At 36.9% G+C, this 144179-nt stretch overlaps 6 protein-coding genes, 1 long non-coding RNA gene and 2 pseudogenes across 9 annotated transcripts; 6 read left to right on the top strand and 3 right to left on the bottom strand.

Annotated features, from left to right (window-relative positions):
* The first annotated feature begins 14674 nt into the window (after positions 1-14674).
* LOC143537788 (phosphatidylinositol/phosphatidylcholine transfer protein SFH5-like) lies at positions 14675-16491 on the top strand. The gene is made up of 5 exons (XM_077031480.1): positions 14675-14841; positions 15555-15771; positions 15875-15974; positions 16052-16318; positions 16399-16491. Exons 1-5 carry the CDS (start codon positions 14808-14810, stop codon positions 16489-16491), a joined length of 711 nt encoding a protein of 236 aa, XP_076887595.1. The 5' UTR covers positions 14675-14807.
* Positions 16492-16549: 58 nt separating this feature from the next.
* LOC143537744 (uncharacterized) lies at positions 16550-16991 on the top strand. Its single transcript, XR_013136117.1, has 3 exons — positions 16550-16666; positions 16754-16803; positions 16890-16991. It is a non-coding gene; the product is annotated as an uncharacterized LOC143537744 (long non-coding RNA).
* Positions 16992-61919: 44928 nt separating this feature from the next.
* Positions 61920-69576, bottom strand: LOC143537772 (uncharacterized). The gene is made up of 8 exons (XM_077031468.1): positions 69244-69576; positions 65105-67791; positions 63567-65059; positions 63409-63474; positions 63235-63324; positions 62986-63162; positions 62182-62476; positions 61920-62096 (listed from the first exon to the last, which is right to left on the bottom strand). The coding sequence occupies exons 1-7, from the start codon at positions 69573-69575 to the stop codon at positions 62441-62443; spliced, it is 4881 nt and encodes a 1626-aa protein (XP_076887583.1). The 5' UTR covers position 69576; the 3' UTR covers positions 61920-62096; positions 62182-62440.
* A 3544-nt stretch (positions 69577-73120) lies between these two features.
* Positions 73121-75378, top strand: LOC143537770 (proteasome subunit alpha type-1-B-like). The gene is made up of 2 exons (XM_077031466.1): positions 73121-73557; positions 74756-75378. The coding sequence occupies exons 1-2, from the start codon at positions 73207-73209 to the stop codon at positions 75224-75226; spliced, it is 822 nt and encodes a 273-aa protein (XP_076887581.1). The 5' UTR covers positions 73121-73206; the 3' UTR covers positions 75227-75378.
* A 145-nt stretch (positions 75379-75523) lies between these two features.
* Positions 75524-78191, bottom strand: LOC143537771 (gamma carbonic anhydrase 1, mitochondrial-like). Its single transcript, XM_077031467.1, has 5 exons — positions 77978-78191; positions 77093-77236; positions 76329-76454; positions 76102-76253; positions 75524-75997 (listed from the first exon to the last, which is right to left on the bottom strand). Exons 1-5 carry the CDS (start codon positions 78090-78092, stop codon positions 75803-75805), a joined length of 732 nt encoding a protein of 243 aa, XP_076887582.1. The 5' UTR covers positions 78093-78191; the 3' UTR covers positions 75524-75802.
* Positions 78192-79060: 869 nt separating this feature from the next.
* On the top strand, positions 79061-81977 carry LOC143537769 (protein RER1B-like). Its single transcript, XM_077031465.1, has 4 exons — positions 79061-79136; positions 81071-81451; positions 81515-81695; positions 81776-81977. Exons 2-4 carry the CDS (start codon positions 81102-81104, stop codon positions 81830-81832), a joined length of 588 nt encoding a protein of 195 aa, XP_076887580.1. The 5' UTR covers positions 79061-79136; positions 81071-81101; the 3' UTR covers positions 81833-81977.
* Positions 81978-85610: 3633 nt separating this feature from the next.
* On the top strand, positions 85611-86846 carry LOC143537768 (CBS domain-containing protein CBSX3, mitochondrial-like; annotated as a pseudogene). Its single transcript, XR_013136126.1, has 4 exons — positions 85611-86234; positions 86315-86396; positions 86478-86560; positions 86637-86846. The product of XR_013136126.1 is annotated as a CBS domain-containing protein CBSX3, mitochondrial-like (transcript).
* On the bottom strand, positions 86847-90149 carry LOC143537767 (U-box domain-containing protein 5-like; annotated as a pseudogene). The gene is made up of 5 exons (XR_013136125.1): positions 90093-90149; positions 88979-89164; positions 88802-88909; positions 87900-88700; positions 86847-87817 (listed from the first exon to the last, which is right to left on the bottom strand). The product of XR_013136125.1 is annotated as a U-box domain-containing protein 5-like (transcript).
* Positions 90150-103930: 13781 nt separating this feature from the next.
* Positions 103931-109052, top strand: LOC143537766 (bifunctional aspartokinase/homoserine dehydrogenase, chloroplastic-like). The gene is made up of 19 exons (XM_077031464.1): positions 103931-103980; positions 104165-104346; positions 104419-104489; positions 105119-105493; positions 105596-105684; positions 105752-106055; positions 106125-106177; positions 106262-106476; positions 106567-106654; positions 106732-106845; positions 106926-107024; positions 107116-107310; positions 107379-107461; positions 107532-107757; positions 107838-107983; positions 108069-108204; positions 108268-108351; positions 108448-108540; positions 108623-109052. Exons 2-19 carry the CDS (start codon positions 104204-104206, stop codon positions 108869-108871), a joined length of 2763 nt encoding a protein of 920 aa, XP_076887579.1. The 5' UTR covers positions 103931-103980; positions 104165-104203; the 3' UTR covers positions 108872-109052.
* Positions 109053-144179: the final 35127 nt, after the last annotated feature.

Here is a 144179-nt window from a genome sequence, read left to right as displayed (position 1 = left end):
CACAGTTGGTAGTACAGGAATACTATTCAGCCGGCTATTCCTTCTTGGAAACCTACCTTCGGCTATAAATACCCCAAATGGTATGATCATCTCATCTTATCTTGTATCTTATATCTTATACCTGATATCTGCTCTAGCAATCTCTTAATATACACTTATATTCAAGAGCAATCTAGTCTGATTCTCACGCCGGAGGGTGGTCACAAGGAGGTCCTCCCCCCTTCTCAGTGACGAGCTCACGGTGTCTGTTTTGCAGGTTATCAGAAGAACCATCTTTGCCGGGTCTAACCCCTCGTGGGAAACATCTACTTGACCCTAAGATTATCCGTAATCTGCCGGGGTCGCCTAGTGTTTCTTCAGCTTTTGAAATTCACTTTTTAACGAACGTGAGATTGAGTTTCAAGTGATTATAACTCATTACTACAAAACCGCATATATGTCCATCCGGATATGATTTTGAAAGGAATAAACTTTGGTTTATCAATTTCTTTGTCATACAATCAAATAGATACCGATTTAAAGCAAAACAAACTGGGAGTTATTTGTATTTTAGAAGTAATATTTTTAAGTCATCTAACCTAGGGTTGTCCAAACTGTTTACCACTTGTTCCAAAAATGCTCGTTCGATTTTGTTTCGGTTTGGAAATGAGCCGTTTGGCTTGGTTTAGTTTGAAAGCAAGCCAAGCACAAGCAAAGCCTCGCTTGGTTTGGTTCGGTTCGTCTTGCTTGAATTGTTTTTTATTTATTTATTTTATATACTAGGTTAGAACCCGTGTGACACGCGGGTTAATAAAAAATATTATTAAAACAAAACAAAAACACACACACACACACACACACACACATATATATATATATAGCTAATAAGATAAATAGTGGGTTCATATTATATAGACAATTATAATACTTTAAGTAAACATATAAATTACAATTCTATAAATATTTCCTTGACTTTGGTTTACAGTCATCACAACATATGTATCGGAAAATTTTAATGTATATCAAATAAATTTCAATAAAACTAATCAAATGTATCAGAAAAATTTAAGGCTACTTTAAAAAAGTTTAATCTATCTTGATTATTGTAACGCACTATTGCAAAGTTATAAAAATAATTTAAATGTTTTCGTGAATGGCCTGTTCACAACTTGATTGAAAACCATTATAATATCCACATCAAATTCTTTTTCATATTTACTACAATGGGTCACATGAAAAAAAGGATAAAGAAGAAACATTTTCTTATGTTCGGAAGCAAACAAAGTACACATACCTTGTGAAATATATATGCATCCCAAAGTACAATCACTTAAAGATAGCTAAACTTTAAAAAAATAATAATATAATAACGATAGTAACATGGCCACTTACAATTTGTGGTCAATCTTTGTTGTGTAGAGACTAAATTCTTATTTATGATACCTATATAAAAAAGAAAAATTAAAGATGATAGTTTTACTGAATAAATAAATAACTATTAAATTGAAACATCTATAAATAATGCATCACCTGAAAATAAAATCTAGATTTATCACTATTGTTTGGGTTTGGGCTTAATGGAAATCAGTCCAAATATTGATTCGTTTATTAGGGTTATTCGGATTTTGATGGAATATATCGAGTTAAACTGGGTTGATTTTCGGGTTGAGTTTCCAGTCCCATTCAACCAACGTGGGTCCACCCATGCTTTTCATATTGTTTTTCTTATTTTTTTTACCTGTTAAATAAAGTGAGAAGTAAACCAACTATACAAGTTTTGTTGGGTCTGGTGGTAGAGCCAATCACTTTTCTCTTTTAAATAAAATGATAAATAAATCAACTATACCCAGCTGCATAACCATTGATAACGAATAGTGACGACATTTAACAACATTCAAATCTTTGAAATTCCAAATCGTATACATAAAATGGTGTATCAATTAAACTTGAAATGTCAGCTAGAAACAATATGTTTTTAATAAAATATATCAATAGAAAAATATGCAAATGATATATACAGTTGATTTGGGTCTACTTAATTTGGGTCTCTAAAATTTAAAATTTAATGAATAGTATATGATTTAGAAATGTATCATCTTTAAAAGTGATATTTTGTAGGTTAAATAAAATTTAGTAATAGTTTTTTTTTTTAAATTAATTGTTAATTAAATTACATTTCTGATGATGGAAAACTTGATGAAATTATTATAGCTATAATTATTTTGTTAAATATTATTAAGCGAAGTGATATTTTCACAATAACTAACAAATATTCATAAGTTCACTTCATTAAATAAAAAGAATATGTGAGAAATAATTAAATAAAAAGAATCTTTAGGTGATACTTAGATGATAATTAAAATAATTAGAAATATTTACAAGTTCACTTGATTTTAAAATTGAATTAGAATAATTAGGAAATGTCATGTGGTATTTTAAAGAAATTTGGTGAAACATAAAAGGAGAATTTTGTGGAAAATCTACTTGTTTATTATACAGAGAGATTTTTATGTATATGTATAAAAATATAGTATTTTTCAAAGTTTCTAAAATTTAAAGTTCAAATTCAAATTATAGCCACTTGTTTTAAATATGTTTTCTTGTTAACATTGAGTTTTAGACGTTTTAGAGTTGGAAGTTTACACAATTTATAGTTGAAAGTATTGTATTAACGATATTTTAGAGTATTAGAAATTAAAAATTGAAAACCTTGTACGAATTCAAGCCAAACCAAGCCGCTCGGTTTCAAACCAAATCAAGTTAAAGCATAAAAATATCGCTCGTTTCATTAAATTCAATCTGTTCGGTTCGGTTCGGTTCGGTTCGGTTCGCTTTCAAACCAAACCAAGTATGAGCAAAATGTTGTTCGGTTCAACACGATTCTAGTCTTACCCACCCAAGGGACCAATATAAAACGTCATCCTTTTTTGTGTGAACCAGAACGATAAGACCAAAACCGGTTAACCACATACGGTCCAAACCCAACTAACAGTCGGTTTAAAACCAAAACCAACTCCAGTATGGGCCACATATTATATGGCTAGGACTCATTCTGAAGAACGGCCCGATCTTAAACCCAACTTTTTTCCCAACCACATAATAATTTCTATAAATATTTTTGCATAATTCAAAATTTCAAACGGTGTATTTACGTCTTCTATTTTTTCCTAGACAAATTAGTTTTACTACCGTTACGTATTTCACACCACCAAGTTATGCAAGTTATTTCATCATGTTTACGATACTAGCTTTTGTAAATTTCGTACTACAAATTTAGTCTTTTGACGTAGCTTTTAGAGGATAACCAAAAAATTAAATCGTCGTTTAAACCATCTAAGGATTAAAAGTTTATAATAATGATTTAAGTGATTATCCTCATTGATTAATTAGTTTTTCCGCATAACTTTAAGATGATGATAACTGAAATAGAATATTTAAAACCATCTCACGATTCGAACAATTATAATAATGATTTAACAGTTCTTTTAAAAAACGTTCTTGCAAAACGGATGCATGGTATGATTAGTATTATTGTATCAACTTGAGCTTGCTTTGAATAACTAGAAATGTATAGAAGTATTATCAAATTTATCTTACCGTATATCGGTTATATAAAAAAAGTTATTCAAATTGTAACTTTTTAAGGAAAGTGTCGTTCCTGGCACATAAAACAATTAGCCAAAGTTGCTCCTGTATAAGGAATGGGGTATTTTAAAGTAGCAGGGAAATCCGTCGTTTCGACTACCACATTAATACAAGTTTTGTTGCACACAGTTTCTAAAAAGTAGTAATTACTTTAGACACGGAATTTTTTTTTTACTAATAGCTACATAAACACATTATATTTTGACCGTATTAATCTAGAATAGTAGAATTGCATCCGTTATTACTGTTGTATTATCGGTAATTAATTTGGTGAACACGTTATATCAGAATCAATCATTAGATCAATAGCAACAAGTTACAAGTCGTCTTTGAAGAGCCTATAACTTTCGAGGAAACTTATTGATTTTATCCGCAATAAATCATTTTAAAACTTAATTTAGTTTTTCTTGTGATGCCATGCCAAAATTGTAAATAAAAAAGTATTTAATGGACAATAACAGTTGCTCAATTTGGAGCCTCAAATATTTATAATTAAACTCACCATTTAAGTAAATAGTAGAGAGTTGAAGGGGTAGTATATAATATAATATAATTTTGCACATGAGTTGAGTATTGAAAAGATGTTATTCTTGCAAATGCGCGTATTCTCATTTCTCCCACGACAAGTAAAATAAAGACGTACGTTGCCAAACAAAACACCTTAAACAACCTGCCTGTTGCATCATACCATACCATACCAAACCGAAACTCTTAATCCCGCCTTCCGACGTGTCATCTACAACTGAAGAGGTAGGTCCCAGCAAAGCCATGTTGGACCCGCAAGACTCACCTTGAAGAGGGACGTCTGCGCAAAGACCAACTGGATCCGCAGGACCCACCATGCTCAGAGAGATGAAGACCTTACACGCAGTAAGCCAGCTGTTCCCGCAGGAAAGCCTCCCTTGGTAAAGTACCCTGCCTGTTCCCGCAGCTGCAGATACAAGCCAAGAAGGAGGGCTACCCGCACTAACAGTAAGGCTACAAGCATAAGGCACTAACTCATACTTCAGTAATGTCACCTGAAGAAGGAATGAGCAGGGCGGGAATATAGAGCCAGTCCGTACGCTTCTATAAGATCTTTTGTACTATACCTACCAAGGTATGGACAAATAGACAAGATCTGGCAAAAGCAACCCATGAACCAATCACAGGGTGACAGCTCACCGACAATAGTACGAGGAGCAGCACGCTCCAGTACAAAATGTCACTATCAGCCGCTGCCTACCCACCAACTCCCATCGTGGCACGAACATAGCCCGTAGTTGGTGGAAAAGGAATATTATACAGCTGGCCGTACCTGCTTGGAAACCTACCTTCGGCTATAAATACTCCAACACCTTGGAACGGTATCATCATCTTATCTTCTCTAGCTATTTCTCTCTATATACACTTATATTCAGAGCAATCTAGTCTGATTCTCACGCCGGAGGGTGGTCACAAGGAGGAACCCCCCCCCCCTTCTCAGTGACGAGCTCACGGTGTCTGTTTTGCAGGTCGAGAAGAATAACCATCTTTGCTGGACCTAACCCTCGTGGGAAACATCTACTTAACCCCCAGATTATCCTTAATCTGCCGGGGCCATTTAGTGTTTATTCATTGGCGCCATCCGTGCATTAAGCTAGAACTAATTCTTTTTCTCAGTTTTTTCAAACTTCTGGAAAGATGGTTAAGGTTACGCCGACGCCAAGGCCACCGAGTGACCAAGAAACTCCGGTAACCACAACCCCAGCTACTGGGGGAAACACCGGTGAATACACGGTTTTTACGAACACTACCCTGGTTACCCAAGCCGGGGCAAGTGCAGTAAACAATCCTCCCCTGGGATTCATTGATACCCAGTTGGAGAAACAACAGACGAGGCTTCCCCGTCAAACACTAGAACAAGTCAAAGCTTGGGCGGAAGCACGTCAGAAAGAATTCCAAGCCGAGTTGGATGAACGTTTACGTTCACTCCAACAGGCCAATGACGAATTCGGAAGCATTCGACAACAGCTCAACATAAGCAATGATTGCGAGTATGTGGATGATGAAGATTGGGAAGAATCTGACAGTGACGCAAACCCTCGTCATAAGGCGAAAGGGAAGCGTAAAGAAGACTTCCACTCGAAGAGAAATTTCGAGGAAACCTTCAAACCAAAGAACACGGAGGGAAACCCACGTGACTTTTCCAAAACTTTCAGACCAACTGTTACGAATGCGGGAACGTCCAAATTTGCAAAGGACATTGCGGAAGCAATTGCTCCAAAGAGTGCCAAACAGATGTCCAGCATAAGCACTTACGATGGCATATCTGACCCGGACGATCACTTGAACAGATTTATAGCGGGGGCAACCGTCAGTAATTGGACGGAACCCACGTGGTGCTACATGTTCCAGATGACGCTCGTCGAGGCAACCAGAGCGTGGTTTGATCGTCTACCGGTCCACCACATCTACGATTGGGCAGACTTCCAGCAAAAGTTCAGCCAGCACTTCAGTCAACAAAGAAAATATACTGAAGAGCAATAGACGATCCTCAACTGCATCCGAGAGGAAGATGAATCTTTGCTAGACTTCATCACTCGCTTCAACTCAAAGAAGCTAAGTCTGGGCACTATTAGCGAAGATCTTGTTCGCGCCGCTTTCATCCAGGGCGCTGAGTACCCAGAGCTCATCCGCACGTTGACGGGTAAAGATGGCATGCCATCCACGTGGGATGCCATCATGACGGCAGCTAAACGCTTCGCCGAGACGGAGAAGCAACTGGGTAGAAATCTTCCCCAGAGCACAAACCTCTACACGTAGAGAACAAGAGAAAATAACGTCCGTACCGCCCGACAAAATAAGAAGAGGAAGCTTGGTATTTGGCAGTCAAGGATAAACTTTGACACCTCATCCAGCTCTCGCCCTCTCTTAGGCGGAAGGGACAACACACACTCATCGAACCGGATCCCAAGTGGACGCCACTCACCAAAAGCGTCACCGAGATATTTGCCACCGAGAAACTCCCATGGCCAAAGGTTCCAATAATCCGACAGCGTCATAACGCTGATCAGAGCAAATTCTGTGACTTCCACGGGACCAAAGGCCACACCACGGAAGAATGCACATCTTTGAAGGATATCGTCGAAGCATTCGTCAAAGATGGGAAACTCAAACACCTCGTGGCATCAATCAAGAATGGTGGGAGGAATGACAATCGGTACAAAGGCAATGGACGAAAGCCCGTCGACATCAGCATTCACATGGTTCATGGCAACGTCAAAGGAAGAAAACAACGAACAACAGAGCCAAGTGCGTGGAAGGAAGCTGAAGTGCGCTTCCCGCGTGTGCCAGGAGTACCCAACAAAGAAGGCCCCATAGTCATCAAAAGCCAGCTGGGGCACTACATCACCTCCCGCACTCTTGCTGATAACGGCGCTTCGTCAACGGTCATGTACAGGCAGTTCTTCGACAAGCTAGACGACGAAGACAAAGAACGCCTAGAAACGGTTTACGCCTCGATGGAAGGGTTCGATGGCAGCACAAACACCCCCTTGGGTATACTATCTTTCCCCGTCACTCTCACGGACGGGAAGTACTCCCGCACAGAAGACGTGGACTTTGTCGTAATGAGGAAGCCACACCACACATACGACATTCTCTTCGGGAGAGATGGGATGACAAGATTTAATGCGGTGGTGTCTTCGGTCCATGGCATGATGGGATGGCCAACAGCTGAGGGTGTCGCGATGATCACGGGTATTCCCCAGGTATGCATCGCATCTGTCTCATCTAAACCCAAACCAAAGATGGCTAAACCAACCATTACCGAGCCGGAAGAAAGGCCTTCAACGGCAAGTACCCTGACCAAGCCGTTACCATTGGCCCAACGATCACTAATCCCACGCGCACCTTACTCAAACGCTTATTGCAAAAAAATGCTGACATCTTCGCGTTGACACTAGCTGACATGACTGGTGTACCCCGAAGTAAGGCGGAGCATAAGCTCAAGTGTGACCCGGCTTTTACGCCGTCATACAAAAGCGTCGTGTAATGGGTGCGGAACAGGCTAACGCGTGTAGAACCCAAGTCAAGGAACTCCTTGACGCAGGCTTCGTACGCGTTAGTAAATATCAAACATGGGTTGCAAATCCCGTCATGGTACCGAAATCCAACAAACAATGGCGCATGTGCATAGATTTTAAAGACCTAAACAAAGCATGCCTACCCGTTACCCGAAATTGACCTTAAGGTATATTCGTTAGCACCGTTTCGCCTTAAATGCTTCCTTGATGCGTATAAGGGATACCATCAAATCCACATGGCCGTTGACGATCAGGACAAAACCGCATTTCGGACGCCCGATGGCACATTTTGTTACCAAATGATGCCATTCGGACTTAAGAATGCTGGGTCCACGTACCAACGCCTGATGGACAAAGAGTTCCATGCCCAAATCGGGAGGAACTTAGAAGTTTACATGGATGACTTGGTCATCAAAAGCCTTGAGCCAGAGGCGATGTTGACAGACATCGAAGAAACTTTCAACACGCTCAGAAAAATAAACATGAAGCTCAACCCGAGCAAGTGTTCCTTTGGGATAGAAGAAGGGAAGTTCTTAGAAGTCATCGTTACCAAAGATGGCTTCAGAGCGAACCCTGAAAAGGTCGAAGCCATTATGAAAATGGAATCACCTACTACCATCAAACAGGCCCAGACACTGAATGGACGACTAGTCGCACTTAACCGCTTTTTGGCAAACCATGCGGATAGGTCGTTCCCATTCGTGTCAACATTGAGAAATTGCTTGAAGAAAACGCACTTCCGTTGGACACCAGAAACGGAAGCAGCTTTTCAAGAGATTCGGTCACGCTTGATCGAACTCCCAACGCTCACAGCACCAGAAGTGGGGGAGGAATTAATTCTCTACCTCTCCGCCACAGACAGAGCAACCGGGGCAGTCTTACTAGTAGAACGAAAAGGCATCCAGATGCCCATCTACTATGTAAGCCGCGTCTTAACGGACGTGGAAACCCGGTACTCTACCCTGGAAAAATTAGTCTTAGCACTTGTACAGGCTTCGCGCAGTCTAAGACGATATTTCCAAGGTCACCAATCACCATTCTCACCAACTTCAAACTTGCAAACGTTCTAGGCAAACCCAAGTTGTCGGGACGCCTAGCCAAATGGGCAATTGAGTTGGGGGAATTCGCGATAAAGTACAAGCCAAGACCAGCCATAAAAGGCCAGGTCTTGGCCGACTTTATTGTGGAAGTCCCCGCATCGCGGGAAAAAGAGTGTCAGGAAGAGGCTCAACCCTCTCCAGCACAAGACATTAACGATGTCTGGCGACTCTACACTGATGGAGCGCCCAGGAAAGCTGGCCTCGGTCTGGGAAGGGCCATACATTATTAAAGAAGTTTTGGGAAAGGGCGCATACCGGCTCGAAAGGCTCGATGGCACCCCCCATCCCAAGAACATGGAATGAAGCTCAATTAAGCAGATGTTACATGTAGATCAATTCCAAACTTGTAAATAAAAGGCCTAGAGCCACTTCTAATGGAAATGATTCTCCTTATCACATTGTGTTTATAGCCTTACCTTTATACTTATGAACTGACCACACTGATATGCCGGTATTCACCGCATAAATAAGTGAGGGAGGAAGTAAGTCGTTGCGTGTGGAAAGCGGCACAACCCGCATAAACACAAAAACAGCAAATATTTCTAAGGGGAAGATGAGGAAAACCTTCACGCAGGTCAGATATAGATAAAGTTTGGTCATCCTACTAAGTGAAAGTGACGGTTCTACCCGCACAATCATGATAGAGGAAACAGAACATTAACCTATTATCTAACACGCGTCGAAATGTTAACTTATTCAAAACACTTAGAAAATTGCTAAGTTAAACTAAAATATGCATGAGCAAATCATATAATGTTTACAAGGCAAGGCGTTAACAAAACATTTATATTCACAATAAAAGTTGTTCAAACATTACAAAATGGCTAGGTATCTACCCGCCGACAAAAAATACAAATCTATCCTAACGGTTGGAAGGAATCTCAAGATTCAAGCCTCGGGACCACTTCCTCCAAACCCACTTGAACTTGCACCATCAGTCGGCTGCGGCGGTTCGAGGAAAGCTTTGAGAACAGCTAGCCCGTCATCAGCGGCAGCAGCTTCATTAATCTTCTCCACAACCGGATGCGAGAAGGCAGCATACTGGTTCACAGCTTGGTCATAGGCACCTTCAGTGTTAACATCGTGTAAAGGAAATCTGGAAGGCGGGATGCCTTTCTCTGCAAATCCTAGACCAAGCAAGAAGCCAGCCTTCTCCCCATTCTCATGAGAAGCGTTGAGGGCTGCGCTCATGGCATCGTCATAAGATGTGTTCGCGAAAATCCGATGCACAACCTACAATAAAAAATATATATAAAAAACTTTTCTAAGTGTAAAGAAAAGCGCAAAGCAAAGAAATTATGGAGCTACGCGTACCTGCGGCAACGCTTCTCGTAGAAGCCAATCCTTATTAGATAGAGCTTCTTGAAGGGTAGCTTGAGTTTGATCGCGGGCGCGTTCGGCTTCATTCTTGTTGAGGTTGGCAAGCAACACGTCCTTGGCAGCAGCCTCTTTAACGCCTTTAAGCTTGCACTCAGTGCGATCAAGCACATCCCTCTGATCCAGAAGCTTCTGTAGCTTCTTAGCATCTTCTAAGCCAAAGCCTCATGAGCCTGCTGAAGCTTCTCCAGTTTGGCTTTAAGCTCTTCATTCTCAACACGCAGAGGCTCAGCAACGGCTTCGGCTTTGGTGGCCATTTCGGTGGCATTACGCGCAGTTTCCTTAGCCAACTTAAGCTGTTCGTTAACAGCTTGGGTAGCCTTGGAACGGGCCTCATGCCTGGCTTGGATCTCGGCCTCATGGTCCTTGAAGGCCTTCTCTTTCTCCGCAGCGATGGCGGCAAGCATCTTGTTTTCCTCCCGCAGCGATCGCGCCTGAGCCACCTCCAGGCTACGCGCAGTCTTTAACTTGTCGTTTTCACGACAAAATAACTCGACACGCGGCTGCATCCGAGCGAGAAGGATTCGAAGCTCATTGGACAACCTACCCTCCTGGTAGCTAGCCATTGCCTCCCCCAATGCACCGCTTGGAGCAGCATGGCGCGCCCAGTCGACGCAGTTCGCAGCCGTCCTTAGAGTTGTTCCCCGGCGGATATTCCACCTTGGAGCATACACCTCATTGGAATCCGAAACTGCAAAAACAAAAAACAGTTAGGAAAAAATGATAAGAATGGATAATAGGCCAAAATAACCCCACGCACCTGTAGGGTCGATAACAGGCCGATAGCCGCTAAACCCATCACCTGAACCTAAAGGATATCCATCCAAGAGTTCAAGGAGATGGGAAGGAGGCAAAGGTTGGACTCCCTCATCAACAGAGGTAAGTCTAGAGGTTCCAAATCTAAACATACCTGGAGAACTGGCCCCAACAGAGGTAGTCGCTGACGCCGAATGCGACAATGCAGAAGCCATTGAGGTAGACACCATCGGAGATGAACTCATTTGAGATGAACTCATAACCGTGGTAGCAGCCGCAGATGAGCTCGCGGAAAATGTCACCGCCGGTCCGGTGAAGGATGTAGTAAAGATGGCACTGACGGCCGGCGGAGATGACGTCATAACTGGAACAGTTGCTTCAACAGTATGAGCAACTGAACCAGCACCAGAAACAGGCGCAGCCGCCTGGGTCATCGCCTCGGATAGGTTGACCAAACCTATCGTCGTGGGTCCTGAACCGCTTCCTCCCGCACCGCTCTCGAAAGCAGATAAGTCCACTCCTGCATGAAGAAAAACAAAAGATTAAAAACAAAGGCGGAAGGAAATGCGGAAAAGGTACACAAAAAATATACTTACTGGCTTTCTTAATCCTGAAAGACCTGACAGGCGGAGATAGACCCGATGAAACTGGCCTCTTCGCGCCAGTCACCTTCGCAGCGCTTGGTGGCTCGGAAGTGACAGCCGTTGTCTCAACCTCTGAGACAATGGTCTCGTCACCACCACCAAGGTTCCCCGCCACCTCCTCACTTTCAGTTTCGGAATCAGACTGATTCCCCAGGTCGACGAGGGAAGCAACCTTCGCCTTGCCCTTCACGCCAGCAGCCTTCTTCTTCCTCACAAAGAAAGGCCCATCTGCGGATCCCTCATCAGAAGATGACAAAATCAGAGGAATTCCAGCAGAAGTTTGAGCATGGAGAGGACGAGGATTAAAGAACTCCTTACCTGGCCGAGTGGCGCTTAAAATTTCGTGGCCCGGCGGGTAGACCTCTACGAATCTATCCGCCGTCAGCTCCAAAATGGGCAACTCGTTCTCATCGAGATCACGAGTACCCAACCGTGCGGGACCACCAGTCTCCCGCGGATGCAAGAGCGACTGTAAGTCGTTCCCCTCTGAAATAAAAAAAAAAAGACAATGTTAGAAGAAAAACCCTAAACCAACACAAAAAAATGGAACATACCGTAAGAGATATAGTTCAAACCGTATTCAAGGACGATGGGTATTTGCGGCGTCCCAGACCCGGCATCCTTCCACGCGCGGTTCATCCCAAGCATCACCATCCCAGACTCCGCGAAGCGATAAACCGGAGTCTGGATCTGGGATATCTTGGCGAACCATTCTGTCTCCTGGTAATTGGAGGCGTGAAGGTTAGGGAGTGCCCTCCCATTTTTGAATGTCATCGCGATGGGGACGACGCGAGCGGAGAGGTAGAAAAACTCCCGCTTCCAAGAATGAAGACTCCGCTCAGTAGTGCAGATCTTCAACCCCTTGATCCGAGTAACAAAAGAATACCAGCCCTGGATGCACCTCTAGGTGTAAAAGGTCATCAGACGGTCGACGCGGGGCTCGATGTCCAAAATACGGCACACCCGTTCGAAATGGCGAACTTTAGCAATCGCCATTGGGTGCACCTCCGTTAAATGAACACCGTGTTTCTCCAGAACACGGTACACGAACTTCGTTAATGGGAATCTTAGATTCCCATATAGGAAGAACGAAGCGTAAACCCCTATCTTGCCCTTAGGGGCATCGTACACCGTCTGGTTGGGCTTCGGAAACTCTGGCTCATAAGGCTCCAGCATGAACTTCTTGACGATGTAATGGTATACATCGACAGAAAGAGTACACTGGCACTCGCCAGCAGTACTCTTATCGTCCTTATCGGACGTAGACGTCGGGTTCTAGAGGTAAACGTCAGACTCCTTGACGTTAACCTCAGGATCATGAGTAGAAGACGACATTTTTTAAATGTTAAAGAAAGCGATTTCAGGAGAATGCTCGCCAGAAAAGATGAGTATTCGCCGGAAATCGCTTAAAATGAAAAGAAGAGTGAAGTGAAGGTATGGGATGAGATACACCCTCTCCCCCCTTATATACTCATCGCAATGAATGCGATGAATTTAATGCGGAGGAGAGAGAGAGCGCAGGTGCAATGAAACGGCGACACGTGTGGATAAAGCAAGCTGGCAACAGGTGTCGGAATGGCGCGTGACATGAAACTCGCGCCCACGCGCCTGAAAAAGCGTCCTGATTGACCACATGCTATCACGTCGTCATAACTTCCTGCACGTCCTGAAACCGTCAGAAGACGCCAACGTCCCTTCAACCGTTTGGACTGTCCTTATCCTTTCACCAACTCTCCGAATTCCAAAAAGATTCAAAAATAAGAGGGAATATACCCCCTTACCTTGGAAAACAAGAAACCGTAAGACAAGTGCGGGTACAGTGTCAAGGCGAAACCCTTCACATACTTACCACCTACAGGGAATTGAAACCAAGAAGGATCTTATGGGCCATGCTTGTGGAAAGAGAAATAGCACCCCCGCATGGTGGGAACGTTGAGACTAGATTGTTTGAAGCTTCAAGGTGGAATTGGTTGTTTAACATAACTGATCACTATGTCAAACTACCAAAACCTCGTGGAGAATCTACACAAAGAAAACTCAACGCTCCGGACTTGCGAGGAGGTTACACACCTACCCGCATCATACCCAAAGATCATGCAGAAAAGTCGGGAATTTCTGCAAGTGACATTAGGAAAACTGCGGGAAGAATCCCCACAGAAAACCTTAAAAAACGAAAAACCCTCTTCAAAACCCCTTGCTTAAAGTCCAAAAGTTCCCCTCATTAACAATTTATGAGAAGAACAATGGACTGGGGGGACTTGAAGAGGTAGGTCCCAGCAAAGCCATGTTGGACCCGCAAGACTCACCTTGAAGAGGGACGTCTGCGCAAAGACCAACTGGATCCGCAGGACCCACCATGCTCAGAGAGATGAAGACCTTACACGCAGTAAGCCAGCTGTTCCCGCAGGAAAGCCTCCCTTGGTAAAGTACCCTGCCTGTTCCCGCAGCTGCAGATACAAGCCAAGAAGGAGGGCTACCCGCACTAACAGTAAGGCTACACGCATAAGGCACTAACTCATACTTCAGTAATGTCACCTGAAGAAGGAATGAGCAGGGCGGGAATATTCCCGCCCAAAAGAGCCAGTCCGTAAGCTTCTAGAAGATCTTTTGTACTATACCTACCAAGGTATGGACAAATAGACAAGATCTGGCAAAAGCAACCCATGAACCAATCACAGGGTGACAGCTCACCGACAATAGTACGAGGAGCAGCACGCTCCAGTACAAAATGTCACTATCAGCCGCTGCCTACCCACCAACTCCCATCGTGGCACGAACATAGCCCGTAGTTGGTGGAAAAGGAATATTATACAGCTGGCCGTACCTGCTTGGAAACCTACCTTCGGCAATAAATACTTCAACACCTTGGAACGGTATCATCATCTTATCTTCTCTAGCTATTTCTCTCTATATACACTTATATTCAGAGCAATCTAGTCTGATTCTCACGCCGGAGGGTGGTCACAAGGAGGAACCCCCCCCCCCCCCCCCTTTCTCAGTGACGAGCTCACGGTGTCTGTTTTGCAGGTCGAGAAGAATAACCATCTTTGCTGGACCTAACCCTCGTGGGAAACATCTACTTAACCCTCAGATTATCCTTAATCTGCCGGGGCCATTTAGTGTTTCTTCAACAACCCTCCGCATTCAATCAATCGCTGCCGGTAACTCTTCCATTCCAATACTAATATATTATATGTTCTTGATTTATAAACTTCATTTAGTTTTTATTAAGATTAATTTTTAACAGTCCAATTTATACCATGTTTGGAGCGATTCAACGCGGTTCACTGTCTGGTAAGCTCATCTGTGTACTTTATCTTTTGTGTTCATGGTTACGGAACTGGATTGTATAATTCAATTGATTTTTGTGAAAATAGTTTTTTTTTTTTTTTAATTTAGAAATAGCATGTTATGATTGGCACTTATCATCGAAAGTTGCCCATACTTGCTTATGTGATGTAACTTGTTATTTAATTAAATAAATATAAGTGGTGCATTTATATTAAGTGAATCTAAGATAAATGTGTAACATTTGCAGCTAGCATACTTTATAGTGTCAATAATTTGTACCGGTAAGTCGGTAACTCAAAGGTTTGTTGCCAAAGAGCTTATCCGGTTTATTCTGCTTGTGTAACATTTTTTTATTTTTCGAGTTTTAGTTATATGGTGTATACAAAATAGAGATGTCACTATTGATTAGTCCCAATTATTTGAATTGATGTGTGAAGAAATGAGAACCAACAGAATATATAAAACCAAAACATATACAGAAACAAGTTTTATTATGTTGAGGGTAGTAAGGTCCACAAAATAAATTTTGATAATAAACAAACATAAAGTTGTCCATTTTTGGCAGTTGCTTATTTGCACTGGACATATTTGTATACATGCTTTACATCTAATATTTAAGAACCTTTTTAAGATTTTGTCCTACAGTTATATACAATTATATTGAGAAACTCTTATGATATAAACCTTACTCGTTTTCACCCGTATATGGATTAAAGATCTCAGCGTCTCATATGAAGAACGCACCCATGGAACTTGTAAAAAGAACGTAGAATATACTTCCAAAATGAGAAAGAAAATCATTTATCAAGATTCTTCTACATTAGGTGAAGCTCAAGATCTTGAAGAGGCTGAAGCGGTTAATCTTCTTCGACAAACACTAATTGCATACAACTTGCTACCTCCAATACTAGATGACTATCATATGATCTTAAAGTAATAAGCATTATTATCTTGACCAAATTATTATTACAATAGAATGTCATTCTTCGTCACCAAATTGATACTTATTGATACTTATCAAATCACAACCTTGTAGATACTTGAAAGCCATGAAGTTTAATCTTGAAGACACCAAGAACATGTGGATCAACATGCTTAAGTGGAGAAAAGACTTTGGGGCTGACACCATATTAGAAGTAAAACAGAAATAAATTTAGTCGAATCTTGAATTCCTTAATACTTGTATCGTGAAAAAAGCTTTCTTTTTCGGCAGGATTACAAATTCCATGAGTTGAGTGAAGTTCTAGAGTATGTTCCTCAAGGTTTTCATGGTATCGACAAACAAGGAAGGCCTGTTTACATTGAGATATTAGGACAAGTGGACCCAAAGAAGCTTCAGAGAGTAACGAGTATTGAACGGTATGTGAAATACTATGTGCAGGAGTATGAGAGAACGTTATCCATTCGGTTTCCAGCCTGCTCCATTGCAACCGGAAGAAATGTTGATTCAAATATAACAATTATAGATGTTCAAGGCATGGTATGTATGAAATGAATAAATAATTATTATCTAAGTAATGCAAGCAGTTTTGTAACTCGGTGATATGTTTATATCTTTAGGGTATATGGAACTTAACAAAACCGGTGATTGAACTCGTTAGGAGGCTGCAACAGATCAACAACTATCCTGATGTATATTGCTTACATATATAAAAAGTCAAATTTTATTTTTTTATTTTATAATTTTTTTTAACACAAGTGTGTTGTTTATACCTGCACTCTGCAGACACTATGCCAGATGTTCATCATAAATGCCGGTCAGGGGTTTAAGATGCTCTGGAACATGGTTCAGTCGTTTCTCGAACCCAAAGCAAAATCCAAGATTCATGTAAGTTGACAATATGTTGTGTCTTGTGTGCATAATATTAATCTCGTGTTACCGTGATTCTTTTTCTTTAATACTTCACATCCTCAGGTTCTGGGAACCAAATATAAAAGCACATTGCTTGAAGTAATTGATGCCAGGTAAACGAATTGTAAGTTAATTATATATTTAGGTGGTTATAAGTTAATATCTGCATTAAACTTGATAAGTCATTTTAATGTGACAGTGAGTTGCCAGAATTTCTAGGTGGTTATTGCAATTGTGCAGAAAAAGGAGGCTGCATGCGATCCGATAAAGGACCTTGGAAAGACCCTCATGTTATGAAGGTAAACACAATGTTACATTGTTAAAACAAATAAAGCCGATTTCATAACTAAGATATGCGGTTTATATATTACAGGAAGGTACATTTGTGCATAGAAATCATTCATCCAAATCGAGTACTTTGGTGGCTGATCACCGTGCTCCAGTTGAATGTAAGTATTAGAAATTGTAAATATTAATAAGCTCTTGATGGTTATAAACTTATAATCACCTTTTAACCATTGCAAGTGATTATAATTATATATTTCGTCTAGCTATTTATTCTCTCTGTATTTGGTTCTGTAAATGGAAATACAAGATAATTCATTACTAATTTCTTTATTGCCAATTATCCTGTTATTGTTTTGTAAGTAGGCCAAATATGTAATTAAGTAATTTTAAGAACTTATTTCATGTTGTTGGGCCAGTTTTATAATTTGTTATGTTGGGCTGATTTGGCCCAATTTAAATTACTATGTGATTTAAGAACTTTTTCAAGCTATGTAAACTATTTAAATTACTTTTACTATGTTATAATAATACCGCAGTAAGAGCATCACTAATGGATAAATTTTTAGGTACTTTTTTAAATGTTAACAAGGTACATGGCCCATCAAAATATATTCTCTCTCCTATGTTTTCTCTTCTCTCTCCAGCAATGTTCCCTCACCAAAATATATCTTCGTCTCGCTCCTTTAGTTACTTTCTTTGTTGCTTATCTGGTTCGGCATAGAGATGTTAATTCATCCTCACACTAAAACATCCTTCTCTCTCACTCTCTTTCCCTCGTTGCCACATCACCCATCCCGCACCACCATCCCACTTCAACACCCACCACCCTAGGATGAAGGAATACATCTTTTCAATCTCTCTTTCTTGAACTCTCTTCAACACATGATTCGTATATCGGCTTTTTCCATCACTTAGAATTAATATAAGAGAAATATAATATATGTATAAACTATTAAAACTTGTAAATAAATCAATATTTCAAATTAGAAAAGATTACGAGATTAAATAAAAGCATCTAACCTATCTTTTTTTACACAATTTCTTGAACTTAGATATATTGAAAATTCAAGTGAAGTAATTTGAGAAATTGTAGATAAAAAGTGAAAGTTATGCATAATAGTGTGTATAGCTTTTGAGCTAGATGATGGAGACAATTTATTTAGTTTTGTTGAAATTTCAGAAAGAATGATTAAGATGAATGTAAAATATATATATAGATGATACTAGTATGAAATTCATTAGTTTATTAATCTTCTTGTTTACACCCGTGTGAGAAAACACATGGATGTTTGACTTCTAAATGTCAAAAGTTTAGTATGATTGTAGTATTTATTTCATGCTAATCTTTGAAGTTGAAGTTCATAGTTTTTATTAGAAACAAGAGCCTCATCAAGCTTCGTTCCAGGTAGACGTGCATAAATCGGGTTCACCTTGAAAACCCGAACCGGTTCGGAACCGGTTATTTTTAAACCGGGTAGAAAATGACACCGGTTCCAGTCAGGAACCGGTTCGGTTCCCGACCCGAACCGATGCCCAGAAATGCAAACTTTTAGGAACCGGGTAGGGTTGGAACCGGACCGGTTATTACGTAAAAACCGGTTCCACCGGTTTTTTTTGAAATTCAAACTATATAGCCGTTAGAAACCGGTTCCAACGGCTATATAGCCGTTTTTGACCTTTGGAACCGGTTTTATTATTATATTTAGCCATTTTTCATTCTATAAATACCAATGTATGAGTGTGTACTTATTAAACCACTTCCAAAACTATAAAACACACTCCAAAACACAATTAAGCTTAAACCGACAACAAATGGCAACTAATGACGACGTTGTTATGGTGATCGAAACAACAAGATGCCCCGATGTTTGGGTTCATTACGATTTATGTCTAATGACCGACTCATATGAGATGGCACGTTGCAAATATTGCTCGAAGTTTCTTAAAGCAGGGTCCAACTCGACATTACGAAAACATACGAATAAGTATTGTCGAGAGAAAAGAAGTTTGGATGCTAAAAAAGCGGAAGTGGGAGAATCTTCTGGCTCTACAACCCAAAAATAAGTATTCCCGAATTAAAACGACGAACTTTGTTTTTTAAGTTTTAGTTGTTATGTTTAGTATCGTTTATGTTTTAATAATGTTTGTAATAGTTATTGTTTAAATAAATAAAATGTTCGTCGTTATTAAAAAGTAACAAAAAATTAATCATGAGTAACAAAAGTAATTATAATTAAACAAATCAAAACTAAATATTAGTTGAACAAGTTACAAATAATTTTACTAAAACAACCAAGTTTTCATTGTCAAAATGTTTTCATTGTCAAGACCTTTTTGAACAACCAAGTTGATGATATGTGCAACACATCGAACATGAAAAAAATCCCCGAAACAAGGTGGTGAATATTTAATGATAAATTTTTCGGCCGCCTTAGTATTGTTTGAAGCATTGTCAAACAAAATCGAAAATATTTTATTTCTCAAGTTGTAAGTCGTTATAACTTCATCAAGTAATTCAAACAATTTTTCGGCGGTATGTGGGAACGGGAAGTTTTCAAAAGCGATGGTGCGTTTCATCAATTGCCATGTCACCGGATCAACCCAATGAGCGGTGACACATATGTATGATTCGGGCAACCCGTGTGGTGCCGACCAAACATCGGTAGTTAAACTAACCATGGCTTCTAAAGAATGAAAAGACTCGATTAACTTTTTTTAGCACACTCCCACAACCTGATACAATGACGTCTTAAGGTAGTACGACTTACATGTGTGTATCGCGGTTGTAGAGTTTCGCGAATCAACGACGTCAAATCCGGGTCATCAAAGTGGTTAAACGGCAAACCTCGTTGAATAACGAACTTTGCCATTCTATCTTGAACTTGAGTCGTGTTGTAACGAAATAGTGTACCATCTTTACCCAAGTCAATTTGATCGGTCGCGCCAATCCCTTTCAACGCCTTGCAATACGGCTTCTCGATGTGCTTTCTCAAAGTAGAGTTGGAATCGTGCTTTAATAGTGAACCACATAGTTTGCAACGAGCCTTTTGATAACCTTCGTCATCCACAATCAAATCCCAATTCTTCCATATGTCTTCGTTGCGGTTATGGTTGACTACCGTAACAACCCTTGGGTCCTCCGTAGCAGGAATGAGGGCAACAAAAACACTCTTCTTAGCCTTCTTGTTAGTTTTTTTGATGAGTGCCATAATAATATTTAGTTGGATGGTCGGGTAACGGAACGGGTTTGCTAAAGGAGTAGTATTTTAGTTTGTTTTTTAGTTTGGTGGTGAAACAAGTGGTGGAAAACAAGTTATTTATAGGTTTCGGGCATCAAAAACCGGTTCAACGGCTATATTACCGTTGGAACCGGTTACAACGGCTCTATTCTCTCTCAAAAACCGGTTCCAACGGCTATATTACTGTTGGAACCGGTTCCAACGGCTAGTTAGACCTGTGTTTGACTTTTCAAAAAAAACCCGCTGGAACCGGTTTTTTCGGGTAAGAACCGAACCGGTTACAATTAAGAACCGGGTAGGAACCGGGTTGGAACCGATTGGGACATACAAATAGTAGAACCGGGTACGATTTTCAGGTACAAAAATATACAAACCGGGTATTGGGCCAACCGGGTAGGAACTGGAACCGGTTCCGGTTCGGTTCCACCAGTTAGGTTCCGGAACCGGTTTTTTTTGTGCACGGCTAGTTCCAAGCGTCTCTATGTCAAACAGAAATCACTTTTTTTATTTTAAATCTATTATGATTAACTTGTACAATTGTTTTTTTTTCCAATTTATAGAACAATAAAGTTCAACCACACCAAAGCAAGCAAAGCCATGTACAAATTCCTATTCATATAAATCACACATCTTCCTTATTTTCCTAGCTCAACTACCACTAAACCCGCATAATTATTTTTTTAATTTATAGAACAATAGAGCATTAACTGTTACATCATACCTACATATGATAAAGAATAAAATGAAATGTGTGGTCGAACAAGCAACCCCACATAACATAAAATTGAAAAATATATACCACTCCACAATGTTCACCATCAATCAATTAATCAATCATGCCCAGTAAAATCTCACCGACAGCAAAACTATAAGTAGGGTCTAGGGAGGGTGGTATGTAGGCACACCGTACCTCTATCCAAAGGAATAAAGATGTGGCTTCCAGAGAGACCCTCGGCTCTAAGTACATGTGTATGAAGCAAAATAAAGGAAATCAAAGTTTAACAGTTATATAAAAACTACTACTAATTATAATAATATTAATAATAAGATCACAGTTTAACAGCTATATAAAAGCTAATAATAATTATAATAATAATAATAATAATAATATATGTAAGGGAAATACCATTATGATATGTGACCTAAATAAGTTAAGTCTAAGCCCTAAGGTATTCAATTCTCTCTAAAAATCCTTAACTTTAATTCTACTTCTCCACAAATTCCTATCCTCAACCATGTCCTCGGAGAGGTTTAGGTGTATCAAATCATGCCTAATCCTCTCATCCCAAGTCAATTTCGGTCGTCCTCTACCCCTCCTCCCCTCTATAGTAATCTTTTCTACGGATCTAACAGGATTCGTCGTCTGTCTTCTCTTTACATGTCCAAACCATCTCAACCTCCACTCTCTTATCTTGTCTGCTATGTTTGCCACCCCTAATCTCTCGCGAAACACAACGTTTCTTATTCGGTCTAGCCTTGTGTGCCCACACATCCAACGTAGCATTCTCATTTCTGCTACCTCCATCTTCCGCAGTTGTGCCTTCTTGATGGCCCAACAATCTGTTCCATATAGCATTGCAGGTCTAACTGCCACCCTATAGAATTTTCCCTTTAGTTTAATCGGGAAACTCTTGTCGCACAATATACCTGTGGCTGCTTTCCATCTACACCATCCTACCTGAACTCGGTGGGTCACATCACTGTCTAATTCCCCATCGCTCTGTACAAATGATCCTAAATACTTGAACTTCGTTACCTGCGGGACCACCTGCCCTTCAATTGTGATCTGTGCGTCTTCATTGTCGTTTATCCCACCAAAATCACAGTGGAGGTACTCCGTCTTAGATCGGCTAATCTTTAAACCTTTTGTCTCTAAGGTTGTTCGCCACTCCTCAAGCCTCATGTTTAGATCTTGTTTTTTCTCAGCAAGTAACACAATATCGTCTGCGAACATCATGCACCACGGGAGAGTCCCCTGAATCGACTTTGACAACTCATCTAAGACTACTGTAAAAAGAAACGGGCTCAACGTTGACCCCTGGTGAAGACCTACCTCTACAGGAAAGAAATCAATATCCCCCACTGGCGCACGGACACTTGTTTCACTCCTGGTATACATATCCATAATTATCTCTATGTATTTCCTGGGCACTCTTCTACCCTCCAAGCACTCCCAGAGCACCTGTCGTGGCACACTGTCGTAGGCCTTTTCTAGGTCAATAAACACCATATGTAGATCACGCTTCTTCTCCCTATACTTTTCCATTAATCTTCTTATAAGGTGTATTGCCTCTGTGGTGGAACGCCCCGGCATGAAGCCAAATTGGTTGACCGTAACCTGAGTTTCTCGTCTAAGTCTAACCTCAATCACTCTTTCCCATAGCTTCATAGTATGGCTTAGTAGTTTGATTCCTCGGTAATTACCACAACATTGGGCGTCTCCTTTGTTCTTATAGATAGGAACTACAACGCTGCTCCTCCACTGGTCTGGCATCTTACCTGATTTGAGAATACTATTGAACAGAGTAGTTAACCACATGACTCCTTCCTCCCCCAGACACTTCCACACCTCGATGGGTATGTTGTCTGGGCCAACCGCCTTAGACCTTCCCATCCTTCTAAGTGCATCCTTCACCTCTTCTCGTGTGATCCGTCGGCAGTAGCAGTTATTCGATTGTTGTCGTTGAAAGTTTGTGTTGTCATGTTCTTCTTGGTAAGCTCTCTCATTGTTAAAAAGATTGTGGAAGTAGGTTTGCCATCTTAGCTTGATGTCCTGCTCCTTGACCAGTACATGCCCATCTGTATCCTTTATGAACTTCACCAGTCCTAGATCTTGCCTTCTACGCTCCCTGGCTTTGGCAATCTTAAACATAGCATGTTCCCCCTCTTTTGTTTCTAGACTTTCATACATCCGTTTAAAGGCCGCCTTCTTTGCTTCCGCCACTGCCTTCTTCGCCTCTATCTTGGCCGTTTTGTAGTTGTCCCTCAATTCCACTCGCTCCTCCTCATTCGTGCACCTCATTAGCTCCCTAAAACATCCTTGTTTGTTCCTTATCTTGTCTTGCACTGAGTCATTCCACCACCAAGACTCCTTATGCCCACTTGTCTTTCCTGTTGTGACCCCGAGAGTCTCCTTTACTACTTGGATGATCTTTGTCTCCATAGCTTCCCATATTTGAGTTGAGTCCCCATTTAGTCGAGCCCGCGTATGCAGTATGAGTTTATCCTTAAACAGTAAGAAATTTTCGTCCTTCAAATTTCCCCATCGAATTCTCGGTGTACATTTCTTCTCTCGAACAGTCAGCTTATTTCTGAAGGCTATATCTGTCACTAGTAGTCGATGTTGAGTCACAACTGCCTCCCCATGTATGACTTTGCAGTCCTTCCACCAACGTCGGTCTCCTTGCCTCATCAAAAGGTAGTCAACTTATAAATCAACTGCCTCCCCAGGTATGACTTTGCAGTCCTTCCACAACTGCCGCCACAATGTTCACCATAAACATCATAAATTTTGGCACCAACAGAAAGCTTGTAACCCTCATATACTGTATTTGGTGCCTACTAATTTAAAAAATAAAATAAAATAACTTATAAATCAAGTATAAATAAACACACAGAAACAAACAAAGAGATACTTATAATATTCATAATTACATACAAGCTTCTAATAAAAGTATCAATAAGAAGAATTCAATCAACACCCGACTCAAACTCTGTTTTTCTTATAAACCATCAACACATCAAAATCGAATACGCATATTTAAAGCTTGACTTCACAAAAACTGACAGAAAGGGTTTTGTTTCTAGATACACCGACAGTTGCAGGACATAAATATTCTACATGGTTTCTTAATAATGAAAATATTTGTTGACTCACCCACGCATCAAAATTTTCCTCTTCATCATCGTTTTTATCTGGTGAGTCAGCAACTGAATTCTTGGGTAAGTCTTCCTTCCGGCTCGTACAGCTCTTTGTTTAGAAACACTTTTGAGTTTTAATCTGTGACAACGATTTAAAATATATACAAATATTGAATAAATAATTCAATCGCAACAGAACTAACCGGCAAACCGTACCGGAACAGAACTAAGCCTAGTTTTCAATACAACTCTGGGCATTAAAAATAAAAACACGCATATCATTGGCTAAACTAAAGAAAAATAAGGCTAGTTTCGTAACCATTTTGCAGACAAAATTTTTAACCGGGTGCAAACATGTCATACATGTTTCTACCCGTTCGGCTGCTCCACACACCTTTAATTCATTATTATTAATCATTAATATTCTGTGTATTCTGTGTATAATTCATTATTATTAAAATTGAGCAAATGGTACCGGTAATGAATTAGGTACCGTAAGTACCTATTTGATACCAACCTTTTGAGGTTTCGGGATTGGTAAGGTACCGTATTTTTCCGAACTTTTTCCTTCGATATCAGCACCTAAAAATTGATTATATCATATTATTATTATGACTTCAAATGAAAATGTCAGTTTTTAATGTAAAGGCTTGTTTACCTTTTCAAGCACAGCAAGTGTGTTTCCTTGTTCACTCCAACTAACTGTCACCGCTTCCACATTCCATAACAATATAATTATCTGCAACCGCGTATGTTATGTAAAAACCAGGTTCCTCGCCAAATCCAACAATCACATGTTCGGGAACAGGTTCACACCTTGGTTCGTCGTCCAAATCATTCAATCTGACACCTCTGCATCTACCGCCTGCTACTGCCCTACCTGCAACACCTTCTATTCCCTACCGCAACCTGTCTTCTTTCTGGTTCTGGTTGGTGCAGTAGTTCGGTCAATCGATTGAGTTGCATGGAGTTGTTTTGATCTCCCTGGTCCGCTTCTCACTTGTGGAATCGTCACCCATGCATCTTATATCAAAAGCGTATCGGGCATGTTTATAACATCCAGTTATCTATAAAATTAAACAGCAGATGTAAAAGAAGAAATGAACGGAAACTAACTAATAACATAAAACTTAACAACAAAAGTAAAAAATTAAATGCAATGTCGCTAGTGAAAATAGTATTATCTTAATTGCAAAATGGGACTGGCAAAGTTGGTTAATCAAGAAGCACCACGTGCCATAATTGTGCCATTTTTATCACTTGAAGATATTTATAAGAATTATACATTTTGCTTCTTTGTTCTTTTTGACACAAAGTTGGTTATACATTTTTATCATTTTTATACATTTTTATCTCTCACTTCTATGTTATATATGGTATAGATAAATAGACATTACGTTAGTTGTTTAAATAAAAGGTGTTGCCTTGGTGCAGTGGTGTTACAACTTTGTTTCTCCTATAAGACCCATGTTCGATTCTTCTTTCCTTACCAAATTTCACTCTTTGTCTTTTATCTTTAAATATGATATGTTTTATCATTTATGTTTCCTTACCAAATTTCCTTACCAAATTTCATTTTGTCCTTTGGCCCTAACCCAGTTAGTTTTTCTTGTTAAGTCATATTATTTTCCTTACACATGAGGGCTAAATGGTCTTTTACCGATTTAATTAAAAATATTTTAAGTAAACAAAAAAACAAATTAAAAAACTTAATTATGAATATTAATAATAATAATTTCCAAAATCAGAAGAAAAAGAAAAAATAAACTTAAAATCAAGAAGCTTATCCGGAAGACCACCACCAGCCACCCACCCTGCCGGAAGACCATCACCGGTCACCCACTCCGCCAGAAGACCACCATAGGCCGCTTGAATCTTTGATCGTCTTCTACATCTTCACCGATAAAGATAGGCCACCGCTACAACCCTCACCGTCTCTTTCGTTTTCCCGGCGATAGATGATAAAAACCCAGATCTATGACCTCCACGAACATCGGCAACACCGTTTTTCCGGCAGTGGTGGCGACGATGTTCCTGGACGGAAACGACACTGTTATTCTACTGAGATGCGATTACAGGTTGTTTTAAATTAGGTGACACTGAGAAGTCGTGATTGTTCAACTGAAAGACCCGATGCAGTTGTTGAACACTCCGAACTCCAAGAAATCAACCTCCATTGCTGTCGGAACAAAGCTTGAGCTCACAGACAAGGAAATTGAATATAAAAAGTGAAGAAGAATGGGGCTTGAGATGAGACTACAAAGATGGAAAAGTGAAAAGGTGTGAAGCTGATCTAATGGTGGGGATTGAGAGAACAGAGGTAGAGAGAGTGAGGGTCTTTTAGGGTTTGTATTTGGGGAAGATGAAGAATACAATGGAAAAGACTTATCTACCCTCATGTGACTTGCATGTGATCTGACTAAATGAAAAAATTTAACTGAGTTAGGGTCAAATGACAAACGTTTGAATTTGTAAACGTAAAGGATAAATCATATCAGTTTTAAAGATAAAGAAAATGAATGGAATTTGGTATAAACATAAAGAATATTTTTTATAATTCTGTCTATTCAATATGCCAACTTGAAGTGAGGAGCAACTAAAAAGCCCAATTGCAAACAAATATCCATTTTCCTTTTTCCTCTGCTAGTACATAAAATATTAGTTCTTTTTCATTATTTTTAGTATTTAAATAACCTTTCATTTTTCTTAAATTAAAGGCTACTTCCAAACCTAAGCTCGAAACCTAAACTTATGTTTTATAATAATTACAATTATTAAATAATATGAGCATATACAACAAAATTCATAATTTACAGTCAAAACTTATTATGAGTTTATATGATTAAAATTTGATCATTATCTTATAATAATTGCTCACCTTTTCTAAAAATTTATATAATATATTAAAATTTAATTTTCAAACTGACCAATGTGAGTGTTGTCCCCAAAATGTTTTTCAATATCATCTGAGTTATGTTTATGACGTGTTTCAACATATTTGCACTTACTTTTGTGTGCTTTAGTTATTATTTTTTTATAACAATACATTAAAGTAGAAGAGCATCTAAAGAGTATTTGCATATTGGTTAATTGGGTTTTTTGAAATCATGTACTAGCTGTCTAGCTTATGTTATAAAATAGAGGTTCTAAAAAGAAGTGAAACTATTTTGGTTTTGAATTTAACCTATTCATTTAATAAAATTAAATGTGAACGGGAATGAGAACCCAAAATTTTTTTAAAAAGGCCCCTTGATTTTTTACTTGCTTTAGGCCTTCAAAATGGTTGGGTCGTCGCTGGTGGCAAATTGTATTGACTTAATAGATTAGTAAGATGTAAAGAATTTTAATAGTAAGGGTTAAAAAACCGTTTTCTACATCACTTAACTAGAAAACTAATAATCATCCACGTTAAAGTGCATTGATGATGCACACAAAAAACTACAATTTGGATTAAACTTGTAATTTTAGAAAAGTAGCGAGGAAACATGCAATCTGTGTGGTATAAAGAGTATCTTGTAATAATCTATTTTTTATTCTTTTGACTTTTGAGTAAATGAAAAGTTGATTAATAAACTAATAAAATTTTATAAAAATAATAGTGATCAAAGAGTAAACGAAAAAGATGGAAAATAGTATTGATCTTTTAGTTGTTAAAACCGAAAATAGTATTGATCTTTTAGTAAACGAAAAAGATGGAAAATAGTGATCAAAGAGTAAACGAAAAAGAGTAAACCAATGTTCTTAAAACCGGACCGGACCGGCCGGTCGAATCGGTCCATCAACCGGTCCGATTCTATACTGCTCGCTCGGTATCCAGAAAACCGGCCGGTCCGAACCGGTTCACCGGTCCAACCGGAAAACCGGACCGGTTGAACCAGTTTTCCTATTAAAAAAATGATTGTTTTTGAAAAAAATGTTTTTCTAGCATTTTTAAGCCAAATTCGTTCGGCCGGCCTGACCGGTTGAACCGGTGAACCAGTTGCCCGACCGGTTCGCTATCCGATCCGATTATGAAAGCATTGGTTGTAACTTGTAAGAGTAGATGATCATTTACAAAATTAAATAGAAAAGGCTAACACAGTTAGCGAGTTTGTGATAAAGACGAAAATTGTAAAAAATATATAAGCATTTAGAAAACTCTGTACTTATTGAAATTAAATGAAAGAATATATATATATATATATATATATAGAAAATGGTTCAAATAAAAAGAAGTTATTTTCTAGGAATGGTAAGAACCAATGAAATTTTGACATTTGGCACTAAAACCTATGGTGAAAGAATAATTCTAGAAAACTATATCGGTTATAATGAGAAAATAGTAATTCTAGGAAACTATGACGGTTTTTGGTAATTTTAAATCCCAACCATTGATTGATATGATCCAATGGCTATGATTTATTCTTAGTCTTCCTATGAAACTACTTATTTTTAGGATAACCCTCCCATATATATATATATATATATATATATATATATATATATATATATATATGGTAAGGGTTCTAAGAGAACCCTTTGCAAATTGAGAACTTTGAGAACCATTTTGAACAACTAAAAACACCTTTAAAAAATATTTAAAAAAATCATATAACAAAAAATAATAAAAATTTTAAAAAAGTAAAAAAAACCAAAATTCTTATATTTCAATCTGGTTTCATTAAAAAAATAAAAATAAATAAAAAAACGTTGTATTATACACATGTGTATATTTTTATATAATCTTTAGTTACGTAATATACATATATGTACCGTATCATTTATCTTAAATTATACACATGTGTACAAAAAAACATGTAAATGTACATATATGTATATATTATACATATGTATATATAATTTATCTAAACCAAGTTTTTTTATGAACCCGGGATGATAAAATAAAAATTTTGGTTTTTTTACTTTTCTGATTTTTATGTTTTTTTATTTTTGGGTTTTTTGTGGTCCAAAATGGTTCTCATAGTTCTCAATTTTAAAAAAGTTCTCATGATCCTGATCCTATATATATATATATACTTTAAAATATATTCTTTTAACAAGTATATATTTATATTCAGATTTTGTTAATTTCTATTTTTTGTGAAATAACTGAATCTGTTTATAAAGTAAATTAATTTGCTTAATAAACGTATATATGAGTAGAATTTACCCAACCTTTCCCTCACAAGCACGTCTTATACAGGGACCAAACCAAACACCCCACAAGGACCAATGTCACAATAGACATAGACGGTCTTTGGTCTTCTAAGTTCTAGGTTTTCCACGTTAAAGCCCTTGCTCCACAAATCTGTCGATTGGAAATGGTCTTAAAAGGAAATACGTTAGGATTAAAAGCGTGAAAATTTTACATATTACCAAACGCGACATCTAGTTACACTTTTTAAAACACATCAATTTGACGTTTAAATATTTACATATACTTTTACATAGAAGTACATCTTACCAGCATAGCTCGTCAATGATTTTCTTTTTTATAAGTACAATCAATTAAAACCACACAATTATCATTAGAAAGTGTTAAAAAATGTGATAGTTATATGACTACAGATACAACCAATTATTAAAACCACACAACTTTGGTCTCGTGTTGCAATCCTTTTTAAGAAAAAAAAATCTCATGATTTTTTGTAGCCCAATAGAATCAATGTAATGTATTTATTAAGTCGGAGCCTCTTTCAAACGATATTCAGATATTGAACATAAAAAATAGTGAAATAATTTTGACGTTCAAAACAAACTTATAATGGGCGCAAATCTGATTCTCGATCCATAAGTGACAATATTCTTATAAGATTATGAACATCAAAAATCAATACGGATATTAATGAAGATGATCGAGCCGAGAAACTCACAAAATGTTACAAGGATGAAGGTAATCCTGATTAACAACATACCAAGCGTCGCATCTATGGCATGTTCTTGGGGTCGAAGGAACAACAACATTGTGTGCTTCACTATCTTTCTTCTCGTTTTTCTTAGCATCTTTCTTGTCGTCTTTTTTGTCATCTTTCTTTTCTTCTTTAGCCGGTCCAACGCTTACAATATGTGCAGATTTTCTAGACTTTCTCACTTTTCTAATAATCGACACGGGATCAGCTTCACCAGTTACGGTTGCTGTGGATTTTGAAACATCAAGAACTATCGAGTCTATACCTTCAATGGATGATATCAACGTCATTACTCTCTTCCTGCACTTTTTACAATGTAGATCCACTGACAGAACCGTTTTCTGCAAAAACAAGTTGTAAACTTCATATTCTGACACCATTTTCTATGACCCACAACATGTTACAAACAAGATTCAAAGTAAAACAATGAAACATATGCAAACATGTTGAATATGAGTAGATGTTTGAACCTTTGCTGGTAATGACATGGTTTAATCACACAAAATACTTTGCATCTCCTATACACACATGTATGTGATACATATATATTATTTTATATGCAAAATATATAAATTATATATAGATAGGGAGGGAGAGGAAAGAATGTATGGATCTAGTTATGCCAAGAGTATTTAATGGTTCACCTATTAAATCCAGTACACATTTATTTGGCATACTTATATGCTCCAATACTTATAGCAAAAACATTTATGCCCATGAGGGGATTATACATTGGTTTGGTAACATTTACTATCAACCGATATCAAATGCATATTGTCACATCCATGGCCAGTTAATACCGCCAAAATCTCCATAACTGCTAGTTATTAACAAATCGTATTCACAACTGTTGGAAATACTTGATCTTCAATTGTCTAATAAGTGGAACGGGTCCAAAACTAGACGAGAAATTCACGCTTGTTAAGTGTTTTACGCATTAAGCTAGAGCATTGTATTGTTCTGAAACTGCAAGCCAGAAACTTAAAGGGGAGTTGGTGTTACACCACAACTTTATATGATAATATTATCAATTCAATTTAGTAACATTCATTTTAAACTGAAATTTTTTTTAAATAGAAAGAAGATGAAGGATAAAATGGATTATTGGAGATACAAAAGTTGTATTAGAAAAATAGGAGATTTATTATTTGAAATAGGGGATGTCAACAAACATGCAGGCCCTGTCAGATCTTGTCTGGTGAGGTGGACGGCAATCAAGTGTTCCGCCATTTCAAATGACAGATCACGAATATTTTATTCGTATTATGCAATTTGAAATGACGGATTTCAACTTTGGTGATCCGCCAATTTGACTGGCTGGTCACTATTTCTAAAGTATGCTACCCCTATGTGTAAAAGTGAATTTTGATGGACATCCGTCATTTGAACCGGAAGATGTCATCTTGACATCCGCCATTTCAAACGACGGATATAAATAGTGTACTTTCTGGCTGATTTGACAACACACTACCTTTTTCTTTTTATTTTTACTTATTTTCCTAAATTAACAAATAAAAATTTAATATTAAGAAATACTTTTTTTTATTATTTATTACTTTCAAAATAACATTATATAAAAAATAAAAGATTTAGTATTAAAAAGATCTTTTTTATTAAAAACACTAATATATGTTTTTCTTTGAACCACAAACACTAATACTGTATATGTAATTTAAAGAATACATTTTTTAGACATCCGCCATTTGAAATAACAGATTTCCTTTTGACATCTGCCTTTTCAACTGACGGATGTGAATAGTGTACTTTCTGGCTAATTTTACCACACGCTACCTTTTTCTTTTTTATTTTTACTTATTTTCTAAATAACTTTTTTTAAAATAGAAAGTGTTTTAACATTAAACACTAATATATTTAATTTTGATAAAATATGTTTTTTATTTTATTATTTATTATTTTTCAAAATATGGTTATTTAAAAAATAAAAAAATGTAATAATAAAAAGATTTTTTTTTATTAAAAACACTACAAGTGTAATTTTAATTTTCAATATTTGATGGACATCCGTAACTTGAAATGTAAGATGTCATCCTGAAATCCGCCATTTAAAATGGAAGATGTCATCCTGACATCCGCCAGATGTAAATAGTGTACTTTCTGGTGTTTTTATTAAAACATGGAGGATGTCCATCAAAATATTAAAACATGGTGTTTTTATTAAAAACATTCTTTTTAATATTAATTTTTGTATATAATAACATTTAGAAAACTAATAAATAATAAAGAGACAAAACGTATTTTAAAAACGTTATTTGTTAAATACATTTTTTTTATTTGTTAAATAAGGTTATTTAAAAAAAGTTATTAAGTAAATAATAAAAATAAAAAAAGTAAATAATATAAAGAAAAAGAGGCTGGTGGTGTTGTCAAATCAGTCAGAAATCACTATTAACATCCGTCATTTGAAATGACGGATGTCAGGATGACATCTTCCATTTCAAATGACGGATGCCCATCAAAATTCACTTTTACACATAGGGGTAGCCTACTTTAGAAATTGTGACCTGCCAGTCAAGTTGGCGGATCACCAAAGTTGACATCCGTCATTTCAAATGACGGAACACGAATAAAATATTCGTGATCCACCATTTGAAATGGCGGAACACCTGGTTGTCGTCCACGTCACCAGACAAGATCTGACAGGCCCTACATGTTTGTTGACATCCGTCATTTCAAATTACGAATCTCATATTTTTCTAATACAACTTTTCTCTCTCCTATAATTTATTTTACCCTTCATCTTCTTTTTATTTATAGAAAATCATTTTAACCTAGTTGAACTCAATTAATATATGGTCAACTAAATCCGGTTGACTTTTCTGTTATTGTTACATTTTTTTGTTCTTTTGGGACAAATGACCACCTGCTATAACTGTTGAGACCGTTCATCGTAATATTATATTTGAATTTTGATGGTGATCAAGTGTTCTCCATGTCATATTGGAGTACTTGTTTTTTCCATGACAGGCCTTCGTCTGAACTCTGAAATAAAAAACAATGGAAATGAATTAACTATTAGTAAGGATATCTTTAATCTCATGTTTCAAAGACCTTTACTTCAATATTTCAAAAAAAAGTAAATTATTAACGGATGATTTAATAATAACAAATTCACACAATTAATTTAGAAATGTAGATGGAGGTCCATTTCAAAACCACTTACAACGTTAATGACATTCGTAGTGGTTTCACAGATGGTTAATTACACGGTGAAGGTACAGATTGTAGAGAGTGTCGGAAGATGTGGCTGTCGGGAATTGAAATACGTCATTGTAATTATCAATTTGTCCTCATGTAGTGCAAGACATATGACCTTATGACCTAATTTAATGAGAAAACTAATTGAGTTAACACCAAAGAAAAATTGGTATAAATTTAAAACCGTAAAATACAAATGGGATCAATTCTAAAAATAAATGACAATATATGTAATTCTCTCTATATTTATTTATTTATTGAGTTGCACAAATCTATAATAATGAAAAACATGAAAAAATTGTGATTATGTTTTCTTTTCACGATTCTCAATTTAACCATTGATTTATACCTTTATAAAATATCTGGCCCACTTTTATATATATAATTCTTTAAACCACGCGGTCTATTTGATTATATATATTTTCCTGTGATCGTGACTCGTGAGGACTTCCTTTTTTATTTTTCTTTGAAGATATCGAATTGAGATATTGATAATGGTTTCTCAATATGCTTGGCCAATTTCTTAAAAGAATTGTGATAGATCACGAGAAATATAGATAAAGTAATAAATATATTTTTATAATAATATAAGTATTTGAGCTAGCCCACCTCCCGGCCGTTTTATTTTAAGTTTCGTCATTGATTACACACCACGATATAAAAACATCAGCCACTTCATCTCCACTCCACAAACTTAATTAATGCCCCCCCCCCCCCCCCCACTTCCTTTTTAATCAAGTCCGTGCTAACTGTTACATTTTTTGGTGAATTTATTCACGAACTTTTTCTTCTTTCAATTTTCGACTGTAAAGTTCAACTTTACGAGGAAGATATTTCGGTTATGGACCTCCTTATGTACCCCATTACGGGCGGTCCGTTGGCTATACCTAAGTAGAAATTATTTGTATAATTGATCAAGTCATAAATAGGGTTATTTTCAACTATAATTAATCATTTATCAAAGCATAAATGCTACGGTATCTTAGGTTATTAAGTATATATTGTATGTATGCGGCATGTATATAGTAAACAAAAACAAGTTTTTAAATGAATGATTGCAAACCTACTATACAATATTCAAGCATCAATTATTAGTTACGTAGGATATATAGTCAACAAAGTGAATTTTCTTGCACTAGAAATTCAAAATATGAGAGATTTAGCAACCTTTTTCCTTTTGGAATGTGAATATATATAGATGATGGTTTCTATAAGAAGTTAACTTTTTTATTTGGTGTGTAGAGACCAAATATATGTACCTAAATTACAAATGGTTTTAGATATATCGTTTTAGAGGTTTGGACACAACATTAATATTGCTCTCCAGTCTATTTGATTTAGGTCATGCATAACGTCGATCACTCAATCATATTAAACGATATGTCAGTATTATAAATAACATGCCTTACATTGTTTTGAGTTAAATAACTATTTCATTTATTTTTATTGTTTAGTTATGATAATTTTTCAAAGATTAGAAAGTAATTAAGAAAATGAACATAGAAGGATAGAAAACATTAACTTCGATATAAAAAATATGAATAAGGTGAAAGAACACGCATTTTAGCATGGATAAAGTAGAAGATTTTTTTGGTGGATTAAAAAAAAAAGTGTGCTTTCTTCGGGTGGCTATATTTTAACTGCTTTTATATAATTATTTAATATCTCATATAGAGAATTAAAGTTATACATAAACCACTTTCCCAAATCGTAAGCCTTGCTATTCATGTCAAAACTTAACAACTTAGAAAGGTTTTGCATGATATAATGCTAAATATTTATGTTTCCAGTGTATATTTTAATTAATATTTTAATAGTTTTTGTTTGTTTTTAGTCGAGATTTGTTTATTACTAACGTTTTTATGTTTCGTAGGTTCCGGGGTTTGATCGTGATGAAAAAGGGCGAAAAACGAGCTAAAACGAGCCAAAACGAAGATCCGGAACGCATCAGGACAGAGAACCGGTCAGACCGGGCCGGTCTGACCACCCCCCTTGGTGGAGCACGCGGCGCTGTGCCTAGGGGAAAGGCAAAAAGGCCTAGGCGCGGCGCCTAGGCACAACTGGGCTAAAATTATTTCGTTTTTGCTTATTGTCGGGCCTTGTTTTCGCTATTTAGACACCTTTAACTTAAACCTGACACAACCTGAAGCCACCAGACGATTTTGGAGAGTTCTTGGAGCTATTTTACGAGTTTGTGGTGATTTTGAAGGCACGAGAACAGCTGGTGAAGAGCTTTACGTTCAAGATCGAAGACTACGTGTTTTATCGCCTTTAATCTTTCGTTTCTCATTATTTCATCATGTTTTCAGTTTTATTTGCTTTGTTTGATTTAGACTATATGATGCTAGGCTAAACTTCATAAACTACCTAGGTCGTGATGAACCTTTGTTCGGTTTGATTTTGATTGGGATTTCTTTTCGTTATGGATTTTATGTTCTAAGTAAAGTGTTGAGTTTGAATTAATTGACGCGTATGATTGCTTGGTTTTATTTACGTGGATTTATTGTTTCACATTACCCTTGGTGATTGTTTCATAGGATAGGGTCTTGTTAGGTCATTTACTGTGTGTTCTTGACTAGTTTATGATTGATATGCATTAAAATCATAGAAACAATAAAATCAATTAAATAGATAAAAGTGAGCTGCTAGCCTAGAAAGTTGTAAGGTGATAGGTTATTGATAGATCTTTGTTGGTCAGGATTGCTAGATTTAGTTCTTCGTAAGGAGTCCGTCTAGGTTTGATTGTCAGCTTGGTCTATTAAGTCAATTGAGTCTTCTTAACTATCTTTGATTTCCGCGCTGTAAGGTAGGATTTCGTCATAAAGATAATCAGACATAAATTATTATATAACCGTAAGGAAGTTTAATTTATAAAACTGGTGAGTCTTAAAACTGGTTAGAAATCCATATGTGTCTTCTTGAAGGTCAAGGGCCCTGTTCGGGTTTTCTGTCAAGGGTCTATTTTACGATCCCAGTTCCATAACTTAAGTTTCCCATTTGATTGATTGTCGTGACATCGGGGATTCTAGCCTAGGTAGTTATTTTCATCATCTGAGTTAATATAAGTGTTTTAATAGTTTATTATATTTTATTTAATTAGGTTTAGGTTTAGTTAATTAATAATTAGTTTAAAACCCCCCTTCAAACATTATTATTAAATAGTCACATCTTGTAGTTGAGTCTAATTAGCTAGTATACGTAATTTATAGAATCTTGTGGGTTCGATATCCGGACTTACTTAGCTGTACTAGAGTTCCCCGGTACACTTGCCGGTTAGTAGTTTAAGTTAAGTTTAAGAGTCTAGAATTATTACTTAGTGTCTAGATTAGCTTATTTTTAGTTAATAATTATTTGACTACTTCAAGCACATCATTGCACAACTGGATTGTTGGAAAATTTATTACGTGTGCATTAGTAGGTTGTTATGACACAACAAATGCACACTAATAGACATTGATGAATGAGATATCGATGTGTGATTGTGTGTATTTGAAAGAAAATACTATAGTGGTGTATCCCACATTGGTGGGATGAAAAACTTGTGCCTTGTTTTTCCTCTATAAATAGAGAGGTAAACTAAGTTGCAACACACACCAAACGTTACACACAACACAAGCATTGTTGCAAGGTTTTTCCAACTTCTTCTTTTTCTACATTTCTGGTTTCTTTTATTCGAACCTTATTCAGGTTTACGGTTAACTCCGGCAGTACTACTGCTCAGGTTGTTGTACCCTAGGAAACAACGAGTTCTCTTGGGAGACTCGAAATATTGTTTTAAGGGTCCCGTGTTCAACACGATCCTCAGCCAAACCGTTTATATTTTTTTCGTATTGTATTTGGTTTATTTCTTTGATTCTGTATTGTATTTCAGATTCTTGTATTGTATTGTATTGTATGAGTAATAAAACAGTTTGTTAATTTTCTGTTTATTTACTCAATTCACGAATTCGGTTCCTACAATCTTAAAACAATATTTTTAAAACCGTTTCGTGAAAACTTTGTTTAAATTTTCAGAAACTATTCTGTTTTGATCCAAACCAGTTTTGTTTCAAAATAGTATATGTTTTAAAAACAGTTTTTTCTTTTCTGTTTTGGTCTTAGAATCAAGAATTGGATCTTCAAAGTTGGACTTAGACAGATTCGTTCTTGGTTTAACATTCTGAAATCAGAAAAGGCTCCTTTTAGGCTGTTTTTGGCTATCTAGCACGAGATAGCTTATTGTGAAATACTTTGTTTAAATTTTCAGAAACTATTCTATTTTGATCCAAACCAGTTTTGTTTCAAAATAGTATATGTTTTAAAAACAGTTTTTCTTTTCTGTTTTGGTCTCAGAATCAAGAATTGGATCTTCAAAGTTGGACTTAGACAGATTCATTCTTGGTTTAGCATTCTGAAATCAGAAAAGGCTCCTTTTTGGGCTAGTTTTGTTATTTCGCACGATATAAAGCTATCTCGCACGGGATAAATTTATCTCGCAAATTTCAGAATTTTCTGAATTTTTTTTCTAAGTTACTAACTTGGTCTGTTTTCTGTGTGCAAGAATGACAGGACCAACCCCAAACACTTCTAATGCTACCCCTGCTATCCATTTGACCACCCCAGCCAATGTGGGAGCGACCGCAATGGCTAACCATGCTGAAAAACCTGAAAAGTTCACGGGTGTCCACTTTAAGAGGTGGCAGCAGAAAATGTTTTACTACTTGACAACCTTGAACTTAGCACAGTTCTTGGAGAAAACAGCCCCCATACCCACTGCCCAAGATGATGCCCAAAGTGTGAGTGCTTTGGACGCTTGGAAACATTCTGAATTTCTATGTCGCAATTACGTGCTCAATGGTTTGGCGGATCCATTGTATAACGTCTATTGTGGGATAAAGACTGCCAAAGAACTATGGGAGTCTTTAGACAAGAAGTATAAAACCGAAGATGCGGGAACAAAGAAATTTGTTGTGGCCCGTTTTTTGGACTTTAAAATGGTTGACTCCAAGACTGTGATCACCCAAGTCCAAGAACTACAAGTTATACTTCATGAAATTCATGCCGAGGGTATGACACTTAGTGAAACGTTCCAAGTTGCAGGTATAATTGAAAAGTTGCCTCCTAGTTGGGTTGAGTTTAAGAATTATCTTAAGCACAAACGAAAGGAGATGACAATTGATGAATTAATTGTTCGTATTCGAATTGAGGAAGACAATAAAACGGCTCAAAAATCAGCTTGTGTGGAGCCAATGGCTAAGGCCAACATGGTTGAACTTGGACAATCTTCTAAGGGGGGGCATAAGGGTAAGGGTAAAATGAATAAGGGAAAGGGAAATGTGAACCTTGGACCGAAGAAGGAGGTTGTGAAAAAGAAACCTCAATCTTCAAACTTCCAAGGTGTTTGTTACAATTGTAATGAGAATGGCCATCATGCGAACCAATGCAAGAAGCCTAAGCGTGAGCGTGCGCATATGGTGGATGAAAATGGTGAACCGTTGGTGGCAATGATCACCGAGCTCTCGGCAATAATTGAAGAAATCAATCTTGTGGGGGACAAACCGCAAGGATGGTTCATTGATACGGGTGCGACCCGTCATGTGTGTGGTGACAAGACCCTCTTTAGCACCTTTAAGGAGGCTGCTAGTGATGCTAAGTTGTTTATGGGGAATCAAGCAACGGCCGACATCAAGGGTGAAGGGAATGTGATCTTGAAGATGACTTCGGGAAAAGAGCTTACTTTGAGCAACACTTTGTATGTGCCCGAAATTCGTAAGAATTTGGTTTCGGGTTGGTTGCTTAATAAGTTTGGTTTTCGTTTAGTGTTTGAGTCGGACAAGTTTGTCTTGACTAAGCGTGGAATGTATGTTGGTAAGGGCTATGCCCTCAATGGTATATTTAAACTTGATGTAACCGTGATTGGAAATGAAATGAATAAGGCATCTACTTCTGCTTTTATTATTGAGTCTTTAAATTCAAATGTTTGGCATGGTAGATTAGGACATGTAAATTTCAATTCACTTCGTCGTTTAATTAAATTAAAAAGCATACCAACATTCCACATTGATACAAACTCGAAATGCGAATCATGTGTTGAATCCAAACTTACAAGATCATCCTTCAAATCGGTTGAAAGAATAACCGAAACACTTGATTTAATTCACACCGATGTGTGCAATTTAAAAATGTGCCCAACAAGAGGGGGAAACAAATATTTCATCACGTTTATTGATGATTGCTCAAAATATTGCTATGTATATTTACTTAAAAGTAAAGATGAAGCAATAGAAAAATTTATCTTGTTTAAAAATGAAGTTGAGTTTCAACTTAACAAGAAAATTAAACGTGTGAGAAGCGATCGAGGAGGTGAATACGGTTCACCATTTGCGGATTTATGCGCACAAAGTGGCATAATACATGAATTAACCCCTCCTTATTCTCCACAATCAAATGGCATGGCGGAACGAAAGAACCGTACATTGAAAGAGATGATGAATGTCATGTTGGTTAGTTCTGGGGTGAGCCATAACATGTGGGGGGATGCCATTTTAACGGCAAATTATCTTTTAAATAAGATACCTCTCAAGAATAGGGACGAGACTCCTTATAAGTTATGGAAGGGAAGAGAACCTTCGTACAAATACATGAAAGTGTGGGGGTGCCTAGCTAAAGTCACCGTACCACCTCCTAAAGCTCTTAGGATTGATCCCAAAACTGTTGATTGCATTTTCATTGGATATGCTCACAATAGTAGTGCACATCGGTTTTTGGTACATGAATCCAAAAATCCAAATGTACACGTAAACACTTTCATGGAGGCGAGCCCCAATACTGTCTCGTATTTTGAGCACGTGTTTCCTAAGTTAGGACACACACATGAGGCCTCATCATCACGAGCGAATGATGTAGGTGCAAGCTCGTCAACACAAAATAACGACTTGGTTCATGAAGGAACACATGAACGGCCCGAGACTGAGGATGGTGATTTAAGACGAAGCAAAAGACAAAAGGTTGCAAAATCCTTTGGTCCTGACTTCGTAAGCTTTATGGTTGAAGCTGAACCTAATACCTACCATGAAGCGGTGACCTCACCTGAAGGACCTCAATGGAAAGAAGCAATCAAGAATGAAATTGATTCGATCTTACAAAATCATACTTGGGAATTGGTAGATCTTCCAGTTGGTTGCAAACCACTTGGATATCGTTGGATATTCAAAAAGAAGATGAAAGCCGATGGAAGTATTGATAAATACAAGGCGAGGCTAGTGATCAAAGGTTTTAGACAAAAAGAAGGTCTAGACTATTTTGATACTTACTCACCTGTAACACGTATAACCTCTATAAGGTTGGTGCTTGCAATCGCGTCTTTACGAAGCTTGGAAGTGCACCAAATGGATGTAAAAACGGCTTTTCTAAATGGTGATTTGGATGAAGAGATATACATGGAGCAACCTGAGGGTTTCTCCGCCCCTGGTCAAAAGGGCAAAGTATGCAAACTCATCAAGTCTTTGTATGGCTTGAAGCAAGCTCCAAAACAATGGCACCAAAAGTTTGACCAAGTCATGATTAGCAATGGTTTCAAAATTAATGAGTGTGATAAATGTGTTTATGTTAAAAACACAAATGGAGGTTATGTTATTTTATGTCTTTATGTGGATGACATGCTTATCATTCGGAGTAATGATAAAATGGTTCAATCTACAAAAGACATGTTAAAGGCACGATTTGACATGAAAGACATGGGTTTAGTTGATACTATTCTTGGAACAAAAATCATTAAAACCAAAGAAGGTCTTACTTTGAGTCAAGCACACTATGTCGACAAGATTCTTGAAAAATTCAACAAGGAAGACAAGCGAGTGGCTCGTTCTCCTGTTGACACTACTCTACATCTATGTAAAAATAGTGCTGAGTCGGTTGCTCAATTAGAGTATTCAAGAATCACTGGAAGTCTAATGTATCTCATGACATGTACGAGACCCGATTTAGCATACGCAGTGAGTAGGCTAAGTAGATATACTAGCAATCCAAGTGTTCAACATTGGAAAGCTATTATAAGGGTGCTTAGGTACATAAGATACACAAGAGACTATGGTTTGCATTATACCAACCATCCAGCTGTGATCGAAGGGTATACTGATGCGAACTGGATTTCGGATATGAAAGATTCCAAATCAACAAGTGGGTACGTGTTCCTACTTGGTGGGGCAGCAATATCTTGGAAATCATCCAAACAAACTGTAATTGCTAGATCCACAATGGAGTCTGAATTCATTGCCTTAGACAAATCTGGGGAAGAGGCAGAATGGTTACGTCAATATGTGGAAGACATTCCACAATGGCCAAAGCCGTTGTCGGCAATTTGCATACACTGTGACAGTGAGTCTACAATTGGTAGATCTCAACGTTCAATGTATAATGGCAAATCAAGGCATATGAGACGTAGACATAACACGATACGACAACTACTGTCAACGGGTGTTATCACGATTTACCATGTGAGGTCAGAAGATAACATTGCAGACCCGTTAACAAAAGGCTTAAGCACGGATAAATTTTATAAGTTGTCGAGAGGAATGGGACTAAAGCCCGCGATAAAGGAAGTATGAGGGAAACCTAACTTAGCAGACTGGAGATCCCAAGAGCTAAGTTCAATAGGCAAACTTAATCATATGACCAGAGGCAGTCACTGTGGGGGAGTACCCCAAAACCAAAGGGAGTCTTGAACTTCCTAGTCCTTTCTCCTAGGGGAGTACCCTAAAACCAGTGACATTTGGGAGAGGTTAAGCATATTAAGGTTAAGTGAAATAACCATGATGCTTTTAATGATTCATGGGAATCACCTATGTTAGAGAGAAGTGTGGTCGCTTCGAATGGAATTGTGGGGATGCGCAATTTCCTAGAGCTCTCGCAGAACCAGGACCGTGATCCATGACCATAACGGACACAAGAATGAGGGGTTGACCAAACCAGGGAGAGTATTGTGTGAAGGCATATTGTCGTCTACACAAATGGGGGTCTGTTCAAAGTCATCGCGACCACAAACCGCTAGGAGGCTAAGTATGCTTCACAACGGAATGTTCAAAGGGTAACACCTACCTATCCGGCAATACTCAACTGCTGAAACTTACTTCGAAGAATCGATTTCCATTCATGTGGGGGATTGTTGGAAAATTTGTTACGTGTGCATTAGTAGGTTGTTATGACATAACAAATGCACACTAATAGACATTGATGAATGAGATATCGATGTGTGATTGTGTGTATTTGAAAGAAAATACTATAGTGGTGTATCCCACATTGGTGGGATGAAAAACTTGTGCCTTGTTTTTCATCTATAAATAGAGAGGTAAACTAAGTTGCAACACACACCAAACTTTACACACAACACAAGCATTGTTGCAAGGTTTTTCCAACTTCTTCTTCTTCTACATTTCTGGTTTCTTTTATTCGAACATTTTTCAGGTTTACGGTTAACTCTGGCAGTACTACTGCTCCGGCTGTTGTACCCTGGGAAACAACGAGTTCTCTTAGGAGACTCGAAATATTATTTTAAGGGCCCTGTGTTTAACACGATCCTCAGCCAAACCATTTATATTTTTTTTTCGTATACACATGAGATAGAGAACATAAATCACATATGATTTAAGCATATATTTTATTTAGATTAAAATCTTATATGTTAGATTTTAAAACAACAAACACAATAATCTCCCATACACGTTGAAATTTTTGGGCACTAAACACTGCATGCTACATAGATAGGGGCTTGATTTTGGTACCTAATAATCTAATATGCTAGCTAGATACACTAATATATTTTTTTATTGATATCAGAATCTAATACAGTAATATGCATTGCATAACTAACACAAGTGTAATCATTTATTTGAAACTATTCATACAAGTATTATCATAATACAAAGCCCAATTTTCTTGTATTTCTCTCACAACAAAGCATCATGTATGCACTTCTAAATCAATCATAGTGCAAACTTGCAATTATATATGTGAAACTCAATTACATTAATTCTTCAACCCTCTAAAAGTGCCTTAACTATAAGACCTCTAATGTTTGTGGTATGATGTGATGTCATGCAAGATGCGACCGTCGACATGGAAGACAAAACAATGCCGACGCCTTATCTGTTTGACTGTTTCATTTTAAATTCGAACTATTAATCGAATATGTAATTCGATCAGTTCGGCTTTAACAAGTTTAAAATAACAAGAACAAGTTGGGATATACATATAATCTTTCAATCCCTTCAAATAATAATGGCTTCATATCACTATCACTACATAACATAGTAATAGTCATTAACTTATTATTAAAATATGTATCAACAATAATCATAGCTAATTAGCAATCAATATGATTGTTGATCAACCATGGTCTGCTGCTTCCGAATTCTCTGCTGTTTTGAAATAAAAGCCTCCACCGCAAGCCGAAACTCCTCATTGCTCAGCTTCTCCACCGTCTCAAACACCGTTGATATCTCCCGCCTCTCACTCACTGACCTCCTCAGTACTTCCACACGAGGCTTCATCGATATCTCCCGCCTTAATTTAACCGACTGTGTCCTTTGAAACCTCTCGAGTTGCTTCGTTGCCTGTTTAATCATCGTTTCCGCCTCCATTTCCTTCTTCATCGGCAACTGCTCCTTTACCGGTTCAATATTTGAACCGGCTTCACTAGTTTTACAACTTTCTTCAATTCTATTATTATTATTATTATTATTATTATTATTATGCGCTTGTTCCCTGTTTACCTGTCTTTCTATTGTAATTGGATCCTTTTGTTTACTACTGGAGAGTAGATAACAAAGAACAACGATCACATTCCCAAGTAAAAACACGACGTGTTGATTCATGGCGTAAGACGAATAAGCGAACAAATACTCGCCGAAAACTGTAGGAAGTTTAGTAGATGACCATGAAACGAATGCAAGCGCAACCAAAACTTCAATAAAAGTTAACATTTTGGAAATGTTATCAAACCGAATGTATCCGGACACTGCATTAGTCTTCTCAGGTTGAATACTGTCAATGAAACCGTAAGAATTCATATTATTAATGGCATGTAATGGAAACAATATCTTACAGCGATGAAGGAAGAAACCGCCACAAGATATATGGGGGCGTCAAAATAGGAGGCGATGATAAATATATATATATATATAATAACACTACTTTTGAGTGTGAGTTTTTAAGATGAAATGTGTGTAACCTTATATAGGGCATATAGAATATATTTTTCAAGAATCTTTTTTTAATTATAGACACAGTATAATATTATAATTTTCTTTTTGTAGAAATAAAATATCTTTCAAACCGAACTGAATTACAGTTAACTACAGGTTCTAGACTTTTAGTTAATTAGTGTGACTATTTTGTAGTTTATACACGTATTTCATGCGTGAAAATTATTTATTTCATGTTTTTGGAGATTTTATACTTTTTTAGACGATGAAATACGCGCTAATTAATCCCCCATTGATTTAAAAATCGTACGTATGTGTATCATGGTTTATCATTTATGGTATAGTACTCCTGCATACAGTGGCGAAGCTTGAATGAATATGTCGAGGGGGTCGGACGAAAATATGCATTAAAAAAACCGTAAACAGAGCGGGACGGGATCAAATTTTTTGGTTGAAAACGGGTAAATTTACATTACGTATAAAAATGTCGGGTGAAAACGAGTAAAGTTACACTACTACACAAAAACAAAAAAAAAAACAAAAACAAAGGGGGGCGGAGCCACCCCTGGCCCCAATTATCCTTCGCCCTTGCCTGTATACCAAGGCCCAAGGGTATTCAAGAACTATACGTTCATATAGTTTATGGAATGAACGAAATGATACATATTTATCAAGTAAAAAAACATTTTAGATGTATGTAACGTGTTCTATTGCTATGTTGAGAAACGAGAACGGTGGGAAATACATCAAATTTTAATGGGATAGCGGGATAGATGGTTAAGTAACCATTTTATGTGTCACACTTAAAACAAGACGCGCAAATGCATTATATATATATATATATCTTTAATAATTGTTAATAGATCTTTGGTTATTGAATAAACAGCGGGACCTTAAAATTTTAGAATCCAACAATTATTAGCCTTTTTAGGAGACAAACGATGTATTATTTAAAGGGCGTGTGGGTGGTACGGCGTGCCAACCTTTGGAATGCAGCACTTGTGACATACCCCACTTCATCCTCTTTATATTTTATCAGTGAATAAGCATTGTGTAACAGAACAAGAGCAATAAAAGGTACAAACCAAATAGGTCTATCATGCGTACCCGTAAGCATCGAATGTACTTGTTGCGATTTTCAAACAAGTTTATCATTCTAATCTTCATATGATTTTGTATTTCAACAAGTAAAATAAATTAAAATATAATAATTAATTACATATTTACATACATATCATACTTACTGTAAAAAAGATTGAAATATTTAGAGGACACAAATTTCATGATGATACAATGCATATCCTAAATATAAATTAATACTTTATACCATAAACAGTACTCCAAAATAAGATTATCAAGTACATATTACAGAAGTAAAGTTTATTTTTCACATGATTAAAGTACCGGAATGAACGGAGCTGGTCCAGTTTTGAAGAAATGAAAAATTAAAATTTTTCGGTATATGTTTTCAAATAAGCGGTGGGGTTTAACCAAACCTAACACTCATCCTATGCCCGTGAATTTTTAAAGCTTATCACATATACCCGAAATAATTGTCCCACATAAACGTTGGGATTTAGTTATCACCCCTAGTACAATCCTACATCACAAACGTTCTCTTGTCAGCATCTTCGTACTTTTATAGTTTTATGTTGTTATATATTCATAACTATATTAAATTATTTTCTTTCTAGATTTTATTATACTTTTATGGTGTTAGAGCATTCACATTCAATCCATCTAATTTTGTGAGAAATTTTTGGAATGTATGGAGTGATTTAGTGTGTTGTGAGTAGATGAGAACGAAAATGCAATGATTTTTTGTATACTTGAAAAACTACTGTTCACTCACTATTATTTTTTGATATTTGTTTAAAGTAGTTGTAAGTGGAGAAAGAGAAAAATATATTGATGAAAGTATAAAAAGTATTATGTAATTAAAATGGATAGAGAGAAAATTGTAATTTTAGCTAATTTAAGATTTAACTATAAGGGGATTCATGTGAATGCTCCTATAAATTAGCAATGTAATAATATGTGTAATTTATCACTTGTTTGACATGGACAGACTACTAAAAAATTTATCTAGGAACATCTTTATATATATGCTTTTATTCTGCATTATTTTAATTTCCTTAATAAAATTGCCATATATTAAACTTTTAGGAAAAAAAATCAAATATTCCTGTTACTTTGTTTTTCAACCATTAAGCATTATGTATACGTACATCTAATTTTTCAGGCCACATATAAATCCAGATGTATACTTTTCTTTCAATTAATTAATGATTTAATAAATTCAAAAAGTTAATACCTGTGAAAATAGATTGTAAAAAGACAACCTCAAGATAAGATTATGACAAAATTATACCTTTTAGCTAATTTAGAATATAATTTGAATAATTTTATATAAACTATGTTGCGACATATAATCTATATACGTGTGAACCCTCGGGTGAGCAAAAGTGAAATTGCACTAATTTTGACGTTATTTTATTAATCTAGTGAAAATAACGTTAAAAGTGGCAGAAGGTTAATCTTGCCTCATGTGGTGGCGTTGATAGCCAAAAGACAATGGTACATGCACCAATCGGCCGGTGTCCCGATGATTGAGTGCTATGTGCTTTATGTCCAATGTTTGATGCAAAACTACTATCGAGTCGGGAGTCTCACTGGAAGCAACATCTCTACCCCTATGGGGTAGAGGTAAGACTGTCTACATTTACCCTCCTCAAACTCTACAATAACTTTGTTATTGCTGGGATATACTGAGTACGATGATGATGAGGATGATGGATGATGAACCTCTCACGCCTTCTCCATCTATTAGCTCTTTTTAACCTTTTTTTAACTAAGATAAACAATGATTATTTTATTTTTTTAACATGTAAGTCACACATCTACAAATCTTACACATTTTTTTTATTATAAGACTCGAACTCTTACCACCTGAGCAAGAACAGGACTTTGTATACTCATAATAGTTAATACTGCTAAGCCGTCTTTGATAGGTATGCATATAAGTTGATTTAATTACTCACCAACCACATCAAATAAGTTACTAAAGCATGTTAACTCATCACATGACACAAATATAATTAGATTTTATTATTGTCCAGCCTATTAAGTAAAGCAAATAAAATACGTTAAAAGAATCCATTTACAATAAAGGTAGGTAAGCAGGCAACAACGTCACCCCTTTTAAAATGATAAAACCGATCCTACTGAAAATAAAGTTATCATTCTTTGGCGTCGTTAAGTTACCATGTACGACCCGCTGAACTTTTTTCAAAAACGTAGCAGCATCAGGGGCAAGAGACCCAAATGTATCGAAAGCAAAATGAATAAAGGTGTATTGATTCTCAACGCATGCCTTCTCGTGCTTAGCAATTTAACCTGCTTTTGTCGTGCAACTATATATATATGGATATATATACGGAACGAGTGTTGCTAAGGCCATGTGTAGTGGGGCAAAAAGGGGCGGGGGCGAGGTATTTTTGTCGCCTGGAAGAAGGGGTTGGTGGGGCCGGATGTATGGATGTGTGTTATATATATATATATATATATATTTATATTATTATATATATATATTATTATTATATTACTAGTTGTAGCCTCTACACCATTACACCCCAAAAACAAATTCTCACCCCTTGCTGACTGGGTGCCACACGGCGCAAAACGCCCCAAATTGTAGCCCCTCCACTACGCATAGCCTAAACGTATCCTCTTCCACTTATTTTACTAAACATAACTCTTCCTTTAAATTTATATTAATACGATTCACACATTTGTTGTTTCTTTTTTGGTCATTTTATTACCTTTACTAAAACTATTTTAAAAAAGACATTTTTTAAAAATACTTTTTTTTTGTTTGCTGTTTTCTTAAATAAAAAAAGGCATATTTTTCTTATTTAAAGTAACATTATTTTATTACTAAAAAATATTTTTTTTTTCTTATAAGTGTTCTATATTTTTAGAGAGCGTTTTTATAATTAGTTTGCATTTTTAAAAAACAAATTTTAAGTTGTTTGTTAATAATAAAAAATAGGGTATTTATTTAATAAATTACACAAATTTTGTGAATTGAGAATAAATATCTAATTTTATGTGACACTTAATATTCTAGCATATAAATGGTGTTAGTTGTCAAAGGAAATGAAAGTTCATAGAGAAGATACGACAAGTAAATAAAGATGGTACGTTTAGCATATCCTATATAAAACTGATCGTAGAATTTTATATAATATATAATTGGTTACGTGACGTTTCATTAATTTACAAAATCGGTACAATTTGAAGGTTTCTTTTTCCTGCGTCCACTATGGTTGACTATTCAATTTTACTCCATTGGATTTTGCTTTGACATCGACCCATCTTGAGGTTCCTTTCATGTTGAAATAGTGCTTTGCACTTTTGCAGGTTCATCCTGCTTATCACTGAAACTATTGACCATTGACTGTTGATATATCATATATGACTTTCAGTTAAAGGTTCTAGACATGAAACCGCCCAACCGGTTTTTTAGTTTTCTTGGCAGGTCGGTTTTTGAAAACTTTAAACTGTATCGAATAAATTGGTTTATGGTTACAAGTAAAAAAGGACTGAAAAAAGCAAACCGAATTGTTATAATATTTACGTATTAACTAGTTAATTTAGAGTAAAAGATTAATTTAAAGTTATGGAAATTGAATTTTATAGACCGTATCGATGAAATAGCTACTATTCGATTTCATTTTTAACAAGGAGTATTTTTTATGTTATATGAATGCTACTTTATAATCATGAGTCAATATGTAACTCTTGTTTAAGAATGGAATGAGTACTATCTTTCTTAACAACGAAAACATACAAATCCCTGGAAAACCCTCAGAGGGTCCGATGCCGTGATGGTTAACCCACCTAGTGGTGCTTTACCTAGGCTTAAACCAAAGAACACGTGAATGCGATTTGAACTTGCAAAGTTAAACAGGAGAAACCTTAGAAGAACCTAAGGTAAAACTCCCGGTGACCCCCACCAAAATAGAAATGGCGGATGAGTACTTAACTATGTGTTTTTAAATGCTATTGCTTAAATATCAATATCAATATATAGATATTGATATTGGAACGGCCAAACGATGTGTGAGGGTTACTATCCGGTTACGCAAAGAAAACCCCTAGTTTTATACAGTGCACAACCTTTAGTTTCCATTTGATATTGTATGACTTCTAATCCATAAAATCAAACCGTTAGTATTCAGTTTTAATTTTTCAACTTTTGGTAATTGATTGAGCTAATTGTAGAAAATTTTCGGAGTTGATATGGGTTCGAATATTGAATTGGTCCAAATCATGTAAAAGCTTAAATTAAAATGGCCCACATCAAAGCCCAGCAGAATTGGGTATCCTCAAATAAATGGGGGCGCACATAGGGCCGTCCAAACCGTTCGTCGATTGAACTCGCTCGGAATCTGCTCGTTCGCTTTTTCGCTCGATTGTAAACGAGCCGCTCCGCTCGGTTCGGTTTGTAAACGAGCCAAGCAACGAGCAAGGGTTCGCTCGGTTTGGTTCGGCTCGAATATTTTTAGTATGTTTTATTTTATATATATATATATATCATTATATATACACTTAATATTATATATGTACAAAGATATTTAATTTTATAAGTAATATTAAAATATTGAGTTATATTTAACTTAATTATATTTACTGGAAATATCAAAAAAATAAAAAATAATACAGCACAGTTTATAACATACAAACCCTAAAGAACACCTTTCATAATATAACCTATATTCCATGAATCCACAGCCGCAACGTCACAACCCTCCAACAATTTCATGTGAACGCATCAATTCAAACCAGCACCATTACAATATCAGGCTGTCACCCTCTCTATCCACACCGTCACAATACATGTCACCACTCCACTCCACTCCACTCCACTCCACTCCACTCCTCTCTATCCACGCCGCACGTCGCCGAATCGGAGAACCATAATCCGCTAATGGCTAATTACATGCTTCTCTCCATCCTGAAGTTTAGTTGTCTCGTATTCTTCATTCCAATCTGAGCGAAAACGAGCGAGCCGAGCGGCTCGGTTTCAATTCGAGCCGAGTTCGAGCAACGTTTTTCCGCTCGTTTACTTGAATTCGAACCGATCCGAGCCGCTCGGTTTCAATTCGAGCCGAGTTCGAGCAGACGCTCGCTTGGTTCGGCTCGGTTCCTGAACAGACCTAGGCGCAAATGAGAGAAAAGTCACTCGTGAATTGCTCAAGATTATATCAAAAATAGTCAAGCCAACCAAGCCCGATACTCAATTAAAACTAGTTACCATGCATTCATGCCTTAGCTTGAGCCTTTTAAGAGATTGTTTATACTCGTCAAGCCTTATGTATATTTTTAAATTCCAACTATTTTGGACTTCTATGTATTAATTTCACACTACATGTTGAGTTTGAATCGAGTACTTCACATAAACTTGAGCCAAGCTTAGGTTCGTTCAAGCCTTTTTCTACATATAAAAATAATAGTAAATGCATATAAACTAATTAATAATAATATACTACCAAAGTTAAGCTAGAGCTTGAAAAAACAGCTCACGAGTCACACTCAAACTTTTGTAAGTCAAAAACGAGCCAAAATTTAGCCAAGTTGGGTTCATGCTCGCCTCGTTTACACATGTACAACACCCATAGATAAAAATAAATGGATGAATTGAGTCGAGTCGAGAATGACTCTGGTGTTGAATTGCCAATAATAGGCAGAAATAAGGGGTGTGTTTTTTAACCAAACAATGTTGTAAACATCCGAACTAGGCGCAAAATAATCTTAATCCCCCCATCACTGATTAAATTTGGGCTAGTCGATCAAATAATCAATCAACAGTCAAATTTGGCTAAAAGCGGTATTAATCAAACTTAGTCGGCGTTTTATAAAGAGGTTCCGGCCAAAATCAGCGGTTTCCGACGAGATTCCTGCCAGAATGTTTATGTACGTATATAAAACTGAAAATTACATATGAAAATGTGTGTGTGTATACAAAACTGAAATTATACATTAAAGTCCTATCTGATTAATCCCGATTAATCGCTAGTACCCCACTCCACAGCCCGACTAGCGACTTTTATAACCTTGACCATATCCGAATACCAAACTTGACCCGAACCTTATATGGTAAAACATTTTTTTTTTTCAGTTTACATTTAAGGGGTGTTTGGTATTGCTTCTTAAAAATGTTTTTTTGCTTTTTGGAGAGGCAAAATGTTCAAAATGCCCCTCCAAAAGCACGTACAAGCAATAGCAACACCAATTGCTTTTATGTGCTTTTGGAGGGGCATTTTGGGCATTTTCCCTCTCCAAAAAGCAAAAAACATTCAATCTAAAACATGCACTTAAACTTGAAAACTGAACAACCCGACCCGAACTAACCCAAACCCGAATAAACTGAACCCTACCAACTGAATTTAAATGGATTGGTTATTTATCGGGTCACCTTCCCTAGCCAAAAACCCGAACAACCCGACCCAAAAAACTAAAAAAGAAAAAAATTAACCCGAAGAATCCCTAGGCTGAAATGAAATATTGTGCTGATTGCTGAATAAAGCTCACAGTTTCAGGCAGTAGTCTCATGGTTAATTACGCAAAAACCAAAACGGTAGATTAATCAACAAATTCACAGATTACTCAAAAACATATAATAATAATAATAATAATAATAATAATAATAATAATCATCATCATCATCAAACACCAATTCATACAATTAATTAATTAATTAAACATATTATTATTACTTCTTCTTGGCTTTACCGGGTGCTTTCCGTTTAAGCGGAATAATAATCTCACCTTTCAAGGTCGGAATCTGCATAAACTGATCCAACCCACCGTCTCCACCGAACTTCTTCCTGAACTTCTCAACCTGGTCAGCATCAATCAGGTTAGCCGACTAAAGAAGTAGGTCCCAGCAGAGCACATTTGGACCCGCAAGACTCACCTCAAACAGGGACGTCTGCGCAGTTGGACCCGCAAGACTCACCTCAAAAAGGAACGTCTGCGCGGTTGGACCCGCAAGACTCACCTTAAAGAGGGACGTCTGCGCAAAGACCAACTGGATCCGCAGGACCCACCACGCTCAGAGATGACGTCCTTACGCGCAGTACGCAAGCTGTTCCCGCAGAAAAAGCCTCCCAATGGTCGACGTACTCCGCCTGTTCCCGCAGCTGCGGATACTAGCCATCAGGGAAGGCTACCCGCGCAGCAAGTCTACACGCACAAGGCACTAACTCTTAAATAATTCAGTAATGTCACCTGAAGAAGGAATGAGCAAGCCGGGAATATTCCCGCCCAAAGCCGGGAATACTCTCGCCCAAATGAGCCAGTCCGTACGCTACTGGAGGACCTTTTGTACTATACCTGCCAAGGTATGGACAAAAGATCTGACCAAAGCTGCGACAGCTCACTGACAACAGTACGACGAGCAGCACGCTCTAGTACTTAGTCACTATCAGCCGCTGCCTACTCACCAACCCTCATCGTGGCACGTGCGTAGCCTGCAGTTGGTGGAAAAGGAATAGTGCACAGCCGGCCATGTCACTATCAGCCGCTGCCTACCCACCAACCACCAGCAGGGCACGTGCGTAGCCCACAGTTGGTAGGACAGGAATACTATACAGCCGGCTGTACCTGCTTGGACACCTACATTCGGCTATAAATACTCCAACACCTTGGAACGGTATCATCATCTTCTCTCTAGCTATTTCTCTTAATATACACTTATATTCAAGAGCAATCTAGTCTGATTCTCACGCCGGATGGTGGTCACAAGGAGGTACCCCCCCTTCTCAGTGACGAGCTCACGGTGTCTGTTTTGCAGGTCATCAGAAGAATAACCATCTTGCCGGACCTAACCCTCGTGGGAAACACCTATTTAACCCCCAGATTATCCGTAGTCTGCCGGGGTTGATTAGTGTTTCTTCATTGGCGCCATCCATGCATAAAAGCTAGAACTTATTCTTTTTCAGTTTTTTCAAAACTTCTGGAAAGATGGTTAAGGTTACTCCGGTGTCAAGGCCAGCGAGTGACCAAGAAACCTCGGTAACCACAACCTCAGCTACTGGGAGGAACACTGGCGAGAATACAAATTTTACGAACACTACCCCGGTTACCCAAGCCGGGGCAAGTGCAGTAAATTTTACGAACGCTACCCCGGTTACCCGAGCCGGGGCAAGTGCAGTAAACAATCATCCCCTGGGATTCATTGATACCCAGGTGGAAAGACAACAGACGAGGCTCCCCCGCCAAACACTTGAACAAGTTAAAGCGTGGGCGGAAGCACGTCAGAAGGAATTCCAAGCTGAGTTGAACGAACGCTTACGTTCCATCCAACAGGCTGACGAATTTGGAAGCACTCGACAACAGCTCAACATGAGCAGTGAGTGCGAGTACTCGGACGATGATCGGGAGGAATCCGACACCGACACAAACCCTCGCCATAGGGCGAAAGGGAAGCGTAAGGAAACGGACTTCCAACCGAGAAGGAATTTCGAAGAAACCTTCAAACCAAGGAACGCGGGGGGAAACCCACGTGACTTCTCCAAAACCTTTAGACCAACTGCTGCAAATGCGGGAACATCCAAGTTTGCAAGGGACATTGCGGAAGCAATCGCCCCGAGAAGTGCCAAACAGATGTCCAACATCGGCACTTATGATGGTATATCCGACCCAGACGATCATTTGAACAGATTCATAGCGGGGGCAACCGTCAGCAACTGGACGGAACCCACGTGGTGTTAAATGTTCCAGATGACGCTGGTTGGAGCAGCCAGAGCGTGGTTTGACCATCTACCGGTCCACCACATCTACGATTGGGCAAACTTCCAGCAGAAGTTCAGCCAACACTTCAGTCAACAAAGAAATTATACCGAAGAGCAATGGACGATCCTCAACTGCATCCGAGAGGAAGACGAGTCTTTACTAGACTTCATCACGCGCTTCAATTCAAAGAAGCTAAGTCTGGGCACTATTAGCGAAGATCTTGTTCGCGCTGCTTTCATCCAGGGCGCGAAGGACCTAGAGCTCATCCGCACCTTAACGGGTAAAGACGGCATGCCATCCACGTGGGATGCTAGGAATGGCAACGGGGCGGGTTTGGGGCGGGTTTGGCTTAACCCGAACCCGAAACCAAAAACCATCCCCGTACCCGCCCCATTACCCGTCGGGTTTAATTCGGGGATTCCCCGTTTGGTTTTTTGTACCCCCCCGACCCGCCCCGTCCCCGAACCCGAAAACCCGAAACCGATCCGACCCGACCCGAAATTGGTTCATCACATAACTGAACATTTATCGAAATAAACTTCTGCATCACACACATGAAAGCTGAAACAATGTGTTACAAAGGAAATAAAACCAAGTCTACATGGCCGAAAAATCATGCCAAATACACAAACTACAAACTTGCGACCAAATCTAAATACCAAATCAAACCAAATCATCCAAAGTCGTCGTGCCACTTTCTTTAGTACCTACCTACATTAAGAAGTGTGAATCACACAATCGGGGGCGGCGGGGCAATATGCAGATATGAAATTGAAACTGGGTGTAGGTTTTTAATATATATATATATATATATATATATATTATTTATATTTATATTTATATATATTATATCGGGGCGGGTCGGGGCGGGGGTACCCGAACCCGAACCCGAACCCGAAACAATCCCCGAAACAATATTCGAAACCCGACCCGAAACCGAAAAAACAAAACCCGACCCGACCCGAAATAAGCCGGTTTTCGGGTTTCCCCGTCGGATTCGGGGATTTTTGCCATCCCTATGGGATGCCATCATGACAGCAGCTAAACGCTTCGCGGAAACGGAAAAGCAACTGGGTAGAGATCTTCCCCAGAGCACAAACCTCTACACCCAGAAAACAAGAGAAAACAACGTCCTCACCGCCCGACTAAACAAAAAGAGGAAGCTAGGCATTTGGCAGTCAAGGGTAAACTTTGACACCTCATCCAGCTCTCGCCATCGGTTAGGCGGAAAGGATAACATGCAGTCGTCGAACCGGAACTCCAGATGGACGCCACTCACCAAAAGCGTCACCGAGATATTCGCCACCGAGAGGCTCCCATCGCCAGAAGCTCCAATTATCCGACAGCGTCCAAACGCTGGTCAAAGCAAATTCTGTGACTTCCACAGAACAAGAGGCCACACCACCGAGGAATGCTTAGACCTGAAAGACATCGTCGAAGCATTTGTCAGAGATGGGACGCTCACGCACCTCGTGGCGTAATGAACGCTGAGCAGGCTAATGCGTGTAGAACCCCAGTTGGGGAAAACACGAATAAAACTGCAGCTTCAATGTTGGAGACTACATACTGCGTAAACAACGAGATTCCGAACCAAGTGCATATTCGCTCGAAAGGCTCGATGACACTCCCATCCCAAGAACATGGAAGGGAGCTCAATTACACATGCTGCATATAGATCAATTCCAAACTTGTAAAGAAAAGGCCTAGAGCCACTTCTAATGGAAATGATACTCCTTATCACATTGACGCTGATGGTCTTACATTTATACTTATGAACTTTCCAGACTGATATGCCGGTATTCACCGCATAAATAAGTGGGGAAGTCGTTGCGTGTGGACGGCGGTAAAACCCGCATAAACACAAAAAACGATAAAAATTTCTAAGGAAAAGATGAGGAAAATCTTCACGCAGGTCAGTTATAGGTGAAGATTGGTCATCCCACTAAATGAAAGTGACGGCCCTACCCGCACAATCATGATAGAGGAAACTGAACACTAACCTATTGACAACCGCGCGTCGAACGGTTAACTTATTCAAAACACTGATATGCCGGTATTCACCGCATAAATAAGCGGGGACGTCGTTGCGTGTGGACGACGGCAAAACCCGCATAAACACAAAAAATGGCAAACCTTTACGCAGGTCAGTTATAGGTGAAGACTGGTCATCCCACTAAATGAAAGTGACGGTCCTACCCGCACAATCATGATAGAGGAAACTGAACACTAACCTATTGACAACCGCGCGTCGAACAGTTAACTTATTCAAAACACTTGGAAAATTGCTAAGTTAAACTAAAGTATGCACGAGCGAATCATATATTGTTTATGCGGCAAAACAAGTGCCAAATTAAGCTATAATATGCATGAGCAAGTCATATAACGTTTATAAAGCAAGTCATCCAGTGAAATTGGCGGTCCTGCCCGCACAAACATTTATATTTCATAAAAAATTCAAACATTACAAGAATGGCCGGGTACCTACCCGCCTACAAAAATATAAATCTATCCTAACGGTGGGAAGGGATCTCAAGGTTCAAACTTCAGGACCACTCCCTCCAAACCCACTTGTACCCGCACCATCAGTTGGCTCTGGCGGTTCAAGGAAAGTCTTGAGAATGGTTAGCCCATCATCAGCAGCAGCAATTTCGTTCACCTTCTCCACCACCGGATGCGGGAAGGCAGCATACTGGTTCACTGCTTGGTCATAGGCAGCTTCGGTGTCCACATCATAAAGAGGGAAGTTGGAAGGCGGGATGCCCTTCTCAACAAACCCCAGACCAAGCAGAAAACCAGCCTTTTCCCCATCCTCATGGGAAGCGTTGAGGGCTGCGCTCGTGGCATCGTCATAAGATGTGTTCGTGAAGATCCGATGCACAACCTACAACAAGAAAAAATACGAAGTATCAAAACCTTTTCTAAGTACAAAGAAAAGCGTAAAGATATTATGAAGCTACGCATACCTGCGACAACGCTTCTCGTAGAAGCCATTCCTTGGTGATCAGAGCCTCCTGGAGGGCAGCTTGAGTTTGGTTACAGGCGCGTTCGGCTTCATTTTTGTTAAGGTTGGCAAGCAACACTTCCTTAGCAGCAGCCTCTTCAACGCCCTTTAGCTTACGCTCAGTGTGGTCAAGCATACCCCTCTGATCCAAGATCTCTTGGAGCTTCTTGGCGTCTTCCATGGCCAAGGCATCATGAGCCTGCTGGAGCCTCTCTAGTTTGGCTTTAAGCTCCTCATTCTCAACGCGCAGAGGCTTAGCAACAGCTTAAGCTTTGGTGGCCCTCTCGGTCGCGTTCCGCGCAGTTTCCTTAGCCAACCTAAGCTGTTCGTTAACAGCTTGAGTAGCCTTGGAACGAGCCTCGAGACGGGCCTGAACTTCAACCTCGAGGGCCTTGAAGGCCTTTTCCTTCTCCGTAGCAACGGCGGAAAGTCTCCTGTTCTCCTCCCGGATGGCCCGCGCCTGAGCCACTTCTTGGATACGCGTCGCCTTTAACTTGTCGTTTTCACGACAAAGCAACTCGACGCGCGGCTGCATCCGGGCAAGGAGAATCCGAAGCTCATTTGTCAGCCTACCCTCCTGGTAGCTAGACATGGCTTCCCCCAACGCGCCACTTGGGGCCGCGTGACGCGCCCACTCGACGCAGTCCACAGCCATCCGAAGGGTTGTTCCTCGGCGGATGTTCCACCGTGGAACATACACCTCATTGGAATCCGACACTGTAAAAACAAAAAACAGTTAGGAAAAGATGATAAAAAAAAGGCCAAAATAACCCTACGCACCTGTAGGGTCGACAACAGGCCGGTAGCCGCCGAACCCATCACCCGAACCTAAGGGACATCCATCCAAGGGGTCAGGCAGATGAGAAGGAGGTAGAGATTGGCTAGAAGCCCCAAACATACCTGCTGAACCGGCCGGAGACGAGGTAGTCACCGGCGCCGGAGGCACAATTGAAGCCGCTTCGGTAGAGACCATCGGAGGTGAACTCACGGGAGGTGAACTCACAACTGTAGCCGTCGCTGCGGAGGAGCTCGCAGAAAAAATCACCACCGGCTCAGTGAAGGATGCAGTGAAGATGGCACTGACAGCCGGCGGAGATGATGTCACAATTGGAACAGTTGCCTCAACCGGGTGAGCAACTGAACCAACACTTGAAACAGGCGCGGCCGCCTGGGTCATCGCCTCGGGTAGGTTGACCAAACCTACCGTCATGGGTCGAGAGACGCCCTCCCCGCTCCACTCTGGAATGCGGTAGCATTCACGCCTGCATGAAGACAAGATATTAAAAATAATGGCAGAAAGAATTGCGGGTAAGATTAATTTACACTTGCGAGTTTTCTTGAGCTTGAAGGTTCTGACAGGTGGGGACGAACCAGATAGAGCCGGCCTCTTCACGCCGGTCACCGTCGTCGTACTGGGCGGATCGGAGGTGACAGCTGTCTCAACCTCCGAGACAGTTGTCTCACCACCACCAGGGTTCCCCGCTGCCTCCTCACTTTCGGTCTCCGACTCAGACCGGTTCCCCTGATCGGCAGTGGAGGCAACCTTCGCCTTGCCCTTCACGCCGGCAGCTTTCTTCTTCCTCACGAAGAAAGGACCATCTGTGGATTCCTCATCAGAAGATGACAAAATTAGAGGAATTCCAGCAGAGGTTTGAGCATTGAGAGGGCGAAGGTTAAAGAGTCCCTTACCTGGCCGCCTGGCGCTTAAAATCTCGTGGCCCGGCGGGTAGACCTCCACGAAACTATCAGCCGTTTGTTCCAAGATGGGCAACTCGTTCTCGTCGAGAGCACGAGTACCCAGCCGAGCGGGACCACCGCTCTCACGCGGTTGCAGAAGCGACTGTAAATTGTTCCCCTCTGAAAATAAACAGAAAAGCAGTTAGAAGAAAAACCCTAAATCAGCAAAAAGATATGAAGCATACCGTAAGGGATAGAGTTCAAACCGTATTCGAGGACGATGGGAATCTGTGGCGCCTCTACCCCAGCACCCTTCCATACCCGGCTCATCCCAAGCATCACCATCCAGACTCCGCAAAGCGGTAAACCGGAGTCTGGATATGAGAGATCTTGGCGAACCATTCCGACTCTTGGTAATTGGAGGCGTGAAGGCTAGGGAGCGTCCTCCCGTTCTTGAACGTCATCGCAATGGGAACGACGCGAGCGGAGACATAGAAAAACTCTCGTTTCCAAGAACGAAGACTGCGCTCGGTAGCGCAGATCTTCAAACCCTTGATCCGATTGACCAAGGTATACCAGCCCTGGATGCACCTCCAGGAGTAGAAGGTCATCAGGCGGTCGACGCGGGGCTCAACGCCCAGAATGTGGCACACCCAGTCAAAGTGGCGAACCTTTGCGATCGCCATCGGGTGCACCTCCGTCAAGTGTACACCGTGTTTCTCCAAAACACGGAACACAAACTTCGTCAATGGGAACCTCAGATTCCCATAGACGAAGAATGCAGCATACACCCCTATCTTGCCCTTGGGGGCATCATACACAGTCTGGTGAGACTCAGGAAACTCAGGCTCAAAAGACTCGAGCATGAACTTCTTGACGATGTACTGGTACAGGTCGACGGAAAGAGCACACTGGCACTCGCCAGCAGTAGTCTTATCATCCTTATCAGACGCGGACATCGGATTCTCGGTGTATACTTCGGACTCCTCGGCAATAGCCTCAGGATCACGAATGGAAGACATGTTTTGGAAGATGGAAAGAAGAACGATTTCAGGAGAATGCTCGACAAAAGTTAGAGTATTCGCCGGAAATCGCTTAGAATAAGAAGTGAAACTGTGAGTTAAGATGCATCCTCTTTCCCCTTTATATACCCATCGTAATAAATGCGATGAATTTAATGTGGGGGAGACGGAAAAGCGCAGGTGCAAATGAAACTATGACACGTCGAATATGCAAGCTGGCAACAACTGTCGACAGGACACGCCCGAAAACTCGCGCTCACGCGCCTGAAAAAGCGTTTGGAATGACCATATACTGTCACGTCGCCATAACTTCATGCACGTCCTGAAACTGTCAGAAGAAACCGTCAGACCACGCTGACGTCCCTTCAACAGTTGGACTGTTCTTATCCTTTCACCAACTCTTCGAATTTCAAAAAGATTCAAAAAGATTCAAAAGTAAGCTGGACTTTACCCCCTTACCTTGGCAACCAAGTAACTATAAGACAGGTGTGGGTACAGTGTCAAAGCAAAACCCTTCACATACTTAGCACCTGCAGGGAATTGACGCCAGGAATACCTTGGAAGTAAAGTAACTATAAGACGAGTGCGGATACAGTGTTAAGGCAAAACCATTCACATACTTAGCACTCCGCAGGGAATTGAAACCAAGAAGGATCTTTTAGGCCATGCTTGCGGAAAGGGAAATAACATCCCCGCATAGCGGGAACGTTGAGAACTAGATTGTTGGAAGCTCCAAGATGGAATTGGTTTAACATAATTGATCACTATGTTTAAAACTGCCAAAAACCCCGTGGAGAATCTACACAAGTGAAACTCAATGCTCCCGACTTGCGAGGAGGTTACACACCTACCCACATCATACCCAAAGATCAACCAGAACAGTGGGAAATTCTGCACGTGACATTAGGAAACCCGCGGGAAGAATCCCCGCGGAGACCTTAAAACTAAACCCTTTTCAAAACCCTTTGCTTAAGTCTAAAAGTTCACCTCACTTATTAACAATTCATGAGAAGAACATTGGACTGGGGGACTTGAAGAGGTAGGTCCCAGCAGAGCCCAGTTGGACCCGCAAGACTTACCTCAAACAGGGACGTCTGCGCAGTTGGACCCGCAAGACTCACCTCAAAGAGGGACGTCTACGCGGTTGGACCCGCAAGACTCACCTTAAAGAGGAACGTCTGCGCAAAGACCAACTGGATCCGCAGGACCCACCACGCTCAGAGATGACGTCCTTACGCGCAGTACGCAAGCTGTTCCCGCAGGAAAAGCCTCCCAATGGTCGACGTACTCCGCCTGTTCCCGCAGCTGCGGATACTAGCCATCAGGGAAGGCTACCCGCACAGCAAGTCTACACGCACAAGGCACTAACTCTTAAATAATTCAGTAATGTCACCTGAAGAAGGAATGAGCAAGCCGGGAATATTCCCGCCCAAATGAGCCAGTCCGTACGCTACTGGAGGACCTTTTGTACTATACCTGCCAAGGTATGGACAAAAGATCTGACCAAAGCTGCGACAGCTCACTGACAACAGTACGACGAGCAGCACGCTCTAGTACTTAGTCACTATCAGCCGCTGCCTACTCACCAACCCTCATCGTGGCACGTGCGTAGCCTGCAGTTGGTGGAAAAGGAATAGTGCACAGCCGGCCATGTCACTATCAGCCGCTGCCTACCCACCAACCACCAGCAGGGCACGTGCGTAGCCCACAGTTGGTAGGACAGGAATACTATACAGCCGGCTGTACCTGCTTGGACACCTACATTCGGCTATAAATACTCCAACACCTTGGAACGGTATCATCATCTTCTCTCTAGCTATTTCTCTTAATATACACTTATATTCAAGAGCAATCTAGTCTGATTCTCACGCCGGATGGTGGTCACAAGGAGGTACCCCCCCTTCTCAGTGACGAGCTCACGGTGTCTGTTTTGCAGGTCATCAGAAGAATAACCATCTTGCCGGACCTAACCCTCGTGGGAAACATCTATTTAACCCCCAGATTATCCGTAGTCTGCCGGGGTCAATTAGTGTTTCTTCACCGACCGACTGCCTAGGTAGAACGGGTGGTTACCTGACCACACATCCACCACGTACTCCTTCTTAGTGCCGCCGGTCGTTAGCACGTGCTCTCCGCTGCAGTACACCTTCACGTCGTCGTAGAATTCCGGATGGATATCCTTCTTCCGGCAAGTGTACCGTGGTTGAGTTGGGGATATGAGTTGTTTGACCACCTGATGAAAAGAAAAGAAAAGTAAAGGGTTAGTTTTGTAAATAAGGATAAGTAGAGGGGTTGGTGATATGGTGTAAAGTTTGTACCTTTTGGATGGATGGTGGTGGTGGTGGTGTGTTTCTGTGGAGGAAGGTGTTAGATAAGGTTAGGGTTACTGTTGCCATTGCTGGTGTGGGTGAGATATCAAGGAGAATGAAGAAGATAATGAAATGGGTGCGTTACAAGTTTACAACTTTACAGGCTTATAAAGGAGGTAGCAAAAAGACGCTTTTACCCTCCCACTTCTTTTTTTTTTTGTTTATATATATAAATTGAATAAGCTTAAAATAAGGCTGTTGATGCTGCTTATCGTTCCTCTGAGTTGAATCTGTTCCAAGCTGCCTGTTGATGATAACATATTAAAATTCAGTTAATATCAAATTTACAAAAAAAAAGGACAAAGAAAGAAAGGAGATAATTCAGGGGTGTGCACGGTTTGGTTCGGTTATTAGCTTAAACCGTAGCTGAAATTGAAGTGTCTGTTAATCTATTTTATTAGTCAATTGGTTTTCGATTGATCGGTTCGGTTTATTTGTTTAGTTTCTCGGTTTTCGGTTTGATTCGGGTAATTACGGTTAATAACTAAAACCAAACTTTTGGCTATTTGTTTTTGTTTAGAAATGCATACATGAAGAGGAGGTATATATACATAAAATTGAGATGTATATACATGAAATGGAGTTTTAAGAACTAAAAATATATGAAAATATGAATGGTTAGGTTCGGTTAATTTTGGTTAACCGAGGGTAAAAAAAAACCGACAACTTGTTTTCGGTTTGGTTTCGTCGGGTTTCAGTTAACCGCCCAGTAATTGCTCACCCCTAGGAGAAGATATTTGGTATATTGCATACCTTTAGAAGATCAAAAACCTTTTCACATATATATTTCTGCTGAATGGTTGCACCCCTTTGTTGAAGCTTGTCGGGATGCACACACAAGGTCGCCTTTCGGTAAGCTTTCTTGACCGCGCTAGTGGTTATGATATCGGTCAGTGACACTGGTTGCCAACCACTCTCAGCTCCAAGGATCTGGAAAAAAAAATTTGAAGTTATTAGTGCAAGCGAAATTGAAGCTTAGAAGATTTAGAAGCTTGTACATACATATTGCAGAGTTGAAAGTAGTGCACGCAAGTTCCCTTCTTTCCCATTTGACCATCTTTTGATATCAGCGTCAAGATTCTCTGCTAGCCGCTGCAATTATAGTTGAATATTAAAATGTAATGAACATAAAGATTGCGCCAACAGGTATAAAAATTTGATTTGAAAGATGATTACATTTCTCTCTGCTTGTTCTCTAAGAGCAAGCAGATCACGCATCTCTTTTTCTGCACGAGCTTTGGCCTGTAAAAGAAAACATTCGAGTACAAGTTTAAGATATTAACGACTAAGATGTAGTTGAGTTATGGACAAGTGGCGAGAAGGTAGAAACATACCGCACGTTCCATAATCCTGTTATCTTTTTCTAATTTTGCTTTACTTCTCAAAGCTGACTCAACATTTGTGGTTTGGTTAATCTCCTTAACTTGTACTTTTGGCTCAGACATTTGCTTCTGAGAAACTGCTTTTTCTAAAGCCCGTTGTCTAGCCTCTGCAGTGGCTCTCTCTACTGCAGCTCGTTCTGCTTTAAGCTTGGCTTGTGCACTAGTTTTATCAGAAGAAGCTTTAGTTACCTTTTCTTGAGTTTCGGAAATTACTCTTTGTCTAACTTCAGCAAATGCACGTTCCCGAGCCTCACAAATTGCTCTATCTACAGCGAATTTTATTCTCTCTTGTTCTGTCTTGCTTGGGTCGGATTCTCTGCTTGCATTCTCAGGTTCTTGTTGTGTACCTGTTTCCATTTTTGTTGTAACTTCAGATATATCTTCGTGAGGTTGTTGGAGGTTGTTATCTTCTTTCTCAGCAGTCTCTTCTCTTTCTTTCTGTTCTTTAACTTCTATCTCCATACTAAGTACTGTGTCTGAAGATGATTCAGATTGTACATTGTTTTGTACAAATTCCACATCAGCTAAACCACAATTTGCATCACATTCATCCTCATTGTCTTCTGTTTCATCTGAAGAAACGTTCCCAATCATCTCTTTTTCTAATGCTTCCGTGTCTTCCACTTGGAAGTCGTGACTTGAACTGCTGCTGTTGCTGACATCATCAATCTCTTGACTTGATTCCACATTGTTGTCCTTTTGGTCAACTTTGCTGACCTCTTCTGTATCATCCACAATTTTGCTTGCACCAATCACACTCTCACTTGCTTCTGCATCATTATAATCACTTGATGGAATCTCATAAGTTTCTGGTACCTGAATCTTATCCAAATTTTGCCATGTTTCTTCTGCCTTGTGACTCTCTTCCTCTTTGATTACATATTCCTCTTTTTGAGACAAATCATATGTTTCTATGCTACAATCGTTTTGTACAAAATCCATGTCAGTTAAGCCACAGTTTGCCAGATCATCAGACTTTGCATCGCATTCTTCCTTGTTGTCTTCTGTTTCATTTGAAGAAACGTTTTCAGTCTTCTCGTTTTCTGTTAAGGTCTCATCCACTTGGAACTCATGACCTGAACTGCTGCTCGTGCTGACATCATCAATCTGTTGACTTGGCTCCGCATTACTGGCGTTCTGGTCAACTTTGCAAGCTTCTTCTGTATCATTTACAATTTGGCTTGCACCAATCGCACTCTTACTTTCTTCTGTATCATCAAAATCAATTGACGATTTCTCATAAGTTTCTGGTACTTGTACCTCATCCAACTTCTCCCATGTTTCTTCTGCCTTGTCATTTTCTTTCTCTTTTCCCTCGTGATCCTCGTTTTGAGACAAATCATTTGTTTCAATGCTACGGTCATAAGTTTCTGCATTTTTAATCATTTCCACCTCACAAACATCATACAATCTCTCCTTCTCTTCCTCTTCCTGTTCCTCTTCCTCTTCCTCTTTCACTTCTTTCTCATCTTCAACATGACTCGTTGCACTTCCCACTTGTTCATCATGTTCTTGTTCAAGATTCTCTTGCTTCTTAGTTTCAAATAACCCAAATGATTCTTCACTAAATTTCCTTTCATCACCGGTTTCATCAGACTTCACAGGTATTTCTTTGTCATCTTCCACATTTTGATGCACGGTTAAGTTGTTTAATTTGGTATCTCCTAGTTTCATTTCACAGCTTTCAAGTACAAGAAAATGATCAGGTTTCTCAACGTCCTTCTGTGGACCTTCACATGTATTATTTTCAATCGATTCTGTTTTGCCAACAATTTCTTTAGAATTGCAAACCACCTTGTTTTCTCTTAGTTCAACTGGAGACCTTATTAGTATCTCAGAATTCTTACCTAATTCTGGAATTTTCCCATGTAGTTCATTTGTAACCTTTTTAGCACCAAAAAGTTTCTGACCATCCACGAAGTCTGAAAAAAAAGCTGTACTTTCATGTTTATAATCTCTTTCTTTCATTTTGTCTTTAGCTTTAACTTTCAAGTCATCTTTGAAACTTCTACTTGAAAATCCTGTCTTTCTTCCGACTGATTCTTTTGCAATCCGTATACTTTTCTGAGCCTTTTCTATAGCTTTTCTTAAAGCAGCTGCGGAGATAGCTGCTGCAGAGTTGACATCAAGCTCCTCATCAAAGCAATTAGAAGGAGATTCTCCATATGTAGCTGTTGTTCTCTTCTGATAATCTTTATGATTATCAACGTGAGTTGCTGAAACTGCAGGTGGTGACGCTACTTTAGGGGTGTGTGATCTCAGATCAGCCTGAAATTTCGTAAAATTTCTATCATCGGATATGGATTCATCTTGACTGTATGTACTTCTAGAATCAACACTGCTTTGTGAAGTTTGTTTTTCAGGAAAATTCCCCTTGCTGGAGTTCTCACTGGGATGGATATTATTTGTTTTATGTGATTTTTGGCTCTCGGATTCCTTGTTTGGTTGAGAAGCTGCAGGTGGTGGTGATACTTTAGAGGTATGCGATTTGAGATCAGCCTCAAAAGTCTCCAAATTTCTAGATTCGACAGCACTTTGTGAAGTCTGTTTCTCATGAAAACCGCCCTTGCTGGAGTTCACATTGGGATGAATATTATATGTTACAAATGATTTTTGGCTCTCGGTTTCCTTGCTTGGTTCAGAAGCTGCAGTGGATGATGATATTTTGGTGGGATCTGATTTGAAGTCAGCCTCAAAAGGCTTGAAAATTATATCACTTAATAAAGATACATCTTGATCAACAGTACTTTGTGAAGTTGGTTTTTCAGGAAAATCCGGCTTGTTGGAGTTCACACTGGGGTGAATATTATTTGTTATATGCGATTTTTGGCTCTCGGTTTCCTTATTTGGTTCAGAAGCTGCAGTGGATGATGTAACTTTGGAGGTATGTGATTTGAGATCAGCCTCAAGAGTCTTGAAAATGTTATCACCTAATAAAGATTCATCTTGATATCTACTTGTAAATTCAATAGCACTTTGTGAAGTTTGTTTCTCATGAAAATCCTCCTTGCTGGTGGTACTCACATTAGGATGAATATTATCAGTTACAACTGGTTTTTGGTTTTCGGTTTCCTTCTTTGGTTGAGAAGCTGTGGGTGGTGATGATACTTTGGAAGGATGTGATTTGAGATCAACCTCAAAAGTCATGAAAATTCCATCACCGGGTAAAGATTCATCTTGACCGTATCTGCTTCTAGATTCCACAGCACTTTGTGAAGTTTGTTTCTCATGAAAATCCCCCTTGCTGGAGTTCACACTGAGATGAATATTATTTGTAATATATGACTTTTGGTTCTCAGTGTCTATATTTGGTTGAGAAGCTGCAGGCAATGATGGTTTATTTTGGCTCTTGGTTTCCTTATTTGGTTGAGACGCTGCAGGCGATGATGATGATTTTTGGCTCTTGGCTTCCTTACTTGGCTGAGACGCTGGATGTGATGACGATGATTTTTGGCTCTTGGTTTCCTTATTTGGCTGAGACGCTGGATGTGATGCTGATGATTTTTGGCTCTCGGTTTCCTTATTTGGTTGAGACGCTGCAGGCGATGATGATGATGTTTGGCTCTTGGTTTCCTTATTTGGTTGAGACACTGCAGGCGGTGATGATTTTTGGCTCTTGGTTTCCTTATTTGGTTGATACGCCACAGGAAATGATGATGATTTTTCGCTTTCGGTTTCTTTATTTGGTTGAGACGCTACATGTGATGATGATGATGATTTTCTGCTCTCGATTTCCTTATTTAGTTGAGACACTGCAGGCAATGATGATGATACTTTTGAGCGATGTGTTTTGAGATCAGCCTCAAAAGTCTCCACAATTCTCTCACCTGATAAAGATTCATCTTGATGTCTACTTCTAGAATCAACCGTACTTTGTGAAGTTTGTTTTCCAGGAAACTCCCCCTTGCTGGAGTTTAAACTGGGATGAATATTATTTGTTACAGATTTATTGTTTTTGGTTTCCTTCTTTGGTTGAGATGCTGACTCACCAATGAAACGAGTAAATCCAGATACAGCCGGTAACTGTGTGACCTGTGTTGTCCCATCTAACCCGTCTTTATTCCTTTGGCTGATCTTGTTATATGCCATACGAAACTGCTGCAAGGCATCCAAGGGTTGATTAGACATATCACCCAAATCTTGAGAGCTCTGGCTTGCTGACGAGGGAAGACAGACCCTGCAAACAATATCATTTACAGGAAAAGTTAAAACAACTGGAGTTCAGTTGCAAAACCGCTATAAGAAAGAGTAAGACTACATTTAATGATTAAATCTCTGTACCCGTAGAAATTACTTGCTTTAATTCATGTTATGTAAGACGCTGAATAATGTTGTGAGTTTAAAAAAATAAGAAATTTCTAATTTAAACCCTAAGATATCTAAAAAAATTATTGAAATGGTCATGCTATGGAACTAGTAGTCAAGAAGCGTTAGAACAGATTATGTGTCCATGTGTAACTAATCAAGATTCCTGCTTAAGTAGCTTAATTACACAGTTAAGCTAACGACTTTAGTTATGAAAGTGTTAGCATTCACATCCCTATACTTTGAATGTTTGCCAGAACAGTCCTTTATGTTTTAGCTACTGTTTATTACCGCAGCACGCCTCGCCTTACCTTACTATAGGAAAGGTTGTCCAACTCAAATAGAACAGATATTACATATTCATAGTTTCATACACTCATTAACAAAGTAATTTTACAAATTTACAATGAAGAAATGCTACAAAGAACAAGTGCAAACACGCAAAATGTTCATGCATCAATCACTGACACAAAAACCTACTAATCTATTATTCCTATCAAATTCTCACCAACATTGCCAAATCATAAATATGATATCATCATGCAAAAACACTCCAAAAGAAGCATGCTCATTCCCCCCCCCCCCCCCCAAAAAAAAAAAAAAAAACTCAGATAAAGAATCTAGAGAAAAACTAGAAACTACCTAAAAATAGGAATATGTCAGCAGAATCTCAACATTGATCATCATCATCAAGAACAAAAAGAGAAACAATCCATCCAATGTTTGGAATCATGTTCCAAACACAAATACATCATCCAAACAAGAAAAAAGACTCGTCTTTTTAATTTTTATCGAACTATAAAGAAGGCTCTGAACTATAAAGACGAGTTTTTCTTCTGGTTTCAAATCAGACAGCAAGTTGTATTGGAGGCTACTCAGGATAGTGTAAACTGTAAAAGCATTCAATCAGGTACACCCAAATACAACATTTCCTACCCTATAACTGAACCGATAAACTACGTCTTAAGCAAACACCCAAACTACCCAAATTCTATGACATGGTAGATGCTCGAGGAACGAGTCTGCCCGAAAATGTGGTTAAACATGTGGCTTAACGTTTAAGCTATGCAGTCAATACTGGTGGTATCTCGGTTATCGGTTCTCATGTGAAATATCGGCACCGGTAATATCGAAGATATTGACCGATATTTGACTGACTTTGACCGATATCTCAAATATTGGTCCTCGACCGATATCCTATATTTTTCCGCATTAACTGCTTAGCATTTAAAGTACAAGACTGAAGTTAGGGTTTAGATCTAAAACAACCTCATTACTGTAACTGAAACAGTAAACAATTAATTAATTAATTAATTACAATTACCTAGCGTTATCACGAGCAACCAGTTCTTCATAACTAATAGCAATATCCTGATCACGAAATCCACCAAATATTTTCCCGTAATCCGGCTTCTTCCTACTCCATATTTCCAAATCATCACACGATTCTTCCAAACTCGATACATCAAGCACCGGAATCGAAGAACACTCGCCTTGACCGGTAGTACTGAATATCTCACCGTACTCCTCAACTCTAACCGCCGGAGCTCCGTCGTACTTCGGCCGCCGCCTGCCGGATAACACGCCGTCGTAGGCGTTCTTACCGGAAAAGCTGTTAACATTTGAAAGCTTCCTTCTCCGATTAACAGGCTCCATTATTGTTAGGTTAGGGTTCGTTACTTGGTTTACGTTATCTATTAAATGTTATTATTATTATTATTATTATTTTATAATAATTATTAAGTTTGTTTGTTTGTTTGCAGAGGGAATTCTGCAGAGACAGTACAAAGTGAGGTGGGAGAGAGGGTGAAACTCAATGTCAAGGGTATATATGTAATTTTGGAGTTTTAAGATTAGATTGTAGTACATGATGATGAAGTATGAAATCTAATGTGATTAGCTTTTTGTGATTGGAATGTAACTTGTTGGAAGTGGGATCTCTTTGTTCATTTTTGTTAACTATGTATGTATAGGAAAGAAAGAAAGAAAGAAAGAAAGAAAGAAAGAAATCTATTGGTAATTAATTATTGGAATTGGAATTGGAATCTTTTAAAGCTAATTGACCTTTTTATTAGTAGCTTAAAGTTGTAATCACATGTTTTTATAGGAAAACATAAAAAGAGAGTAAAAAAGAAAAGTAAAAAGAGGTTGATATTCTTGTGTTCGGGTGAGCAGGGGGAAACACGTATGTGTGGATCTTACAGGAGTGTCTCCTCTTATTGGGCTCAGGGACTGTGGGTTTATTGTGGGTCAGGCTTCGTTGAAAGCTGAATCGAGCAAAGTTGTTAAACACGAGAAAGCTTGTTTAGATAATCAACATGTCTTTCTACCATTTGTCTTTGATACATTTGGTTTTCTGGCCCCAGAGGCTGTGAAAATTTTTAGTAGGGTTCAGTGTATCGTACATGGAACCTCTTCAACTTCTAGGTCCTAAAGCTTCGTTTTTAGCAGGATTGGTTTTGCTATTCAAAAAGAGGTTGCGGCGCAGCTTGTTGCCCGTTTACCTGTCACTTTATTGTAATCGTTTTATAGTAAAGTATATCTGTTCAATCAAAAAAAAAAGTTGTCTATGTTCTCAACGTGTCAATGATCTCTTTCATGATTCATTTTTTGAAGATACGTAAGTGATTAACAAGACACAATAAACTGTTAAGTAGTACATTCATTTAGTTGCCACATGCATTCTTGGCATTCCAAGAAAATATATAAATAAACTATATTGAAATATAACTATTTACTGTTACATAAAAATATATAATAAAACACATGCAATATTCTTGGATGCTCTAGTTTGTGGTCGGTTGGTGGCACATCCTCAAGCAGAGAATGTGAGTAGGTGGCAGTGCACATCCCCGAGCAGGCGAGCATGGAGTCGAAAGCTAGCTAATGCACTAAACCACTGCTACAACCGGACCTAACGTACCTTATCTCATCATCTTCTCTATCTATAGTAACTACTAATGACAACCAATCTATCATTCGCTAGTTCAACCATGACGATGACGAAAAGTGTATGATTCTTAAATCTTAACTACCCACACATTTAGTGTTATATACCCTCAAGAGCCGGCTCGATATGTGTTTAGATAGTTTGTGTGCAGAGGAGTCGATTTAGTTGATATTTAATTTCTTGTTAATGTGTTGTTTGTTGGGCCTGATTTTCAACATAGCTTACATGATTCTTAAATGTTTGTAGTTATCATTAGTTGAAAGCACCTCTATATGGAACTTATGTAATCATAACAATATGCTTCTAAATAAGAGGAAAATTTAAAGTTATTTATACAAGAAGATAGATGAAGGTTTGTATAGATAAAAATTTTAAAAAACATAGAAAAAAATGCATTTATGTTATTAATTGTTTTCATGATTGTTTAGGCCATCCGTTATAGGCCACTCCCCTTATTTTGCATATATGTGCCACTTCTGTTTTCATCGATCATTCAACTTCATCACTACCAATATTATATCTCATTCTCTACCGTTCCTTTTATTTAAATTATTAAATAACAAAATTTAAAAAAAAGGTAAAACAAAAAATCGGATTGGTCATGCTCTAATGACTAGCGTGAGAGTGGTCATTCCTCTCACGTTACTAGTGACCAGTTGGGGGCAGCGTGATGTTTCAATGGTGTTGTTGGTGCCACGCCAGCACCCCAAAATGATCCATATGAATATGAACCTACTTTTTTCTTTACAAAAATATTATATCACCGAAATATATTTTATCCACAAAACTTTTTAAGAGTGAGAAAATAATTTCATATCAGGTGTAAGAAAATAATCTCGTAACAAATGTGTTAGAATTAATATGCGATTAATATTAATTGTTATAATGTTAAAAATTGGCGTAGGAAAAGCGTAGCAAATTATCTGACGAACTAATTTAAGGCCTTTCGATGTTTGTGACATATGATAGCAAACAACAAATTCCTACGTATTTGTGACGAAAAAGTGATGTCGTAAACTGCAATATTTTCTCTATTTTCTGGTAGTGGATATGAATTCTAAAACTTTTTGAGAGTTCATTGACCAGTACAAATATAAATAATCATTAAGTGGGTTGTCTGTCGTTGTGGCATTAATATCAAAAGCATTGGATACTTTTGAAATCAACTTCCACTCGAATGTATTTTAGAAATTTGTTTGTTATCCTTTTCTTTTTACGAAGCTAATATTAATTCGTAAGGGGGTTTAAACCTCACTATCAACAATTTATATGAGAGATATAAGGGTGACATTGTCTTGCCAGGGTTCGAGTCCTAATCTCACCCGGTTTTACCGGCTCCTCGTTGTCGTGCCGTTTGGCGGGCGTGGAAGTCGGGTTTTATCCAGGGAATCCATCAATAGGTGGACTGCTAGGGGCTCCGTCCGTCCGTACTCGTGGCCGGCTCGGGCTACCTTTAGCCAATGGGGGCCCCGCGTACAGAGTACTCGGCGTTACTTAGTTGATCTTTTCAAAAAAAGTGAGGGATGTTAGAGATGGGATTCATTTTCAATCAATCAATCACACACTTATATTTTATAGTTTACAGTGTTTTAAAACCGGTTTAAACCGGCAGGTACAACCGGTTGAACCGGATTTTGGTGAGCAGTCCGGTATTTTGCATCCGGTATATTTGAGCTGCTTTATGGAACATCGAACTGGCTGGTTTTCTTGTTTATACCGGTTTGAAAGCCCACTATATTTTTTTTTGTTTCAGACCCATTTTTTAGTATATGTTACTTATTTCATGTATTTTTTTTATTATTATTATAGGTAACTAGAACTTCTTATTTAGTATTGTAGGAAATGAAAGTTCTTATACTCTTGTTGATGAAGATGACGATGAGTGTGAATTTCATCTTTTAATCAATCGTGAAATCGATGCATATAACACTCCGATGGCATAAATATATATTGTGCGCCTTTATTTTAAAAGAACTCTCTTGAAATCAAGTGCTTTTGTATTGTTTTTTGAATATGGATTATGTACTTTTTATTTTTCTTTTGAGTTAAAGTTGCATTTATATGAAATTATAAGATAAAAAACTATACAACGTTTACAACCTGGTTGAACTTCCCATTACAACCCGATTCAACCGGTTGTACTATTTTTTAGTCCAATCAGATCCGAATGAAATATCTTTTAAAACACTATTTAGTTATTATATGTGTAGCAAGGACTACTTATTTACTTGTTTATTTTGCAAGGGCTTCATTACACACACATATAAATCAATAACACCATCACTAAATTGTTTCACAAGCTATTCACTCTCATTCTCAATTCTCTGAAAACCAAACATGTTCCGAAACCAATACGACACGGACGTGACAACATGGTCGCCACAGGGTCGGTTGTTTCAGGTGGAGTACGCCATGGAAGCCGTGAAGCAAGGATCTGCAGCCATTGGTCTCCGGTCCAACACTCACGTGGTTCTCGCGTGCGTTAATAAAGCCAATTCTGAGCTGTCGTCGCACCAGAGGAAGATATTCAAAGTGGATGATCATATAGGTGTTGCGATTGCTGGGTTGACTGCTGATGGGCGTGTATTGTCGAGGTATATGAGGTCCGAGTGTATTAATTATGGGTATACTTATGAGGCTCCGCTTCCTGTTGGCCGGTTGGTTGTTCAATTGGCCGATAAAGCTCAGGTAAAGTTGTTGTGATTTTGAATTGTTTAGGGTTTAATTTGGGAAATTGTGAATATTAATATTAGGACTGCCAAATGGGTCGGGTTGGGTCAGAACGGGTTAGGGTCGAAACGGGTCAAATAAAAAGGGTTGTTTTGGTTTGGGTTGGAACGGGTCCAAGTTAATCCAAATGGGTTTCAGGTCGGAACAGGATAACGGGTTAGGGTCGAAACGGGTCAAATATAAAAGGGTTGTTTTGGTTCGGGTCTGGGTTAAAACAGGTCCAAGTTAATCGGAATGGGTTTCGGGTCGGAACGGGACCATGTTAAAACAGGTCCTGGTTAAAACGGGTCTGGGTCGGAATGGGTCAAAAAGGGTTGTTTTGGTTCGGGTCAGAACGGGCCAAATAAAAAAGGGTTGTTTTGGTTCGGGTCGGAACGGGTCCAGGTTAAAACGGTCCGGGTCGGAATGGATTAGGGTCAAAAAGGGTTGTTTTGGTTCGGGTCGGAACGGGTTAAGGTTAAAACTTTCCGGGTCGGAATGGGTTAGGGTCGAAACGGGTCAAAAAGGGTTATTTTGGTGCAGGTTGGAACGGGTTAGGGTCAGAACGGGCTTCGGGTCGAAAAGGGGTGTTTTTTTTTTTTGCCATTTCTAGAAACATGATTTGATCATTATAATATCATTAATAATTTCATCATTGTTAAAGCTCAGGTACTGTTGTTGATAATATATGTTAAACCTAGAATGCTGATAGTAGATAGAAATTTATTCTTCGGTTATACATTTATACTGCTGTTGCAATTATAGTTGGCTTTAAAAGTTTTGGGAGAATAATTATGCTTACTTTTGAGAGTAGAAACTTGTGTTTGATGCTCGTTATTTTGAATTTGGAGAAGTGGTTTAAGTTGGAAACTGTGGAAAAATGCATTTGAGATGAGTTGTTGATTGATGGTGGTTTGGTACCATAAAAGATGATAGTAAGAGTGCAATTGTAGTTATGCGAATATTATGTTTCATTTCTCCAGCATTACATCTAAGAGTGTTATTTTAGATGATATTCAAATGGCATGTGTGACCATTAATCCTCTTAGTTTCTTACCGCATGGTTATGTTAACGTATTCATTTTTATGTGACTTGTTTAAACACAACTACTGGAGTTGTAGTTTTCATGAAAAACAGATGAGATTATTGTTTCTTAAAATAGTTTGTTGTTGATAGGTCTGCACTCAGCGTTCATGGAAACGACCATATGGTGTGGGACTACTAGTTGCTGGATTAGATGAATCCGGGGCCCATCTCTACTACAACTGCCCTAGTGGAAATTACTTTGAATATCAAGCTTTTGCCATCGGGTCCCGCTCACAAGCTGCAAAAACTTATCTGGAGCGGAAGTTTGAGAAATTCACAGAATCTTCTCGAGATGAACTTGTCAAGGATGCATTGTTTGCCATAAGGGAGACTCTGCAAGGTGAAAAACTCACCAGCAGTGTTTGCACAGTTGCTGTTATTGGTGTGGGAGAATCGTTCAATATATTGGACCAAGAAACTGTACAAGCGCTAATTAATGAGTTTGAGATTTCCGGTGAAGATGCGCCTGTAAATGAGAGTGCTGCAGAGCAAGCTGGTGGTGATGCTGCTCCTGATCAGGGAGGAGCTGCTGCAGAGGCGGCTGCTCCAATGGATATTTGAGGAGTGCAGTTGTTTTGTTGATCCTACTGTTTGGTCTAAGAGTCTTTTAATTGCAGTTTTCTTTTAATGAGTTTCTGTTTTTAATGGTGGCACCTTTTGAACTCTTGGTTAAAACTTGTATGTTGATTTGCAGTTAAATGGAAGTTAAATGAATCAGCATATGACATGTTACTTTTCATTTAAGGGTTATACAAACATATTTTCTAATTATACATGTGAAAATTGCTTATTCCAGTTCTGGTATAATGCTTAAGAGATCAAAGACCCCTATGCATACGATTCAAATTTACTTCAATTTACCCAAATCCACATCAACAGGCACAGAAAATATCGAATCCATTTGAAGTTTTCAACGTAAGAACGATAAAACAAACGTACAACAGGGTCTAATCCCAACAGTTCTAACTCTAATAAGTTTAACCTTTATTAGAAATGACAGACAGACAGACCGCTGATCCAATATCCAAAAACAACCTGCTGCTTAACATAAGAATCTGCTCGTCAACATCAAACTCACAAGCATGAACACAAAAGTACTTTCGTGACCGATTTTTTCACGATTAAAAACCCAAACAATTACTGAATCAAAGACTTGTCTTCTTTAGGCTTCTTTTGATTCACTTTTAAAAACTCAGTCTGGTCAAGTCGCTCTGCATTCTTGGAAGCATGAACCTCAGCAAGGCTCTTGTAGTTAGCAGCTGACTCAGCAATAAAGGCAACTTCTTTGTCTGTAAGCTTTCTCAAGAATTTAGCAGGATTCCCTCCCCATACCTGTTACAGCATTCCCAACTAACTTCGGTAAAACACGTTTTGAGTTTTTCTTTTTAACAAAAAAAATACCATATACACGTTTGAATAATAATAACAATATGAACCTCGCCAGCAGGGATTCTTGTATCCTGTCTAACAAGGGCTCCAGCAGCAACCATGGCGTGTTTCTCTACAACCACCCCATCAAGAAGTGTTGCTTTCATACCAATAAACGCTTCATCCTCAACAGTGCATCCATGTATGACAGCACTATGACCTGAATTGTACTTTGCTCGATTAAAAATCATTCTATTGAAAAGATGAAAAGAATCATTTGAAACACATTGCTCACCAACAGTCACATTGTTCCCGATCACAGTTGGATGCACCTTTCCGGGTAAATTAGATTTAGCAACATGCACAAGTGAGTGATCTTGTATGTTAGTGCCGGATCCAATACTAATGCTGTTCACATCACCTGTATACAAACCATATTCCTCAATAAAACAATAACTATTAACTAGTATATAGTGCATCATATGAGGACATTGAGCGAATCCCAATAAAATATCAAAACTACTATCAGCAAGATGTAAATTCTGGTTAAAGTTCATATATAATCCCAAATGATGTGAAGATAGCTAATGCGTAAATGACAGAATTGACAGCACATAAAGGGTTCACGCAACCATATTAACATATCAAAACTATTAATAACTAAATCGATAACTTTTAAGTTGAAAATTTTCTAGTATGAAGTTTGCATTCCCATGTACAGCCTTCCAACAGTGTCACAGCCGGATAATAAACAGATCGGATGGATGGATTTTAAACAACCATAAGGAAACTTACTACAAAGTAGAAATATTTAACAAAGAAACCACTCCAAAAGATGATCTTATTTTTGTTTTCAACTTTGTCACCTATTAATTTATCTACTTTTTTCATCAACTTCTTTGTAATTAATCTAATGTTGCAGCAACAAACTATCAATACAATATGATCAAGCATATAGCAATCCTCTTTTGTTGCAGAAATAAATAAGAAAACCAAATTCAGCTAAAGAAACGTACAAGACTATCAGAATCAACAAAAGCCAAAATGTGCAACCGTTACCTCTCAAAACGCATCCATACCAAACAGACGATCCAGCCCCTACTTGAACATCCCCAATAACAGAAGCACTTGGGGCCACAAATGCGTCCTTAGCTACCGAAGGAGCTTTATCATATACATTCATCAGAGTCCGATGCCTGGAAACTGACAAAAAGAAAGATTGTTTCAAATAAACTCTTAACTACAAAACAGTATTGAACAACCGCTAGTAGACCTGTAAACAAACCGAACAAACATGAACACTTAATCAAACAAATACCTGTGTTCATGTCCATTTTTTTTGAAATATAAAAATGTTCGCGCTTGTTTATTCTCGTTTGTTTAAAATCTAAACTCTAAACGAAAGATCACGAACATAAATGAACAAATGAAACACGTGTTCAGGTTCGTTCACTTAATTAAACGAACACAACCTTTTTGTTCACGTTCAGTCGTTTATTAAATAAACAAACAAACTTTCCGCCGAACAATTCACGAACATTTCACCGAACGTTCAGTTCATTTACAAGCCTAACTGCTAGAACACATATCTAATAAATCAACAAACGGAAAACGAGCTAGACAGCTAGTTAATCAAGCATTGCCTTGCATTTTATCTTAACTTCATATTGCAGTTTAGATGTACAAAAACCATTCATTTTAATAATTTAACACACTGATTCAATCAGTTGTACCTCAAATAATAACACTATCTAAAAAATGAATCAAATGAAAACCTAATTTGACTTACAACTCTTAACATATATTCAATAATAATCTGACTAATAATCATACAATTCACACCAGAAAACCTAAATCTGAACTGTGAGATGAGTTAATTAAAACTAATGATTTCAAAATGCTGAGGTCATGAAATTAGGGCTTTGAAATGACAGACAGACATACGTTGTTCTTTAAAGAAGTTGTTGCCTTGGAGGCGTGAGCCGAGGCGATCCATGGCTTGGCCGGTCTCACGGATCCAGAAGCCGACTGTGTAAGCTGCTCTTCCTAGGGTTCCCATCGCCGATCACCGTCTTCTACCGTCAGCCGCTAAGTATGTATGTATGTATGTATTTGTGTGTGTTTCGGCTAGAAATGAACTTGAACGACCCTAAAGAAATGAGAAATGACAAATTTAGTTACATTTTTAACAACTTTGGACACGTTCATAAATTTTAATTTAAATTGTTGTTTACAAACCTATCATATGTTTTTTTAGCTTTAGTGGACTTTAACAGTATATCTCATTAAACATAAGTCATTGTATTTGCTGGTGTATATTAAACATGAACTTGATAATTATTTTAGACCAAGTAAGACTTCCTCCTTTTCTTGTTTAACACAAGTCTAAGTCTCCAACCAAAAGAAAATATAAGAACTAGCTCAAAAGTAAAACTATTTTAAATCAATTACCTAATAAAAAGTTAAAACTAATATATAAATTTAATTCTCACACCAGAATAACCAGTAAAAGATATAACAATCCAAGTTCACTTTATAATTTTATAATTCTCGTAAATACACACACTTAAAAAATAATATGACATTACATAAGACTATCAAAACAACATTTAAGCAGAACTCATTTTCTCAAAAATTATCTTCAATCATATGTTTTTGGATAACAAACGATAGACGTTGAAGAGAGAGGGATGAAAAGTTGTAGTCTATCGAAAAGAATGCCTAGTCACGTAAGAAGTGAATTAAGAAACATTACATGTCACACAATCTAATATAAAGACGTCCTTCCCATGTATATGGTCTCCCACAACAAGTGGTTTTTGTTGATCGATGGATCCACCAATTCATGTAATAATCATACTGCCGATTATGTCATAAGTTGAAGAAAAAAATAAAATAAATATAAAAAAAACATCATCAAACTCTTAAATAGTAAGTAAACTTCTCATCAATGTTATATTCACAAACCCTATATAAAAAAAAAGGATTTGAGTCGGTGCAAATCTAGATAAAAATAATAATAATAATAATAATAATAATAATAATAATAATAATCGTGTTGTCACGCAAATCGCATAGAACCCTAAAGAACAATTTCCGTTGGGTAAGCTCGCTCTTCAACTCTCACTACTGCTATTCATTTTTCTCATCGATAAACGTCTTTATATCTCAATCATATATAATATATTGATATAATAATAATCATATGTAAATCACATGAACTATTATATTATTATTATTATTATTATTATTATTATTATTATTCGTTTGATGCACTGTATTTGATCGGTTTAACATAATCATCTCCTTTGACCTAACTAATTCGTTGATGGCGGTTATTATTATTATTATTATCCAAATTCGTCTGATTAGAGTGAGTAATCAATGATAAATGTGATTGTGTTGTTTACAATTTTAAGCGTCCTGTAAGTATTATTAAGGACATAATTATCTTAACTGCTTTATTTTACAGATTCATTGAGTTTTGAGGTTAATAGGTGGCACTCTTTGCTTTTGAATACGCTGCAAATCTGAAATGATGCTATTGTTATTACTTTTGTTAAAAGATAATATGTTAGCTAGGGTTTATTGTATATTTACCGCATAGTTATTAAATGTGCTAGGCGCACTCAAGGTTCATAGGCCTAAGCAGTTAATGCGGAAAAATATCCGATATCGGTCAAGGACCGATACCTGAGATATCGGTGGGATATCGGTAATTTTAATATCATGTGAAATTCATATATTTAGCAATTTAACACTAATAATTCAGTATAGTCTCCTACCATTATCAAATTAACCTTTTGCAAATTACAAAACACTAACAATTGTAGCAAGTAAGAATTGATTAAGACTTAAAACACTAACACTGAACACCAAATGTTGATAATAAAGACTTAAAACATTGATATCGGAAGTATCAGTGATATATCGGTCAAATATTAGTCCAATATCGGTCAATATCGTTGATATTATCGGTACCGATATTCTGAACCGATATTCTGATTTATATATCGCCAAGGGACCGATAACCGATATATCGACTGCATAGGCATAGACCTCGCCTAGGGCTTAGGCGCAAAAATAGCAAGGGCTTGAGAAAAAAAACACACTTAAAAAAACAGTTAAAGGTATATTACGTGTATGGAAAATAATACTGTTCTTCAAATAAAATAAATAGAAGTTATTATATAGCATTTAATATCATCTAATTAGTACCAAAAGTTCTAAAATAGTCAAGATTCAAATGTAGTTCCAAAACTTGAATAAAAATTGTTCAATGTAATTCTTTTGACCTCTCCTAGATCTAGGTTTCAATAGCATTCTTGTGTTTCTTTTGCTCGGCTTTTATCTTCTCATGTTTACGTCGTAGATAATGTTGATGTGCTCGCCTAAGAACTAGAAGCGCATTTATTGAGCATCGTCTGGCAAATGGGCAAGCGAGGGCTTTTAATCATTTACCATAGTTAGAATATATGGTTTGATCAAGTATTATTTGTTTGATGTAGTTTTTGTATTTGATCGGGTCACAATCATCCTCTTTGGCTTAACCAATTCATTGATGGTGGTTTCAATAATTTAAATACGCCCCGGTTAGAGTCTACTTCTCACAGATTAGAGTAATCAATGATACACGTGATTGTGCTGTTTTTACAGTTTTAAGCGTCCTGTTAGTATTAAGAAACAAATAGAAGCCGGAATCTAATTCTATCATTGATAGACATCAGGGATATAAGGACATGATATGCTCTTAAAAAAATGAGGGTTAATTAATCATCTTAACTGCCTTGTTTGACAGTTAGCAGTCTTTGCTTTCGAATATGCTGCAAATCTGAATTATGTTATATTTATTGTTGTTACTTTCTTTAAAGAGAATTCATTAGCTAGGGTTTATTGTCATGTAATAATCATAGTTAGAAGATCTGGTTTGATTATGTTTGCTTATAAATTATTTTCATTGTGCTTCTATATATAGTTTTTCAATAATACACAACTTTTGTCATTGTTTTGGGTTTTAAATCATGTATTACTTTGTAGTTTCTACAAAAAGGTTTAAAAGCTGGTTAAAATGGAAGGATTAGGGGGTGATGCTGCGTCCCCAGTGACACCACTAACCAAGTGGAAAACTGAGTTCTCAAGGTTGTTCCAGATCTATCTGGATAAATCAACACCGCTTCCTGTTCATAGGTGGATTGGGACACTGTGTGTAGCAGCAATATATGTGTTGCGAGTCTATTATCTTCAAGGGTTTTACATCATCTCTTACGGTCTTGGAATTTACATCTTGAATCTGTTGATTGGATTTCTGTCACCAAAGGTGGATCCTGAGCTTGAAGCTTTGGATGGAGCTGCACTTCCTACAAAAGATTCTGATGAATTTAGACCTTTTATTCGCCGCCTTCCAGAGTTCAAATTTTGGTGAGTTTAATAATACTGTACACGTCTGGTACAAAAGATAACTCATTTGTTTTATAATTGCAGGTATGCGATTACAAAGGCTTTCATGGTAGCTTTCTTGATGACATTCTTTTCTCTGTTTGATGTCCCGGTTTTCTGGCCAATACTGCTCTGCTATTGGATTGTTCTATTTGCTCTCACTATGAAGCGACAAATCATGCACATGATTAAATACAAATATGTCCCGTTTAACTTTGGAAAGCAGGTTAGACCTCCTAAGTTTTTTCCTTAAGAAAGTAATTTGTGTGTTTGTATATTTTGTATGTAATGTTTGTTATGTAACAGAAATATGGTGGGAGGAAGTCGCCTGCGACGGGTGGCTCGCCAAGTCATCGAGGTTGAAGAAGCAGCTGTTTAGGTTTAAGATAGTGTAGGAGTAATATGAGTACTGATGTTTTGCTATTATTACACAGTAGAAACAACTTGGATTGCTGGTTAAGCGCAAATGATTCCGTAATAATAATATTGTCTGCTGGTTTATTTGCAATATATGTATCAGTTTACAGGTGGGCTTTTTGTTTGAGGGCCTTATAATAACACAAGGTATGTATAATGACAGTTTTGTCCCAACCAAATGGAATTTGGTCCCATAAAGACGCCAGGTGGGATCTGTGTTAGACTTGTATGTACCTGATTGGCATAACTACTTCTCAACTACCAACCAGACAAAGTCAACAAGTTAATTGTTATGTACTTCTGATTCTTTTCATGTCCAAAGTGGTTTTAGTACACTCTTATATGCTTAACAATATTATCTTGTTTAATCATTATCTTTTCTTACAGCTCATTTTTTATATGTTGTCTTTTCTCATATTTTAAAGGGTCTTCCTCCCCTTACACAATACCTGAAAATTTACTCATATAAATTATACACTTCGAAAAAGTACTCAAGCTTTGGAGAAATGCTGTGGAGAACCTTTTTTGTAATACTGTTCTTCTGGGCTGCTCTTACTGTCATCACGCCTATTCTCATTCGGTTGTCTGCGTCTGCAAACATCTTGGATTACAATGGTATGTAAGCTTATAACACGATTAATAGTTTGTCATTTATCATCTTGGCCATCAATTCTTGTTTCAAAATTCAAGAGAAATGGACAATTTTTTCTATGTTTTAGTAGGAGAAATGAAGAATGGTGGGATCCGAAGTATTAAAGAGGTGGGCTTATTGTCCAGAAGATCACTTGGATTCATCCAGAAAGAAAGACCACCACCACCACCACCACCACCACCATCATTGCCGCCATCACCATCGCCACTGGCTGTCACCACACCAAAACTTCAGACCAACTACATTTGAACTAGAGGTGAGTCGTGGCATGATAACTACATTATATTTTTAACAAAAAACGCAAAACAAGATAGCTTGAAATCATATTAAGCACTCTTGATCATATTCTTAGAAATTGATTAAATTATGTAATCAACTCACAGATTACAAAAATAAAGATGTTATCCGTACTGTAAGCAAAAAATTAACATAACACGTGTCGTGTTGTGGTTTGAAGGACAGGATGGATTTGACATATTTATTTTGGCTAAAACAAAAGGGAATGATGTGACAGTGAGTTAGTTGGCATAGTATTGCAAATGATGGTATATCCAAAGCTCATGATTATTGCTTCAAGTTGAATCAACAAGCATTATTGGACAATAATGAATCTTAACTTGCGTGTCTTTTTTAATTCCTTGGTTTTTTTGTTTTTTTATTAAATCTAATTCCTTGGCTTTATGATGGGATTTTAGCATTTAGAGTGTGTAAAATTAATATCATAATATTATTGTAACTCAATATCTATTTTAGTTATTGTCATCACAATGGTCTTGGTCTCTATTCGCCTGGTTGGGTCCTGAACAGGCTTTTAAGTTTTAAGAAATATAGGAAGTACAACACTTGTTGGGTTGTGAATAGGCTTTCGCGTTTTAAGAAGTATACATATTACGACACTTGGAATAGTTAATATGCGGTATGATGTTATTTGCCTGTTGTTGGTCTGTCTCGACATTATCTGTTGAGGACGTTTGTCGTCATAGTAAGTTGAGGTTAATTGAAAGTTCATGTGGAAAATAGAAAAATCTTATATCTTTCATCAGTCTTGTTATATAGATCAATTGAAAGTTCAAAGTGTTCAAATCGACTTAACAATAATCATGGTCGACTTAACTAGCTTATTTAGATGTTATCCCTATTTGGGTCAGACTATGATCTTTGCTATCCGATATGTCAACGGAGACTTCACAAAATCAATGAGGGAACATTTAAACAATATACATAAATAAAGTAGGCCAAATTACCAGTTTTTTTCATGATGTTAAAAAAATAGAGTGTTTGTGAGAGAGTAATGATTCAAGACTGTATTGTTTGAAAGTGATTTCAGATGCATCATTGTTGTTCATTTTATATATATATATAAGACCATAAAATTTTAGGTGGATCCTTAAAAAAAACCATACATTTGATGAATGATAAAACCATCATCATCTTTATTCACTTGTCACTCTTTACATATATTCAAAGAACCTCAATCTCATAATTTGTGCCACACTTCTGCGAATCATCTTCTTCGAATTCACATGCACTTGGCTCCATGAAAACCTCTCCCATTACCGGATCATAAACAACTTTCTCCGGTGCAGTAACATTCACTTCCGCCCGTTGCATATCAACCGACTCCATGTTCTTCTTCATCATTAAACCCTCAATATTTGTTACATCACCGTAAAACACCAAATGAACACCTGGACTCCCTTCAGTAACAGAACTGTTGAACATCATTGAGTTATTGACACCTTGAATATTACTATTAACAATTGCCTTTGGTAATGCTGCTTCCTTATGTTTTTCATTATCTTTTTGTGAGCTGGCATTGGCATTGTCATCAGTAGTGTGGTTATTGCCTCTTTTGAGTTCATGCAAGTCTAGTTGCATTAATGCGCCTGTGTTGTTACCCGCGAGTGTGATGGCATGTGCTGGAGTTTCATCTGCAGATTCTTTTTTTGTTGTTTTGTGAATGAAGCTGGAGATGTCGGATTTGATCGCAGTAGTTGATTTTGTTTTTTCGAGATTTTGAGTTGATGTTTTTATTTGTGAAAGTTTATTTTTGGGAGGTGATGGTGGTGAGGATGGTGGTTTAGAGATTGATTGAGATGGTGATCCGGGCAGGGTGCGGGTTGGAGATTGTTTTGCTGGTGGTGGAGATGCTGGAGCTGCGGTTTTAATGGCCGGGATGGTTTCGGTGGTGGTGGTTTGAGTTTCTTTGGTGGGCAGAGTTGCAACAGGTTCGGTGATGGTTGGTATGGTTTCGGTGGCGGTTTGAGTTTCTTTGGTTGGTGGAGCTGCAACAGGTTCAGAAACTGGAGATTGTTTTGCTGGAGCTGCGGTTTCGATGGTGGTTTGAGTTTCTTTGGCGGGAGGAGCTGCAACAGGTTCGGTGGTTTTAGGAACTGGAGATTTGGGTGATGATGAGTTCGGTGAAGCAGATGGTGGTGGTGGAGTTTGGGGAGATTTAGGCTGGGATTGAGTTTGTGTAGGTTGACCAAATGGTGGCGATGGAGGTGGGGTTGTTGGATTTGCAATTACACTAGTTTGTATGGTTTCAGTTTCTTTGGGGGGCTGAGCTGCAACAAATTCGGTAGTTTTAGCAGTTGGAGATTTGGGTGATGATGACGACGACAACGACGAGGACGACGACGATGATGATGAGGGTGATGGGGGCGTTTGTGGCTGGTTTTTGGCACTGCAGTCTCAGTGGTGGCTTGAGTTTCTTTTGCGGGCTGAGTCGGAACAGGTGCAGTAGTTTTAGCAGTTGGAGATTTGGGTACTGATGACTTAGTTGAAATAGACGGCTGCGATCATCTCGGCGAAAAAGGCTGCGTTGTAGCTGCAGTTGGTGATGGTGTCGTCGGTGGTGGTGCGGGGGCTTTCCCTGCAGGTCGGAATGGTGGCTTTTGAGCAGATGTCGACGCAGCAGAGGTTTGTGTGGTGGTCCGTGGTGGTTGGGTAGGCGACATACGGGCGGGAGGTAGTGACGGTTGTTGGAACCAAGGTAAGCGAAAACGGAAGCCTAAACCTGAAGACTTTTTTTCAGCCATTGTTCCAAATTATCGGTTTTATGAGATCATAACATTAAGATAAGAAAGTTGCTATAAATACAACTTCGATTCATTGGAAACACGCGATTCATGTGAATAAAAACATGAAACTTTACCCGTGTTGTAGGCAACTTTATGATGCTGGTTTACCTTGTCTGCCAAGTCTAGCATCACCTTTTAACCCTCAAATGTACAAATCTTAATGACCAAAGTATAAGTCATAATATAGAATGCAATATTCTAGTTGGCCAGTTTTTGAAGCAACCAACTTGTGAAACAAAAGCTTGAAAATCCTTTTCTTTGACTTGTTTGCTAATTCAAGAAAAGAACACTGAAACATTAGTTTCCGGTTTTCATTCATATATTTAACCATAACACGAACCCAATTCCAAAGCACAAAGTTCATCATTTTGCACTCAAGATGCAAGTTATCGCACGTGTTATAAAATCTTGTTGGGAGACATTTCGTGTACCGGTTGTGCAGCAACTGCAAACGTATACAGAAAATGCATCGGTTATAGAATCTCCACTAATGCATCTAAAGGGTTTGGAAAATACAACGGTTGCTGAAGTTTTAATGAAAAAAGAAGATGAAAAAGACGGACCGTGGCTCTGGTGCAAGAGTGATGACACTGTCTATGATGCTGCAAAGCAAGTATGTTGTCAGTTGTTACCATATTAATTATTTTTCATTTAATTTGAGAATATTTACTTTAAGTTGTCGTGTATATGCAGATGGCTCGAAACAATATTGGTTCTTTAGTTGTTCTAAAGCCCGGAGATGAACAAATGATTGCGGGAATCGTCACTGAAAGAGGTTATTTCATATTTTTATTTATTTTAATATGAGATAATAATATTAGTCATAAAGTTATATGCGATTGACCGTAATATCCAGATTGCTTGCAGAAGGTAATTGCTAAGGATAAGTCATATAAATACACAAAAGTCATGGATATCAAGCAATGCGACTAATGTCAGGTATAATATAGTTAATAGTTACTCGTGGTGTGGTTTTGATACGTTTACTGATTAAACCGAGTTGTTTTGATCACAGAAAACCAGATACGACATGTACCGGTCATAGATGGAAGGATAGTAGGAATGATTTCTATGGTTGATGTTGTTCGGGCAGTTGTGGATCAACAAAGAGGTGAAATGAATAAATTAAACGACTTCATCAAAGGCGACTATTATTAGTTTATTTAGTAATTTTTAATAATTCCACTTCTTGTTTGTACTTTTTCTTGTGACAGAATAATAATAATAATAATAAGTTTATTTTTCACATCCGAAAACATGGCTGTGAAATCCGATTCTTGTTTGTAAATTTAATCCGTTAAACTCGATATGTTTTATACATGCCAAAGGACTGGTATCTGGTATCTGAGTATCAGCCAAAATATAACAATGCAAGAACAGTACATTAAAAGCAAATATTACATATGTAATTAGTTACATAAATCACAGTTAACGAATGCAAACTTCAAGAAAGAAGAAAGCTACCGTGCGGATTTCTTAAACTTCGATTTAATCCAACTGAAAAATCCCGACTTCTTGGAACGTGTTTTAACGTTACCATTTGCGCTTTGCGAGGTGTCCCAAAGGCTGCTGCATACTTGAGAACTGTCATCAGGGACATTATTCAACAACTCGAGTAACTCACTCGCCAATAACCGACCTTTGGAACTCCCATTTCCAGATATTATTTCCAAATTTTTAAAAATTCCGTCTTGCGTCAAGATTCCATGCAGGTCTTCACGTTGGCAATATAACGACAACAGAATCTCAACCGCGTCTTCTTGTTCTTCGTCTTTACACAACTCAAGCAGCTCGCCGATGGAGACGATGCAGCTGTTTTCAAACTGCGCTGCAGCCTCTTCAATCGCGCATAGATTTTTAAAAACTTTGATACAATAACCAGACAGTAACAGATCGTCCAAAAACGGAACCAAATCTTGAATGAATCCTAAATATATCATGTGGTGTCCTAGATCCATGTGAGCTGAAAGGTTACACAACACTCTGAGAGCCACAATCACATTATGTTGTTTGCTCTTTTGGTTTTTTATTAGTTTCAATATAGTCAACAGAATGCCAGACGTCACGATTTCGGTAGTGTAAAGATGGTGGGAAGATAACAGTTCTAGTATTTGTAACACTTCTTCGGTTATATCCGAGTCTAGAAACAAAGACAGGTCCCTCATTACATCTTTCGGTAAAGGCGGCCTGTCAGATCTGCATCAAAAGTATGCATTAATGTATTATTGTTATTCGCGTACATAAACATATTTTATACATATCTAACAATAACAAGTACCTGGATTCTTTCAAGAACATCAAAAGCAACTCGGCTCCGTGCCTTCTAGCCACCGCATCACCTAACCGATCCGCCTCTTTCAAGAACTTGAAAACAGGTTTAACATAGCTTGTAGATATGAACATATGAGAATCTTGATCATCTTGCAACTGTGTCTTCACATCTTCAACCGCCTTACGCCTTGATGGCCACGGAAGCACAGAAAGATTTCCAAGTATAAACAAATTCGGCCCGTTATCCATAACCGGATCAGACGTAAACTCCCTAGATCTTTCTTGAATCTCATCAAACCCGTCTTCCGTTCCAGCGTCAGTTGATATGATTGAAACACTGTCTACTTGCAGATTCAAGTCACCTAAAGAACTGTTGAAGCTAGGAACCGAGCTAGACGAGAAAACACTCAAGTGTCGGGTTTTGAACCGCATTGGTATTTCAAGTGAATCGAAAACATCGTCACCGTCGTCACCGCCTTCGAGTCCTTCGGTTTCTTGTGGTCTAGTTGAACTCCCATATTTTTTCAAAAGGTACAATAAATAATTCAAGATTTTCTTTTTCACCGGATCGGTATCATTGATCTTGCTAAGCACCTTTCTTATGGAACGTTTCTCGATCACGAGAGCTAACGGGGATATAATGTGTAACCTTGAAGCTGCAAATTTTAAAGCTTTTAGTTCCTCAGTTTTAGTAACTTTTGATGCTTTTATGTCTTGATGGAGTAAAGCTAGTAACACTCCCTGCTTCATCTTCTGATGCATCCAAAGCAAAAGCTACACTATTTATATAATCAACAATCTGGGATATCTGCAAGAATCAAAAATATATAATTATATAATTATATAATTATACAAACATAAATTAACACATATTTATATTAATAAGAGCATGATCAACATTTAACAAACCTGCGCAGCCAACGTTGGTTCGACCATGTTTTGAAGTTGGCTCAAACTCAACTCTAACGAATAACGAATCCTTTCACACCTCACGATGATTTTCTCACCGCTAATCGCCTGCAAAAATGATAAATTAAATCTAGAATCATATAGACATGGGAAAAGAAACAGAGGTGGAAAATGTACCAAGTAAAGCTTGCTGGATTCGGAACAATGGCGAAGAAGCAATTTGCATTTTTCCATGCCTTTGTGTAATGAGCATAGCACTTGTAAGCCTGATTTGCATCGCGGTCGAGCTGACTCGAGTGCTGTAAATATTTTTGTGATTTTTTCCATGATTTTTTTAAGTTCTGAACATGCCAAATGATGAACCTGTGATAATTAAACTTACTTTTAAGCTTATTAAACATGTTGAAAGAATTTAAACGAAGAAGAGCGATATGGTGAATAATATTGTCTAGTGTATTAAATAACTGAAAACCAGATTGCTATAAATAAAGAAAAATGAGAAATCACTATGTTAATGACTATGTTAATATTCAAACAAATCATATAATAATAGCAAATTAGCTATAATAGATAACAATTGAACTAACAAGTTTCATAACTGAAAAAATACTTCTATGAATTATATATAACTGAAAACTGAAAAATCATAAAAAAGGAATAAACGATACATTATTATATTTATATATAACATTTTACAAGTTGGTGCCACAAAGCTCCCATTGGGTCACTTTGCGGCACCGAATTGGTGCTATTTTTTTGTTTTTTTCTTTTTGTTTTTTTTTAGTTTCGGTCTGTAATTAACGTAACGGAAACTGAGCGAATGCCAATTTTGTTTTTGTTCGTTTTGTATAATTTTGTTTTAGTTATGGTACCGTAACGAACATGTTTTAAATCGACCAAATTCGAGCCATTGGTCAACCCCAATTTTTATAATTTTTTTTGTCTTAGTTCCAGTACAATAACACACGTAACCAAAACCGGCCAAACTCGTGTCAACTTACCGCATTAACGCCTGGGTTTTACCATTGCTCGGGTTTTATCGACCTGCCCGGTGCAACGAGCAGGGAAAAACACTAGTTACTAATAATAACCTATGTTAATATTTAAACATATCAAACAAATAGTAACAAACAAAACAAGTCAAACACTAATAGCTATAATATAATAGATAATAACTGAACTAACAAGTTTCATTACTGAAAAACCATAAAAAAGAATAATGATAAATCACTAAGAAATAATAACTATGTTAACGTTAAAACAAATTAATGAAATATGATGGAATGCTTACTTTCCACCTAGTAGTGGTATATGCATGTTCATGTTCCACAAGAGTAACACTCTCCATTAATTATTCACCACTATATATATATATATATATATATAGCTTCTCTTCTTGTTCTTGCAATACAATTACGACTGTTTCGTGATCGGCTAGGTGACGTGTTCGTCGGAGAAGATAAATGGAGCAGAGATCATGATGGGTGTGGAACCGAAATCCACAATAGAATATTATTGTGAGAATAAGTTTGAATAATATGTGATATGGGTTTTAGTTAAGGAAGGTGCATGGTGGGTCAACGGGACGACTCCAAAGTCTTCTTGTTTAGCAGCAAATTAAAAAAGTATAAAACAAACTGACGACGGCATGAATGACGTCATCAGTAGTAGTGACTGACTTAGTGAGTGGAGCCATAGTTCGACTGCTACGTACGTACCACCACTGGTCCATGTGTGAATAGTAATACAAGAATGATTGACTCGACCACGTGGATGTACGTTTTGTTTTGTGAAAGAAAGTTTGACCCATTCTTTCGGCTTTGTGTGTCTTCGGAGTTTGATTCTCTTAGATATTTTTTTTGTGTGTGATAAGAATTGGGAGAGTATCAATGGCGAAGGATAGTTGGGGCCAAGGGTGGCCTCGGCTCCTTGCGTTTTTCGCGCTGTAGTGTAAATTCATTTGTTTTCGTACAACATTTTTTATACTTAGTGTAAAAATTTACTCATTTCTAACAAAAAATTTGATCCCGGCCCCCTCCGTTTACGGATTTTTAATATGTAGTTTTGTTCGGCCCCCTCGACATCTTCGTCCAAGCTTCGCTACTGGTGAGTATATAGGGCGACGGGAGCGACAATTTTGAGGAACATCCCCCCCCCCCACCCCCGGCCGGGGATAATAGGGATTGTTATCTGTTGCCTGCGAAGGTTTGAGAAAAAAGTATTATTTTATTCTTGTGTGTATCTAAATCTTAAATATATATAAACGGAACATTTAAAAGTTCTCTGGTTGCTTTATACATTCTCTCAAGCCATCAGATTGATTTATTTGTAAATGGAAGTTTCTCATGCACTTGACCTGAATTCACGGGTTTGGGTTTAACCAAACCAAGATAGTCTTTAAATGGGTTATAACATTTTATTATATTACGAAGTAAAAATTAATCTCATCATATGATATGAAAATCCAATAAAATAGTAATATACTAAAAATTAATATCTATTTTTTTAAAAAACATATTATTTATAATTAAAAAACAATTTTATAGTAAAAAAATAAATAGGTCATTGATCTCACCAAACCCAAATATCTTTAAACTGAGTTATAAAATTTCATTTATTTGTGAAACCCCTTCATTATCAAACCTTCACTATATTATTAACTTTCTTACAATAAATAAAATTAAAATCCAAAAAATTTAGATATTACAAATGAATAATGTAAAACAAGCTTCGTAATACATGGGATAAAATCTAGTGAGTGCGTGCGTGTATGTGTGTGTGTATGAGGCTACAACACCATTAAACTCCTAAAACAAAAATCTACCCTTTGTTGCCTGTGTGTCAATTGGTGCAAGTCGTCTCATTTTGTAGTCTCTCCTGCTACACGTAGCCTAATGATATTATTAAATATTAGTATTTGGCTTTAGAGAGTGGAGACTTGACTGGTTGACTTTTAAGTTCATCCACTTACATGAGAGTGCATGGGACGTTAATATCACCATTTTTGGGTAGCTAAATACCTCTAAATTGTCTACCGTGTGTGTCATCTTTTCAAGCTAAAACAAATCGAGTTAGAGCGTAATAATATACAAGTCATAAATCAATAAGTCATCGAAGCAAGCAAAACGTAAAAACCATTAAAGTTATGTCATAATTACAAATTTTTTTCTCCTTTTCACAACTTTTAAAATATAACCGTTTTATAGAATTTTAACTTCTTGTGATGTGTTTGTTTCTATCAAGAATCAACATTTCATCGTGTGTGTTTTTTTTTCAAAACCGAGTTGTTACTGTAAAAAGCCGCGAGATAAATACTAGCGTATAAATCCTCAAAACCGAACCTTACAAATTTCAAGACCTTTGGGTTTACCCACTAATTATATACATCACTAAGTTTGAAATTTTGTGTCCGTTTTAACTTTTTAATACAAAATTCCTTGTATTAAAGTTTATGTGAATAAAAGAATCATAAAGTATCACAAAAATAAAAAGGAATCTTGACAAACAATGTAAAGTTAAGTGAAAAAAATGCAACATTAAACATAAACAAACAAAATAAAATACTAAATAAATAAATAAAGCACGTTTGTCTTTAGAGGGCAAAGGTCGAATTACTTTATTAACACGTTGGTTGGCGAACAATATATAATTAATTATTTCGTTAGATTAAAAAAAAATTCTACAAAATTTTGTAATTTCAATAGTCTTTAGAATAATTTAATCTTCTTTTTTAAATTACATTAGTAAATCCAAATCCTAAGTTAACCAGACTTCCTTTAAAACTTAAAAATAACAATATGGTATATTGGTAAAGATAGCATAGGGTCGCAATATGTTGTAGGTTTAAGGTATTATGCAGGAATGCAAGATCAAGGAGTTGCACACTTCGCAACGCTTGTTGATAAGGAAGGTCGTAATCATCTTGAAAAGAAAAATGTACATACATGAGAAAATGAAAGAAAATAATAGCACGGTAAGCTTTTATCTGCGATTTATAAAGAAAACAAAATTGTGTTATCATTTTTCTTGAGAGAATAAAAGAAGAGATGCTTTACTTTTAAGGACTCTCAAAACATTAGATAATTGAGAAGTCCATGAAACTTAAACTAAACAATCACCTAACTAAATATATATATTTTTTCTCTATATGTTATTTTTGTATAACTCGATCCACGATTTCGCAACTTATTTTTCAAACAATTAGTCAATCAAACTGCTTCATAATCATTACTATGTACGTATGATATACTATTTAAAATTTATCCAAAATCGTAACAAAAATGCTTGGCAATTAGAGGTGCACAAACTGGGTATATTCATGAACTGGTTTCGGGTATTGTCAACAAAACTTACAAAAGTCAAAACCGGGTTGGGTAGGAACCGGTTTCGGGTATAGTCTGGTATTTGATCGGGTTTTCACCGGGTAAAGGTGGACTTGGTTCCAGCAGTTCCAGCTCGGGTACGGTTTCAGGGAGAAACCCAGGTTTTCACCAGGTAAAGGTGGACCCGGTTCCAACAGGTAATACTAGGTCTTACCCGTAGGTTAGGTACTGGTAGGAACCGGTTCCAGGTCAGGTCCGGGACCGGGTATTTTGTGCACCTCTCTATTGGCAATGTTCAAAGTTGGTGACTAGTCAAATGGCGTTGGGCCCCAAGAAGTCACGGCAGTTCTTTTTCTTCGTTGTTTCTTTCTCTAGAGGATATGATATGATATAATAGTGTCAAGTCCACAAACGTTCCTTTCAAAATAACGGGTCCATGATAAGTTAATTGGTGGTCATCTCATCTCATCACTTATAGGAGTTATAGCAACAAGTTTTAAAATCGTCTCTTAAGGATATTTTTTCTTTCAAAAACTTTAATTAACCAGCGATAATTATTTAGTTTTTTTCTTCATTTTTTGAATGGCTTTTGTTTGTTTGTCACGAAAAAAATTTGACATCTCACAAGTCTTATACAACACTTTGATACCACTAGATAAAAGTCTTTTAATGAAAAATTAGTTAATTAATTTGTTATATATCTTGCCATTATACTTTCATTTTGCCACATAATGTAACGTATAATACCGACATACTTACATTTTTTGAATGGCTTATGTTTTAGTGTATATAGCCGATATTAAAACTTTTCACAAGAAAAATTGGAAAAAGAACTTTGAAGAAACACTAATCGACCCCTGGCAGATTACGGATAATCTGGGGGTTAAATAGATGTTTCCCATGAGGGGTTAGATCCGGCAAAGATGGTTCTTCTGATAACCTGCAAAACAGACACTGTGAGCTCGTCACTGAGAAGGGGGGGTACCTCCTTGTGACCACCCTCCGGCGTGAGAATCAGACTAGATTGCTCTTGAATATAAGTGTATATTAAGAGAATGACTAGAGCAGATATCAGGTAATATATCAAGATATGAGATATGAGATAAGATATATGATGATCATACCATTCCAAGGTGTTGGAGTATTTATAGCCGAAGTTAGGTTTCCAAGAAGGTACAGCTGGCTGAATAGTGTTCCTGTTCTGCCAACTGTGGGCTACGCACATGCCATGCTGGTAGTTGGTGGGTAGGCAGCGGCTGATAGTGACCAGGCCGGCTGTGTACTATTCCTGTTCCACCAACTGCAGGCTATGCACGTCCTCCGACAGGTTGGTGAGTAGACAGCGGCTAATAGTGACATACAGTACAAGAGCGTGCTGCTCGTCATACTGTTGTCGGTGAGCTGTCGTATCTTTGGTCAGATCTTTTGTCCATACCTCGTCAGGTACAGTACAACAGATCCTCCCGTATCGTACGGACTGGCTCATTTGGGCGGGAGTATTCCCGGCTTTGCTCATTCCTTCTTCAGGTGACATTACTGAATTATTATGAGAGTTAAATGCCTTGTGCGTGTAGCCTTGCTGCGCGGGTAGCCTTCCCTGATGGCTTGTATCCGCAGCTGCGGGAACAGGCGGAGTACTTCACCATTGGGAGGCTTTTCCTGCGGGACCAGCTTGCGTACTGCGCGTAAGGACGTCACGTCTCTGAGCATGGTGGGTCCTGCGGATCCAGTTGGTCTCTGCGCAGACGTCCCTTAAGTCTTGCGGGTTCAATCGCGCAGACGTCCGTTAAGGAGTCTTGCGGGTTCAACTGCGCAGACGTCCCTTTTCAAGGTGAGTCTTGCGGGTCCAACTGGGCTCTGCTGGGACCTACCTCTTCAAACTTATTATTGGATTCCTTTGTCACCGAATATGAGTGTCATCGAAGACAAATTTAATCGCATTTTTGACATGTATAACATAAAACATGCTAACACCTTGTGTGCTAAGTGTCTTTTGGTGCTACTAAACAACTTTCTTGTATATATACGTGTCTATAGACATACATATACTATAGGTTTATTCAGAAATACATTCTTTTCTAAAACAGTGACGATATGTCATAAACATAAACTAGCAAGATGCTAGACATAGAACAAAATACAACGAATGAGAACAAAAATGTTACAATGTATAGAAATTGGTCGGAGAATAACATCCGTCCGACTGAGTAAAATTACAAATCTTTCCTCTATTATTAATTTAGTTAAACGACATGAGTATAATGTCATCCGCCATTTCCATGAACTAACGAGCATTCTTCTTAAACCGCCTTTCATTCATAAGCTTTCCAAATATGTCATAGACTCTATAGATCTAAACATCGTCTTTAGCTTTTTTTCATTTCTTCAACCCGAGGAAGTTTCAAGCAAATTTATAATATTGAAATTGTTTCTAGGAGGCAAGATAAATATAACACATCACGAGCATTACAACTACAAATCTTAGCTGAGAAGTCGCACACGCAAAATATATAGATCAATTCTGCACCCTACATGTTGCAAAAAGGACATGAGGTAGTTGACAAATTTACACATTTAACCGGCATATTTGAAGACAGAGCGGTTCTACATGATTTAACAAAAAAAAACACATTTTTTTCTAAAACTTATTTATTTTTTAAAAACCCCCTCACATATTCTTCTTCTTCTTTTTTTTTGAACGGCAAATTAGGATCACTCACGGACCACTGGAGTATCATCGTGTCACCAGCAGAACCACGCGATCATATCCATTTCCACTAGGCAATAATGCCTAACCACCAATTCAGGAGGAAACCCAATAAATCTTGAGAAAACCCCCTTGTGGGATTCGAACCCAGGACCTAGGGGTGGCAATGTTGACCCAAACCCTTTCAAATGAGTCAATTTGAGTTGTTTTAAAAGTTAAATGAGTTGATTTGGGTAAAAGGTTTTAACTAAATGGGTCAAAATGAGTCATTTGAAATTCCATCCTTTTATTTTCGGGTCAAAATGGGTCGACAAGTTCAAAGAAATGGGTCGATGTGGGTTAGTGTTACAAGGAAATGTGACAGGTTTCGGATCGGAACGGGTTTTCGTACAAGACAGGTTTCGGCACGAAACGGGTTTCAGATTGGAATGGGTTCGGTTCTGGTTTCAAGCCAACACGAGTTTTCACCCGTGACGTGTTGGGTTTTGGTTTCTTTTGTTTCTTTCTAGTCGATTCCGGACTCGTTTTTTTTCGTTTTTCAATTATGTTTTTGTTCGGTTTGAATTCTTTTAGTTTCGTTTTGATTGATTTTTTTGATTTCGATTGATGTGGTCCGGTTTTGGCTTTTTGTTTCTTTGTTTCATTTTCGTCGATTCTTTCGGTTTCAGTTCGATTTTAGGTGGGTTTTTTTTTATGAAACGAGGACAACGTAGGAAACATTTTAGTGTTTTTACTTTTTTTTTGTTTATGATTTATATTTTGAGTTATAATTTTTTTATTATTATTTTTGAATATTTTTTTGAGGGTTTTTATCTTAATAGAAAACCTCTCAAAAAAATAATAACTTAAAATATAAATAAAAAACGAAAAATCTAAAAAAACCAAAATGTTTCCGCCATTATTCTCGTTCATAAAAAAAAAAACTCAAAACCCGGTTCGACTCTAACCTATTCTGACCCAAACCAAAACAACCTTTTTTTTAATTGACTCATTCTGACCCAAACTCGTTTTGACCCATGACTCATTTCAACCCATGACTCGTTCGACCCAACCCAACCCATTTGCCACCTCTACCAGGACCATATGGTTCCTAAGCCTTATCCCACCACCAAGATGTCACTAGGCTATAAAACCATGGACCTCACGTATTATTCTATATATTTGCCTTTATTATACTTACAAATATTAATTTACTTATTTATTGTTATAAACTCACATTGATTGATAGAGCTTTTACTTTGTGTTTCTATAAATAGAGAAGACGTTTTTCTTCTTTAAAACATCTCTATTTTAGAGAATGAGATGTAAGGAAAAATAGATGATTTTGTTCTTTTGTATTTAATAAAGAGCGGATTTGATGAGTACCAATCCTCATGTAAGAGCACCTATGTTGAAGTCTACTCATGTTTACGATTAATGAGCATGATCAGCATGGGGTACCCCAATGGTTTGAAACCAAGTATAGGACATGATTTTATACTTCATATGATACTGGAACCACAATTATCCTCCCATACTCAGTCTACTACCATTCCCATGTAGTGCGGTCATATAACCACATTTATATATATATATATATATATATATATATATATATATATATATATATATATATTTGGGAGAACTATGCATCACTCTTTTGTGTGATGTGCATTCAAATTTGTACCATATTGTATTTGTTTTATCTTTATTTTTTTAGTTTTTACCCCTACACTTTTTTATAGTTTACAAATATACGTCACAAAATAACTTTTAGTTTTAGCCGTAAACATTTTTCCACCTTCAACTTGGTCTCTTATACTTTTCATCTTGTATATTTTTTCTGTTTCATGTTTGCGTCTAAATTTAATGAGTTAACACGTTGCAACGCATGTGTCTAGTTCAACTTCTTTTTTTTAATGTATTTTCTCCGTTTAACGGCCCCGTCGCAACGCATAGATGCTAAGTTAACTTAGTTACCTTTTTCCTATATTTTATGTTTCGGTCTAATTTTTGTGTGTTAACACGACCCAATGATCATGTGTGGTTCAACGTTTTTACGCCTACTTTTTGTTCGGTTTCTTAATAATTAACGTTAATTACTGGCTACGAGAGAGAGGATGGCGAACAAAGGCGATGGTGGTGATAACTTCATGCTTTCGAGTGAAGTGGATATGTAAATACATGGTTTACACCCCCTCTGCAGGGCAGTAGGTGTTAATACTAGTTTTATATTAAAGTTAAAACCAAAGGAACAAGTGTTTATACAATTTACAATTCTTTGTTAAAATTTAATTTTACATTTAGTATCAGGCCCTCGCGTTGTGGTGGAGGCGTAATACCATGAAGAAAGTAACCATGACACGTTTTATTCAACCCGTGTGTTAATGGAGGCGTTGGATCGTGCTCTGCGGCAGGATTGTTAAACTGAACGAAAAGTAAACGTAAAAATGTTCAACCACGATCGACCGTTGTGCAGTAGCGAAGCTTGGGCTTAGTTACGGGGGTGACTAAAGTCATAGACTCAAAAAATTTTGGGTCGGCGATTCGGTTCGTGTCGGTGATTCGGGTCGGGGTCGTATCAAACAATATGACATCTATATATCTGAATTTTTTTTCATTTATTCAAACGATTGTTCTTAAAATAAAAAAAAATTAAATTTTTAACCATCAAAGACCTAAAATATTCATGATAATGTGAAAAGAAGGGTGAGCAGGGATAAACAAATTCGGTATTGGACCAGCAGTCCGGTACCGGTACCGAAATTGGTACTGATTTGGTACCGTCGGTACCGAATAGGTACCAAAGTTTTGTGTTTCGGTACCGGTATTTTCCAAATTTTTCCTTCAATGCCAGTACCGAACAGAATAATTTGATATTGGTATTGTACCAAAATTTGTGATTTTTGGGATCAGTAGGTACCCGATACCGGTACGGTACTGAAGAAACACGAAATCCCCCTTTTGTCTAATTGCGTAGCCTAAGGGTGATGATTAAGTATTTCCCACGATTGGTTGGATATCTCCTTGGCGCAAACGAGTAGCACACCTACAAAACAAAACACTGTAAGCTCATTACGAGGGAATTGGGAAGATTCTCTCGTAACCACTATCCAGCGTGAGAATCAATATTGGTATATAATACTTTTAGAGATAGTAATGAGTAAAAGTCCAGATCCTTTACCATTTAGAGGTGATTGGGTATTTATAGTCGTTGAAGGAGAGATAGAGAGAAAAAGAGAATGTAGCCACATGTTCTGTCAGGCTATCCACCAATGATATTCCTTGGGCGTGTGCCAAGGGTAGTTGGTGGGCATGATGATCATTTGTTGTTAACATGTCGTACTATGTAGTACCTTTGACTATGTGTTGTCCACCCTTTATTGGTTGGGCGTATTTTACGATGAACATTCTTCCTTTTTGCACCATGCTTATGAAGATCTTAGACGCTTCCATTCCCCAGGTGTCAGGGAATGTCTGGCGCATAGAGGTGTTATATACTGTGTCGTAGTCTTTGCATTGCGCATGGCCGGATACCCGACGAAAGTATTTTATATTGTGGGTAGGTTTAGTACCTTACCTCTACAGGTACGGCTCATCCCTAAGATTGAATATCTAGTAGAAGAATTGCAAAGACCTAAAATATTTATAAAAACAAATCTTTTACTTTTCGACTACTATTTTGTAAATTTTGTTTATAAATACTGTGAGGGTTTATAAAAGTACCAAACAATGGGGTATTATATTTAAAAAAATCAGTGGTGACCGCTAGCATTTTGGAAAAATACATTTGGAATGACCGCACTTAATACCTATAAAAATTTTCGGGATAAATCGCGAAATTTATCCTACTAATGGAAAAAGGGCAGTGACCGGGGGCCACCCCGGGTCTCGAAAGAGCTGCGCCCCTGCCATTGTAACGTGTTAACACGTAAAAAATAGACTTAAACGTAAAACATGGAAAAAAAGTAACTAAGTTGACTTAGGACCGAAACATTATAAACAAGGAAAAATAGACGTAAAAATGTTGAACTATACACACACACTACAATACGTTAACTCGTAAACTTTATACCGAAACATTAAATGAAAATGTGGTAAAGGAGAAAAATGTTGGGTCATAAAGTTGAAAGTGGAAAAATGTTGAAGTTAAAAATAAATAAATACTTTGTGACAAACTTGCGAAAGATGAAAAGAATAAAGTAGAACTGATAAGTACAGGGTTATAAGTAATTTTTTTGAAGAAATCTCATACACAATGTAAAGACTTAAATACACACACAAGTTGATTATAGTTGTTTTTTTCCGAATGACAAACGAATAAGCTTGGCTATTTAGGGTAACACAATCGCAAAACGCGACCTCATATGTTAGCATTCGCCGACGGCGATGGGTAATTCCAACCCACCATCTCCTGTTTAGTGGAAATCAACTGCTTAAAAGTCCACTACAATAGCACCGGTTGTAATCAAATTCAAACTTAAAACCATACCATGTTTGACTTAAATCTTTACCTTTCCTTCAATTTATTGAGCTAAAGGCCGTTGAGTGAAATAATTAACAAGTTTTATTTTAGACACAATAAATCTTTTTTTAGAATATCATGCTCTTAAATGCATTAAAAAAACCTGGGTAAAAGCGACATCAGGGTATTAATGTCTTGTTTATTTTAAGACATGCTGGTTATGCGTTGGTCCCCGCACTCACTATACATGCAACAAAATCATTAAATAATTATATATATAAATTAATTTGAAAGTTCAGCTACACTCACATTTGCTACTGTTTTAGTGCTACAGTTTTTAATGTACAGGTTATAACCCTTATATGCATCAAGATGTTGACACGTTTGTGATACGTGTTATTTGCTGATATCCATTGTTTCTGTAACCCATCTAGATCTTATCTTTACTTTTTGTCAACCACTTTCTCTCTCTCTAAACATCAACCTCTCTGGTCCACCTTTTCTGGCAACTGTTGCCGTTTCCTTGCCGGCGGTGGAGGCGAGTCCATGGTTGTCGACTATATTGTTGACGACTACGGATCTATGGTTGTTTATCTAGAGAGAGAAAGAGGGACGAAGGGTGAGTTTTAGAGAGGGAAACAAAGAGACGGGAGTTGCCCCACCGTTGCCGGCGGCTCCGGCTGTCTGTGGTAGCGGCGGATTGTGCGACGTCTATTGCTTTCTCTGCACTCCTTCTCCGGTGACTCCACGGCTGCCGTGGATGACTAGTAGCGACGGTGGATCTGAGAATATATCGGGTTCTAGAGAGATGCTTAAACCCTTTTCTATGACCCGATGATGATGACAGTCCGGCCGTTGCCGGCGGCTTTGGCCGTCTATGGTGGCGGCTGCCATGGGTGTATGTTGATGAATTTTTTTTTTTGGAACATGCAACTTTTATATTTCATAGAAACATCCAAACGATTTTCCACGGCATCCGGAGCTAAGAAACCAAAAGTGTCAAAGGCGATGGAGATAAACACGTGTTGATTCTCCAAACAATCTCGTGTTTAGCAACCTTGCCCGATTATAAGTTTTTTAAGTTTTGGTATGTTGGCTATGATGATATTTTTGAACATATCTGAGCCTCCTTAGCCATAATAACTCGGTGATGACGAACCTAAGTTCGTCGGAGAGGTGATGGATTTCGTAAGAAATAATATGTTTTCTGTTGATTTTATATAATTTATTGATCATTGAGCGTATTGTGTTGATTATGAAAACAAATAAATATATTTGCTACTGTTGCAAACACCCGAGCATAGTTAACAACGACATGATGATGACAATCAGACTGGGTGTTGTACAGTCGTTACCGGCGACTTTGGTCGTCTATAGTGTCAGCTGCCATGTGTGTATGCAGATGATTATAAGTTTTTTAAGTTTTGGTATGTTGGCTATGATGATATTTTTGAACATATCTGAGCCTCCTTTACCATAATAACTCGGTGATGACGAACCTAGGTTTGTCAGAGAGGTGATGAATTTCGTAAGAAATAATATTTTTTCTGCTGATTTTATATAATTTAGTTATCATCGAGCGTACTGTGTTGATTGTGAAAACAAATAAATATATTTGCTATCGTTACAATAGTTAACGACGAGATCCATACGCGCCCTCGCCGCAGCGCGCGAGGGGCAAACCGCTAGTTTAAATTATTCTGAAGTGACATTCATATAAAATTATAAAGTTATTAACAAAATAAAACAATATTCTAGCATGTGAAATTCAAATAGGGAAATAAAATAATGTATTACTCCAAATATAAAATTATAAAGTTATTAACACAATAAAAAATATTCTTAGCATGTGAAATTTAAATAGGGAAATATTATAAATGTATTACTCCAAATTTGTAACAATGGGAGATGCCAAGTTGAATCCTAGTAGATGTCACATTCATATTTGTAATTATAGTTTTAAACTGAACCTAATATACAATACTTAAATTTTTATTATAAATTTAGATACAATAACTATTATGTAAACACACATTTAGTAAATATAAATAAAAATTATATAAATAACAATCATGTTTATTCAACATGATAAGTGAAGCTTTAGAATCGAGCTCAGACTCACTTAAACTCGACTCCATCAAGACTTATAATTGAGTCAACGAAAGCTGCTAAACCGATTGTGTTCGCATTTTGGCAAGTCGAACATGACGCGAACTCGATAATCGTGGTACACACATGAATTCAAACGCAATAAGTGTATTCATGAGTTGACATGAATCCAAACGTGGCGGGTGTATTCACGAGTTTACATGTTAATACTTAAAACTTAACTTTACATATTACTTTTGTTTTTTAAAAGCCATGATATTTTTTAAATTTGCTAAAAGATTACTATAATAGTTTATTTAAAACTTAACTTTACATATTACTTTTGTTTTTTAAAAGCCATGATATTTTTTAAATTTGCTAAAAGATTACTATAATAGTTTATGTGATCATGTAAAGCACATAACGAAAAAAATAATAATAAATAAAAATAAACGTGTTTAAGGGGTCACTACATGAACCCGTTTGATTAACACGAACACACCTCTAAAACTAACCAAGCCCGTTTAAATTTAACTCAAATTCATAATTCATTTCAGACATTAGTCACATCAAAATACCAATACCACACACTGAAGTCGATCGCGAGTAGCTTTCAATTTACATGACCCTCTTTAGTTTTTACTAGGGCCGTCCAAACTGCTCGTCGCTCGAACTCGCTCGCCGCTCACTCGGAAATTGCTCGAAAAATGCTCGCTCGTTTTTTCGCTCGATTGAAAACGAGCCGCTTTGCTCGGTTCGATTTGTAAACAAGCCAAGCAACGAGCAAAGGCCTGCTCGATTCGGTTCGGCTCGAATATTTTTAATTTGTTTTATATATAATTATATATGAAAAAATATATAAATATATAGACAAAACACATAAATATAAGCTTACAATTACTTTTACCCAATTAAAATTTTCTTATTCCGTCAACTTTATTGTTTTATTTGTTCGATTCAAATTTTTAGAATACTAGAAGTTTGTTTACATTATCATTATATCTCACTTCAAACTTATTTTCAATAAAAATTTACAATATATTACACGTTTGTCTAAAAACTACTAATTTATTTATAAAATATATTATTTACAATCTTCAAATTTGTTTATTATTGAAAAATTTAAAGTGAAAAAAAATAATGATCAAAATCGCTCGATGGCCGATCGAAAAATGCTCGATTCGATTCGGTTTTCGCTCGGTTCGAATTTCAACCGTTCGGTTCAGTTGAAAACGAGCCAAACAACGTACAAGCCTTCGCTCGGCTCGTAAACGGCCCTAGCTTTTACATCCTTATCATAGTGTGTGACAAACTAACAATCATGGACACCCTCCTTGTTTTCTTGATAATAATAATAAACTAGTGGTGTGGGATTCAAGTTAGCCGAAAACAAAATCTGCCCTATGGGTAATTTACATTTATATCCCTACTATTATTATTTATTATTGCCACAAAACACTGTATGATTGGTGGTTGGTAGTAGTAGTAGTACACCAGCATCCGCATCACTCACCACACCACACCACACCACACCACACCAGTAGGGTTTACTAATTAGTAATTACTAATTACTAATTACTACAAACAGCCACTCACTCGCCGTCTTCTTCCGGCAGCTGTAAGTGCATTCGACTCATCCGTTACCACCTCTTAAACCTTAATCTAATAATAATAATAATAATAATAATAATAATAATAATAATAATCACGTGCGTCATTATCACTAAACCAGTATCAATTACTAATAGTCTATGTATTATATGATGATTGTTATTATAAATCAATTTATTGTTAATTAACAGGTTACTGGAATCAGTTGTGAGTGTAGGTGAGATATAATAATGGCATTATCAACTCCTGTTTCGACTTCGTATGTGCCGAGAGTCTATTCGCAATTAGCAGCTCATGATGCAGCCTTAGAGACTAAGTCTAGGGTTTGCTTATCGAGTGCTTCGTCTCACCTGCAAAGAGCTTTGACTTACAAGTAATATGCATATTAATATTAAGTTACTTTTGAATTAATGTTTAATTGTTATGCGTGTAATTTGCAAAACAGAGCAGGTTTGCCTTCTCATTTGGAGAAAAGAGAGTCATGTAATTTCATAGTTTCGGCTTCGGTTACGACAGGTTTAGATTTAACTCCTTTTTTAGGGATGTTATATTTGGACACCGTTATACGACTCGTATAGGTATATAAGGGGCAAATAGACATTGCGTGCATGACAATGGTACGAAAATGTCAAACCTTCAGTTAGTGTTGTGAAATTTCGGACTAGGCGCTGATTAATCACTAATCGCTACCGTCTTGTTGCCGATTAATTCCCGTTTGTCCAAAGTCAGTCAAAATTGAGAATTTTTTTACATAAAATTTGGGAATATATATGTATATTTGAAAATTTACATATAAATTCCAATCCGATTAATCCCGACTAATCCTTATTAATTGCTAGTCCCTACCCCACTACCTGACTAGCGCCTAGTGATTTTTACGACACTGCTTGCAGTTTGACATGTCTATTTGGCTCGTATAGGCTATGACATCTTATATAGTACGAGAGGCATATAGTTCATCACTTAAGAACTATATGCCTCATATACATGCTATAAGTCTTGTTTAGATTTTCGTCAACGTCTCATCTCTTGTATAGATGCCAGACGGTGTCTGGATATAACGTCCCGGTGTCTGTATATCTCATGCCTTTCTTATCGTTGAGTACAATTATTGAATATTCTGTTTGACTTTATCAATTTGTCAGATGTTTTAACAGCTGAAGTGCCAGTGAAGTCTCCGATAGTGAAGGGTGACACATGGTCAATCCATAAATTTGGTGGCACATGTGTAGGAACTGCACAAAGAATTCAAAATGTTGCTAATATTGTTGTGGAGGACAGTTCCGAGAGAAAGCTGGTTGTTGTTTCCGCAATGTCAAAAGTTACGGATATGATGTATGATCTTATTGAGAAAGCGCAGTCACGAGATGATTCGTATGAGTTGGCTCTCGATGCTGTGTTTGAGAAACATAAGTTGACTGCTGTTAATCTACTTGATGGGGATGAACTTGCTAGCTTCTTGTCGACTCTCACTCGTGATGTCAATAACCTAAAAGCAATGCTGCGTGCAATATATATAGGTTTTTATCTCTTCTGATTTTCGTTTTCTACTGCTCATGCTTTTGCTATGCTTGAACAACAACAATAATAAATAATAATAATAATAATGTCTTCATGTTCAGCCGGACATGGCACAGAATCTTTTTCAGCTTTTGTTGCGGGACATGGAGAGTTATGGTCAGCTCAAATATTATCAGCTGTCCTCAGAAAGGTGATTATTTTGATACTGAATATGCTTTAAATATGATTAGTTTTTAAAAACTCTTTTTTAATTACAGGGTGGGATAGATTGTACCTGGATGGATACAAGGGAAGTCTTGATTGTGACACCTGCTGGTTCTAATCAAGTCGATCCTGATTATGAGGAATCAGAGCATAGACTTGACAATTGGCTCTTGAAAAATCCTTCTAAGGTAGTTGTCGCTACCGGTTTTATAGCTAGCACCCCTCAAAACATACCCACAACTTTAAAAAGGGACGGAAGCGACTTTTCTGCTGCTATCATGGGAGCTTTGTTCCGGGCCCGCCAGGTGACTATTTGGACAGATGTTGATGGTGTGTATAGTGCAGATCCTAGAAAAGGTTAGTTTTGTCATTTAGGATATGTATTTTAAGCATAACTAGCTTTCTAAAGAACAAAATGTTTTGCAGTTAGCGAGGCAGTTGTACTGAATACTTTATCTTATCAAGAGGCATGGGAAATGGTAAGCTCATTCATCTCTTTCTGCTTGAAGACTTTTGACTTTTGAGTTCTGTGTATGTAACTAATTTGGAAGTGCTTAATGCAGTCATATTTTGGGGCAAACGTTTTACATCCTCGAACTATCATTCCAGTAATGCAGTATGACATTCCCATTGTTATAAGAAATATCTTCAACCTCTCTGCACCCGGAACAAAAATTTGCAGGGCACCTATTATTGAAGTTGAAGACAAAGAGAAATTGATAGCTTATGTAAAAGGCTTTGCAACCATAGACAACTTGGCCCTTGTGAATGTTGAGGGGTGCGTTTTTCTTGCATTTTGTTCCATCTTCATGCCACCTTATTGTGTGTTTTTTTCTTTGTAATTTGTATTTATGTAATACTTTTGCAGAACTGGAATGGCTGGTGTTCCGGGTACAGCAAGTGCCATTTTTGGTGCTGTTAAAGATGTTGGAGCTAATGTCATAATGATTTCTCAGGTGTGTGATATGTCTTTCTACTATCTTTAAACTCATGTAATAGTTGAGTTGGTATGTTAAGTGTGGTTTAATTACAGGCTAGCAGTGAACATTCCGTGTGCTTTGCTGTGCCCGAGAAGGAAGTGCAAGCGGTTGCAAAGGCATTAGGGGCTAGATTTCGTCAAGCTTTGAGTGCTGGACGTCTTTCTCAGGTTTGACTCAAATCCAAAATGCTTAGCTATTTACAATGTGGGGGCCCACATACATAACATTTTTATTTGTTTCCTTCAAGGTTGCAATAATTCCAAATTGTAGCATTCTTGCAGCAGCTGGCCAGAAAATGGCTAGCACTCCAGGTGTTAGTGCTACACTATTTAATGCACTTGCGCAGGTCAGTTGCGTACAACTTGATTTTCATACATATAATATTGTCTGCTAGCTATAATATTCTATTATCAACTCATCTTAAACATTGCATGTAGGCTAATATTAACGTTCGAGCTATAGCACAAGGCTGCTCAGAGTACAACATCACAGTTGTTGTCAAAAGGGAAGATTGTGTAAGAGCCCTAAGAGCAGTCCATTCAAGATTCTATTTATCTAAAACATCAATAGCAGTGGGCATAATCGGGCCTGGGCTAATTGGTGCCACTCTGCTCAATCAGCTTAGAGATCAGGTATATTCACATTTCATGTTTTATTAAACCTATTTGCTGCTTAATTAGCTTTCTTCCATCTGTTGCAGGCTGCAGTTCTAAAAGAAAAGTCTAAAACTGATTTACGTGTTATGGGGATCATTGGATCAAAGAAAATGCTGCTGAGTGACACGTAAGTCTAAAAGAAAACACTGTAATGTCAAATATACCCTTTGATAGTGTTTTGTTTTAATGTGTTTTAGGGGAATTGATCTTTCTAAATGGAAAGAACTTCAAAACGAGAAGGGCGAAAAAGCCGATCTGGAAAAGTTTGTTCATCATGTCCATGAAAATCATTTTATTCCCAATACAGTATTAGTAGACTGCACATCAAGCACTGAAGTTGCAGATCACTATCATGACTGGTTACACACAGGAATTCATGTAATAACCCCGAATAAGAAAGCAAATTCTGGACCTCTTGATAAGGTAATACATTCGATTTAATCTGGTTACACATTATTTGTGAATTGTTTCTAGTTCTTGATGGAGGCTTATATTTGATGTAGTATTTGAAGCTGCGAGCTCTTCAAAGGCAATCATTCACTCATTACTTTTATGAAGCTACTGTTGGAGCTGGTTTACCAATCATGCATACTTTAAGAGATCTTCTTCAAACAGGGGATAAGATTATAAAAATTGAAGGAATATTCAGGTTAATTAAACAACCATGTTACACATTTGTTAAAAGTCAAATCCAGCACAACTTGATAACATTAGTTAGTTTTGTGTCTTTGCAGTGGGACATTGAGTTATATATTCAACAGTTTTGTAGACACACGATCGTTCAGTGAAGTAGTGAATGAGGCAAAAGCAGCCGGTTATACCGAACCAGACCCTAGGGATGATCTTGCTGGTACCGATGTAGCCAGAAAGGTATTTCTAAATGGAAATATAAAAATGTGTAAAGCGGTGTTATCATTTTGAACAATATTGCAGGTGATAATTCTTGCTAGAGAATGTGGTTTACACCTCGAACTTTCAGATATACCTGTTCAAAGCCTTGTGCCAGATCCATTAAAGGTTAGCATTATGATCATCTTTATACTTGCAATTCATAATATACATCTGTCATTGCATATTTTTCTAGTTCAAAAATAACCTTTTGTTGAATTTCAGGAAACTGCATCAGTGGAAGATTTCATGCAGCAGCTACCATCTTTTGACTCGGATATAGCTACCAAAAGAAAAGCTGCAGAGGAAGCCGGAGAAGTGAGCAACTTTTATTAAATCTTTTCTGATCTTAATTTGCTCATTAAGTTTTAATGTAATCTAATATTTGTTTGTTTTTCAGGTTTTAAGATATGTTGGAGTTGTGGATGTTAAGAACCACAAGGGAGTTGTGGAGTTGCAAAGATACAAAAAGCAACACCCGTTTGCTCAACTGTCCGGTTCTGATAATATCATTGCTTTTACGACAGAAAGGTACAATAAACAACCTCTTATCGTTCGTGGTCCGGGAGCCGGAGCAGAAGTTACAGCTGGCGGTGTTTTCAGTGACCTATTACGGCTTGCCTCAAATCTTGGAGCCCCTTCGTGCTAATAATAATGTTTGTTTGTAATAATTGTGGTCCTTATTCCTGTATAATAAGCGAACCCGGGTATTGTTGATCCATGGGTTCAATGATAATAAGCAATCTTGGGTTTTAGTTTAGCTAACTTCTAAAGAGGTTAGGACCAATAAACCATTGTTGCAATGGTATTCTTCTCCTGTTTCATGCTTGCTCTCATAATGATTCGTTCAATTTCATTAGTTATGTGTTCACTACACTTAGAAATTAAAATTAACTCTACAATCTTCATAATATTTGTTTTGTTGGGATGATTGTCTCTTTATTTCTAGATTTAGTCTATTTTTGTTTAGTTGATTATCTCTTGTTTGTTTTTGGTTGTTTATGTTAATTATTCTTCTGTTAGAGCTAAAATATTTTAAGAAAATCATATTCTTAATCCGACCCAAATTTAGCCTATTTATAATTTATTATAAACACACATTCCACCATTATATTATTTTTTTTGCGTCGCATTTTAGTTTTAACAATTTTGCCATCATTTGTAGGGCATCATGAGAAATTTGGGCCCTAGGCAAGTAGACACCTCTAAAAATGGGTTTAATTGTTTATATTTGAAGTAGAATTAAAATACTTTTATTGAATGGAATTACAATACGTCAAAGAAATTAAAGCAGTATATGTATTAAAATACAAGGAAATGCAATGTTATGACTAAATTAAACGAATTACAAGAAATTAAAATAAAGTGATAAAAGGGCCGATGATTCGTGTTAAACATGGGTCCTTTAAATCAAATTGCGGGTCTCTCAAGAGAATCCGTTTGTTTTTCAAGATACCATTTACGGCTGAAGCTGTGTCGAAGAGTTACTCAAGCAAAGCCCACCTTAGAGCCATTTAACTTTAGAGCCCATTGAAAACAAATTACAGTTAAGAGTAAGACTATAAGTACATTGAAAAAAAGGATTTTTTATCTATACAAAATTATAAATCATTTGGAAATGACATGTTAAGATTTTTTTATAATTGTAGGAGTTTTACAATCTTTTATACATATTGTCCAATACTTAATGCATTTTATTTAAGTAATTATAGCTTTTTAAATGAGTAAAATGATCTTTTACTCATTAACCGATTACATTCGGTTCATTATATTCAATCCATATTTAATGACATAATTTTATTAAAATCTTTTTTATTATGCATGATATAATAGTGAGCTTGCTCCGGTTGGATTAGATGCAACACCAATTATGCCGTCGTATAACGCAGGTAATTATGTGTTTGGCGTGGTTAAGAAAATAAACTGGTTTCTTATTTATTGCTGTCATGTAAATTTTAAAAAACACTTTGGGCACAAATCAAACAATGGTGTAGTTTGGAGTTACATTCAACGGAGTCAGTGAGGACGTGAGGTGATGCGCGCGCTCAACTTCCCGAACTCTCTTCAGATAAATAAAATATAAAAGAAGGTACGGCATACAATCTTTTTAGCGACTCTAGTTCTTATGGAAAACGAGAAACAATAAAATCTTAAATAATCAAACATTCCATCCGTCCATGAATATATATAAATCTGAACACGTAATTATAAAAAAAAAGGAAAATGGCATAAAATCTTGAGTGAGCTTTATGGAGTAACTTTAGCATGTAACGATATAAATCATATAGGTGTTGGTTTTTCATTTGTTGTGTTTGTCCTTTTTTAGCATTTTATGTTTTTTCAGTTCTAGCGATTTGCTAGTTCCGTTTTATAATATTATCACCGTGCGAGATAGATTCTTGTTATTTCGTCGTTTTTTTTATTGATCGTTAAAAAAAAAAGGTATCATGTCTCACTTAATTAGGGTTAATTCACACCATCATTAAACATAGCATGATACCTAGATGTGTTTGGTAATTAATTATGTAAATCTTTTTTATTTTATTTTTTTAACTCCGTTATATGGGTGTAATCTAATGCGAGGTGATTAGTTTATCGATTCGAAACAAAGAGTTTATCAAGTGTTTAATAACAAGAAAGGTTCAAATAATGCAATGAGTTCGATAGAACTTGGTGTCTATATCAATGACCGTGTACTTTATTTACATACATATGCAACGACGGTTATGTAAATGTAAATTATGCAATTACATGATAACCATCGCAATGTTTACAAGGCAAAGGAAACAAACATAACTGCTAATCGGCCATGATAACCTAGTTAGAATAACACATAAAATATCCGGTCACATATAAGTTTAAATTACAAAAACCATTCCACCATTTCACTGAACTTTAGTATTAGCATAGCATGAAATTTTGATACATATACAATATCATCAAGTGTTTCAAGAAATGCAATACATTCGCCACATGACATTATAAATTTTGTATTTATTAAGGACATTTCTAACACCACTTTCTTCCTTTACTTGAGCATGCACATTATTGAAATAAATTTCTAGGTAATTAATCATCCTTCTGTTGTTCATGATAAAAAGATTTTTCTTCAATGAATATATATTGTTTCCCTCTTCAACATTTTGTTTTCTCTTAGATGATGCAAAAGAATCTTAAACATTTAAGATAAATTAACTCATAGATCCTTCTAATATGATCTTGATCATTGATGTCAAATTAACATACTAGCTACCCCTCTAATAAATAGTAACAATTGCGAGTTTCTAGCCTTTTCCTTTTCATGGGGAGCGAAACAGTTGAGTGATTTCAGCGAAAAATTTGTATCGAACTGAATCCAGTATTCGCTCTGATACCACTTTATTGGATTATCAGATCACAATAAAGTGCTTATCAAGTGATTTATAACAAGAAAGGTTCCAACGATGTAATGTTTCGATAGAACTTGGTGTCCATATTGATCACCATGTACTTCATTTATATACATATGCAACAACGGTTACGTAACTGTAATTTGTAATTGTAGTTACATGATAACCAATTAACGGTCGCAACGTTTACAAGGCAAAGCTAACCAAGATAACCGCTTATCGGTCATGATAAGTTGATAACCCAGTGTCCTAGTTACAATAACAATTTTCAGTCACATAATATAAGTTTAAATTACAAACGACAAGATTATATGTATATCATTGTCAAATATAGTTTTACCATAGCTTTGAGGTATTATACTTTATATGCATTAAACATAAAGATCCTACAACATATCACATCTATCTAACACCAACAACATATGATAACAATAATATCTTGCAGCACTTCAAGATAACAACACAACACTAAACATATATTTCCATAATTCGATATTCGGCATAAAAGAAAAACACACACACACAAACACATTGGGGGTAGGAGAAGGGGGGCTTTATTAATTACTGCCATTAATCTTGTACGCGCTAATCGATCCAAATTCATTTCATTTTGTTGTGCTGACCGCGTCCTTGAGTTTCATCGGTTTTGTAGTTCGGCAGTGGAACTCTGCCTGCCTCTATAGCATTCACATCATCAACAAGCTTTTGGTAGTGAGCCTTCACATCTTCCGCAGTCTTACCGACGATTTTAGCAATCTTTTGAAGCCGAACAGGGTCGTTATTGTACATAACTAACGACTTCTCAAACAACTTGTTTTGATCCCATGTCCAGTTAGAACTTGACGCCATGTAGAGAAAACTTGTTAATGTTAAAAAATAATGAGCTAATATGTTTGAAACCAATGTGTGAGTTTGCCTTTATTTATACTAAAAAAAATGAGCAATAAAAGTTATTAATGGTGGATGATTGATCAATGGTATTCAACAAATATATTTGTAACGGTTTAAGAGGGTGTTGGATTCTTCCTAAAAAGCAGTGGAAAAGGTCTTGTGAGTTGCTAGGTTTAAGGGAAAGGAAAAAAGGTTAAGTGGCTGACTCAAACTTGAAGCTAGGGTAAAAACAACTAATGCTTACAGTTGGCTTCAAACTCTTATTTGGCAAAAATGAGGTTGTATCAGTACTACCAGTGGCTCTAATTTGCCACATAGTCACGAGATACAACTTTTGTAAAATCAAGAATATATAATATTTTTTTGTAGATGGAAATTATATTTATATATGATGCTAATTAACATGCATTATTTTAAATAATATTATTGTTCGTATTATAACTTTATTATTTGTTGTTTTTGTTGATATCCTCATTTGATTGAATATATAATTCTATCTAGTGATGGATCTATAAGAAAAGTTAAATGAGCAGATTAAAATACTTTTGTTCAAGGGTATAGTTAATATATAAAACGAATAAGAAAAAAAGTTACACTAAAAATGTGCGCCGCCAAGAAAATTGAGTAGTAGGGTGGGCTACCCGGCCTCAACCTATGCTAGATCCATCCTTGGCTCCATCCCGATTTTGTGCCGAGTACCAGTATCGTATCAAACTGCTACTGATCGAACATAATCGATACCGGTACTTGCATTCATTTTTTATGTTTTTGGTATAAGTATTATTTTGTTTCGGTATTTTTCGGTAGTTTGAATGGTACTTGAAACGATCGCTACAGAACGGATAAAATCGGCAGGACATTTAACTTATTTTTTGTATCAAACTTTTTGATACGGTAAAATGGTGCGCTCCCAAATCAAACGGTTGTGGATTAATTAGATCCTTTAAAGTGCATATTTAGTGATTTAAGGCCTATAATAGGTATAGAGTGTGTGTTTGTGTTTGTCGTTAAAAAAATAACAATAAAATAAATTAATTAATGAATTAAAAAGATCCACCTCCATTTATACATTTTCACATTCGTTGCTTTTAACTTTATTTTACTAAGATATACTTATCATGACTGTGTACTCAGAGAATGGAGATGATCGGATCGCCTAGTAGTTCGTAAGTGTTCCAAATTAGCAATAAAAAGATATACTTATCATGTGCATATACACATTAAACTAGTTTTACTTATCGTACATATACCAATTTGTTACATCAGAATTTGTCATGCTTCATATCAAACTTTTCTATTTAAAGTATACCACTTTAAAATTTAAAACAAATGTTAATGAGTTGTTTTTTTGCTTTTAAAACGTTGTTACCGGTTGGTCGGTTGTTTGTTACGATTTGAAATAATAAAAGATCGGCTTTAATTTTAGTTTTTTCTTTTTCTCCATAATAAAGCCTTGCATAAGAAAAGAGAAAAAAAAGATATACTTATTATCTTGTGCATATACACATTAAACTAGTTTTACTTATCATACATATATTAATTTTATAAAACGAAACTAGCGAGATTTAGTGAAAGGACAAAATTCAGTTGCATAACTTGGAGAGGATTTTTAATCCATTTTGCCAACTAACAATTAATTTACTCTCTCTATTGCTAATCTACAAATACGTGTAATAAAGAATAATGTCGAAAAATAAGATCATACATTTCATCTCCTGAGAAAAACCCACACCTTTCTGGAATCTTCATATATCCCACCAAGCGTAGAGAATAATGCCATGAAACGGTTTTCTCTTCAATCCAGTTACTAATAACGTGTCAACCCAAATCAAGGTTCCTGAAGCAGAAAGATCGTTAATAGAATCCAAATCAGGCCACTTACAAACGGCGCTTTACACTCTAAACACAGTCCCAGACGCACCAAACAAATGATCAAAAGACTCATCCGAGTGAGAACAAATAGGACGAAGAACCGAAGGAACATCCATTTCCCTATTCACTAAACTTGTACGACTAGGAAGACGATTAGAAGATATCCTCCACGGCTCCAACCAAATATATTAACTTTTTAATCAACATCAAATGATTTCACCATAAGAAATTTGATCAGTATTGGTGGTGGTACCCTGGTCTAGATTATACTCGAGAGCTACCCTATAGGAATTTATATCACACCTCCGCCAAGTCAGACGCATGGGACTGCAACGATTGCATATCACATGTCGAGCACAATGTAAGAGAATTGGTTTAAAATGCATAAAAAAGCAAAGAGCTGTGACATACACAGGCACATAATGTCTAGTCATGTCAAATAAAACAAATTGTTTGCGTCAAAACATAAATACAATTATTCCAAGTCTTCCTAACAATGCATCTAAAAGCTTCCAAGAACAAGCCGCAGAACTAAGCATTATTACCGGAGAAAACATGCTTAAAATGTCGCAATCTTGATGCTAGACAATTGCTATCTAGTTAAAAACAATTAAATCAAATTCCTAATCACCTAAGCAAGCTAGGGTAAGTAGGGTGTCGAACACAAGGAATATGTGACCAATGTAATCGTGTAAACGAGTTCTAGTATTATGAAGTGTAACATCACGTAAATTTCGGGCCAAAAATGATAAGTTTCCAAAGTCAAGGGACCAATTCTGCCAATTTCCAAACTCCAGGGACTAAAAGAAAAATCGGTTTTCTTGACCCATCGCGCTACGCGATAGGTTAAGAGAGACACCCATCGCGTATCGCGATGGGGTGTTTGACAGATTGTGACACGTGTGCCACGTGGCACACGGTGGCAACGGTTGTCGCCACGTGTCACCACGTGGCAACACGTCCGTCACGTGTCGCCACGTGGACTCGGCGCCTGCCACGTGTCAACACGTGGCAGGTCTACGGTCTGACACAGCAGGCCTATATCGCGATACGCGATAGGCCTGCCAAGTGACCCATCACGTATCGCGATGGGACCCAAAATTAAGTCTATAAATAGCGGGTTCCGGCTCTTCACATTGGCACACCAAAATCATATACATACTCTCTTTAAAACCTCGAAGTTCGTGCCATCAATCCACCTCGTTAAACGTGTCCCGAAACCTCGTTTTCCGTGCCCATTACCTCGATATACGTACCACTCCCCGACGACGTTCCAAACTAAAAAGAGGTGCTATCCCGACGTGCAGACGATTTACCTCGAAGTGCGTGCCAAGGGTGTTGGTGTCTCGAAAAGCGTGCCAAGGGTTGATTAAGTGAGTGTTGATAAGAATGATAGAGTTGAAGTGCTGCCCTGGTGAGAAGGGAATATTAAGCCAATCAAGGTAGGCATAATGCCCGATCAAAATAATAATAAAATATTGAAAAGGCTTAATACCCAAGTCGATGTTATTCTCGATAAACAAAGAAACATATAACAAAGAAAATAAAGAAAGAAAAATAAAATATATATATGTATACGATTATTCTTTGTTATAAAATATATTATTTAAGTATAATGAGTATAATTAAATAATAAAAGAAAAGAATACGTTTCTTAAAGAAGAAGAAACGTCGGGTTTTATGAATAACTAAAGGTTTATAAATTACTATTAAAACTAAAGGTTTTAAAGTAAAAAGAAATTATGAACTAAAAGTTCATCGAGATAAATAAGACTAAAGGTCTTAAGCCGGATCGTGTATCCGACTAATGAATGTTATACTCGTACTATAGGTGCGAGATAGCGAAGGAAGATTAACGGATGGTGTTGGAAGCCGATCCCATTGAAAAGGTGAATACGCCCCACTTTTACAAACTTGTTTTCAAACAAAACAAACATGTTATGTGTAAAACTTTACATGAGGCTATGTGTCTTTAAAAACATTGTAAATAAGAGTATAAGCCTAGCCCTCAGGCTGTGGTATACGTTTGTCTGGATCCTTACATATGTGGTATGCGGTGGGCACATCGCACCACGCCTGGTCACGACCTCCAGCCACGATGGGCCGAACTAAAGTATGTTCGAGTGAGAATGACCTTGTGTATATTTATGGTACCTAAGTTATGTCGAGACGCTGCGGTGTCTTGCTGAGGTGACCTAGTGTAGAGACTCGAATTTATGATGATTGTTTAACTTGATTATTCCTAAGCCAAGATGGGCCGAGGCTTACGTGGTCTCGAGGGATAATTAAGTAAAAGAAAATATTTTTGCGTCAGCATATTCACCAGCATTCGTTGCTGACGTATTTTATTAACATTTTGCAGGTAATCATGACTAGAGCTTGGGAAGACCAAGAAGCTCAAGAATCCGATGGCTCGGATAATTTTGTGTAAATATTAAAACATGGTGGTTTTGTAAACTTATAAACAAGTATAACAAATCGAGACTTTTGTCTCGTATTTTGTAATGTAAATATTTATATTATCGATCCTTATGTTTTTATAAGACTTCCGCTAATAACCATAACTCTGATTTATTTACAAATATGGTACCAACTATTGATCATACTCCTAGGCCTAAATTGGGGGTGTGACATGAAGTACCACTGGTAGTGTTGATCACACAAGCAATTAAGATTAAGTTTCAATATTGATTCACACTTTAACAAATTCAAACAATTAATAAAAGCAAATCACACCCGAGGTTTAAGAATGCACACAAACAGTAATCTCATGTAACATAACATATTAACTATCAATGATTAACACAGACTGACTAATGAGCTAAACCTTAGGCACCAACAATCGCTAACACACGACACTGGTTAACAAACAATCCCTACTAGTGTGACTCAACTAAGGGCAATTGCATGCTTTATTGAATTCAACTAGTCAAAACAGTCCTATGAGCAATTATTATAGCAACCGACAAACTAATCATTCTGATCAACGTAAACCTAAACCGACTAAATGCACAACAATACTAAACATCAATACTTATGGTTTAATCAAATAACAGTTACAAAGTATTTTTTCTTTAATACATGAGAAAATTTAAAATGATACTCGAAGGATTTAGCCGAGCCTTGACATCATGGAATCTTCAGTTATGATGATAATGAACATAGGTATGACCTCGGTATATGCGGAGTGATGGAATCTTCCTCTCTTAGCTCTGGAAACTGCCTGGAAGTGGTTGTTGAATTCTCCGGTCGTCATAAGATACAAAACATAAAAACCCTAACTTTCCGTCTTCGTCATCCATCGCGATTGATGTAGATGTCGTGCTCTAATCAAAAACAAGTATTTATGATGCTTAAATACCTATAACTAGTATGGGTATGTAAGGTCGTCTCCACAGGGAATCAGTGGAAAGTGCAAGTAAAGTTCGTTATTATTAATTATTATTCTAGGCGGACATTCGATGTCAAGCAGTTTGTAAAGATGATTATAAGAACACACGATTACTTGGAAAAGTTTGTAAACAATAATGAGAAAACGATTCACTTCAGGTTCAAGTAATGTGATGACCGACTAATCACAGATTCATAAGATTAATTGCGCAGTAATTACTAAACCTAACAGTTGGGTTGTGAGGACAAACGGTACTCTAACCGAATTGTTGACACAACTGAACTCCAGTTTACCCAATTACCAGTTTAAAAGATGAAACAAATTTTAAGCAATGACTAACGATTACTGTTTCAATGACATAAGAGCTAACCCTACATGTGATGAACACAACCAGATAAGTGATGCAAAGTTTGATAATCAAAATCATAAACTGTTTAAACAATCAATTCATAATGTAAAACAAGATTAAAAACATTCAATCAAGTTTATAATCATTCAAAACATAGAATCTGATCAAAGTTAGTTTACACAAAACCCTAGCCTAAAGTGAATACAATGGTTTTAGCCTGACATCGGCATCACGAAAGATTCGCTTATCTGATGAGAGGATGAAAGCATGCGATAAACGAATGAACCGGAGGCTTCGGGATGATGTAAAATCGTCCTAGGGCCTGTCTTTGGTTGAAGGAATGAAGGATCGGTCGAATGGGGGCTGAAAACTCAATATAATAGAGTTAGGTTTTAATTTACCGTCTGGAGGACTTTAGCGCGACGCTAAAGTCCATGGGGTGAGACTTTAGCGCGTCTCAAAGTCTGTTTCCTGATGTGAGTCTTTAGAGTATCTCTAAACTCCCTTAGCGCCGCGCTAAGGGTGTCTGACAGAATTTTCTTCATTTTCTTCATTTATTTTGCATCGGAAAGCTTGCCAATCATTATGAGTCTTCGACATCTTCGTTCCAAGCCCATAATTCATCCTGATAAGCGTCCTTAACGTCAAGTATCCTGAAACACATAAACAAGCTTGAAGTACCAAAGTTCATATAATATTTAAACTAAAAGTAAACAAATAACATAATAATATACACGACTTTTGCCCGACCATCAGCGATACGCGATGTGGCCTTCTGGGGTCCATCGCGTATCGCGATGGACCATGGTTAACAAATTATAATTAACTCCCATCGCGATACGCGATGGGTCTTCTCATCAGCAATAAAACATTATTTTGTTCGTTCCGCGTTTTGAACGTCCCGGGTTTTCATTCCGTGCCACAACAGGTCCAAATTAACTGCTTTAACGTCTATGACCTGAAATACAATAAACACGTATGAAGTATCTAAGTTCCCACAATAAACAGTTAAAACTAGTAAATAAACGAACTTAACTATATACAAATTAGTCAACCATCAAAATGTCAACAAAAAAGTTGATTTAGTACACATATTTAGTATAAAAGCGCTTTGTTTCAACATAAAAATATATTGCTTCCATTGCTATATGCCAACAATGCACACATATGCACATAATGAATCAACCATTAGTCCACGACTAAGCCATTCACGTACGCCCCTAGCCAGCAAATATTGTCACGAAACATGGGTAAAAATAGTGGACATATTTACACAATGTGCTATAGGATGGCGTTGGCTGGCACGACCAAGCCTTGAGTGGGGTAATCAGTCTGGATAATACTACTCAATAATCTGATAGCGTTGATAGTTATCCCGCACAAGGTTGCAAGTAAGTTGACAGGGTTGTCGTACACGAATGCTACAACACATGTATCACGTATAATGACTAGTTTTATTTAACCAATAAGCATAGTGTTAAGTTGTGACGTCTTGATAACTGTTTTAAGTACTGATTTAAGTCATTAAGGGTAAACTATGGTTTTAACATTATTATTAGTCAATTAAGGTCTAACAAGCAAACATTTTAGGGTTAAACAAAGTTTTAGAATCCGAATTTCAAATCATATTTTGGGTAGTATTCACGAATTTCAATAACTAACCAAATAATTGAACTTGGTTATGAAGTTTTTAGGACAATAGCTCACATGTTTTAGGTTTCTGAAAATATTTTTATTCTATTTTTACAGTGTATAGATAATTTATTAAAATCGGGGAACACTGATAGGTCTTAACAACCGTTTTTAGCAACAATTTACGTAAATAATCATTATAAATTATACATTTGGGCGATTAGGCAAGACTAGTTGGGAACTTTTCTAGAATCATAATATAACGTTACAAAAAAGAATCAAGTGTTTCGAACGTATTGCAACTGAGTTATGACTTTGGGTAAAACAACTCAGTGAACCAGTCCCAAAGTCAGCCTTGACATATGATTTTGTAAGACCAGTTTGATCGACCTAAACTTAATGAAAAGTTTTGAAACCTAGTTATCATAAAACTAGACTCTCAGCACATCAGTTTAGACTAAAATAAATAAATAAAATAAAATGATAAATTGACCAAGGTTTCATCAGGTTATGGTTGAATGAAAGTTGGCTTTTGTTTCAATTCGGATTATGACCCCAAAGTTCATGTCAAAAACGAGATTTAAATGGTGTTCTTGCATATAATTAACATGTAAACGACCAAGCCATTAATAACTCAGGTTATTGATCGATGTCGAAAGGTCAATAAAAAATATTTGTAAAAATTACCTTTACTAGAAAAGGGAAAGTAATGTGTCGAATCCACATGAAATCACTGGAAAGTGCTCGTTCGGTAATGCTTTTTACTTAATTATAATATGGTGGACAAACAATGTCAAGCGATTTAAAAGTGACTTGTAAAACAATAATAGGAAACTAACCCATCTCCAGGTTTCAGGTTATGAAGCAAGTTGGACAATTAATAAAACCCATTTGATAATTTCTTTGTTCAGATAAGTAAACCAAAAGCCTAAATATTTGGCTATGCTAAATGTCAGAACTTAATCCAAACGATTGACACATCTTAATAGGATATATTTGATTATCAATTTTAGGTTTTGATGCACAAAATCAATAATATGGTTAATGATGAACAGGTTAATGACGATAAGACCTCAATCCTAATTGTTGATGACCTCAAATCAATTAACTGATAAGATATTAAACATTTAAATACGAGAAAACTGTTTAAGCACACAAAAAATTATAAAGATTTGATCAACCAAATGATTAACCAAATCCAAATCCAAATCCAAATCCAAATCCAAAGTTAAGGTTTAGACTACCAAAACTCCAAAGTACAACTCAACCCTACACCCGGAGATGGTTATGAAGTCTTTAGCCTTGCATTTTGATCTTGATTCTCTTGATTATGGTGTGGAAGTATGATTCCATGAATGATTATGATGATTAAGAGATGATATGATGGTGAAAGATAGCCCCAAAATCACCCCTATGTGATAGAATATGAAGAATAGTCGATTTAGGGTTTATCTCAGCTTAAATATGGAAGAAAAACAAGAAAGATCGGATTTCCCGTCAGACCATGCCCGGGTTCGAGTCCCCCAGTCCGTTTTTTGTAGGGATTTTTGGTAATTTATTTTTTTAATCATTTTTAATCCATAAAGTATAATATAATTAATATAAAAATAATGATTAATTAATATATTATCATAACCGGCTAGTTAGCTAGTCGTTTTCCGCACTTTGATAAAACTATATATATATATATATATATATATAAGGGAGAGATATTTTGAGAATCTTGATGAGTTGTAAGAACTTTAAGAACTTAATATGGACCACACATTTAATTAAACGAGTATAGAATATGTGGTTGAGAATAAATCTGATTAAAAAATGAATCAGGAGAGGGAATAAAGATTTTTAATGATTACCAAAGTTAAATGTTAGTTACACATGTGTAATAAGTCGATTCGATGTGTAAAAATATACTGTAATTTATTCTACGTTACTTACACTTACGTATTACATACGTGTAAAAAAATTCAAAAAAAATTGTTACGTTGAGTTTTTCGAGTTCTTAAAACTCAAAATGGTTCTCAAAAGAAATCAATCATATATATATACATATATATATATACTAGCTTTAGAGCCCGTGTAACACACGGGATGATCTAAATAATTAAGTTACAAATAAAACAATACATAATGTATATAGAAAAATGTATTACATCTATGCTTGTATCAATATACATAAATTGATTTTATTTATAACATAAAATAAATTTTTTTCCAAAAAATGAACTTAATAAAAAAAATAATGCACGTGCAAAAACATATCCAAGAGCACTTTATCCATTGACAATTTATTCTTAGTATTATATATGTATATATAATTGAAAGAAATTTGGTTATGAACTAATTTCGGAGAACACTTCTCATATAATAATAGTTTTGTGCTACACCATGAAAAAGATTTTGTTAAGTTTGAGGGTCTTCTCGACTTTGCCAATTGACAAACAAAAAATAACATGTTAACATGTTCAATTTTGTGAATTTTTGCTTCATTTGAGCATAATTTTATTTGACACGTTTCACATACAAGATTCTGATCAGTATTGAAGTAACAGTCAATGCTGACACAAATGTGTATAATTTGATAAAAGTTAGAAGCATCAATAGGCCTGGATGTGGCATGTCGGAAGTGTTTGTCATTTTTCTTAAATTTTAATAGTCATGAGAAAAATTTTCAATGTGCAAAATCCCGAATCTTTTAACTATTTCCAAAAATGTCATTAAATTCAAACTCATCACATTTAAAATACTAACTTTCATTTGTTTTACATTTTCAAGTCAAAACTTTGAACTCGTAACAAGTTTGACGATAAATCTATTTGCATCAATAATATTTAAAAATATTTAGATTACCCCTTTTTTACCCGTTATAAACTTGAGCCAAATATAGTTAATTTGTACCAAACGATCTATTTATCAACTTTTAACCCGTAACAATCAAATTTAAGTTCCACAAAAAACTCAAAACAATCTTTGATAAAAAAACCCAAAAAACTAAATATGATAAATTTTATAATATTTGAAATTGATTGGTATATATTATTCTTACAATTTAACACATATATGTATAGTTTACTAAATTAACCGAAAAAATAAATAGATAGATTTAAATAATATATTTATAATTTATAAATTTATATGACAATGTACAAACAAACCAATAGATAAATGGATTTATTAAAAAAAATGGATAAACTTTTAAGCATATATTTATAATTTAATGATTAAAAAAATTACTTCGTAAACTGAAAGCATATTAGAGTTTTTTTTGTTATTTATTTACAATCTTCAACAATATACATTATATAATATGTTAATGATAACATTTAAAATTACATTTTTTCAAAATTTAACAAACACAGTTTGTTGTTGATTTTTGGATTTTATCAAGTATGTTGTGAAATATATTTTAAAAATGTATAGTAGTATAACATGTAAATATTTATTTTTATAAAAATGTGTAGATATAATATAAATAAAGTTTAAAGAAAAGTGAATAAGTTAAACATGTAATAGATATAATATAAATGGAGTGTAAAAGGAAAGTGAATAATTATTGATCTATGTCATACATTAGTTTTTGAGGGAAAACATTGTGAAGATTAACCACAAAATAACACGTGTCTACAATTATTTTACTTTATTATAATAGGTAGATATATATATATATATATATATATATATATAGGGTAAAGATCCTAAGAGAACTCATTTGCAAATTGAGAACTTTAAGAACCATTTTGGACCACTAAAAACACTTTTAAAAAATAGTTTAAAAAATCATAAACCAAAAAATATTAAAAATTTTAAAAAAGTAAAAAAACCAAAATTCTTATATTTCATTCCGGTTTCATTAAAAAAATAAAAAAATAAAAAAATATCGTATTATACACATATGTATAATTTTATATAATATTTAGTTACGTAATATACACTTATGTACAGTATCATTGAATGTACATATATGTATATATTATACATATGTGTATATAATTTAGCTAAACCGAGTTTTTTTTTATGAAACCGGGATGTTAAAATAAGAATTTTGGTTTTTTTACTTTTTTTATTTTTGTGTTTTTTTATTTTATGATTTTTTTTATTTTTGGATTTTTTATGGTCCAAAATGATTCTCATAGTTTCTCAATTTTAAAAAAGTTCTCTCATGATCCTAATCCTATATATATATATATATATTAAGTAATAAATTGACAGTGGATTTTAACAACAAAAATTATAATAGAGTTTTTAATGTAAAATAAATATTTAAAACATATATTATTATGTAGCATGTTAAAATATAATTATTGATTCAAGTATTTTATAAACAAATATATTTTATATAAATAGTTAGGTGTTATTATTCATTACAACCTTAATTAAAAATAACCTTTATAAATAAATAATAAATTAAATAAAATATTATTTCACAAACACCCAATCATCATTCAAACCCGAACCTCTATCAATTTATAAAATCCATATTAATCTATAGTATTTTCTCGCAATCACTCTTCTTTAGGATTTTCCGTTGATATTTCCCGACGAGCGTGAAGCTTTATTATCTTTCTTATCAAATTCGTTCTCCTTTGCTTATTTGATAAGGAGAGTCAACTCGTTCCCCTTTTTACTCATTTTTATTTATTTTGGGGACATATGAGCATGTTATAGTATTTACATATTATTTAGTATTCTCATTGGCAAACTGTTGATCATTGTGTTATATTAATTATTTGCTTAACATGCTATATGTTTAATTGCTTATTTGAACGCATTCGGAGAGATCCATCATATTCACATTATTAGTATGATCATACGACTGTTGTAGTAGCCAAAGCCCACTTCGCAAGGCGGTGGTTTTACCGACACTCATTAATTGCTCATTGGCTTTAATTGTTTATCTCACAATGGACAGTTTTGTTCTTTTCATATTATATTGTATTAACTGACTGGTGCCTTAAAAAAACATAACCAAATCGAGCCCAATTGAGAGCCGAGCTGGTTTGGAATTTCCACGAGCTGAGATCGAGCCTTCAATTTCAGCTCAGATTTAGTATGGTATTAGCAAGATGCCAATCCATTAATGATTAATCATTATTATGTTTATTTTTGGACTTTTAAGATTTTTTAGGCTGCCGTTTTTTTCTTATTACCAATTAAGTCCAGATTTCTAATATAAATATAATTAAAAAAAAAACAAATTTGAGCCCTCGCTGAAAATGGGCTCTAGGCTGGGTTTAATTCTTATTATACTAACTTTTGAATCCGTATATTACACAAGATTTGTCTAATGGTAAAAATAATAAGGTCTGCTATCTATCTACCTATACTAATAAAAGAAAATAATTCTGAACACGTGTCATTCTAAGATTAATTCTCATTATCAAATTCCTTTCAAAATCACTTCTCTTCTATTGATGGAAAAGAAAAAAATATACCTTTCAATATGTAGTATTGATTATAAATTCAACATACCGTATTATGATTGGTCAATCTCCATTGGTGGAATTATTAATGTCATAAATTATATTGTAAACATACTTAATCTGTAAATAATTTTAATATAACAATTACATGTCATAAAATATATTTTCTTTAAAATTAATATATATAAAAGAGTTTATGTTTAAAGGGTATAATAACATTCACTTTTTGAGACATCTAAGAAAACTAAATTAATTTATTTCTTTTTTTACAAATATTCAATGTTTAATAAGTCTTAAAAATTAAATAATATAAAGAGACTTAATTATCTTTTTTTATTTGTATTAAGTTATACATTGTAGTTTATACATTAACTTATAACGTGTAATACATGGGTTTATAAAGCTAGTTTGAAATAAAGTAACAAAATTAAAGGTAAAAAAGAAATGCAATACACACACACACACACACACACACACACACATATATATATATATATATTACAAATTATAAGAAGTTTAGAAACTCAAAGTTTTAAATTTGAGAAATCTATTTGTATACAACATTTGTTGTTTTATCACAAGTATTCTTATCGTTATCAAATATTAAAAATTTTAGACCACGTCTGCTAGTTCCACGTATAATGCAACATATAGTGTCCATGGGAAAAAAACTGAATATCGTAGGTGTAACATTCATCCTTTCCGGTTAATGTTTGTATTTGTATTTGTATCAAAACCCGACCCGATTGTAAACCGAATCTTTCAAAAATATAAAATATTGGACTTTTATGTTTCATAATCACCTCACACTTGTCGGTTTTTGAAAACACTTTTTAACGGGCTTTAAAACGCGAAAAACGCCTCGAAAACTACCCGAAACGACTTAAAATGATCCACGAACCAAGCTAGACCAGCAACCCCCCCCCCTGGAGGCGCCGCGCCGCGCGAACCAAGGGAAAGAGCCGGTCGCGCGACGCCAAGGCCATCAGATCATAAAATCCGGTTTTTGACTAGTTTGTTTGTATTGTTTGACTTGTTAAACCTTTTTTAAACTTGTGAAAACCTTGATATAAACCATAGAAAACATCTTTGACTCCTTCCCTATATAAACAACCTCATCCTCTTCATTTCTCCTTGCTCATTTCATCTTCTTTCTCTCTCAAACTAAGAACACCATCTCTAATATTCAAGGTTCATATTAATCAAGCAACAACCTTCTTTAATTCTTGTTTGTTACTTAATAATTCATATCTTGTGGCACAACATATATATTATATGCACCCCTTGTTTCCTTCGGCTTTCATCTTCTTCGGGAGGTGATATGATACAAGGCAAGGCTTCATGGAGAACTCTTTGTAGTTCTTGATTGTACTATTTTCTTTTAATGCTTTACTAGTCTTGTTTTTATTGTAAGTAGTTTAGTTTTAATTCATGTTTAAAGAGTTTCATGGTCTTGGGTATGAAGTCACTAGTCTCGGTTTATCCCGAGATTAGACCCGAGTCAAGACCGAACCAAGACCGAACTCTTGTTTACTAGCTTTTGTTTAAAATAGTTTTGTTTAAAATAGTTAAATAAACATGGTTATGAAAGATTTGAACCTTGTAACTTCTAAAACCATTTTGATAGTTCTATGGTATTTTGGTATGTGGAAACCATCCTCGGTATCATTCCGAGTCAAGGACCGAACCAAAACCGAACTAAACCGAGTTCACTTGCCTAAGACACACAAGTGTGTTTTTGGCCATCGAGACTCATCTTTTCTTCAAGAATGTATTTTAAACTAATTTTAAGTATTTTATCAACTTACTTGGTGTGTCGGAATCCAACTTGATCTTATAACAAGCTTGTACCGGTGAAACCAAATACTCACTTAACGGACGTTAAGGTTCTTCATAGTATAACTATATACTTGGTTAAGTCTTTCGATTTTATTGAGTTATCTCAAAACATTTTGGTAAGTTAACTTTGAGTTGTAGTTAATTATCTAGACCCAAGTTAACAAATCCGAACACTCGATTAAAACCTTGTTTTGGTGTTCATATACCCAAAGGGTCTTGCATTAGTGCATTATAACCCACATAAGTTACTTAACATAGGTTGAGAATTATGAATGAAATACCAAGACCCGGTTTCGAGTAAACTTACTTTTAGAACATGTCTTTAATTTCCCAAATATTTACATTTTTAAACCATAAACTTCCTTTATTTACTTTACTTGTGATACTTTACTTTAAACCCTTCCAAGACTACCTACTAACTTAAGACCCATTCAATCTAGGTCTTACTCGTTAACCCGATCTCCGATTATTCACGAATCAATCTTTCAAGTTACTTAGTTAACGTGAGTACATTTCATCCCCCGTTTTCACTTTTATCTTTTGGGGGTAACATGCATACTTATTCAAACAAAAATGATTTATATTATACTCATTTCTCAAACCACAAACTTTAGGGTGTATGATGCTAGAATACTTGCTCTATTGTGTGCTATATGTCTCATATGCTTTACGTGCATGAGTGTTTATTTTTATGTTGTTGTTGAGCCTCATTAAGTATGATCATACGCTCCCCTAACTACTTAGCCTTTTGCTAGGAGAATAGGGCCTCATTAACCAAGTATATCGGTTGTTACCGATTAGAAAGGATCCTCATTTACATATGTTTTATATACCATGATTGATGCTTTTATTTATAGTCTCATATACGTTTGTGGATTTCGCTCATATTATATATACTCAAAACTATTAAATTGCTCACCAACATACGTGTTGACAAATGTTATTTTATGCATTGTTACAGGTTTGATTATTACTTGAGTTGGAGTTCGAAGACGTCATTCTATTTGATACCGCTAGGTTATTAGAAGAATGAACAATATCTATCTTTTATATTTTGGTGTTTATTTGTATGAACAATATGTGTTACTTTGATGATTGAATGAAATTAATAAGTTGATTCAATATTGTCACTTTAATAGTGTCTTGTGTTCTTGGGCAATCCGTTTCACCCCGCCATGTTCCGCCACCTTTGGTCGGGTGTTACAGATTGGTATCAGAGCCAAGACTATAAGATTGGTGGTTATACGTAATGGCATAGTATAGTTTTGCTTTAGGGTCCTTATACGTGTTGCTTATACGTGTTCCCTACTTGATTGTTCATTACACTTATACATTTAATTGCTTATTTATTTCATTCAATCTTCAAAAATATACATATGCACACACTTTCATAGTATTCCAAGGTATCCTTACCTTAAAATGCAAAAACATTAGTTTTTATATTGTGTTTTATGGATCACAAACTTAATTTGGATCCCGTTATTTAAGATCTCCTTAAAGGTTGCATTTATATCGGGTTTGTAGCCATCATGGAAAGCGAAACATTATGAAACGACCATTTGACAAAAAGATTCCAAGAATCAAAGGTGATATACTTACCTGGGATGGTTGAATTATAGTGTGCGTTTTCTAGGACTACGAATCGTGTTATACATGTCAATACTTTAAGTTGTCAAATGCAAGCGTTCTGGTTGCCTCCTTATATTTTTTGGTGTTAAAAATACAAGTTGTTTTTAACATCTCGTTGTATCTTCGTTTTTATTATATGTTATTATCGTTATTTGAGTCATAACAACATAATTAGACGCGGTGGTACGTGCACATGTTCGACTCCACCTATTATTTTATACAACTTTATTTGTCGGGATATCAAACCCTGGTGATTTCATGTACGATTTCCAGACTATATATATAAATTTCAAAATCTCAAAACCTCCAATTTTTGAATGGCAAAAGTTTGAAACTTCTAAATATATATACATTTTTATCTTTTGATGCAAGTATAAAATAGTTTTTACTAACATTCTCATTCTCATAACTCTAGGATTTACAATCATTAAACCCTACATTTACTCATTTTCTCTCATACTTATATCAATTACCCCAAACTTATACCATTTATCTTTTATTATTTTAGAATGCCTCTAATCCGTCGCCAACTACGCAAGCCAAGCTCCGGTCGTCGGATGGCTACAATGGTAGCAAAAGAAATCGCCGCTGTGATTCCCGGACTCATAACTCAAATCCAAGCCACCCAACCCACCGTTACTCAAACCACACCCAACCCCGTACCTTTCGCTTTGAAAAATTTCACTAGTGCAAACCCATCTCAATTCTTTGGTACGAGCTGTGCCACCACTTTGTTGCAATGGTTCGAGAAAATGGAAAATGTGTTTACTCTTTGTGAGTCCCCGAACTCAAAAAGACCACGTATGCCTCTAGCATGTTTGAGAATACCGTCCTCACTTGGTGGAATAGCGAGATTTCCACCCATGGAGCGGAAGTAGCTATGGCCTACTCATGGACCAAGCACAAAGAAGTCATGATGAAAAGGGTTTGCCCAAAACATGAACTTCAAAAACTCGAATCCGAATTTTGGGAATTCAAGCAAGAGAGTGGTGACAACTCCACCTACTCCAACCGCTTTCACGAGATTAGTCTCTTGGTTCCTCACTTGGTCACTCCCCTCGAAAGGGCTATTGACAAGTATGTCGGCGGTTTGCCTATGCAAATCCGCGACTCGGTGATGAGTCGCAACCCGCAAACCCTTCATGATGCTATTACATTCGCCGATGCTCTTTCTGAAAACCATGTCAAGTATGGTACCCTCTCCATCAAGGAAACGAGTGACAAAAGTAAGCCCGAACCAACCCCTCAAGCTAAAGCCGACCCACAACCTCAAGCCATAAACTACTCCAATTCCACCCACCACACCAAAAAGAAAGCCAAACCAAACTACCGAAACTATGCTGTCACCCACCCATCACAACCTCAATCTCAATCCCAAGCACTCCTAAACCGAAAACCATATTCCGGCCCGCACCCATTATGTAACACTTGTCAACGTCATCATCCCTCCTACTCTGCTTGTCGCCACTGCACCAAGTGTAACTGCTATGGTCACAGTAACAACGTGTGTCGAGAAGCCTCTCGTGGGCAACCCGCTCCACCAAGGTTTGCCCCATCCAACCAAAATCGTCCCGCTCCTTTTGCTCAAAACCCTCCATCCCAACCTAGGGCTTGTTTCAATTGTAGAGACCCGAATCACTTCCGCAATGCTTGTCCTCGACTTGCCCTTGTTAACCAAGCCCAAATCATACCCACACTCTACTACCAAACCCAAGCCTACCAAGTTCAAACTTACCAACCCCAAATCCCGCAACTCTTGGCTCCTCCCGCTCAACCGATCCAAGCCATGCAAGCCCTTCCTCCTCCACCACATCTGCAAACCATGCAAGCTCTCCCTCCTCCTCCTCCTCCAGCTCAACAAGTCAACCATGGCAACCAAGGGCGTGCCTTTATGATGAACGCCAACCAAGCTCAAGTTGCCAACGATGTGGTGAACGGTATGTTTTTAGTAGATGAGCATTTTGCTTCAATTTTATTTGATACCGGAGCTGATAAGAGTTTTGTTTCTTTTAAATTTGAATCTATTCTTGGCGTATCCCGCACTAAACTTTCTCGCCCCTTTTCTGTCAGTCGCCAATGGAAATTCCATCATCATCGATTCGGTCATTCGCGATTGTATCCTCACTCTTTGAAAGCACAAGTTCTCGATCGACCTCATCCTGATGAAAATGGGAAGCTTCGGCATCATAGTAGGCATGGATTGGTTAGCTTTGCACCGTGCCGAAGTCGTTTGTTATGACAAATTCATTCGTATTCCCATCGTCAATGGCAAAATTCTCAAAGTCTTTGGCAAAACGATCCCCAAGAAACTCAACCTCATGTCTTGCTCTCAATATCGTAAGTACTTGCGCCAAAAGTACGTTTCATTCCTAGCCCAAGCGGTGGTGAAAGATCTAAAAGAAAAGAACATTCAAGACATTCCCGTTGTTTGTGAATTTCCCGGCGTTTTTCCCGAAGACGTCTCTGGTCTTCCACCCATTCGTCCAGTTAAATTTTGAATCGACCTTGTTCCCGGTGCAACTCCCGTAGCCAAGGCTCCTTACCGTTTAGCTCCCGTAGCCAACTCTCCGATAAGGGCTTTATTTGTCCAAGCTCTTCTCCTTGGGGCGCTCCCGTCCTCTTCATGAAAAAGAAAGATGGCTCGTTTCGCATGTGGATTACCGTGAACTCAATAAACTCACCATTAAAAATTGTTACCCTTTGCCTCGTATCGTCGACCTCTTTGATCAACTTCAAGGCGCAACTTGTTTTTCCAAAATCGATCTTCGATCGGGTTATCATCAATTGCGTGTTCATGAAGACGACATTCCTAAAACCGCTTTTCGTACTCGGTATGGACATTACAAATTCTTGTATGCCTTTCGGATTAACCAATGCACCCGCGGTATTCATGGATCTCATGAACCGCGTTTGCAAACCATTATTGGACAAATTCGTAATTGTTTTCATCGATGACATTCTTATCTTCTCCAAGACCCAAGCCTAACATGAGCATCATTTACGTTCCATTCTCGACCTCCTACGAAAAGAAAAACTTTATGACAGGTTCTCCAAATGTGAATTTTTATTAAAAGTAGTTCAATTTTTGTGTCACGTCGTCAGCGATAAAGGTATTCATGTTGATCCCGCCAAAATCGAGGCCGTTAAAGATTGGAAAACTCCATCCACACCCACGGAAATCCGATCTTTCCTTGGTTTGGCCGGGTATTATCGGCGATTCATTCTAAACTTCTCTAAAATCGCGTTACCCTCACAGCACTAACTCATAAAGGAGAACCTTACAAATGGGGACCGAAACAAGAAGAAGCTTTCTAAACTCTAAAGCATATGCTTTGCAATGCTCCTGTTCTAACCCTTCCCGATGGAAACGACGACTTTGTGGTATTTTGCGATGCAGCCAACCAAGGTCTCGGTTACATTCTCATGAAACGAGGTCAAGTTATCGCATATGCCTCAAGGCAACTCAAGGATCACGAAAAGAATTATACGACTCATGATCTCGAACTTGGTGCCGTCGTTTTAGCTCTCAAAATTTGGAGACATTATCTTTATGGCACAAAATGTGTTGTATTCACTGATCACAAAAGTCTACAACACATCTTTGACCAAAAATATCTCAACATGAGACAACGTCGATGGGCCGAATTACTTAGTGATTACGATTGTGAAATTCGCTACCACCCCGGTAAGGCGAATGTTGTAGCCGATGCCCTTAGTCGTAAAGTCAATGTCAAATCCGTTCTGCTTCATAGCATCATCATTCAAACCGATCTCCAAGACCGCATCTATCGAGCCCAATGCACCTCCATTGATGAAGGCAATATGTATTATGAAATGTCATGTGGAGCCGAACTTCAAATTGAAACCAAACCCGATGGCTTGCTTTATTTCCTCAATCGTTTATGGGTTCCCGATCGTGATGAACTTCGTACTTTCATTCTCGACGAAGCTCATATGTCGCTGATATGGGCTAAAATATATATAAAATACATAGATATTCCCTACACTTTTGAGTAGTTTTGGGCTAGTTATTAAAATATATTTTTATTTGGCTTATAATTGGATGTAAAAGATTAAATTTTTAAATGACCTATATTAAAGTATTTATGCTAACCTTGAGAAAATGGCATCAAAATAATAATTGGTGGAATAAATGGCCACATATTGTCACACCCTCAAAATCCACTAACGGAGTTTTACCGTCAGAAGGTGTGAACTAACAGGATCGGAATCATTAGTTATAATCAAACCATAAGTAAAGTTTTCAAAACATGAAAACATTTAAGTGTAAACAAGTGCGGAAGCGTAAAAACCATAAACCAAGTGTTGCGTCACGCAGGACGACTTAAAAACCCACATAACAGTTTAAAAACAAGTTTGCATAAACATAAACGTTCAGAGTAATGCATGATCCTATACCGCGCGACCGCCTCGGCTACCTGAGAATAACATACTAAAAGTGTCAACACGGGGTTGGTGAGTTCACAAGTTTATATCAATAAAGCGTTTACGTTTGCGTTTTGCGTTTAGCGTTTGCGTTACCAGATAGTGTTAAATCAATTATATATCTATAGGTAGCTAGCCTATATAGCAAGTATTACTAAGTGTTCGACACGGAAGCTGACTGTTTATCACGTGCCTTGCCACCAGGTCTATCCCGACCATGGTAATGTGTTAGCCAAAATTACACCCGCTCGACCTCCAGTCGAGTTTAGCGTTGGGTAGGGTTTGTCAAACCCAGTAGTACTACTCAACAGTGACTCGCTATTATCCAATACTAAACGGTTCGATGTGTGAAGGACTTCAGTTGTTTCGTTTGCCACTTAGCCTTTACAAGTGATATATAATAAATAACAAAATCTAAAAAGCGTTTCGGAGTATGTTATCTCCCCCAAGTGAAAAGCGTTTAAAAGAGTTAAAAGGGGAACGTGAAACTCACTGTTTGCGAAGAATTCCAAAAACAAGTCACCCAAGTGATGCGCGTCACAGAAAACCCTCACTAGCGTTCTAAAACAACAAGGAGATTTTCTAAGTGTTGGAACTATTATCGAGTCTCTAGACTCGGCACATAACACCTATGCACAAAATACGTTTCGTGTTTCGTTTGGGAATTGTGTGTGTCTCAACAAACCCATTCGTGATACGTTACATGTGTGAATAACTACTTACATATCATGTATTAATATTGTACATTACTAGAAATTATTCCCCGCAAGGGCAATTTGGTCAAAACATAACGATTATCTAGTACTTAGCACGTTTCATGTATTTTCACAAAGTTCAGCAGCTAGTTTCATCAAGACAGAATTCTACTTGAAAGATTACTCTATTCAACAGATCATAGCATCTCAATTAATTCACCAAAAATCTTCACAAAAGCATACATGAGTTAGGTTTCCAGAACATATTTTATTGAATTTTTATTCCACATATATTTCTCACAATGATCAAAACATTACAACAAACTCACAGTAGTCAAATTCATGCGTAACAGAATGTTATTTGTTATTCCCATTAAATGAAAAATCCAATTAATGCAAGACCAATTGGGCTAGGTTCTTAACTCAACAAGTTAACTTCCAGAAGTGGAACCAACCCATTTGGTCTTGTAGTTCATGAGATATGATATTTACAAAACAACCTAACAGCAGGTCTCACAATTCAGATTTGCACTTCAGTTTTGTAAAATATTAAAAGTTAATCTTTACTTGTCCAAAAATTACAAACTTGGAATTTATTGAAACTAGACTCATCATAGTACCCTGTAGTATTAACAACCTCGACCAATTTCCACATTAACATTTAATTACAGTTGTCTAAACATAACTTACAATCTGTCCAGTACCAGTTTTGACCTTAAATCACATTTAAATCGTTTGACCAACCAAAACACCTCCAAATTAGGCGTGGTTGGACTTTCTGAAAACTAGACTCAGAGCACTACCTTGTAGACTCATAAATAGCTCAGTTTGCTTTTATAATTAACAAGTTACATGTCGTTCAAGTTTAACAATTACTGCTGTCAAAACTCAGCAAGCACAAACAATCGTCTAACATGCATCCTAAGCATACGACATAACTCAAAACATGTAATAAACATAATTAATCACAAAAATCAGTAGTAACCCTCTAGGGTTTACAATCAACCAATGATTCATCAATCTTTCACCGTTCAAAATCACATATGATCATCAATATCAATAACCAACACATAATCAATCATCCTCTAGCAATAATCAATCATAAGAACACTTAATACATTATATTCAATAATTAGGGTTTCATATTTATACCTTAAAAACGCAGAAACAACCAAGAGAAACGTGAGAGGTGCTTAGAAACGAGTGTGGGATGTTCCGATTATGAAGAATAAGATCAAACGGGTGTGATATGTGTGTGTGTTGTGGCTGCCGATCGCAAAGAGAGGGGAGGGGAGGGCTGCCGTAGGGTTTAGAGAGAGAGGGGAGAAAGAGTTAGGGTTTGGTTAATATTATTTAATAATAATATGTTACATCAAGGCCCCTCCACTTCTAAATATTAATTTTCTAGCTTAAATTAACTTGTTTGCATCTTGAGTTAACGTTTCATACAATGTTATCACATAACACATAAGTCTAACACATAATTATCACATAATTATTGTTTTGATGTTTTTCGTTTATTCACCAATGGTTTGCGTCAATTTGTTTGCGTTTCGGTGCAATTCCCGAAATACTACACATGTAGTAATTGTCAAGCGTCATTTAAACCCTTAGTTTAAATGTAATGAGATGTGCGTTATAGATCAAGTGATCAAAATTTTGAATTGACGGAGTTTGAGTTAACGGAGTTAACCTGAAATTGACGAGTGTCACACATATTTTTATGGAGTTTCATGTTCACATGCTTATTAAAAGATAAATTGTCACGTTAACCATGCTCCAATTACTTATGAGTTTTATTTCTTTACAAAGTGCAGGAGAGCTCGTTGAGATATTTCAAATGGGCTAATGATAGAGTGGCCCACAAAATCAAGGAAGGTTGGGCTTATGTTTGGTCACATGAACTTTTAAAGTAAAGAGAAATACTGATTCGGGCCAAGAGATTAATAGTGAGAGCCCGTTGCTATAAGGCTATTACTTGGATAAAAAGAAAGAAACCCTACTACATTAATAACATATATATTATAAACAGGGTTTAAGTGGGGACGGCATTATATATTCCTTGGAGGTTTTTTTTGGTTTTCGTGGGAGCAGAAGTAAAAAAGCATAGAAGAAGAACGTGCGTTTTATTTTTGCTTGTGAAGCTGCTGCTTGGTTGTTTTTTTTTTGGTTGGTGGGCACGTGAAGTCAAGAAGGGTTGTTGGGTCTTCATGTTAAAAGTAAGAAATCAAATTAATAAGAATAGAAGAGAAGACAGAAAGCACGAAGAGTTGTATAAAAAAGCAAAGGTTTTCTTTGGGTACTAGTGAGTTCAAGAGATCATTATTAAACTGGTGAATTATTTATTCAAACTCCTTTATATATTTTTGTTATGAACTCATTTATTTTTGTTTCGTTTATTATTATTATGAGTATCTAAATACTTTAAACTACCTAGGTTTTGGTTGAGTACTATGTTAGATTAATTGTTCGACGAACTATTATTTGATGTTGGTTGATTTAATATTATGGTAAAATTTTTAATTGGTCTGGTCATAATATTGTTGCGTAATAGGATCTAGTTTCTTACTTTAATATTTATTCCACTTGTGTTTAATAGTTTTTTTTGGAGATTGTTAGGCGCATGATTAGGTTGTCTACTTTCTGTTTTCAACTTGTTTGCGGTTTATGGTCGAAAAAATCGTAGGAATAAGTATTGAAAGTGGTTTAGATTTTATTGTTCTTTCACTAGAGAGGTCGGGAGGTAATTTAGTGTTGTGTCATCTTTGTCTTTTGCGGGTTTGGGTAATAATTGCACGGGAGTGAGTTATCCTAGGTCCCTAAGATTATTGTGATACAAGTTTTGTTCAAATAAATTAAAAATACCCTCTTTGTATTAATATATATTATATCCGAAGAGACCGGGAGGTGATTTGGGTTGTGGGGTACCATAGAATTATTAGGTAAGGTAAGACCGGGAGGTGATCCAACCCTTTAACAATTGAGCGTCACATGTCATTAGAGTTCTAGGGTGTCGTTGGTGAGGCCGGGAGACGATCTAGCGTATTTTAGTGGTCTTTAGTGTCATATTTTTTTTAAGATATTGTTTTTCAACCAAGTCAAGTTCGTTAGCTATTAAGTTTAACTAGTAGGATTCCATTACCTAGGTAGTCATTTCTCGCATATTAGTAAAACCCAATTTTTATAAAGTTTATTTTTAGTTTAATTAATAATTAGTTAAGTTTATTAGTTTAAGTAATATAAAAAAATATATAAAAATCAAAAGAAAGTCTAGATTAGTAATCTTTTAGGTTTGAGAATTAGAGTTTACCCATAGTGTCCTAGGTTCGATATCCGTTCTTACTTGCTAACTACATTGCGACCGGTACACTTGCCGATTGTGTGTGTTTTTTAGGTGAATTCGGTAAACTTGGTTTTTAATATTATATACGTTTTTTCACACATCAGTCGCAATATTCCGTACATCCCGGTTCGGATAAAAAGTACTTCGATCTTCGATCTATTTATTGGTGGCCGGGTATGAAAAAGGATGTAGCACTTTATGTCTCGAAATGTCTTACTTGCTCAAAGGTTAAAGACGAACATCAAAAACCTTTTGGTTTACTTGAGCAACCTCCTATCCCGCTTGGAAATGGGAAGGCATCGCTATGGACTTTATCACCAAATTGCCTCCCACTCAAAAGCAAAATGATAGCATTTGGGTCATTGTTGATCGATTAACAAAATCAGCTCACTTCATCTCGATCCGCGAGAAGTACTCCGTTGAACAACTCGCTCAAATCTATGTTCGTGAGATTGTATGCCGCCATGGTATTCCTTTGACCATCATTTCTGATCGTGACACTCGTTTCACATCCCGTTTTTGGAAATCGCTTCAAGAAGCCTTGGGCACTCGCCTCGATCTTAGCACCGCTTACCATCCCCAAACCGATGGCCAATCCGAGCGTATAATCCAAACTCTCGAGGATATGCTTCGATCTTGTGTTCTTGATTTTGGTGGAAATTGGGGTTTTCATCTCCCGCTTATTGAATTCTCATACAATAATAGCTATCATTCTAGCATCGAGATGGCTCCTTTCCAAACTCTTTATGGTCGTAAGTGTCGTTCTCCGATTTGTTGGAACGAGATTGGTGAAGCCCACATCACCGGTCCCGAGATGGTTCATGACACTACCGTCGTATCGATCAAATCCGCAAAAATCTCCTTGCTGCTAGAAGTCGCCAAAAGAGCTATGCCGACAAACGGCGAAAACCTCTCGAGTTTAATGTTGACGACTTTTTCCTTCTCAATGTATCCCCTTGGAAGGGGGTAGTCCATTTTGGAAAGAAAGGATAACTAGCTCTCCGTTTTGTAGGCCCATTCAAAATCCTCGAAAGGATTGGAAAAATGGCTTATAAGCTCGATTTACCGCAAGAACTTGCCAGTGTTCATCCCACCTTTCATGTCTCAAACCTCAAAAAGTGCTTAGCCGAAGGTAATCTCTATATACCTCTCGACGAAGTACGTATCGATGAAACCTTGCAAATGATCGAAAAACCCGTTGAAATCTTGGATCGCAATGAGAAACGAACTAAACGTAGCCGTATCCGTTTGTTAAAGTCCGATGGGAATCACGGCTGGCGCTGAATTTACTTGGGAACGAGAAGACGAGATGAAGGAAAAGTACCCGCACTTGTTTATTATGGATTCTTCTTAATTTCGGGACAAAATTTCCTAAAGTAGGGAAGACTGTAACATTCGTTTTTTTCGGTTAATGTTTGTATTTGTATTTGTATAAAAACCCGACCCGATTGTAAACTGAATCTTTCGAAAATATAAAATATTGGACTTTTATGTTTCATAATCACCTCACACTTGTCGGTTTTCGAAAACACTTTTTAACGGGCTTTAAAACGCGAAAAACGCCTCGAAAACGACCCAAAACAACTTAAAATGATACACGAACCAAGATAGACCAGCAACCCCCCCCCCCATGGAGGCGCCGCACCGTGCGGACTAAGGGAAGGAGCCGGTCGTGCGACACCAAGGCCATCAGATCACAAAATCCAGTTTTTGACTAGTTTGTTTGTATTGTTTGACTTGTTAAACCTTTTTTAAACTTGTGAAAACCTTGATATAAACCATAGAAAACATCTTTGACTCCTTCCCTATATAAACAACCTCATCCTCTTCATTTCTCCTTGCTCATTTCATCTTCTTTCTCTCTCAAACTAAGAACATCATCTCTAACATTCAAGGTTCATATTAATCAAGCAACAACCTTCTTTAATTCTTGTTTGTTACTTAATAATTCATATCTTGTGGCACAACATATATATAATATGCACCCCTTGTTTCCTTCGGCTTTCATCTTCTTCGGGAGGTGATATGCTACAAGGTTAGGCTTCATGGAGAACTCTTTGTAGTTCTTGATTGTACTATTTTCCTTTAATGCTTTACTAGTCTTGTTTATATTGTAAGTAGTTTAGTTTTAATTCATGTTTAAAGAGTTTCATGGTCTTGGGTATGAAGTCACTAGTCTCGGTTTTATCCCGAGATTAGACCCGAATCAAGACCGAACCAAGACCGAACTCTTGTTTACTAGCTTTTGTTTAAAATAGTTTTGTTTACTAGTTTTGTTTAAAATAGTTAAATAAACATGGTTATGAAAGATTTGAACCTTGTAACTTCTAAAACCATTTTGATAGTTCTATGGTATTTGGGTATGTGGCAACCATCCTCGGTATCATTCCGAGTCAAGGACCGAACCAAAACCGAACTAAACCGAGTTCACTTGCCTAAGACACATAAGTGTGTTTTTAGCCATCGAGACTCATATTTTCTTCAAGAATGTATTTTAAACTAATTTTAAGTATTTTATCAACTTACTTGGTGTGTCGGAATCCAACTTGATCTTATAACAAGCTTGGACCGGTGAAACCAAATACTCACTTAACAGACGTTAAGGTTCTTCATAATAGAACTATATACTTGGTTAAGTCTTTCGATTTTATTGAGTTATCTCAAAACATTTTGGAAAGTTAACTTTGAGTTTAGTTAAATATCTAGACCCAAGTTAACAAATCCGAACACTCGATTAAAACCTTGTTTTAGTGTTCATTTACCCAAAGGGTCTTGCATTAGTGCATTATAACCCACATAAGTTACTTAACATAGGTTGAGAATTATGAATGAAATACCAAGACCCGGTTTCGAGTAAACTTACTTTTAGAACATGTCTTTAATTTCCCAAATATTTACATTTTTAAACCATAAACTTCCTTTATTTACTTTACTTGTCATACTTTACTTTAAACCCTTCCAAGACTACCTACTAACTTAAGACCCATTCAATCTAGGTCTTACTCGTTAACCCGATCTCCGATTATTCACGAATCAATCTTTCAAATTACTTAGTTAACGTGAGTACATTTCATCCCCCGTTTTCACTTTTATCTTTTGGGGGTAACATGCATACTTATTCAAACAAAAATGATTTATATTATACTCATTTCTCAAACCACAAACTTTAGGGTGTGATGCTAGAATACTTGCTCTATTGTGTTCTATATGTCTCATATGCTTTACGTGTGAGAGTGTTTATTTTTATGTTGTTGTTGAGACTCATTAAGTATGATCATGCGCTCCCCTAACTACTTAGCCTTGTGCTAGGAGAATAGGGCCTCATTATCCAAGTATGTCGGTTGTTACCGACTAGAAAGAATCCTCATTTACATATGTTTTATATACCATGATTGATGCTTTTATTTATAGTCTCATATACGTTTGTGGATTTCGCTCATATTATATATACTCAAAACTATGAAATTGCTCACCAACATACGTGTTGACAAATGTTATTTTATGCATTGTTACAGGTTTGATTATTACTTGAGTTGGAGTTCGAAGACGTCATTCTATTTGATACCGCTAGGTTATTAGAAGAATGAACAATATCTATCTTTTATATTTTGATGTTTATTTATATGAACAACATGTGTTACTTTGATGATTGAATGAAATTAATGAGTTAATTAAATATTGTCACTTTAATAGTGTCTTGTGTTCTTGAGCAATCCGTTTCACCCCGGCATGTTCCGCCGCCTTTGGTCGGGGGTGTTATAGTAGGCACAAACCAACTCTAGAAAAAGATTGTTCTTGTCTATTTTCTACTTATTTAACTTTCTTATATTTGATCTTTAATCAATATTTTACTTGTAATTTCGTGACTATTTTATAACCCAATTGCCAAATGGTTTTTGTAGGTTCCCTGGATGGATCGCACGAGATATCTCGATCTACTCAGGTGCGGAATCCCTGCGTAGATCGTTACGAGTATAGAACACGAATCACACGAACACACGAAACGAACACACGTTATATAATAACTCAAACACGTGATACGATATCACTATTACAGACACACGTTACAGCTCTCGTAACAACTCGAACAAACTAACACGAACAACTGATTCCCCCAAACAGCTGTAACCTAGGACTATTTATACACGACAACTTCGCCTGGCATGTTCAGGCGAAGTTGTCCATAACTTCGCTTGACTAACAAGTTCGCCTAAGCGAACTTGTTAACAACTTCGCTTAAGACATATATAAAACATAATTAACATTACAGACTCGATTACAGACACTAAACAATGAACTACTGACATTATGCACCAACAGTTTTGACCCATGGCCTATGGATATATAGGATGAATGAGATGAGAGATTAGAAGATATTTTATAACACAATTGCCAAAATGGTTTTGACCCATGACTCATGACCCATGGATAACTTGGATTATAATTAACTATTTTATAACCCATTGCCAAAATAATTTTGAACAATGACCCATAGATAGCTTGGATGAATGAAATAAGAGACTATAAGATTATGGGTATGTTTGGCAAAACTAGCGGGTGGCTGCTAGCTGAAAGCTGTAAGCTGATGGCTGGAAGCTGGTAGCTGTTAGTTGTAGCTTTTTAAATATTTTTAGGTGTTTGACAGAATAGTAGAAACTTTTAATAAAACTAGATGGGTGCCGGCGTGATGCGACGGAATGGGCGCACAACCTAACATCAACCGCATAATCAGTGTCGGTACATGATTCTCTTGATGAAAGTGCATACATAACCCGAATGTAGACGTGTAATTCATGGAAATGAAGTAAGCGTGTAACTGATGTCGAAAATCAAGAAACAAAGCTGAAATATACAGTAATTTCAAATAGATAAACTTTTTAAACCAACCTATTTTGATCTGAATCCTTTTCTGAACATGCACTGTTCTAATCTGAAAAATGTTCTGACGTGACCCCTTTCGACTCAAAAGCGTACCGACATGAACCGAACCAATTAACCCTTTTTGTATCGACTCGTTCTGACCCTAATTTGGTCTTACACATGACTCGAGCTCATCTGACTTAACTTGTTACCGATCCTAACCGATAATCACGTAGTATGCTAATTTTTTAAAGTTAAAGAATTATAACAATATCATACTTAAATTAAATAGAATAAAATGCACGTTTTTATTATGTAATTTGTTTAAAAAATTATTAACGTGTAAAAAAGTTACGGCCCCTAAAAAAGTCGTGGGGGTAGTTAGTTTTGAATAAGAGTTAAATGTGTAACTATTATATAAATTAACAAAAGTTGATAGAAGTTTAGGTACCAAACTTGTAAATTCAAATGTAAAAGCTTGTAGATAGCTTTTTCTTAAACGCTAGTAATAGTAGGGTTCAAATATGGAGTTTTTTCTATCAACCTAAAAGCTTGAAGCTACCTTAACCAAATAAAGCATTTTATTGAATAAGAGCTTTTTCTTAAAAGCTTTAAGTTAGAAGCTTCTAAAAGCTCATTTCCAAACATACCCTATGAGAGAAAATTAGGCTTGGAATAAATGTAAGTTTAACATCTAAACCTTATTATATTACTTTACCAGCTTTAGAAACCAGTGTATTACACGAGATAAATTAATGTATAAATTACAATGAAGAATTTAATACAAATAAAAAAAAAAGATAATTAAGTCTCTTTATATTATGTAAAAAACATTATTACAAATATAATCGTTTTAAATCATCAAATATATTTGAATTTTAAATCGAAAATGAGTTGTTCTACCATCGTTATACAATAATGAAACAATGCCACTGGAAACAACATTTAAAATAATGAGGCCTTTTAATGTGAAAGATGTAGCTAAAGTTTTTCACAAAAAGGTTATACATTCCAGGGTAGAGATACTGTACGCTAATGCCTTAACGTACGAGAGGTACGCGAGACGCTCAGAGGAAAAAAAACTAAAACGCTCAGAAAACACTCACAAAAACTTAAACGCTCATCCAAAATCTAAAACGCTCAGAAAACGCTAAAAAAACGGTCTTCGTGAAAAAGTAAAAAATTGATCGATTAACGATCCAAAACTGTTTTTTTCGGTTAACCAATGATTAATTGGATATGTATTGACGATTCCAAGATGTTAGGATGTGATTTCATGGATCGATTCGTGAAAAACGGGATTCGCGTACGTTAATGTACGTTAAGGATTAGTGTATTGGATCTTTTCACATACATTCCATACACGACCATAGACAAAAAAGACAATAGATTTTTTTGAACAGCTTTCATATTGTCCTTATAAACACACTATTGTTCAAAAATCACAATAGTCTTATAATAAATTGTAAATAATGGAAAATTTGTCTATGATTTTAATACTAAATATTTGTAAAAAAATTTATTGTAGTTTTCTTTAATATGAGGATTTTAATATGAGGATGTCTCAAAAAATTTAATGTTAATGTATTCTTTAAACATAAACTCTTTTATATATACATTTATATTTTAAAAAAATATTTAGGCACGTAATTATTATATTAATACTTTTTTATATTAAGTATGTTTAGTATATATAACTTATGACATTAATAATTCAACCAATGGAGATTGATCAATTAATACGGTATGTTGAATTTATAATAAATACTATATTTAGAATCAAGATTTTTTTTTTCATCAATAGAAGGTAAGTGATTTTGAAGGGAATTTATTAGTAAAAGTTAATCTCATAATGTCATGTATCAGAATGATTTTCTTTTATTAATATAGGTAGATTAGAATAGTAATATAAGAAAAGATTGTTGAAAGATTTGCATCAAAAAGTTCTGATTCTTTAGCAGTTTAAAAGAATAAAAAAGCATGCAATGCCTTGCATGATAAATAATTATTCGTCTTATAATGCAAGAATCCAAAGGCGTCATCACCTTCCTCCATAGGTGCGGTAACAGTTTATTTTCACTTTCGCAAATTCCTTTAAAGCTTTGAAAGCCGATTTCCCTTATATTCTTAATTAGTGACTTCACATTGTGGATCACATTTTATGCTACTTTTGTCTAAAATAATAATACCCATACATTATG

The sequence above is a fragment of the Bidens hawaiensis genome, unplaced genomic scaffold, assembly GCF_021521415.1.
Source record: "Bidens hawaiensis isolate Kalapana, Puna unplaced genomic scaffold, B.hawaiensis_p1.1 tig00011343_1, whole genome shotgun sequence".
Classification (NCBI taxonomy): Eukaryota; Viridiplantae; Streptophyta; class Magnoliopsida; order Asterales; family Asteraceae; genus Bidens; species Bidens hawaiensis.
The sequence above is the reverse complement of the archived record's forward strand: the minus strand, read 5'-3'. Positions and strand labels throughout refer to the sequence as shown.

Coding starts and splice junctions, on each gene's coding strand:
- LOC143537788 (XM_077031480.1), top strand. CDS start 14,808: ATGTTTGGAGCGATTCAACGCGGTTCACTGTCTG. Junction 14,842..15,554: donor TCAACGCGGTTCACTGTCTG/GTAAGCTCATCT, acceptor TATGGATTAAAG/ATCTCAGCGTCTCATATGAA. Junction 15,772..15,874: donor GACTATCATATGATCTTAAA/GTAATAAGCATT, acceptor ACAACCTTGTAG/ATACTTGAAAGCCATGAAGT.
- LOC143537772 (XM_077031468.1), bottom strand. CDS start 69,575: ATGGAGCCTGTTAATCGGAGAAGGAAGCTTTCAAATGTTAACAGCTTT. Junction 67,792..69,243: donor GTTGCTCGTGATAACGCTAG/GTAATTGTAATT, acceptor TATTGTTTGCAG/GGTCTGTCTTCCCTCGTCAG. Junction 63,163..63,234: donor TACTTTCAACTCTGCAATAT/GTATGTACAAGC, acceptor TTTTTTTTCCAG/ATCCTTGGAGCTGAGAGTGG.
- LOC143537770 (XM_077031466.1), top strand. CDS start 73,207: ATGTTCCGAAACCAATACGACACGGACGTGACAACATGGTCGCCACAG. Junction 73,558..74,755: donor AATTGGCCGATAAAGCTCAG/GTAAAGTTGTTG, acceptor TGTTGTTGATAG/GTCTGCACTCAGCGTTCATG.
- LOC143537771 (XM_077031467.1), bottom strand. CDS start 78,092: ATGGGAACCCTAGGAAGAGCAGCTTACACAGTCGGCTTCTGGATCCGT. Junction 77,237..77,977: donor CAACTTCTTTAAAGAACAAC/GTATGTCTGTCT, acceptor TCTTTTTGTCAG/TTTCCAGGCATCGGACTCTG. Junction 76,254..76,328: donor CGGGAACAATGTGACTGTTG/GTGAGCAATGTG, acceptor AGTACAATTCAG/GTCATAGTGCTGTCATACAT.
- LOC143537769 (XM_077031465.1), top strand. CDS start 81,102: ATGGAAGGATTAGGGGGTGATGCTGCGTCCCCAGTGACACCACTAACC. Junction 81,452..81,514: donor CTTCCAGAGTTCAAATTTTG/GTGAGTTTAATA, acceptor TTATAATTGCAG/GTATGCGATTACAAAGGCTT. Junction 81,696..81,775: donor CGTTTAACTTTGGAAAGCAG/GTTAGACCTCCT, acceptor GTTATGTAACAG/AAATATGGTGGGAGGAAGTC.
- LOC143537766 (XM_077031464.1), top strand. CDS start 104,204: ATGGCATTATCAACTCCTGTTTCGACTTCGTATGTGCCGAGAGTCTAT. Junction 104,490..105,118: donor TTCGGCTTCGGTTACGACAG/GTTTAGATTTAA, acceptor TCAATTTGTCAG/ATGTTTTAACAGCTGAAGTG. Junction 106,477..106,566: donor GCCCTTGTGAATGTTGAGGG/GTGCGTTTTTCT, acceptor ATACTTTTGCAG/AACTGGAATGGCTGGTGTTC.